Source organism: Eleutherodactylus coqui, chromosome 9, assembly GCF_035609145.1.
Source record: "Eleutherodactylus coqui strain aEleCoq1 chromosome 9, aEleCoq1.hap1, whole genome shotgun sequence".
Taxonomy (NCBI): Eukaryota; Metazoa; Chordata; class Amphibia; order Anura; family Eleutherodactylidae; genus Eleutherodactylus; species Eleutherodactylus coqui.
Window position 1 is genome coordinate 148,397,066 of NC_089845.1, and position 144,179 is coordinate 148,541,244.

Here is a 144,179-nt window from a genome sequence, read left to right on the forward strand (position 1 = left end):
AATTCCTATTTTGTATCTGTTTTTTCTCAAAAAGTAAATGTAACATCAACTGATCTTTCCTGCACTGTTGAAGGAATAAAAGAATGCAGGTTAGCTATTAACAGAGAGATGGTGAGGAAACACTTAGCTAACTTACATGAATTCAAATCTCAAGGTCCAGATGAATTACATCCTAGGGTACTAAAGGAAGCAGCAGAGGTAATTGCTGAACCACTCACCATAATCTTTGACAATTCCTAGAGAATATGAGAAGTTTGAAGTTTTCCCAGGAGATTGGAGAGGGGCAAATGTTGTCCCTATCTTCAGAAATTCAGAAAAGGTGGACCCAGGAAACTACAGGCCTGTGAGCCTGACCTCTATACCGGGAAAGATCTTTTCACAAATTATTGAACAGCATGTATGCAAGTACTTGGATAAGAATAGAGTAATAAACCAGAGCCAGCATGGGTTTGTAAAAAAACAAGCCATGCCAGACAAATCTAACTTCCTTCTATGACAGAATAACTGACTGGGCTAATCAGGGAAATGCGGTGGATATAGTATATCTTGACTTTAGTAAAGCATTTGACAAAGTATCTCATACTATACTTATTGAAAAAATGACCAAATATGGAATTGACAAGGCAACTGATTCACAACTGGCTGAGTGATCGTACTCAAAGAGTGGACATAAATGACTGCACATCCAATTCTAAGATCTAGACAAGCTTGAACAGTGGCTGGCAACTAACAGAGCTGTGTGTTAAGTGAATGGAGAGTGCCAGGGGGAGAGAGAGAAGTGAAATCTCCACCCCCCCCCCCCCCCCCCCCCCCCCCCCGGCTGTGAGCCAGAGTTACTCGCTCCTGTGTGACAGCATGGGAGCGAGTACATGCGGGGACAAGTCTCAGGCATCGTTTGCCTGACAGTTGTCCCATGTAAATGGGGCTTTAGTCAGACTTCATCTGGAATACTGCATCCAGTTCTGGGCACCACAATTTAAAAAAGACATCGACAAACTGGAGCAAGTTCAGAGAAAAGTTACCAAGATGGTGAGCGGTCTGCAAATCATGTCCTATGAGGAACGGTTAAAGGATCTGGGAATGTTTAGCTTGCAGAAGAGAAGGCTGAGAGGAGACTTAATAGCTGTCTACAAATATCTGAAGGGCTGTCACAGTGCAGAGGGATCAGCCCTATTCTCATCTGCACAAGGAAAGACTAGAAGCAATGGGATGAAACTGAAAGGGAGGAGACACAGATTAGATATTAGACAGTGAGGGGGATCAATGAGTGGAACAAGTTGCCATGTGAGGTGGTGAATTCTATTGCCATGGAAGTTTTAGCCACTTAAGAACATGGTTCTTTTTTTTCCATTTTCGTTTTTTCCTCCACCTTTAAAAAAAACAACAAAAAAACAACATAATTCTTAGTTATCCACCAACATAAATTCTGAGGGCTTGTTTCTTGCAGGATAAGTTGTATTTTTCAACGGTGCTATGTAATGTGCCATACAATGTACTGAAAAACGTGAAAAATTAAGTGAAATGAAAAAAACCCCGAAATGCCGCCATCTTTGAGTGCTTCTTGTTACTAAGGTGTAAATACTGGAACAAAAATGAGCTGATAGCTTTATTCTGTGGGTCAGTACGATTACTAGGATACCAAATTTATATAGCTTTTTTTGCTGTACTACTTTTATTTTCTTCAAAGATGTTACATTTTTTTAACTTATTTTCTGTCGAAATCTTCTGACAGCCATAACGCCATAGCCACGGCTTGATAGGCATTCTGCTATGACAGCACTAGAGCCTTTCAGAAGGTCCCCTGCCGCCATGACACCTGCACGGCAACCTGCGATCTCATCGCGGGGGGCCATACGCAACCCCGGGACATTGGTCGTGGCATTTAAATTCCGCTGTCAGAATTGACTGTGGCATTTAAAGGGTTAACAGCTCCGATAAGCCATGCCGCTCATCGGAGCTGTTGCGGCTGGGTGACGGCTGTAAGAAACAGCTGGCACCCGAGTTGTATGGAGCGAGATCACCCTGCGATCTCCCTTCATACATACCACGATTGTGCATGACATAACTGTACATTCTGCAGCGTTAACGGGTTAAAACATCAGTCTGTGATGATTTAGTGATCCTGCACTGAGCAGGGGGTCGGACCCGATGACCCTGGAGGTCCTTCCAACTCTACCATTCTATGATAATCATTGTTGGAATGACTTTCGAGGGCTTAAGTGCCCATCAATCGTCCTGTGAAAAAGTACTCAAAGTCTAATATAAACATGTCACACACACTGTACATACATGTCTGCCGCTGGTCCCGGCCCGGTCACATGCAGTATCATTTAGTTAGTCTGTGTGGTTACAATGTACTCCTGTAGTAAGATGAATGAGAACAACATGGCCAAGTTAGGTCAAGCCCGATTCGCCTACAGATGGCATTAATGAGCTTGTGCATTTCATGGCTCCTCTTAGCTATAGCCGGCTTTTCTAGACACTTTTCAAAATCATCTAGTAAAGGCAGAGGCGTAACTTAAAGCTCCCGGGCCCCAATACAAAACTTGTAACAGGGCCCCCCCCCAACTATAATGCTTTATTCATAGTACTGGGCTCCCTATATGGAGAAGAGAGGCCTTATGGGCCCCTAAGGCTCCTGGGCCCGGGTGCAACCGCATCCCCTGCATCCTCTATAGTTACGCCCCTGAGTAAAGGCGTAGAAAGTGTCTAAAACAAATCTGGCACATGGCGGTTACATCCATTTTTTATTCACCGTTTGAACTAGAATTCTGGCACATTTTGTAAATCTCCTCCGTGGTTTGTATTGCTGTGCGACTCCATTTACAATACCGGTTTAGGCTACATCCCTGTTTTGTAATTAATGCTAGTCGAGAAAATTTCCCAACCTATTACGACAACCCGACCGTTTTCGGGGCCTTTCACAATGGATGGAATTAGTCTGCGCGGGCATTTTTACGTCACAATGTTATCCCTATGGGGCTTGAAAAGCTTTCTGCTGCGGAATGAAGGACGTCCTGCGGAATCGTTGTTGCAGATTTCTAACATACAGAAGATAGATTTCTACGATTAACGTCTATGGAAGAAAACGCAAGATGTTCTGCAGAACGCATTCTGCGGTTAGAAACAAAATCTTCACTCGTTGACAAAATCTGCATCTGCGCTGTGTCCTGCCGCTGGTCACATGATACCACTGCCAAATCACCTGACCAGTGCCTGGAGGCTGCCAGGGTGCGCTGTATTACAAGGTGAAGGGGTGCGCTGTATTTGCTAAGATCAGCTGATCCCTGGTCACAATCTGCACTGATTTTGCAGATTTTCGAGTAATTTTTGAATTTTGTTTTTTAATATAAATTCTTTATTTGTAAATTTGGGATAGATACAGAAAGAAAAGAGGGAAAATTGCTTATCCTGATTGACGTGCGATTGTTTTATGCTGAAATGTTGTGGAAATTCTGCAACTACGGTGATTCCCCGAAAATGAGACAGTGTCTTATATTAATTTTTGTTCAAAAAGGTTTAACTTTTTTACATGTCTAGCTGCCTGGACACTATTTAAATTGACTTTTTTAATTAACTGTTAGTAGGGCTTAATTTTGGAGTAGGGCTTATATTTCAAGCATCCTCAAAAAGCCTGAAAAATTATTCTGCATCCTCAAAAATTCTGGAAAATCATGCTAGGTCTTATTTTCAGGGTATGTCTTATTTTCAGGGAAACAGGGTAGGTGTGAACGTACCGTTAGGCCTCATGTCCACTTGCACACACGGATTCCCCTGCTGAACCCCGCAGTGGAATCCGTGTGTGCCTGCAGACATGGAGAGGAAAATATATTTTCTTGCCTCTCCAGATGCAGTGCGGGTGTCCTTCTTTCTTCAGCATGGAGGATGTGTCTGGGCGCGCTAGCTGATGTGTCTGGCACATGCGCAGTGCTCCTTTTTTCAAACCTCCTGTTTTACCGCGGATCGTCCACAGTGACAGCTGCAGGTGGTCGGCGGATCAGATGGTTTCCATTGACTTCAATAGAAGCCGTCTGCGCAGGATCCGCAGGAAATGGAGTATGCTGCGATTCGCACGCCGGGGGAAAAAAAATCACATCCGCATGTTTTTTACTGTCCTGCAGACGCTAATGTATCTCTATGGTTGGTTTGATTTGTGGATCTCCATCCGCCCGTGGACATTGGGCCCAAGGCTGGTTTTACACATTACATACCCTGTTTCCCCGAAAATAAGACAGTGTCTTATATTAATTTTTGCTCCAATAGATTGTACTTTTTTACATGCACAGCTGCCTGGACACTATTTATAATGTCCTTTTTTATTAACTGTAAATAGGGCTCAATTTGAAGTAGGGCTTATACTTCAAGCATCCTCAAAAATATTGAAAAAGCTTTCTGCATCCTCAAAAATCCAGAAAAATCCTGCTAGGTCTTATTTTCAGGGCAACATACAAGTTGCTGAATGTTTTCACATCCAACTTCTGCAACTATATACAGTACAATGTGAGTCAATGGGGTTTAATAAACGCTATGTACTAACAGTGGAAAAAATCCGCTGCAGAATTGAGTTACCTTGTGGATTTCAAACCTGCAGAACGCTCCATTTGTTGTACTGCGGGTGGCATTCATTTAATGTTATGAGTGAAATCCTGCCGCTAAATCTGCACCAAACCCGCAACTAAATCATGTGGAAATTTCTTTGCAGGTTTTGGTTGGATTTCGATGCAGAAATACAGCATTTTGTTTCCTCTGCGCGTAAAAGTTGCCTCGCGGAGTTAATTTGCATTGGTCAGAAAAATCTACACAAAGTCATGTATGAGTTATGCCCGTGTAGGGGCCCATCGGAATGAGTGCAGCGAGCCAAGCCATGAACATGTTTCTTTCATTGAGGGACGGGAGACGAGCCACAGCCGCACCTGGCAGCTGCCTGGCTCCAAGGAGAACAAAAGGATTGGACATGCTGAAATGTTTCTGGGGGAGAGCATCTCCATAACATGGCATACAATGCTACGTCTGTGATTGGAATCACGCCGTCGTACGGTACAACATGGGCTCATAGCAGGGTATAGGAATCTATCTGATAGAGGCTTTAAGTGTCAGTGACAACTTGGGTCTATAGTACCCAGGCAGAGGACCAAGGTGAAGACCGTTTAGTTTGGAGGAAAGACTTCTTACAATGAGGCATTCACTCCATCTACAAGTAAGAGCGGTGAGCTATAACTGCCCATACACATTACATTAGGGAGATCAGCCAACTGTACTTTGTGCATAGAGGGGGTCTCCTGACTGTCCCACAAAAGCAGACATGGGGGGTCGGGCAAGGACAAGACACATTGGATTTCAACTGCTTGATCCTTTCATGTACTAGGATATAAGTAGCTATAAGAAGGAGCTTGTCTCCCTCCCCCATTGAAGTGAACAGGCTTGGCTAAGTAGAGTGTTTATGTATATAGGGGGTGGGAGAGCTGTCCTCTGAACACATCTCATGTATATGGCCGACTTATGGGACTGTCAGCACCAGGACGTTGTTCTGGGTGATTTATTTCTCTTATTTTCAATCCTAGCTTTGGAAAAATTAAATCCGGAATACAATCGGTCACTACGAGCAACATCTGCCCGCTATCTGGAGAGAAGAACAGTCGCAACGATTCACTCCTGAGATTAGGATGGATGTAAAAAAAATCTAATTTTTATTTCAATCCACAATAAAAGTTTCCATATTTAATCAGGTGCATGTAGAAGTTTTCAAGATATTAGCGGAAGTGTAGCGACGTTTCGGACAACGGCGTCCTTAATCGATTGGCAGATAGAGCAGGAAACCGTATTGATGCCACAATGAGACACGTATTACATTGGTCCCTCAATTTAATATATTAATTGGTTCCAGGATGACCATTGTACGCTGAAAATAATGGACGAGGTCAATATTTACCTGCAAAGCAGTTGCATTTGTGTTTCTGTTGGCAGCCCTGTCGTTCTCTTGCACATTGCTAAGTGGGATTTCTGTCTTATCATTGCTGTGCAGGTATGAAGTCGATATGTTGGTTCCATTGTTGCAGCCATGATATTAACCAGGGCAACCTTGCTTTCCGCTTCCACCAAAGAAGAGCAGTCTTCAGTCATCCATTTGTGTGGTCTGATGGTGTATCAGGGACTGAGATGCATCAAGGACTGAGATCCATCAGGGACTGAGATCCAGCGGGAACTGAGATCCATCGGGGACTGAGATCCATCGGGGACAGAGATCCATCAGGGACTGAGATCCATCAAGGACTGAGATCCATCAGGGACTGAGATCCATCGGGGACTGAGATCCACCGAGGACTGAGATCCATCGGGGACTGAGATCCATCAAGGACTGAGATCCATCGGGGACTGAGATCCATCAAGGACTGAGATCCATCAAGGACTGAGATCCATCGGGGACTGAGATCCATCAAGGACTGAGATCCATCGGGGACAGAGATCTATCAAGGACTGAGATCCATCGGGGACTTTCAGCACAATACAGGAACAGTATTTTGCTGCAACAGAGTGTCTATGAATGAATTAAAAAACTTAAAAATGGTTGTACAAGTGTTTGGTCAACTCAAAGAGTCATTAAGGCCGTCTTCACATGGGCAACAAAATCACGAGAGATTAATGCATTGCGAGACGCACAAATCTTACACAAATATGAACCCCATTCTTTTGAATAGGGTAGTGCACATGAGTGATGTTTTTCCGCACGGCCCTGCGATGTTATGCTACGCGGGAAACAAATCGCGGCATGTTCTATCTTGCTGCGTGCTCTCGCATCGCAGCGCCCATTACTTTAAATGAAGCCAGCGGCAGCATCGCATCACGTGCTAAGGGCTTGCAATGCCAGGTCTTCCATTGAGAACAATAGGAGAAACTCTGCAAACTTCCGCCCTTCATCCCCGAAATGATGTGAGGATGTTTTTACATGAAAACACCTAGCATCCTCGGGGAATTCACATGGTGAGGAGCGAGATATGGGTGCCTAATATTGCGATCGCCATTGTGAAGTTAGCCTAAGGGGTTGTTGATTCACCTTAGACGAAGAACTGAAGGAACCGGTGTTTGTGTGGCTCACTGCTGAGACGAAAATCTCTTTTTTAGGCCACCTGCAGCCGGGCGCGGGTGAGTATGCGCTCCTGCTTGCAGGTGCTGGGGTCGGGTCCCGCGGCGAGAATTCTTGCCGCCGGATCCGACCCGTGGCCTTTCTGAGGGCATAAAGAAGCTTGTACAGTGATTGTAAAAGTGAATTGAAAAGCAGGGGAACTGTGTTGAAAAATGATAATATTATAAATTTCCCATTTTTATTGTAAAAAGTTTATAGCTGTATTGTGGATAATTATTGACTCACCGATGTAAAAGCTAGAACTATGGAAAACTTAATTGGTTCAGAACCCCCAAGATGTTTACACCGGGTAAAAAAAGGAGGATTCTTTAATAGAGATGAGCGAACGTGCTTGGCCACGCCCCTTTTTCGCCAGAGCACCGCGATTTTCGAGTACTTCCGTACTCGGGCGAAAAAATTCGGGTGGCGCCGTGGGTGAGTGGGGGGTTGCAGCGGGGAGTGGGGGGGAGAGGGAGAGAGAGAGGGCTCCCCCCTGTTCCCCGCTGCTACCCCCCACTCACCCACGGCGCCCCCCGCCCCCCGGCCACCCCGAGTACTGAAGTACTCGAAAATGGCGGTACTCGATAGAGTAATTACTCGAAACAAGTACGTTCGCTCATCTCTATTCTTTAAATATAATCAGATAAGGCAAATCCTTAAAGGAGTCTATCAGTAGCTTTGCCCAAGCAAAACTGCTAACAGTGCAAGGTTGGGGCAGAGTAAAGGGGTGTCAAGGTACTTTTACTGATGCTTCTAGGGTGTCCAGTAGAGATGAGCGAGCGTACTAGCTAAGGCAAACTACTCGAGCGAGTAGTGCTTTATGCGAGTACCTGCCCACTTGTCTCTAAAGATTCGGGTGCCGGCGAGGGAGAGCAATGAGTTGCGGGAGTGAGCAGGGCAGAGCGGGGGGGGGGGGGGGGGGGAGAGTGAGAGAGATCTCCCCCCCGTTCCTCCCCGCTCTCCCCCCGCTGCTCCCCGCCGGCACCCGAATCTTTTGAGACAAGCGGGCAGGTACTCGCATAAGGCACTACTCACTCGATTAGTTTGCCTTAGAGAGTACGCTCGCTCATCTCTACTGTCCAGCAATCAGAAAAAAACCTTTGATGCCAAGTGTTCTGGAGGCAGGCCTTCTCTCTAAGGTGCTCTCTGGCCTGTTCATTCACCTGCTCCACAGTTCTGATTGACAGCCGTAGTGTCGAACCAGCAGACCCTTACAGCTTTTAATCATTGCTTGGCCGCATTATGAAAGAGGTTGTGTCTGATGGCAGAGCCCCTTTAAATACACCATTCAGTAAGAGCAACTGGAAATCGGGTAATCATTTTCTATAAGGATGGGAATATCTTCAAGATCTGCGCTTGGCCTTTTGGTACTGCTGATAAAGTTGTCCAAAGTAGTTTGAACTTTTAATCGAGCACCTAACCAATTGAACATATCTGGCCATAGATGTTAAATAGCTGTTGGTCAAATATCTTATTCGACAGCTATTCCTCAGCTGAGCCTGCATGTTCTCAAAATGGGAAGAGGGGAGGAAGCTGCTGCCAGAGAACCATGCACCTATCAGATATTTGTGGCATATACCTTTGTTATGTCATAACATAACATAGTTTTATTGCAGGTCTTCAGAATGGTTCAATAGGACAATGTGACTTTCGGGCCACTAAAGGTTGTGCGCCCCTGCTGTAGTGTATGACCAGCTTTAAGCTAGGGTTACACATTCGTTCTTTCTAATGTTGGCCATCCATTATTACCATCCATGAATGGCTGAGAGGAGACAATAGCCGTCTATAAATATCTGAAGGGCTGTCACACTGCAGAGGGATCAGCCCTATTCTCATCTGCACTAGGAAATACTAGAAGCAATGGGATGAACCTGAAAGGGAGGAGACACAGATTAGATATTAGTCAGTGAGGGTGATCAATGAGTGGAACAGGTTACCACAGGAGGTGGGGAGTTCTCATTCAATGGAAATGTTCAAACAAAGGCTGGACAAATATCTGGGATGACTTAGTGAATCCTGCACTGAGCGGGGGGTTGGACTCGATGACCCTGGAGGTCCCTTCCAACTCTACCATTCTATGATTCTATGAAGTGCAAATCCCTGGTGTTGTGCTCTCAGATCAACTCCATAAGATTAGCATGTCATCACTCTAACTGTAGTTGTTTTATGGGAATATAAATTGACCCCCAATCGTTAGGATTGGTGGGGGTCAGATTCTTAGGGTCCTAGCAGATCAGCAGAATACCCATATGTCTAATTGTGCCTGGCACTGCAGCTTAGGCTTGTTCAACTGTATAGGGCAGAGGAGGCTTGTTGTTAAAATACACTATCCTATCCAAAGTAATTACACACATGAGCAAGAATCAAAAGTAGAGTTAATTTACATATGTTAATACTTAGTGGGGCTCCTTTGGCCCTGACAACATTAGTTACTCTCTGTGACATACTTTCTACTAGTATCTGACACCCTTTTAGTTGGTATTTCCTTCCATTCATTCTGCAAGCATCTAGTGAGTTCTCTTAAAGAAGTTACATCAGTCCATCTGCAATGCTCATCATTGGACAGTTGGGCAATGGAAAATGTTGTATGGAGTAAAAAATCACGCTACTCCATCTTCAAATCAGATGGAGGTACCTGGGTGTGGAGGATGCCGGGGAATGCCTTCCGCCTGAGTGCTTTGTGCCAACAGTGAAGTACAGTGGAGGTTCCGTTCTGTTGGTTGTAGTGGCAGGAACCATGAATATGGAGGTGTACCATGACATTCTAGACAATAATGTGTTGCCAACAATGTGGCAGTATTCTGGGAATGATCAGCCATACTTCCAACAAGACAACGCACTTGCCACAAATCCAAGACTGTTTTACGTTGGTTTGAGGATATTGATGTTGCATGATTGGGCTGGTCTATACAGAGTCCTGACCTGAATCTACTGAACATCTTTGGGATGAGCTGGAACACCGGGTCAGGAAATATGAGCAACGTCTGTCTTCTTAGAGAGAACTTGCCAGACGTTTGCTGGATGAATATAGGAGAATACCAGCTGAAGTGTAGCAGACATTAGTAGAAAGTATGCCATGGAGAGTATCTGATGTCATTAGGGCCAAAGGAGCCCCACTGAGTATTCACCTATGGCAATAAACACTACTTTTCATTCTTCCTCAGATGTCCACTTACTTTTGGTAGTTAGGTCCAACTTAGGTCGACTCTGTCGAAAGATGATCTAATATCATACAAGGAGAGATCCCTGAAGATTACAGACTTTAGTATTTATGCTTGTGTATGTGTTTTATATATTCACCTTGATGATAGTCTACACAGCAGCATCAAAAGGGAAGATTTATTGGGCCCCAATGCCAACATTTTCCATCATTTGATGGAGGAAACTGGCTTTTCATTCGTAAGTGCTTTTGTTCATTGCTTCGAGCCTTTAGCTGACTTCTGATATTCTTAGGTAGATTAAATATGCTCTCAGGTAAAATAAAGTTGTCTGGAAGAAGGAGAGCACACTATGCAAGTAATTAAAGCAATTTACGGTAGACTTGCCAAGTCACTGGTTCTATAATCCATATAGAATCATGGCACATCTTATTTACATCCTGTTCAGCAATAAGGAGGATAGATCGCTCTGCTGGGCTAACAGATACATCCTATTGAAGGACATTGTGTGGACCTGAATCATATGTTTTTGTTAATTTGATGATTGGTAAAGGGCCAATATCACTCTTAGGGCTTATTCAGGCAACCGTATGTAAGCAGGCATTTCAGTGTGTCAAGGAATCGCCCATAAAACGCGACCATGTGAAGCATTGGATTTCAATGGGTTCATTCAGATGACTGATTTTTTGTTGTGTAAAATAATTGTGCCCAAAAAAATAGCACCTACGCCGTCGTTTTTGGACGCCGGATTTATACATGGTGAGAAAAAATAGGTCTTGACTAGAGATGAGCGAGTATACTCGCTAAGGCACATTACTTGAGCGAGTAGTGCCTTAGCCGAGTATCTCCCTGCTCGTCTCTAAAGATTCGGGGGCCGGCGGGGGGCGGGGAGCGGCGGGGGGCAGCGGGGAGGAACGGAGGGGAGATCTCTCTCCCTCTCTCCCCCCGCTCACCCCTGCTCCCCGCCGCAATTCACCTGTTAGCGATGCTGGCCCCCGAATCTTTAGAGATGAGCGGGGAGATACTCGGCTAAGGCACTACTCGCTCGAGTAATGTGCCTTAGCGAGTATACTCGCTCATCTCTAGTCTTGACCTATCTTTTGATGTGATACACAGCAAGCTCCCATAGACTTCTATGGCGGCAGGAAAGAAGACAACGCTGGGAAAATAATAATAATAATCTTTATTTATATAGCACCAACATATTCCGCAGCGCTTACATAGACAGGGGGGATACAGAAAGACAAAAGTACAAACATTACAGACCCACGGTTACAAAGTAATCAGTTGATGGAAACAATATGGGTGAGGGTCCTGCTCCAACGAGCTTACATACTACAAGTAATGGGGTGATACAGAAGGTAGAGGGGCTGGAGATGGGCACGGTATGGCGAAGTGTAAGCGATGTTATACACATAGACAATGGTCAGACATTTAGCCGTGTGACGGCAGAAACAGTATGACTGCAGGAGCGGTTTATGATGGCTAGCAGGGATTGCAGTCAGCAGGTCAGGGAGCATGTTATCAGGCGGAGTACAGAGGGGTTTGTTTAGGGAATTCGGTATGCCTCCCTGAAGAGGTGCGTTTTTAGAGCACGCCTGAAGTTCTGCGAGTCCTGGATTGCTCGGGTAGCCTTTGGTAGTGCGTTCCAGAGGACCGGTGCTGCTCTGGAGAAGTCTTGGAGGCGGGAATGAGAAGTTCGAATTAAAGAAGACAGCTGGCCGTAATTAAGCATTATTGGTCATTCCGAGCATTTTCTTCTGATCATCGCTTGCCATCACTTATGCGTACTATTTAATATTCATGCTGCAGCGCCCCAGGTGAATGGCACGAAATACGACAAATCTTTATTCATGCGATCATACGGTGCGTACGGGCGAGCGTAAAAACGCATACAGTCGTGTGAAGGAGACCTCAAGCTGGCCATGCACCTTAGATGTACGTTGGATAAACCTGCTAATTTCAGCAGAACCACCTGAACATCTGAAGTGCATGGGGTCCTCCAGACTTCTGCTGTTGGGGGAGATAAGGATTGGGCACTTGCATTTCAACTGTCCGATCATTTTTTTTTGAGGAAGATAAGCCACCACCAGAAGTGTCTGGCAGGAGTTTTCTCCTTTCTTCCTATTAAGAGCACGGACCGACTCGACGGAACGGAGAGTACATGTGCACTGAGGAGTCGGGTGAGATGACTGTCGGGTGAGATCTGCACCAAGCTGGTCTGGATTTGCCATTTCCTTGCTAATTTTCCTCAGCAAATCTACCCGCTGTGAACAAACCCTAACAAATGCCACATCTGAATGTACCCTCAAGGGGTTTTCTGAAAAGTCACTTGGATCTTGGAAAGCCTCTTAGAAGGTGTTGTGCCAAGCTAAAGAGTTATCTCTATGCACAGGATAAAGAATACGTTAATGATCAGTGGAGATCCAAGTGCTGTCACTCCTGCCAACTGGGAGAACACGGGTCTTTAAGGTCCCTATATGAATGTAGCGATGGTCATTCATTTGCACCAATGCTCCATTCCTTTTAATGGGAGCACTGCTGAGTACAAGTGCTCCAATCTCCATCACTTCCATTGAAATAAATGGAGTGGCGGCGCAAATGCACAACCTCCATTCCATTCATCTGAGAACCTTTGGGATTTATGGGGGTCCCAGACTCAGACTCTCAATGGTCATAAAGTTATTCCCTATCCTGTGGATGGCGGATAACTTATATCTTGGCACAACCACTTGAGGGCTGGGAAAAAACACCTTTGGATTTTTCTGCAGATCCATGCCAAATCCTAAGGATTTGTGGTAGATTTAACCAATCTACATTAAATGGGGTTACATCCACTGTAAAAGTCTACAGCAGAACTTTGGACTCCATGCTGAAATTTTCTATTGCGCAAATCTGCATAGGGTTCAGTAGCGCACAATAACAGTTTGCGCTCTAGCATACATTGAAAGCCTATAGTTCTGAAGAAAGCGCTATGAGAACCCCACACAAACCAAGTTAGGAAGCGGCACATATAAGTAGGACACGCTACTCTCTACCCGCACATATAACAATGAGGTGCGACTGTTTAACAAGGAAGAGTTTTGTCTTGTAGTGCAAGAGGTCAGACTATAAAACACGAAGCAGATGGCGAATAGCAGACCTCAGCCGAAGCAGTCTCCGATGGATGATACATAGGATTGGCCATTCTTTGTTTTTACCCGCGTATCATAGAAGGCCTCTTCTAGGATATACAGCTTTTACATATCATGTATCTCAAGTCCAATGTAAAGATGTCAGACAGGTTGCTGACAAGCGCACAATGCCCGGCTTCAGCTGCAGCACACATCACCCCTGGTGTCTGCCTTTTGTTCCCTCCGATGATTATGGGTAAGAGCACATTTGGCAGACTAATAGCAATTAACTCCCAATGGGCATATTTTGGATTGGAACACATATGGATCATCTAAATGGAGAAAAGAAGAAGAAATGAATCTGTAGTATCTCCATGGAACAAACAGCTCAGTTTCGGGTTCCCTCCTTGTACAGTTCTACAGAAACGAGGGGGCAACTCAAGATGGGCCAACTGCTCAGCCGAAAAAAAGGATAGAAAAATTAATTCTTCGTTGGGTTAATAATTTGCAGTTGTCTGAATGCCCATGGGGTGAAAACACAGACCGTGGTACTATAATGAGAACATTCTGATAAAAGGATGAGGTCACACACAATCTGTACATAAAAATTGCAGGTCGTAATCAGGTTTTAGACAAAGTTTTTGTTTGGATGCCGAATACCACAAAAATGACTGAAGTGAAGAATTTTCCATCCTGGCAGCCGCTTCCCTATTCATCTCTGCAGGGAGGTGGCTGCCTGTATGAGAGAGCAAGATGCCTTAATGCCTTGGACGTAACGCTGAAACAAAATCAAGAACCGGAACCTTCTGGGACACATTTTGTCACAGCGCGGGGGACACAATTTAGGAACAGGACTGGGGTAACATCATAGCGTCATTCTCCGGTCCATTTGACACACACGTTGACACATGCTCACCGTCAGTTTGGTGCTAAGCACTTCCTTGCATGTGTATGGGGAGATTGGTTGGCTGGGAATGGGGGTGGGGGAAAGCCAAGCCAACCAATTGCCATTAGTATGTGTACATTTATTTCAGCTCCTCCTCATAAGGGATGGCAGTTATTCATTTGGTCTGACTCCCTGTTTGATCACAATGTTGAAGATCTGGTCTGACTCCTGTCCTGACTCTTAAATGATGGCTCTCAGCCTTAAGGGGTTTCTGGTCCTAACCTACATATTAGTTAAGATACGCCTGTCTGTGATTAGTAATAATCTGGGGTATTTATCATCTTGTTCGAAATCTTGTACAGAATTCAATTTAAACTCACTAGCTTCATCCACAAAGCCCTCCACAGCGCAGCGCCCCCCTATATTGCCTGCCTCATCTCAATCCATCACCCAGTCCGGGCTCTCCTCTCTGCTAATGAAAATAGACAGCGAACTTCTCATTCCCGCCTCCAAGACTTCTCCAGAGCAGCACCAGCCACCATCAACCGCTCCTGCAGTCATACCCATTCTGCCATCACACGGCCAAATGTCTGACCATTGTCTATGTGTATAGCATCCCTCACCCGCCTCCAAGACTTCTCCAGAGCAGCACCGGTCCTCTGGAATGCACTACAAAAGGCTACCCGAGCAATCCAGGACTCACAGAACTTTAGACATGCTCTAAAAACGCACCTCTTCAGGGAGGCATACCATATCCACTAAACAAACCCCTCCGTACTCCGCCTGATAACATGCTCCCTGACCTACCGACTGCAATCCTTGCCAGCCACCATCAACCGCTCCTGCAGTCATACCCATTCTGCCATCACACGGCCAAATGTCTGACCATTGTCTATGTGTATAGCATCCCTCACTCTCCACCTCGTCATACCGTCCACATCTCCAGCCCCTTTACCTTCTGTATCACCCCATTACTTGTAGCATGTAAGCTCGTTGGAGCAGGACCCTCACCCCTATTGTTTCCATCAACGGATTACTATGTAACCGTGATTCTGTAATTTTTGCACTTTTGTCTTTCTGTATTCCCCCTGTCTCTGGAAGCGCTGCGGAATATGTTGGCGCTATACAAATAAAGATTATTATTATTATTGTTCTCTAGTTGTATGTTTTAATACCATTGTAGGTTTGCCTCTATTCTCTGTCACCATTTATGGAAAGCGGGGATTACCATAGGTTCCTGACATGAGGTCGCCCTACTTATAGGAAGAGTCAGTTTCCCTTTATTTTTGTGTTCCTTATATACACTTAGTGTTTTCAGTATTTGTAGAGGTGAATGTACTTTCGCTCCATATAGGACACTATCAACATGTTCTGCACGGATATAACATATTCATTATATAGTACATTATGGAGTTTTTATATTTTTAAGTTTAACGTCCCTTTATGAGACAACTCGAATCGGAGTGTAAACATCAATGCCCTATGAAGACAGTAAAATCGCTATATTACAACTTGTTTTAAGGCCTCTGGCACACTGCCGTTTTCGCAGTCCATGTGCTGTCTGTCTAAAAAACGGACTAGACTCTGACAGCATACGGCCTAATATTAATTAATGTGGCAAGGCACACATCGTTTTTTTTGGTTTTTTTTACATGGACACAAGAATTGCAAGAAAAAAACATCTGGTGTGCACTATTCTGTTGCAAACTGCAGACGAAACTGAGCCAGTCAAGTCAATGGCAATACAAAAAAATGGACGGCGCTGGGATGCCATCCGTGTGTAGTCCGTTTGCTGTCCACTTTTCTTAAGTGATGCAAAAAAAGAATTAGGCCCATTTCAGTTTTTTTTGTGGACATGGGAAACTGATGACTTACTGAAGTACAAAAATGCACACAGACTGCAAAGAATGATGTATGGAATGGCACAGGTATAAAAAATCATATTTCCCTGCTTAATTAGGGAGTGTCATTATGCTGTTGGGGTGACATCGATCATGCACCAGATGGTCCCCTGAATGAACCGTGTATCGAGACATGTAGATGCTGATGCATGTACTGAGTATTTAGGGCATTATTATGGATAGTTGGTGGGTTTAGAATTGGGGGCGTCCTTATCAGGATAGCTACCCTGCTTGTAGGCAGTATATCGTAGCAGGTATTTAGGGACAAGACTCTTCTATTCTGTGGACTCCTTCAGAAAAGTATTTTTGTGTATGTTTTCACTCACAAAATCGGTTGCCCAAGCCACAGACAATTCATTTCAATGGGTTCCCTCACATTCCGCGCTTTTATGCTCAATTTTCGCAAGCGCGTAAATATACGCAACATGCACTATTTTTGTGCGCATTTGTGCACCCAAGGCCTATGGGTGTGCGCAAAAAAGCACAGTAAACAGCACTACTGCGTGCATTAAATCACGTTATAGCTCTCCCTTCACAGCGCAATCACGTCTTCGCTCATCTGCAGGAGCCCTGATAAGTAATTCTGTAGAATCATTAATAAAATACAGCCCCGATCAGATTTAGGGCTCACTCCCACGGGTGTATTGCCCCTGCATATTACATGCATTTATTCATGCGCATGAGGGCTCAAACACATGGCCGTGCTTTTGTCACGTTTTGCGGCCATAAACATCATGGCTGCAAAACATGACGAAACAAAACCATTGATTTCAATGCTTTCATTTAGATTAGCGTGATTCTCACAAAATAATGCTACACATGAGAAGACTTGCCCTATCCTTCTGCTTTTTTTTTTCCTACAGCTCGCAGTAACACGAAATTTAAACGGTGAAAGAAATAAAAATTTTGACTTGAGAAATATGCTCCATAGCGGCAAACGTATCTGCACCCGCGCTCATCTGCTTAAACCCTAATACACAGTACTAAAAGCCCAATGATTTGTATTGGGTCACTCACACCTACATTTTTTTCCTATGTTGGCACTTAGGGCTTTTTCACACAGGCGTATGCACACTCTGGAGCATAGTTGCGCATGCAGAAGGTAAAAACTCTGTGTTATTCTGCGCAAGGCCCATTTGTACTCAAAAACAATCTTTCAAATGATTGAAAGATTGACAGTTAAAGCGATCGTTTTGCATAAAGTGTTCAAGTCCATTAACATTTTATCAGATTCATTTGCGTGTAAAAAGGCCTCTAGGAGCTGTTTGCAGAGCACAGTCTGAGCTTTGTGGTCCGAGCTCTGCACACAGCTCCATTGTTATCGCACAGGCTGTCGGCAGAATACAATGTAATCTCCGACTCCCGTGCAGAACCCAGCGTCCCGTCCCTGTTATCTCTCTCTCTCCGGCTGAACAATGGATTTTAAGCTCACCTTGTTAAGCCGAATAGTAAACAATTGCAGCGTTTACACGCAACGATTATCGCTCATCTGCGGTCGTTTGAACGAATTTGAATCGATAATCGTTGCATGTAAATGAGCTTATAGTATTAACTACGTGCGAGAAACTATGTGCAACATCGCTACAAGACGCATGTATGTGAAGCCCATGATTCCCAATGGGTTCTTTCAGACTACAAAACATCTCATAGGAAAGAACCCAAAGGAAACCCTGAGCCTCACATACATGCGATTTGTAGCCCGTGTGAAAGAGGCATTTAGGCCGCATCCACACGGGCGATTTTCTTGTGCAATTTTGTAGCGATGCAACAGTGCTACAAATCGCATGTATGTGGAGCCCATGCTTTCCTATGAGTTCTTCCACACAAGATGTTTTGTAGCCTGCTACATTGCTAGAATACAAAATCGCGCTATGCTCTATACAGCCGCAATTTGCAATTTTTTGCAGCCCATGTTTCCCTATGAAGCCTTCATCTTTGTTGCATCGCATCACACGAAACCACGGTTTTCGTGTGGTGTGATGCAACTTTTACAGTAGGAAACCCTTCTGTAAAAGCCCAAGCTGCAGTTAAAAAAAAGTCGCACCTGGTGTTACAAAGTCGCGCGACTTTATAGCACCACTGTGAAGATTTTCCGGAGGGGGCTCTTTATATATGCCCTACCCTGAAAATAAGCTCTAGCTGCAGTAAAAGAAAAAATAAATAATACATCACCTAAGAAGCGCCATCATCTCCGGCGTGGGTCTCCTCTTCAGCTCTGGCACTCGTCTTCAGTCTTCTGCCTGCCCTTCCTGGATTGGAGGATCAAAATCCCTGCCTCAAGGAAGGGCTGGCTGTGATTGGTTCATGAGCGCTGTGGCTCAGCAAAACAGAGCCGGCGCTCGATTAACCAATCACAGCCATTCATTGATAAATACCTTACTGATCCCACACTGCTCCCGATCTGATGGTTCCCAAGGTTTGCCACTGGTCTTTGTACTTCCTGGTCCCTGTGGACATGTGACTGCTGCAGCCAATTACTGACCACAGAGATGACCTGCTACAACTACTGACTAGCTGCAATGGTCATATGTCTGTGTCAACAGGTACCAAGAAGTGCAGAAAACAGTGGGGGAACCTTGGGAAGTATCAGAACAGGAGTTGTGGGGGATCATTAATGTGTGTTATTTCTTTTATTATGTTATAGCATTCTGAACTTTGTTTTAAAGCATCTGGACAGGCCCTTTCAGTCTATTAAATCAGGGGTCCCCAAACCCTAGTCCTCAGGGACCACCAACAGGTCATGTTTTCAGGATATCCTATAGTAAGAACACCTGTGGCAATGTCTGAGGCGCTGACAATAATTACATCACCTGTGCAACACTGAGGAAATCCTGAAAACATGACCTGTTGGGGGTCCCTGAGGACTGGAGTTGGGGAACACTGTATTAAATCACTTGTTTCGTTAATGACCCGGAAAGAGTACCAGTTAACACACGAGATGGTGTCTGAGGGATCAATCTTGAATGACTGGAGCTGGGCGGCTGACAGGTTCTCCTTGGAGGACTCTGAGACCCCATTTTCAGGTAGGCCCCTCACTCTCCAAAGACTAAAACATCCATCAGCGGAACTCAATCCTGGAGAGTTGGACTGTGCCTGGGACCACCTCACGCACACATATCAATGACGGTACCTATATAAAAACCAGTGCAACCTGTGGGGATACCACTTCCAATATGTAACGTCAGATACAAAGTTTTCTCCACTCCAAGTAGCCCTTACAACAGACGGATCCCAAATGTGCCTACGAATCAGAAAGTCGGCTTATGTTTGTGGTTTACGGTGTTTTTAAGTAAGCAGTTTAAGGATGCGGGTTTATTTTACATGGTCCATAAATGTAACCAGGTAATCATTCAATTACCGCGCCATAATTATGTTTCCCGTGTACCATTTAATATCTTACAGGCTTCCCTTACAAGGACTAACTGCAGTATAATTACATGGTGTGAGAAACCTATAAAGGACATTAGGAAATAGATGCCAACCATGCCCTCTCCTATTAGTATTAATCATCATTAATCACCCGGCACTACTAATGACTAATTAAAACCAATATACAGTAGTCATATTTTAAAGTACGAAGAAGGAATAAGCGAGCGCCAGATGGGAGAACGGAGTGACCTTCACACTCCAAATACCTCTCGCCAGTCCAAACCCCTCCACTTTCACAATTTAATTCATTAGCATTCAAGCAATCAATAATCCCCAGCTAGACCACTAAGCAGTTAATTACTGAAATCCTAAATCTTTATCTCTGACAGGACTATAGACTCGGAGTCAGAGGAGGCCAATTTCTATAATAGAGTGCATATTGGCTAAGGTGAGCAGTAATCCCCGGGGGTCTACACCCTGCTTTTATCAGATTTCCAGGTTAATCAGTGAACTGAAGATCAGAAACCTACTATATGGAAATGGAGATTTCACAAAAAAAGTAGTCAGCGCATGGATATATAATAGAGATGAGCGAGTATACTCGCTAAGGCACATTCCTCGAGCGAGTAGTGCCTTAGACGAGTATCTCCCCGCTCGTCTCTAAAGATTCGGGGGCCGGCACGGATGACAGGTGAGTTGCGGCAGGGCGAAAGGGAGAGAGAGATCTCCCCTCCGTTCCTCCCCGCTCTACCCCGCCGCTCCCCCGAATCTTTAGAGACGAGCGGGGAGATACTCTGCTAAGGCACTACTCGCTCGAGGAATGTGCCTGAGGGTGAAGTCACACGAACGTATATCAGCTCGGTTTTCACGCTGAGCCGATATACGTTGTCCTCGTGTGCAGGGGGGGGGGGGAGGATGGAAGAGCCAGGAGCAGGAACTGAGCTCCCACCCCCCTCTCTGCCTCCTCTCCGCCCCTCTGCACTATTTGCAATGGGGAGAGGTGGGACGAAGGCGGGGCTAATTCTCGGCACTGAGCCCCGCCCCCTCCCTGCCTCTTCCCATTGCAGATAGTGCAGAGGGCCAGAGAGGAGGCGGAGAGAGGGGGCGGGAGCTCAGGTCCTGCTCCTGGCTCTTCCATCCTCCCCCCCCTGCACACGAGGACAACGTATATCGGCTCGGCGTAAAAACCGAGCCGATATACGTTCGTGTGACTTCACCCTATGGGTGCATTCAGACGACCGTATATCCGCTCTGTTTTCACGCCCAGCTGATATACGGCGTCTCTCTCTGCAGGGGGAGGAGGCTGGAAGAGCCGGGAGTAGTGCTCTGAGCTCCCGCAAGACATGTTCGTTTGTGTGCAGCAACCAATTAAAATGACTAATTAGTTCCAAATGTGTTCCTTTTCCAGCGGAACAATGCAGTGTTTCAAGCATCTCCTTGCGTATTGTGCGCCCTCCATTGACTTCTATGGGAACTTTGCTACGCAAATATGCAGAAAAATAGTGTTCTATTTTTTTGGCGTGATCGAAATGCACAGGACTATAATAATGTGAACAAGCCCATGTTAATCAATGGGTTCTACGTATTCTCTGCGTGTTGCGAGCCTATTGCGCCCGTGTGAAGCCAAGTTTAATATGGTTTATTTAAGATTTGCTGTAAAATAATGTCTCACATGCCGTGAACTACTCTATAAAAGCTTTGTGTTGGTCTCTATGTGGGCCTGATGACGGTGATAGAATCATAGACTGGTAGAGTTGGAGGGACCTCCAGGGTCATCGGGTCCAACCCCCTGCTCAGTGCAGAATCACTAAATCATCCCAGACAGATATTTGTCCAGCCTTTGTTTGAACACTTCCATTGAAGGAAAACTCACCACCTCCCGTGGTAATCTGTTCCACTCATTGATCACCCTCACTGTCTAATATCTAATTTGTGTCTCCTCCCTTTCAGTTTCATCCCATTGCTTATAGTCTTTTCTTGTACAGATGAGAATAGGGCTGATCCCTCTGCACTGTGACAGCCCTTCAGATATTTGTAGACCGCTATTAAGTCTCCTCTCAGCCATTTTTTTTTGCAAGCTAAACATTCCCAGATCCTTTAACCGTTCCTCATAGGACATGATTTGCAGACCGCTCACCATCTTGGTAACTCTTCTCTGAGCTTGCTCCAGTTTGTCTAGGTCTTTTCTAAACTGTCAGTCCAGCTCCTAAAAGCCATTGAGACCCCGTCACACAAAGAGCTGCTACTTCTAGTCTCCATATGGTGTCAAGCAAGAGAAGAGTAATACTTTGTTTACACGGAACGATTATCAGTTGAAATGCAAGCCAATGACTAAACGACGAGCGAGAATTGCTAGTCATTCAGTTTCAGCTGCCATAAAAACCAGCATCGGCTGGAACAGATAATGATTTTATTAGAAACCAACATAATATGTTTCGCAGCTGAGACCTCTTCATCAGGCAGCTAGACACAATTACCTGATAATGTCTCAGTTTCTAATAGTCCCATATTGTAGGAGGATCATGAGCATTGGCCACATTTCCATATCACCAATAGTCACAATCCTCCTACACTATAGGACTACGAGAAACCGAGTCACTACCATATAATTGAGCCCAGTTTCTGATGAAGAGGTCTTGCATCGAAACTTGTTACCTGCTGGTTTATAGTAAAGTCATCTCTATTCCAAATAACCACAGCACTTTTCATTTCTACAACTCCCATAGCTGTTACGCCGCACCAGAATCCTACTGTTTTTCTATGCTTCCCTAGTAACAGAAGAGTCGGCTCCATATAAGGGTGGGGTCACATATGAAGGTTTTGTTCACATCTTTTGATGTAGTTTTTGAAACCAAAATCAAGCATGGATCATAAAGTGAGAGAAAGTATAAGGCCTCTTTCACACGGGCGACAGAGATATCGCCGCAAGAAAATCGCAGCGATATCGCATCTGTGTTCTGTGCAACATCGCTGTGTTTTCTCACGACGATATCATGACTTTGTAATGCTCTTTTCAGGGATTTTCTGGGTGTTGGGGGGCTTGAAATATACGCCGTACCCCCAAAATAAGACATAGCTGCATGAAACCCCCCCCCCAAAAAAACAGTACATCACCTAAGAGGCACTATCAACTCCACCACGCATCTCCTCTGCAGCTCCAGCACTTGTTTGTAGTCTTCAGGGAGCGCTTCCTGGATTGGAGGTTCAAAAACCCCACCTCCAGGAAGCGCTGCCTCTGATTGGTTCTCGAGCGCCGCGGCTCAGCCCATCAGAGCCAGCGCTCAATGAACCAATCACAGACATTCAATGCCTCTTAGGTGATGTATTTATGTTTTTAATGCAGCTAGGGCTTATTTTAGGGGAACCAGTAGGATTTCCTACTGTAAAAGTTGCATCGCACGGTGCGAAAACCGCATTTTCGTGCGATATGACAGAAAAGAAAGCTCCATAGGGAAACGTGGGCTACAAAACGTAGCAAATCGCGTCTGTATAGAGCATGCCGCGATTTTGTATTCTTGCAATGTAGCAGCCTATAAAACATCGCTCGTGTGAAAGAACCCATAGGAACCCACGGGCTTCACATATGTTTTGTAGCATTGTCGCATCGCTACAAAATAGTGCGATTTTGTCGCCCATGTGAAAGCGGCCTAAGGCTGCCTTGATATGAGCGTATATACGCAGCTATTTACCTGCATGAATACGCCGGGCCATCCGAAGGAATGCATTGAATCCGATGCACTTACTCAGATGGCCTGGCGTATTTATGCGTATATACGCTTGTGTGAAGGCAGCGTAAAGGACCCATATCACTTCCCCTCTTGTTTGAATCCTTACCTGGGTCCGGATTCAATAACTGCATCAAGAAATCTGAACACAATCTCCATGGATGATGGTTCCCTGCTGTTCTACAGTCTATGTATGATTTTTCTGGCTTTTTATAGGTAATTGCTGCATGGTTTTAGGCAAACCTTGTGGCCATTGATAACCTACAGCTATGAACACTTAGGCCTCATGTCCATGGGTGGGTCGGATTTTGCATGCGGGAGCCCGCAGAGTTTCCCTATGGGCGGTTCTCATTGCAGATCTTCCGCACAGATTTCGCAATTCAAATCCGCCCATGGGTATTGGACATTAATTCATTAGAAAGCCACATGGACTTGCATCACAGTGGGGCTCTCAGCCATATCACTACCACAACCAAGACATGACTCAGGCACAAGGTGACTGCTACACTGGGCCGTACCCGGATTCTCCATTCATTGAACTGGTGCCGGTCCCAGGAGTTGCAACCCAATATACCATAAAACATAAAGGTGCTGTCCAGTTTCAAACTACTGATGGGCTTCTTACAGTAGTTAATTAATGTGATTTTGCTGCCTGCGACCCCCACTGATCAGCTGTTTTCTGGGCTTGTGCATTGAACTGATTTCTGCAGGAAGCAGATAGCTCTATTCCCACTGCAGTGGCCTGGCCTGGTACTGCAGGCATTGAAGTGAATAGAAACGTTGTCTGTTATAACAAGCCTGGCCAATGCAGTGGGAACAGAGCTGTCTGCTTCCTGCAGAAATCAGCTCAATGGACAAGTGCACCGGCTTGGTGACTAACTAATCAGAAGGGGTCCTTGGCAGCAGACCCCTGCTGATATGCAGTTGGTGACCTATCCTATGGATAACTACTTTAAAGAGGTTATCCAACCTTTTACAATTGTGCGGGTTCGCCATTCAGGATTCCCCGTCACACGCGCTTCGGTCCCTTCAATCAGCTGATTGATGGAAATCCCAAACGGTGCTCGCCCACGATCAGATATTGATGGTCTATCTTTGGATAACCTCTTTAAAACGTCATTTAGCTGCCATTATAATTTGCTTTCACTGCTTATCTTAAGTTTAAAAAGGTGTTTTCTGAACTTTTTTTTTATTGTTGACAAATCCTTAGCATAGGTCAACGATACCATATCGGTAGAGGTCTGACACCCGGCATCTCTGCTGATCAGCTGTTTGCCAGAGCCACTCTGCACCAGGGCTAGCACAGCTCCATGCACTCTACAGTGGCTGAGAATGGTATGGCAAGTTCAATACCATTCAAGTGAATCTGAGAGCCTTAGTACCACTATGGGTCACTGCACAATGTATGGAGCAGTGCTAGTTCCACTGCACAGTTGCTCCGTCAAACAACTGATCACAGGGTGTCAGGTACTAATCATATATTTACAGACTGTGGAGGAATCCCATGAATACCGTATACACACTGACACCATAAATACCCTATACACCTATAAACCTCTTTTTTTAGATTTTTGTACAGACTATTATAATCCAAATGTATTACAAGCTAAGAAAGCACATGAAACAGCCAAAAACAATTGAAAAAGTTGAAGCTATCAGAATTTATTAATTTTTGATTGTCTGTATCAAACAAAAACAAGTCCAATCTAGCAGCAAACAGAGTCAATGCTGAAAATCAGATAATGACCAAATGATAACAGAATTCCATGTGATTTCCAACTATTATTATTAAGAGTCTTATTTATCAAACAATGGAGCAGGTAAATGTCAGATAAATCCACAGTGCAGCATAAGGGCCTTAAGGCCCATTCACAGCAGCCGATTATCGCTAAAAAATTGGTAATCAGCAATCGTTTTAGCGATACTCGGTGCGTGTAAATGTGCGTTAAATTCAGTCCAACATAAAAATCGTCCCTCACTTCTATCAGCAGTTCTCCACGGGGAGTGCTGATAGCATTGTTTCCCGTGGAGAACAAAGGATCTGAGCGCAGATAATAGCCTCGGGCTATTAACTGCCTTCAGGAAGGCTTCACTTGCATACCTAATTGGTATTTAAATAGCTGAGTAGCTACCGTATATACTCGAGTATAACCGACCCGAGTATAAGCCGAGTCAATAAGTTTTACCACAAAAAACTGGTAAAACTTATTGACTCGAGTATAAGCTTAGCTATACCCAAGTATATACTAGGTAAAGAAGAAATGCAATACTCACCTCCCAGGTGGTGTCTGTGTCCCCGGGGCAATGGTTTTCCCAGCAGGCAAGCTGCTTGGGAATTCTCCCCGCTGTCATCTCCCTGCTCAGCTTTGAATTCCCCCGCCATCAGCGCTGTGTAAGTAAGCGCTGTGATCGGATCGAGCCCCAGCCAATCACAGCAGGCGCTCGATAAACCAATCACAGCCATTCAGTGATGTCATCCACTGAGTGGCTGTGAATGATCGAATGATCGAGCACCGGCTGTGATCGATGAAAGCAGGGAGAATTTTCAAGCAGCTTGCCGCACCGCCAGGGAGACCATTGTGCCGGAGACACAGGCTGGGAGGGGAGTATTGCTTTTTTTTGCAAAATGATCGTCAAAGCTGTCAGTCAGACTGTCATTTGAGCGATCATCGGCCCGTGTAAACCAGCCTTTACTCACGCTGGCATATGCAGTTTTGGTCACTGTGTGTATGTACATTTTTGGTGCGAATGCGTGCGTTTTACATCCACGTTGCATCCCTCCCTATTCACTGTGTTTTTCATGCACAAAAAAGGGAAGATATGACGGCATTTCTATCCCACTAAGTACTGGCAACATGCCTAAAAAACACAATGAAAATATATGCAACTCCGGTTTTGCTCGGTTTTTACAAGACTCCATAGACTTTTATGGGCGATTTTAGTACAAAAACACAAGTCTGAATACACCAACGCAAATGAATGGTGTTGTGCGCGGTCCGTATTACATCCTTAAAAAATATGGACATAAGGCCTCCTTCACACGCAATGCGTTTTCTCACCGGCCACATTGTGGGTGAAAAACGAGTGAAACGGAAAAGCCATGATCAAGTCCCGATCCAAATTAGCGTTTTCTTATCCATTCACACAGGCGGCTGTGGTGCATCAGCGAAAATATACGCTGCGGCGCGAAAATCCCTCGCTTGGCATAAATTCTTGGAATGACTCCTAATAGTTAAATAGAGGCAGCTGTGATCTTTTCGTAGCGTTGTATGCAGGGTAACTCCCTCCCCTTTCCTTTTTTCAGCCCCCATAGAAGTCTATGGGAGCCTCCAGCATGTCTTGGCAAAAGATAGGGCAAGACCTATCTCTTCTGGCTGCATATAAAAAAAAAAAAAAAATCGGTCACCGTTTTCGGTTGTTATGCCGCTGAATGAATACATTGGAAACCAAAGATTCGTTTAATCACAGCTAAATTAGCCGCATAAAAACAATTGTGTGAGTAAGGTGTAACACAGACAGAAAATACGCCAGTGTGCATGAGGCCTTATAGTGATCTGTCATACAGATTGTAAAGCGGCCCTGCAGACTTTTAGGGTGCGTTCACACATAGCGGATTTAGTGTGGATTCTTGGCTGAGGAAAAGTCTGTACTAAAATCCAAATCAGGACCATTTGATGCGGATTTTGACAAGGATCTGCAGAACATTTCACACCTTCAACTGAAGGGGGGGGAGGGGGGGAGGAAGTCTGCTGCAGATCAATGGTGCAAGTTTTGACAAGGATTTTGTCAAGGATCTGCACCCTTATAGTATGAGCTAAATATGCTGTAAGAGTGCGTTCACATGTTGCAGATTTTCCATTGTGGATTTTGGTGCAGATCCACAGCAGAACTAGCATAGGGAATGCAGTTGCACCTGGGCCCAGGAGCCTTAGGGGGCCCATAAGGCCTCTCTTCTCCAAACAGGGAACCCAGTACTATGAATAAAGCGTTATAGTTGGGGGCCCTGTTACAGGTTTTGCATTGGTGCCCAGAAGCTTCAAGTTACGCCTCTGCGTTAAGTGGTTAAGAGAAGTTGGGGGGCCCCAAGATAAACTTTTGCACTCGGGCCCATGAGCCTTTAGCTACACCCCTGACAGCAGATTTCACCTCTTAACTTGTAAGGGTGAAATCTGCAGTGGATCCGCAGCAAATTTTAAGGCGGATTTTGCAGCGCGCCCTAAAGCTTTGATAAATGGGAGTCTCACAGTTCAGATCCCTAGGATTTCAAGAACGGGGTGCCGAGTGAACATACAATGCATGCATGCTTGATCACTTTCCCATAAAGTGCTTGCAGTGAATGGACACAGCGGCAGGATGCCCTCGGTCTAGCTTTGATGGCATATTTAGTGAATGTATCCTAAAAATCTATAGTGGAAACCCCCTTAAATCATAGAAGGGAGAGCCAACACCAGGGCATGGTAACAATGGCCTATAGAGTGTCTCTCCACTTCTCCTTTATGGATGGAAACGTAATCTACAATGTGCGCACTTTCTGGCACAAATGCCATCTGATACGGCACATATGTATAATCTGCTGAAAAGGCCAATACCATCTGGGTCGAATGAGAGAAGACAACATGTAAGACATATGTTCATTTACTATATATACTATAATCCGCAATCACCGCTGAGAATAGAAGGGTACATTTAAAGGGTGCACTGGAGTGACTAATGTAAGCTCATCCCTGCCGCAAGTTTCTCTACACTGTGACTTATGTTGGAGAGCTGCTGCCAGGCCTCTTTGTCAGAAGAGTCATCCAGATCTCTGCGGAGCTTCAGGCTATCCATATCGGAGCACAAGCTGTCCACATGACCCTGCATGCGCCGGATTTCAGCATTCTTCTCTGCGATCTGAAAAGAATGAAAACATTTGTTTTCTGGTTCAAAGAACTACTGGTGTGTTCAATGGCCGCGCAATGCGGGGAAGGAAGTTTACTAATGAATTCTGGGGGTCTGGCGGTGGGGTGGATAATGCACACAGATGGGTTACTTGTGATCTAAAAATGTTAACTCAGTCACAAACATAAAACACATGATCGTTTACTATGCCGTTAGTCACCAGTAAATTAACAGAAAAGTCCACGCTCGATTGATCATGGGATATACAGGGGTGGACAAAAATATGGAAACACCATACGAAATGTATGGGATTTTAATCATTAGCACTGAGCTGCCCTTTTGATTCTTGTTTGGCTGAGAGCTTTACCGCCAAATTTGTGTTGACTTCACCTCTTGCCCTGCTCTGGGTGGTTTTGGGAGCAGCTGGTAACAGCAGCTGAGTGGCTCAAACCCCTGACCAATGGAACCTTGTTGCTTTTCTGCCTGGTAGCATATGTGTCATATTACCGGTCTCTACATGTCTTATTGAAATATGAATTATAATCCCATGTAACTCAAGGCATGCATTTAGTACGGTGTTTCCAAATTTTTTTCCACCTACTGTATATCTTGTGGACTCCCATTGTGTGAGATCGTCCTAAAAGGTACAGGTAATTTAGCTTGGTTCACGGTTACAAAACATTGCAACACAGTCTCGAACTCTTAGGCAATGTAATCTGTAATATCAGAGAACACCGACTTCAGAACATTTGCAACAGTGTTTCGGCTTGCCAGCTTCGATGGGAACAAGTATTCTTCATCTTTGCTATGCAGCAGACTTTTCATATTAACACAGTCTTTTTGTTACTTGCAACATACTCGCAATCACACTGCTCGTGCAGGATACTACATACTAATATCCAAGTCTTTACATTTACAGTGTCATATATATATATATATATATTCACTGGTTATCATTGACTCACCCATTAGCAGCTTATTATATTAATTTGTATGTAAATGAGCCTTTCTTTGCTCTATGCAGAAAACAGCAGGTGGTTTGTTATCTGCATACAGCCCCTTTGTTTTGCTGTGGGACTACAGTTGAATACAATGCTATCAGCGCTTCCCGTGGACAATCACAACGTGTGATCGCTGCCATCAGCTGCCTGGCCGAACGATGGATTTTAAACTCAACTAAAAATCATCGTTCGTACGAAAAGCAAACGATGGTAGCATTTACACGCAAGGATTATAGGCTCAAAAGACATCGTTTGAGCGAATCTGAGCAATAATCGTCCCGTGTAAATGGGGCTTTATGCTCACAGACTTTGGGGTGTACAACTAAGATCTATCCTTCCCAACTCCCCATTTAGGGCCTTTTTACATCATGGTATGGACCTATGCTTGACGTGTATGCTAGGAATAGCTCTCATGTATATGCTAAGTGTGTCCATAGGGCTCAGTTCACATAGAGTGTTCTTTTGGCCTCCCTCAGTGCAGTTTATGTCAATATACCCTTGTTATTTCTGCATACCCTTTTCTATGCAGGGGCGTCATGCAAAAAAACACGTTTAAATAATGAAAGTCTATGGTGGACTGTATGCCTATACCATCGGATAAGTCACAGTCTTCTGTCAGAGGTATATACAGGAGTTTTTTTCCAATGCACATGCCAAACGGGAGTGAAGAATCCGATGTGCAAACCCCCTAACATGCTAGCTGGCTCCAACATACAAGGATGTTACCTCAATGGAGAGAAAGATGTGCAATGGTCACATCCTTCTACATCGAAGGTGCAATCTTATTGGTATCGGTATCTGAGACCAATAAAATTCTACTCTTCAGTACTTCGCTTTTTAATTGAAAGATACATTTTTAAAAGTAAGCTAAAAAGTTGAAAAAAAACTTCTAGTCATGTACTCTAAGTTTCTAACTAGAGATGAAGGCATACTCATTAAGGCGATTTACTTGAGAGAGCATCGCCTTTTTCGAGTACCTGCTGGGTCGTCCCTGAAGATTCGGGGGGGAGGGGGGGGGGCAGCCGCGGGGGTGAGCAGGGGGTTGCGGAGGGGATAGGGAGAGAGAGATCTCTCTCACTCTCCACCCTGCTCCCCTCCGCCGCCCCGCGAATATTCAGGGACCTACCATGTTGGAAAGGGAAAAACAATTGAGTAAAGCAGCCTTTTAGACTTGACGAAAAAAGCAGTCTAGCCATAGGACAATCCCAATATATGTGGAAGAGCGTGCCTTCAGTTTCTCCACATGGCCAACATTTAGATGGAATGGCCGGGCTGAAGGGGTTTTCTAGGTACAAATACTATTGATGACCTATCCTCAGGATAGGTGATCAATAGTTGATCGGCTGGGTCCGTCACTCTGGAACCTGGCCGATCAGCTGAGTGTGTACATGGGGTCAGCGCCGCTATACACAGATGTCGAAGCAGAAGCTGCTACTCCAACCTCTGTGTAGTGGCCAGTGCTTGTAACTACAGGCTGGCGTTCCACTGAAATCAATGAGCAGCTGCTAAAGACTCAATACAAAAGACAAAAAGAAGAGGGGTCAAAGGGCATCCTTGTCGTGTTCCTTTATAAATCTAGATCTGCCACAAAATAGTACAAGGTAATTTAGCAGTTGCTGATGAGAGAATATAGCCCTTTAATAGGCGTGAGGAATGGGTATTGAATCCATAGAGCTGTAGAGTTCTAAACATAAATGGCCAGCCTAGGCGATCAAACACCTTCTGAGCGTCTAGACTCAGTAGAAGCGCAGGCTCATCCTATCTATTATATCTATCAAGTCAGTCACCCTCCATGTATTATCCCCGCCCGGTCTACAGGGGACAAAGCCTACTTGAGCCTTGTGGATAAGAGAAGACAACCAATAGTTCAGCCATAGTCCCCATGTCTTTGTGAACATTTTCAAGTCGGAGTTAAGGAGAGCAATTGGCCAATAGTTTTTACATTCTAGCCTATCCTTACCAAGCTTTGGTATCTATGTAATATAAGAATGCAGGAAGGAGGCTGCAATGGGAGACCCATCTGAAAAAGAGGTACAGAGGGAGCTAACTGGGGGCATACACTCTTCAGTACTTCTAAAGTTGCCCGTCATCCAGAGGCGTAACTTGAAGCTCCTGGGCCTCAATGCAAAACCTGTAACAGGGCCCCCAACTATAATGCTTTATTCATAGTACTGGGCTCCCTATATGGAGAAGAGAGGCCTTATGGGCCCCCCAAGGCTCCTGGGCCCGGGTGCAACCGCATCCCCTGCATCCTCCATAGTTACGCCCCTGCCGACATCCCTACAAGAAGAAAGTCTTTCAACTTTTTCTGTCTTCTAATGTTGAGTGCCAGTTGGAGCCAACTAGACCCTAAGGGACTATATCACATGCACGACTAGTTGTTGGGTCCTGCACACATCCAAAACAGGTGAGGACGATTCCATTATCATACGGTCGGTATGTGCTGTCCTATGAGGCACTCTGCCTGGCTTTTGTTTCTTTTCTCTGTCTAAATCCAATGAATGCAGCCTGCACTGTCTGGGTAGCATCGGACTGTCCCCCTAAAGCCAGTCACATTAGATAAGCGTACTGCTTTCAGCATTTAAAGAGGCCATGTGATGTGTAAACTGCCTAAAAATGTTGTATGAAGAAAGGATAGTAGACGGTAAGCACCTACCTCCTGTTATTTCACATGTTCAAAAATATCCACTGCAAGCGGATATTTAAGGAGAGCTGCAGTATAAAGCATTGGGGAAACAAAGCTAAAATGTCAGCTTGTGATGAGTCAAGAGGTGAATTACAGGATAATTCAGATTCCCTCAAGGCACAATGTCCACGGGTGGATATGATTTGCAGAATCAAGATCCACAAATCAAGCCGTGCATAGGGAAACATGGGCACTGGAATTAAAGCATGTGGATTTGTTTTGTGGACCTTTTGACCCAGAAAACAAAATCTCAGCATGCTCCATTTAGTGCGGATTCCGCACGGACGGCTTCCATTGAAGTCAATGATCCACGGCCTGTCTGCAATTGAATTGAGAATTGGCCATGGATTCCGCAAGAAAGCAGGAGTTTAAAAAAAAGTACTGCGCACGCAGGTCGGCAAGCACTTCCAAACACATCTGCAGACTCGAAAAAAGAAGGCACGGACAGGTCCGCAGAAGGCACGGACAGGTCCGCAGAAGGCACGGATAGGTCCGCAGGAGACACGGACAGGTCCGCAGGAGGCACGGACAGGTCCGCAGGAGGCACGGACAGGTCCGCAGGAGACACGGACAGGTCCGCAGAAGGCACGGACAGGTCCGCAGGAGGCACGGACAGGTCCGCAGGAGGCACGGACAGGTCCGCAGAAGGCACGGACAGGTCCGCAGAAGGCACGGACAGGTCCGCAGGAGGCACGGACAGGTCCGCAGGAGGCACGGACAGGTCCGCAGAAGGCAAGGACAGGTCCGCAGAAGGCACGGACAGGTCCGCAGAAGGCACGGACAGGTCCGCAGAAGGCACGAACAGGTCCGCAGGAGACCCGGTCAGATCCGCAGGAGGCACGGACAGGTCCGCAGGAGGCACGGACAGGTCCGCAGGAGGCACGGACAGGTCCGCAGAAGGCACGGACAGGTCCGCAGGAGGCACGGACAGGTCCGCAGGAGGCACGGACAGGTCCGCAGGAGGCACGGACAGGTCCGCAGGAGGCACGGACAGGTCCGCAGGAGGCACGGACAGGTCCGCAGAAGGCAAGGACAGGTCCGCAGAAGGCACGGACAGGTCCGCAGAAGGCACGGACAGGTCCGCAGAAGGCACGGACAGGTCCGCAGGAGACACGGACAGGTCCGCAGGAGACACGGACAGGTCCGCAGTGTCCTTGGCTGGGTTTTTGTTCTTTTTTGTTTCGGATGATTCAAACTCCGCGCTATAGCGTGTGAATTTGAAAAAAAAAAAAGCGGAAAGAGAGGTCCTACCCCATTTTTATCGCACGCAGTATTGACGAGCGAGAATACCACTAGTGAAAACTAGTTTTGTTTCGTCCCATTTTGCGGCCGTGATTATCGCAGTTGCATAATGGGAGTAAATCCCGCCCATCCGTTTAAGCCCTCAGATCGACAGAACTTGCATGAGAAAAGAAACCAATTATTTGAATAGGTTGATTCACTAAGTGATCTTTCTCCTAGACCGATAGTCCATGTTAGGCCGGTCGCACACAAGCGTATTTGTGCACAAAAAACGTCTGCACGCAATACACAGAGAATAGAACCCACTGATTTCAAGGAATTCGGTCACATGCGCGTATTTTGCATTTCAGTTGTGCAAAAAAATATGCAGCATGCTCTTATTTTCCTGCACATTTGCGCAATGTAAGAGCAGATATTGTACTCCTTCGAATAATTGACCATTTCAATGGCTGGAAGCATCTTTTTTGGGCAGATCTCTCACTCTCCTCCCGAGCACACTCGGACCAGTAAGCAGTTACTCGAGAAGAGCGATGCTCGCTCGAGTAACTGCTGTATCCGAGCGTGCTCGCTCATCTCTAGTCCTGAGCAATCTTTTGATGAAAACCGCTAGAGCTCCCATACACTCCTATAAGAGTTGAAAAAAAGGGAGCGATAGGGAGTTTACCTGCGTCCGGCACTCTGAAAAGAAGACGGCTGCTGCTATTTAATTCCAAGTCATTCCGAGGATTTCTGCCGACCACCGAAATTCCATGCTGCAGTGTATTTTTCACGCAATACGCCCGTGTGAATGGACAAGAAGCCGCTAATAAATCTCGAAGCTCAATCGCAGCTATTCTACATGGATCCGATTTTCGGGCCGGTGTAAAAACGCATCGCCTGTGTGAATGAGGCCTAATTAGTGTCATGTGACTATGCCCCTTGTTAGCACGGACTGGTGACAAATCATAGCAGCTCATATGTAGTTAGGAACATTTAATTAGTGAACTAATCAATGTAAATGTGGCCAAGCGTCCAGACAGGAAAATAAGGACTTCAGCTAAAGCAGACCTTATGTGACAGGCAACTATCCTACGGAGGAGCTGGAATATCTCTTAAATATACTTTTTCTAGGCAAGTTACATAGTCAGGGCTGAAAGAAGCCATTCATGTCCTCGCTGCCGGCCCCTTCTAAAGACATTAGTGCAGTAATCCTCTGTGCCACGTCCATCTGTCGTACGCTGCTAGCTGTGTAATAATTGGGACTAGACCTGAATCAATCAGGAAGGGCAGCAGCAGTCATAGCTAGGACGACTAATTCTACTACGTCCGAGTCCTTGCTAATTATTAGATTCCTTCTTATTTACATGGCGCCTGACATAGTGTGGGGCTGGTCATTACAGAAGCTATTGGTAAAGATCATTACATGTATCTGCAACATTCGATATTATGTATAAGTGGAGAATCGTTAGGTATGTAAACTGTAAAAGTGTCAGCTTCAAAAAAATGGAGGAAACGCTATAAAGACCCCTGAAATATTCCGTAAGATGGTTCATATCAAGTGCGTACAATTTCCGGCTTAAGTGAAAAAAAAAAAAGTTACTCAGTAAGAAAACACTAAAGGGATGACTAAAACAGAGAGAGTACAATGGGGGGAGAGTAACCTCCAGAGTTTGCGGGTGAGCGTCCTCCCCCACCTGCCCTGTTCACCAGCTGCCCATGAATAATCTGAAGAGGAAACAAGAAATTCAGGTTTACAGACCACACACTTCCTATGCAATATCTGCTTAGGCCCCGAGGCACTGCACGGACATCTGTTACCCCAGTATAGATCCTATACTGTCTATACTGACAGCTACCAGGGCAACCACACAACACCGTAATAACAGATTGCTGTATATCCATGGACGGGTCCAAGTACCGGCTAACGAACGAAGACTCACTGAAAACCTGGAGGACAAAACAGTATATAGATTATTTGCATAATATAGAGTTTATTTCCTGCCGTTGATTCCTTGTCTCAGCTCAATTCTCCTGTTTCATCCCATATTAATAATACTAATATGCGGCAAAAGCTCCATTCAGCCGCGATTCCAGGAAGCCCGGCCTAGGATTCACATGTTGAAACTCTCCATAGTTTGCCAAGACTAGAAGTGAGGTGGTTTTGATGAAAGGATCGTGGTGGTAAGGATGTATCTCAATGGTTAGCATTGTTGCCTTGCAGCATCGGGGTCCTAAGCAAAGACAACATCCGCATGGAGTTTTCCACCTAGGTTCAAATCTGGCCGAGGACAACATCTTCATGGAATTGGAAAACTCCATGTTGACATTTGAACCTAGGTTTGGAGTTTTCCAAGTCCATGTAGATGTTGTTTTTGGCAAGATTTGAACCAAGTTGGAAAACTCCATGCAGATGTTGTCTTAGCTCAGATTTGAACCTAAAACACTGCAAGACAACAGTGCTAACAACTGAGCCACCATACTCCCTCCCTTTCTGGAGGAGAAGAGCAAAAAAAAAAAAAAAAAAAACACAGACAACATATAAACCCCATTCAGATGTTGTCCTTGGTCATTTTCGAACCTAGGACTCCAGCACTGCAAGGTAACAGTGCTAACTACAGAGCCACCATGCTTCTTCTTTCTTCTTCCACTTCCTGTTCCTTCCTCTTGTTCCTTCTTCTATGTCCTCCTCCACCACCAGCACCACCATGCTCTTAGACTCAATACTAGTTTCAGGGCTTTTTGTAAACACCTGCTTCAACCGAAACAAACTTTTAGTAAAGTTCAACCCGATTTTGTGTTCTACAGGTTTGGTTCACTACCCAACACCTATTCTACACAGAAGTTAAGGCGTTTATCCTGCTACACCATTGCGAGATACCACTAACGATTAGAGATGAGCGAACGTACTCGGTAAGTAATCGAGCACCGCGATTTTCGAGTACTTCACTACTCGGGTGAAAAGTACTTGGGTGCGCTGTGGGGCGGGGGGTTGCAGAGAGGAGTGGGGGGTAGCAGCGGGGAACAGGGGGGAGCCCTCTCTCTCTCCCTCTTCCTCCCACTCCCCGCTGCAACCCCCCGCTCACCCACAGCGCACCCGAGTACTTTTCACCCGAGTAGTGAAGTACTCGAAAATCGCGGTGCTCGATTGCGAAATCGCCCTTACCGAGTACGTTCGCTCATCTCTACTAACGATCTATTAAAAAAATAAATAAAAAAATCGATAGTGTGCTTCCTGGTAGGCGCGGCGAGATCATGCATTGCCAAGCTCTGGAGAAAACCAACCTCGCCTACAATGGCGATGTGGTTTAACAAAGTAGGATGGATTATGGAGATAGAGGACCTTTCCGCAACACTTATGGGCACACAGGAAACGTTTAGGAAAACATGGTACCACTGGATAGAGTTCCAAGACACAGAAGAATGCCGTTCGCTACTCAGTCCCCAACCTACCTGAACTAACTACAAGACCACCAGCACATCCCGTCCCCCTGCCCCCTCCCACTACAACTTTATTTTACTACTTTTTTTTTCTCCTTCTCCTCCCTTCCCCCCCCCCCCCATGTACACACCCCAAGCGTCTAACCCCTATGTGTCCCGTAAGTCTATTAGTTAAACCAGTTAACCCGGCTCAATACAAAACAACCCAACTGTTCCTACATGAAGACCTTACAGATGATCACCCAAGAAGACCATTAGCCTGGTTTCACGTGTTCTAAATTAGTTTATTTTAGATTTGACATATTTTGAAAAAGTTTATAAATTTTCAGTTGTTGAAATTGATATGCAGCCTGACATAATCGGGATATCGATATCCACAAAGTGACTGTAAATGAGTCTGTTTATGCAATAAATAAAGAATTAAAAAAAACAAGTTAAGGCGTTTAAACGCCTGTGAGTTCCCCTCATGGTGAACAATTAGGCCAATGCTCACGGACGGATTATCACTGTGGAAATCACGGCCAGACGCCCGCCGCGAATTCCGCAGCAATATCCGTCCATAGACATGCTGTGGTAAACGATTCTCCTCTGCCCACGAGCGGAAATCAATTGCGATTTTCCGCTTGCGGGGGAGAATTGCAGCATGTTCTATTTTATGTGGAAAATCGCACGGACGGCTTCCATTGCAGTGAATGGAGGCTGTGCGTCCTGTGATACTTCCGCTATGAGCACAGTGGAAGTATCGCGGTAATCGGCATCACCGCCCAGCACCGGCACGCCATGTGCTGCACTGCGCACACGCGCTGACTCGACAGACAAGACACTCCGGGCAGATCCGGACAGGTGGGTATAGGATCTCTGGGGGGCGCCAGGTCTGATTCCGCTGTGATATTTCATGCCCAGCCGTGGGCATGAGGCCTTAAGGTCAATCAGCTTAAAGATTTCCTGAACCTCACTGACCTCAACTCTAAATGTACGGACAAAATAGGATATTTTTACAAGCTCCTTAAATAAATACTCCAGGTTTTACATGGGCACGCAAATGCCAACGTTTTTACGGCCGACCGATATACCTGACCATCTGAGGCATTAACGTCCACTGAATTCGTTCACACGGGTGAATATACGGCGCATAAATACGTCGGACTGTCAAAAATGGAACATATGTGACCGAAATACAGCCGGCATATATACTGTGGCTAAAAGATATTTCTGGAACTATGGGAGCTGGAAAAAAGGGAGGGGAGGCATTTTAGCAGCGCCCAACGCTGAGAAAAGCTTACAGGTGCCTTATAGAGGCATCGGAGGGCATCCCGAGGATTTTTGCAGAGTGAGGGTTTTCTGGGGTGCGACATATTTTTTTACTAAAAATGTCGCTCCCTCCAGTTTGAATGGGCAAGAAAACGCTGGCTGTGATCGCGGAAAAACGGCCGTTCATGCAATTTACCACGTGGCCAAGGGAACGCAGACGGTCATGTGAGACAGCCCTGACAGTAAGATTAGTAAAATTAGGGTTATCTAATTAAGAAATAAGCTGAGGGGCGAGTTAATAACTCTGAATAAATATATCAGGGGTCAAAGCAGAGATCTCTCCCATGATTCAGTTATATGCAGGACTATCTGTATACGATCACTGAAAACGGCCATATACTTACTGACAATGAGTATATGGTCGTTTTCAGTGATTTGCTTGTTTGCATGGTGCACCACATGTATCAGGATGGTCTGCCACTTTGTATCTACTCTGTGTAGGAGTATACACCAAGCAGCCCCCCCCCCCTCTATATAGGAGGTTGTGCGAGTGGCTGTCTCATCGGTGTCCTCCACAGGTGTAATTGGCTCCCTCATTTGGCAGTATGGCTGCCTGGATGTAGAGGTGGTGCACATGTTCACCCTCCTGTGTCGGTAAGTATATGGCCGTTTTCAGTGAGGTTTGTTTTTGTATATTTCCCTTTCTGTGATACACTCTATCTATATAGGAGCATCCTTTACATCTATAGACAAGAGGATTTCTACACCTACATAGCAGGGGTTTCTTTACTGTAAGAGCAGGGAGACTCTGGAATCCTCTGCCTGGGGACGTGGTGATGGCCGAACTTGCTAAAAAAGTTCAAAAGGGTTTTAAGTGTAACAATGTTACAGGTTATAGGCACTGATTACTTCAAAAAGTTTGCTGATCCAGAACGTTATTCTGACTGCCAGATTTGGAACTGGACAGGACTTTTTTTTCCTGGAGATGACAAAAACTGGCTTCTATCTCATGGAGCTTTTTGCCTTCTGCTGGATCAACCTTGTAGGATGGTAGGCTGCACTGGATGGACACAAACTACGTGATTATGAGAGTTTTGCACACCACTGCACGTCCAGCTGTACTGAAAGTCTTAAGGGCTTTTGACAAGGCCCAATTATTGGGCAAGAATGTTGACCTGAATGTTCGTTTGCCCAACTTCAGTATGAAGGACTAGCCAAAGAACAAGCAAATGCTCATTCGTTGGCTAATCGTTGTGCAAGTATAAAAATGCCTGTTGCCCGGCTGCACATCTCTTGTAAATAGGGAGATATGCAGCCGACCATTGATAGCCCTATGGGGACAAATGATCATATAAACATTATTCGGCACCTAATAGGGTTTAAATTGGCCTCTGTAGAAGCCTGGTGAATGAGCGCTGATCTCAGTGTAAATGGACTCTTACGGGTCATGGAGTCTACAGCAGGGCTGTTAGAAATCCCTATTAAACATCATTGTACAGTATGTTGTATGTCTTTACTTGCATTACACAATTTGTAAGGCTTTCATAATGAGTCTTGTGTCATAACCTCCAAGACTTGTGCGACACAATCTCCATATATTTAAGGTTGCACAATTCACCTTCCCGTAGACTGCACTTCCCTGTTTTATCATCTCGGGGCAGACGTCTCTTCATTGTAAGTCATTACTACTATGGCTTTCTATTTTAAGCCATCCATATACATGAGATCGCTTCCCTAACAGCTATTCCTCCCATTAACAAGCATGTTTGGATCTGCTGAGCATGCATGTTTATTTCAATAGGGAAAGGGAGATAAGCTGCTATCTCCGGAGGAAACTCAAACTGGCCACACACAAAATACCTAATCAGTGGATAGCTATCTATTCGGACTCCCCTAGACCGCATAAAAACTTTTCTATCAAAAATAATAATGATCTTTATTTATATAGCGCCAACATATTCCGCAGCGCTTACATTACAGGTGGCTACAGAAAAAACAAAAGTACAAAAACAACGGTTACATGTAGTAATCAATTGACGGATTCAGTAGGGGTGCGGGTCCTGCTCCAACGAGCTTACATACTACAGATAATGGGGTGATAGAGAAGGTAAAGGGGCTGGAGATGGGCACGGTATGGTGAGGTGGAGAGTGAGGGATGCTATACACATAGACAATGGTCAGACATAAGCAGTATAGTGGCTGAATCGGTAGGACTGCAGGGGACAAATGATGGCGGCTAGCAGGGATTGCAGTCGGTAGGTCAGGGAGCATGTTATCAGGTGGAGTACAGAGGGTTTGGTTTAGGGGATATGGTATGCCTCCCTGAAAAGGTGCATTTTTAGAGCACGCCTGAAGTTTTGTGTGTCGGTGATTGCCCGGATAGTTTGGGGTAGTGCGTTCCAGAGGACTGGTGCTGCTCTGGAGAAGTCTTGGAGGCGGGAATGAGAGGTTCGAATTAAAGGGGTACTCAGTCTGATTTCGTTGGCAGAGTGGAGGGCGCGGGCTGGGTGGTGAATTGAGATGAGGGAGGCAATGTAGGGCAGCGCAGTGCTGTGGAGGGCTTTGTGGATGAGGGTAATGAGTTTAAATTTAATTCTGTATTTGACGGGCAGCCAGAGCAGTGACCGGCACAGGGCAGAGGCGTCCGAGTAGCGGCTGGACAGGAAGATGAGCCTGGCTGCCGCATTCAGGATGGATTGGAGAGGGGAGAGTCTGGTGCAGGGGAGGCCGATCAGCAACGAGTTGCAGTAATTGAGCCGAGAGTGGATGAGGCAACAGTCAGCGCTTTTAGCATGTCCACGGTGAGAAAAGGGCGGATTCTTGCGATGTTCTTGAGGTACAGGTGGCATTGGATGTAGGGGGTAAAGGAGAGATCAGAGTCGAATATGACCCCAAGGCAGCGGGCATGCTGTCTGGGAGTTATGGTGGTGCCACATACTGAGATGGAGATGTCAGGATGAGGTCGGTTAGTGGAGGGCGGAAACACAAGTGGGTCAGTTTTTGAGAGATTCAGTTTTAGGTAGAGAGAGGACATAGTGTTTGAGACAGCGGACAGACAGTTGGTGATGTTTTGGAGGAAAGGTGCAGAGATGTCACGGGAAGAGGTGTATAGCTGGATGTCGTCGGTGTAGAGGTGGTATTGAGGCCAAAACTCCTGATGGCTTGTCCAATAGATGGCTTGTGTAGATGGAGAAAAGGAGGGGGCCGAGGACCGAGCCCTGGGGGACCCCAACAGCAAGGGGAAGAGGAGGGGGGCTAGAGCTAGCAAAGGAGACGCTGAATGAGAGGTCAAATAGGTAGGAGGAGAACCAGGAGAGAGCAGTGTCCTTTAGGCCGATGGAGCGAAGCATACTGAGGAGAAGATTGTGGTCAACAGTGTCTAATGCGGCAAAAAGAGTCAGTGTAGAGATGAATTAAATAATGAAAATAATTCCTTGATTTTCAAGCCCTCCTTAAAAAATAAGAATCTTACTAGCTACTATGAGCAACACTAAATCTTTATTAGAACTGTATTCATGCAGGAAGGGCGATATGTAAACCTGAACATCTTCATGGAGTGTATATTTTGATCACCCATTAGTTATACCAGTTGTTCCCAGAATATACAAATGGCACCAGGATCAGAAACCACAGTGTATGGATCACAGAACCATGACTAACTTCACCATAAAGGCACAGAACCATTGCTAGGTAAGGCTGGTCAGTCTTGACTAGTATTGTATTGGTGAACACACCACATACCAATTTGATTTTGATTTCTCTTTTGTTCATTCACTTTCCATTTTGTCAATTGACAAAAATAAACTATTAACACTACTATTTTTAAAGACACAATGAGAACCGCCAATCAAGGCATTACTCCTATGGCACCAGTGATAGTGATGCAAAGTCCATTTTAAATAAAAAAAATGTTCTTTATTATTTGAAACAAAGGCATTAAAGGGGTTGTCCCGCGCCGAAACGGTTTTTTTTTTTCCAATAGCCCCCCCCCCACCCCCCCCCGTTCGGCGCGAGACAAACCCGATGCAGGGGTAAAAAAAAAAAAACGTCCAGTACTTACCCGAATCCCCGCGCTCCCGCGACTTCTTACTTACCTTAGTAAGATGGCCGCCGGGATCTTCACCCACGATGCACCGCGGGTCTTCTCCCATGGTGCACCGTGGGCTCTGTGCGCTCCATTGCCGATTCCAGCCTCCTGATTGGCTGGAATCGGCACACGTGACGGGGCGGAGCTACGAGGACCAGCTCTCCGGCACGAGCGGCCCCATTCACCAGGGAGAAGACCGGACTGCGCAAGCGCGTCTAATCGGGCGATTAGACGCTGAAATTAGACGGCACCATGAAGACGAGGACGCCAGCAACGGAACAGGTAAGTGAATAACTTCTGTATGGCTCATAATTAATGCACGATGTACATTACAAAGTGCATTAATATGGCCATACAGAAGTGTATAGACCCACTTGCTTTCGCGGGACAACCCCTTTAAAATAAAATGCAACGCTTTTCAACCCGGGAATGGGGTCTTCTTCAGGCATGCCAAATGTCAATGGCTACATCACACTGTCTTCTGTAATACTTGCAAGGTCTTATCCCAATATTATCCTATAAAACACGCTATAAAAGCTGTTATAGCTATTAATAAAAGTCTATTATGCAGCTCCTGTTTATGAAATGTTCTAATACCTCATGTAAAAGGCCTTTAAAGAAGAACTATTATGTATAAAAAACATCTGAAGTTTAAGTCATCCCTGCGTGCCATAACCACAACATGATAAGTATGTCACGAGAGAAGTTTTTTTCTAGTGTTCCAGATATCTGATATAGAGAAGATAAAAATATTCCACATACAGTAACAGAAATCCGAGCGGTTCCCTAGTGGGAGAGTGGCATCAATACTATTAGCCTTTTTTTGATGGGTCCCAGAGTAAGCAGCACTCCCCCCTACCCATTGTGTGCCCAGTGAAGATGAAGTTTGCATGCTTCGAGCACTTTGTACCTGTTTATGCAGCTGAGAGATGTGCTCAACCAAATGGCTCTTCTCTACACGCAAGAGGGAGTTTTCCTGCTCAACCCTGGAGTGTTTGTTCTGTAAATTTGTCATCTCCTTGTGCAGTGAACTTCCAGTCATCTCTACAGATTTCCTGTCTTTTTGTAGCTGCAGCACCTATAAACCAAAGACATGCAACCGGCTTTAACTCACAAGGGTCAAAGCAGCAGAAATGAGTTTCCCAAGCTATTTAAAAATTGGATAGAGAATGGCTAAAAATAACAAAGATATCCTACAGCTCCATAGCCCAAACCCGCCCCCCCCCCCCCCGTTATCACCGGCCCCCCACCGTTACCCCCGTCCTCCCCATCGGTATCAGTTTACAAACTACAGTGGTCATGCGTCCGTATACACACATGACCGCTGCAGGCAATCACTGGCCTCGGTGGTATACCACTCGAGACTGCTGAGGCCAGTGATTGGCTGCAGTGGTCACATGTGTATAGATCACATATATGAGGATGGAGCGGTGGCTACAATTTTGCTTGTTAATTTTAATGGTTTCTGCATGTTTTGTCCACCCCTCCACCTCCCCCCCAAAAATGTAATAAAAGTAATACAGCACATCACATGTACCCCAGAGTGGTGCCATTAAAAAATACAACTTATGCCCCCCAAAAAAGCCCTCATATGGTTATGTCAAGGACTTATGTCTCTTGCAATGTGATCTTCAAAATCACTTGGTCCTTAAGGTACGAAATAGGCTGGTCTCTAAGGCCTCATGTCCACGCGGAAAATCAGGCCCGCTATGGATTCTCCATGTAGAATCCGTAGCGGGTCCCTCCTGCCCCGCGGACATGGGCGCTGAAAATAAGAATAAATGAGAATAAACTCACCTCCCATCCGCTCCGTTTCTTCTCTGCGTCGCGGCCGGATCTTCTTTCTTCGGCCGGCGGATGAATTCGTCACGCCGGCGGCACGTCGCCGGCACGTCACCGACGTGCCGCGCGCATGCGCCGGGCACATCCGCCGAGCCGAAGCAAGAAAGATCCGGCCGTGAGGAAGAGAAGACCTTCCCAGTCCGCTCCGGATGGGTAAATTCTTTTAAATTCCTATTTTAGGTCTCCCGCGGATCCGGACGGCTTCCATAGGCTTCAATAGAAGCCCGCGGGAGCCGACCCCGCGGGAGACCCGCACGAAAATGGAGCATGGTCCAGATTTTTTCATGCTCCATTTTTTTTAAAATCCCTTTTATTGACCATCTGCGGGTATTTATCTACCCGCGGGTGGTCAATGCATCCCTATGGGGTGCGGATCCGCGTGCGGGAGATCCGCTGCGGATCTTAAATCATATTTTCCCCATGGACATGAGGCCTAAGGGGTTAAAGGGCAAGTACACATTTGGAACAAATCCTTTTTGTATCCCACTAATGTATCTAAATAACAATGAAACAACTTTTTTAACTAGTCTTGCTTAAACATATACCGTACTAACCGCGGCGCTGGCCCATTATTCTTATATATCGCCATATACGTTAGCTAGACGAGGGGCACCGCAGTCAAGGGCCATGGATGAGACATCGCACATTGCTGAAAACAAAAAGCTGGGGTACAGAGGCATTGGCAGTGGGGGGAATGGAGAGGCGATGATTAGCTAAGTCTCGCATTTAACTATTTTGCCTTCAAATAAAAGCATCTTGAACTCAGGAAAATCCCTTGAACCAGAGGCGTAACTTGAAGCTCCTGGGCCCCAATGCAAAACCTGTAACAGGGCCCCCAACTATAATGCTTTATAATACTGGGCTCCCTATATGGAGAAGAGAGGCCTTATGGGCCCTCTAAGGGTCCTGGGCCCGGGTGCAACCGCATCCCCTATAGTGCCGCTCCTGCCTTGATCCCTTACTCACTGCTTCCTAACATACATGCACATAGTGGACTGCCTTACATTAAGGCTCCACACCGTACATGTGTTAATATTATACAGAGCGATGGACAGCTGGGCTCCCAATCTTGTCCTGTCTGTGTAACTCCTTAGATGCCGGGGTCAATAAAAGCATGCAAAGTAACTGATAGAGGAAGAGGGTTCCCTCTGTCAGCCCATCGACACCCTGCAATATGATCACAGGGGTGCCAATGGGATACATAGTTATAGCTAACATAGTTCTGCGGGTCTGTCATAGGCATCGACGTCACTGCATAGAATGGGGCTGGTGCATAGCTCTGCGCACACATGGACTCGATCCATATTTTTTTCCATACTCTCCTCCCTTCACCTGGGACAGTCCCACTGCTCCCCTTCAATAGATCAGGTTAACACAGCACACGGGGTTTGAAACAAAAAAAACGACAGTGAATCTACTTTTTTTTTACATTCACCCCTCAAAATAAACTTAAAATGAGTCCCTAAAGTTATTAATTTATTCTAAAAAGGAATATATATATATTATCTGTCCCACACAGTTGAAATTGCTATATGGAGACAGACCCTTGGGATCTGTTCACACAGTGCAATCCATCACAGATTTTTCTTCAGAGATTCCATCTCTAAAACCAAGGCAGACATCCGCGGCTGAGCTGCGTGCTTCTGTTACGGATTTTGCAGCTTACGCGCTTGTGGATTTAGCCCATGTGAATCGGCAAAATCAATACGAGGAACTTCCAATGCGGATGCGCGTAAAGAAGTGATATGTCTCTTTTTTTCTGCAATGCAGATATCAAATCTGCTATGCAATAATCAGCGTCCGTGGATATGAGGCAAGAAGATAGGACAAGTCATCGCTCATGTATGGGACTCCATTCAAAAGAATGGGGCTCAAATTCACACAAGACTGGTGAGTCTCGCAACGCACAAATGTGGTGCGAGACTCTCGGCCTAAAAAGGAACTATCTTGATTACACCAATTTGAGTCTGACGTGTCTTCGCTGTTTGAAGCACTTCACCTCATTCACTTACAATTTGAAACACCAAAATATAGGTGAAGCGCAGGTATTGCACTAACAGCAAGACATATTAAGGCCTCTTTCAGACGGGCGACAGTGATATCGCATCTGTGTTCTGTGCGATATCGCTGCGTTTTCTTGTGGCGATATCACGATTTTGTGGCCCTGCAAAGTCGCGTGACTTTGTAGCACTCTTTTGACAAGATTTTCGTGGGGGGCGGGGGGGAGTGCTTGAAATATAAGCCCTTATCGAAAATAAGCCCTGGCTACATTTAAAAAGAACAAAATACAATACATCACCTAACAGGCGCTGTCCGCTCCCCCGCATTTCTCCTTCTGAAGCTCTGTGGCATTTGTTTGTAGACTTCAGCCAGCGCTTCCTGGTCAGGGGGTTCCAAAATCCGGCCTCCAGGAAGCGCTGACTCTGATTGGTTCTCAAGCGCTGCAGCTCAGCCAATCAGAGTCAGCGCTTCCTGGAGGCAGGATTTTTGAACCCCCTGACCAGGAGGCGCTGGCTGAAGACTTCAAACAAATGCCGCAGAACTGCCGGAGAAGAAGTGCGACGGAGCGGATAGCGCTTGTTGGGTAATGTATTGTTGTTTTTTTTTTTTTTTCTTCGTGCAGCTAGGGCTTATTTTAGGGACAAACAGGAGGTAGGACTTGCTGTAAAAGTTGCACCGCACCACATGAAAACAGAGATAAGATGCAACACACAGAGAGGCTTCATAGGGAAACATGGGTTACAAAACATCACAAATCGCAGCTGTATGGAGCATGGCACAATTTATTTTCTTGCAATATAGCAGCCTCCAAAACATCACTAATGTGAAGGAACCCATTGGAAAGCAGGGGCTTCACATACATGCGATCTGTAGCTCTGCCGCATCGCGAGAAAAATCGCTCGATTTTGTTGCCTGTGTGAAAGTATCCCAAACCTCAATTTTCACATTTCCAGTGCATTGATGCCTTGATACATTGGTACATCCTGCTTCCACAATTACTACTGTATTTCCCTAAAAATAAGACACAGTCTTATCTTAATTTTTGCTCCAAAAAAGGCACAGTATCTAGAGATGAGCGAGTAGTGCCTTAGCCGAATATCTCCCCGCTCGTCTCTAAAGATTCGGGGGCCGGCGCGGGTCACAGGTGAGTTGTGCCGGGGAGCGGGGGGGGGGGGGGGGGGGGAGAGAGAGAGATCCCCCCTCCATTCCTCCCCGCTCTCCCCCGCTGCTCCCCGAATCTTTAGAGACGAGCAGGAAGATACTTAGCTAAGGCACGACTCACTCGAGTAATGTGCCTTAGTGAGTATACTTGCTCCTCTCGAACAGATTCAATGAATGGCTGTGATTGGTTAATCAAGTGTCTGCTCAGAGTGGCTGACGCGTCGCTCAATTAAATCAGAGCATTAGATTGCTGGAGGCGGGCTATTCAAGCCCTGCTACCGGGAAGAAATACTCTGTCGGTGTTCAGAACACAGCAGCCTGCAGTAGCCCAGCGCAAGGGACCCAAACGCCGTCTACTAGGTAAGTATTGCTTTTTTTCCCCATGTAGCCTAGATAGGGCTTATTTTCAGGGTAAGGCTAATATCTCCCCCACCCTGAAATTTGGGGTAGATCTTATTATCAGGGAAACACGGTAGTATCATGTACTTAGGTGAAATATGGCAAGCACTACTTAAACGTAATCTAATACAGTAGCCTGTAAATTACAAGCCATAATGATTTATTAGCAAACCTGTTCCAGAGCCGCAGTAACTTTTGCCTTTTCATCGTGTACAAGTCTTCTCCAGTGGGAGAGGGTCAGTTCTAGATCTCTCTCCTTCTCCTTCCCTGATGTGATCTCAGAAATTCTTTTCGAACGATCCAAGCTTTCTTGTTCTCTGATCTGTCGTTCCTGTAAGTGTAAATGATGTAAAACGGAAGCAGAATTCAGAATCTTCAGAAAATACAGAAAATTATCAGGAAAACTCAAAACCAAAAGTTCACGGATTTCAAAGTTCTCTCATTTCAGTAACTGATTTCAAATTTATAAGGCGGAGAGGCGGTCTAGGAGTGGGGGACGCGGTCACTATTAATGGTCCTGATGGTATACTCCCTGCAGGGAACACAGTCCCTAGAGAAAGGTCTTTGTCTCCGGACTGATGGGGGTCCCAGAAGTCACATCCTAAATGATCCCAATGTTTTGAATATAGCAGTATGGGGTAATATTAAAGGGTTATTCCCATGTCAGACATTTATCACATATTCACATGAATGATGTTGAATGTTTCTTTGTTATCAATACGGATTGTCTTTGACATGATCAGTAAATACGAGGTTAGGTGCGTTCTATTATTCCCATCTTTTATTCTAGTTTTTATGTATTCACTTTGGACATTATTGCTTTTCATCCCTCTTAATGTTTTTGCATCACTAATTGGGTGGTGCGCCTATGTCCACGGCACACACGGATTCAGTGTGTGGTATCCCGCATGGAATTCGCCCCTGCCGGCAACCTTGGGACATTTTCTTACCTCTCCAGATCCAGCACGGGTCTCCTCCGTCCCAACCAGATTATCTTTTTTTTTCAAATATCCTGCTTTCCGGCAGGATCCACTGTACATCTGCAGTGTCAGCTGCGGGTGTGCCGCGGGTTGGACGGCTTCTATTGACTTCAATGTAAGCCGTCCGCGTGGGCATCTGCAGAACATAAACATGCTGCGATTTTTTTTTTTTTTGGGGGGGGGCGGGGACCGGATGGTCCGTAAATCAAATCCGCATGTTTTAAATCCATTTGCAGATGCCCATGCATCCCTATGGGTGCCCTGATTTGCAGATCATCAGCAAATCAAATCCGCCCATGGACATTGGGCTTATGGGAGCTAAATAGAAGGTAGCTGGCTTTTTTTAAGGGTGGCTTCACGCGAGCGTGTGCGTGTGCCGTACATAGGTGCGCACAGAAGTGCCCACCCACGTACATGCACAAACACGCGTGAATGCAGGTCTGTGCCTATTGCCCCCAATGGAGCTGCAGCTGCTGCCGATGGCCCCATTGCAAGCAATGGGCTGCCAGCAACCCCTGCAGTGATTTTCGGGTAAGGGCTTTAAAAAAAGTCCTTCCCTGAAAAGCATCACAGTTTGTGTAAAAAAATTAATTAATTAATAAAATAAAATATATTATTGACTGAGCGCTCAGCCAATCACAGGCAGCTCTCAGCCATTCATTGAATGGCAGCTGAGTGCTGCCTGTGATTGGTCACAGCACTCAGCCAATCACAGGTAGTGCTTTGCCATTCACTACCGCTTGTCTTCTGCATCCTCCGCTCCGAGCGCTCGGATGTATGACAGCCGGGCGCTCGGAGTGGGGAACAGCTGGATGCGGAAGGCAAACAGGGGCACCCCGCTTGTATTCTGCATCCTCCGCTGGCAGCGCAAAGTGATCGCTCATAAATCGCTGTAAATGACACAACAATTATCGCTCAAAAGTCGCTTAAGCGACATCTTTTGAGCCATAATCGTTGTGTCTAAATGGGCCTTTACACTGCTTACTTTTATACAAGTATGTGATGTGCCACTTTAGTCTGGCATGTTGATATATGGATTAATCATATGAACGATCCAATGGGTGATTGACCGGCCACCGGTCGATTAAAGGGGTTCTGACATGAAAAAAAAAATTTTTTACTTACCTTGACTGGCCTGGACCGATCGTCAGGCATGTCCCCTCCATCGGGCATCTTCTTCTGTGGCTTCTAGAAGCAGGGCTGGAGCGGTCAAAATGACCGCTTCCTGCTCTGCTCCGTCCATCAGCCACTTCCGAGGTGAACGGACAGGCGCCACGTCACAAGCAGTGCTTGCTGTGGGCGGCCCGTCCTGGCAGAACTGCAAGATCTGAGCATGCACAGTGGAGAGGCGGCTCGTCCTGACACCTGTCAGAGGACACCTGTCTTCTGCGCCTGCGCGCAATCCCGGAGGGAGGGGGGCTCGTCCTGGCTTGTCTGCGGAAGAAAAAAACCTAGCTGGGAGGTGACCCCCGCTGCACAACATCAACAGAAGCCAAAAATCGTGGGTTCCCTGTGCCCATTAGGCAGATCAGAGAACAATGGCTGTTAAAGCATAAAAAAAATATTGGCGTCAGAACCCCTTTAAACCCTTAGGCCAACTTCACTATGGCAATTGTGATTTTGGCGCGAGTAAAATCGCATCTTTGTTCCCACGATCTTTGACCGTCAGCGCTTTTTCTTGCAAAAACATCGCTGCCGCTTGTGATTTTCTTGCATTTTCTAGAACTTTCTAATGTCAAAAACGCATTCCATCACATGAATATCGCAAGTTTCAGTCTCCTCATGCCCTTGTTCCCCAGATGCACCAATACACACAAGGTAGGCACATATACATGCAATGGAAATGAAACTGCATACACCCGTGTGAATGAGCCCTAAAGCCTGTTTCAGAGGAGGCCAATTAACCTATCCGTATGTTATTGGGTGTGGGAGGAAACCGGAGAACTTGGAAGGAAACCCACAGAAACAGTTGGAGATCACAGAACTCCCTGCACAGCTGTAACAGACTACATAAATCACAGCTTCATGTCCATCCTGACGGCTGACTGCACATTCACATGACCCCACATACATACTGAGCAGCAGGATATGGAAACGGTCAAAGCCAGCACTGAACGTGGATTGCGGAATTTGATGCGGAATTGCCGACAGGATTCTGCTATTTTACAATGTGCATGCTATGAGCTCTGCGAATCTCGGTGCTAAATATTTGGTGGGAGGGCATATCCCGCAACGCTGTTGTGGAATATTCCGTCCGCTGTGAAAGGTCCCCAAGTCTCCAACCACCAGCCACATCCAGACAGGTGAATGGTTACCACTAAAAGCTGCGACAGAAGGCATTATGAGGCCAATATTTCCTGAAGGGACATATCTTTATACTGGATGCTATCAAATAGAGATGAGGGAGCACGCTCGGTAAGGTCAGTTACTCGAGTGAGCATTGCCCTTCTAGAGTAACTGCGTTCTCGTCCGAGCGTGCTCGGGGAGGGGGGGCAGCGGGGGGTAGCAAGAGAGAGAGATCTCTCACTCTCCCCCTGTTTTTCCCTGCTGCCCCCCCCCCCCCCCCCCGAGCACGCTCGGACGAGAAGACAGTTACTCGAGAAGAGCGATGCTCGCCTGAGTAACTGACCTTACAGAGCATGCTCGCTCATCTCTACTAGCAAACGTTTCCTTAGATTTGTAGTAAAAACTATTAACTTACCTCCTCAAGCTGTTTGGCGGCTTCCAGGACTCTAGACTCCAAGTAGCCGTTTTCTTTGGTAAGCCGTGCGCAGTCTTCCATCATTTTGTTCCGCTGGTATTTATCTTCATCCGCTGTAAGCTGCCTTTCTTTCAGCTCAGTCTGTAACTTTTCTGCCTCTTTGCTATAAAATATTTAATTTAAAGGGAATCTGTCACCTACTTTTGGTCCAATCAGCTAAGCTTATGAAAGTAAGTGACATGCTGAGTACGGGGATGTGTTATACTTATCTTCTCTGTCGTTCCCCTGGTATCAGCCCTGAAAGCCTGACTCAGCGGGTCACTTACTTTCAGCCCATAAGCTTAGCTCACGGGCTAAAAGAAGGTGACAGATTCCCTTTAAAGGGGTTTTGGCATTAGAAAAAAAATCAATACTTCCCTATTCCTCCCCGGGCAGCCGTCTTCAAGCATCCTCTCCTCACTGATCTTCTCCAGTCCCCTGGGTCACCTCACCGCAAACTGGCCAGATCCTCTTCATCCTGTTATGGAGTGTCCATTCTCTGCATTCTCCTTCCAGCAGGTTATTGTAGGTTTTGTCACTAGTGACGCAACGTTCACTGCCTAGCAGGGAATGCTGATCTATTGCTGAGAGTGTGCATGTGCGCTGTCTCACCATGAGTGTCCATATGCTCTTGCAGAGAGACCGCGCGCATGCGCAGTCTCGGTGATAGCTTGGCACTCTGTGCTAGGCTGTGAACGCTACGTCACTAGTGACCGGGTACACTGACCTGCTGGAAGGAGACTGCCTGTGAATGGACGCCTCATCACCGGAAGAAATGGCCAGCTTGCGGTGAGGTGACCCAGGGGACTGCAAGAGACAGGAGAAGATAGGCGAGGAGAGGATGTGGTGAGAAGACTGCCTGGGGAGGAATAGGCAAGTATAGAATTTTTTTTTTTTTATGACAAAACCCCTTTAACGCCTTAAGAAAGCAGACATTTTTTTCATTTTTGGTTTCTCCTCTTCACTTTCAAAAAATCATAACTTTTTTTTATTTTACTGTTTACATAGCTGCATGAGGGCTTGTTTTTGGCGAGAGGAGTTGTATTTTTTAATGTACCATATAATTGATTGTTAAATTTTACAAAATTGGAGTGAAATGGAAAAAAAACACAAATCCACCATCTCTGCAGCTTCTACAGATCACTGTATATAGACACTGCAGTCTAAGAGTCCACCTACATTCATTGCAAGCATCAGTCGATCAGAACTGAACGACTACTGTTTACACTGAAAGGCTAGTCGTTCCGTTTTCTGCATGCGTCTCGTGTAAATGGGCCTTACTTTCATTGCATATTATGAGCGCAATGTATTCATTCTTCCAATAATGAATAGAGTCAACGAAAGTACATTGATTTTCATTGATCCGGTCACACTTACATAAATTACGGGCGTAGAAAAGAACGCAGCATGTTCTATTTCTACCGCGTCTATGCTCATACAGCCCTATAGTTTTCTATGGGTGCGTTCCGAGCGCAGTGCATACGCAATTAGAGTTTTTTTTATACATGTTGCTAGAAACATCAGAAAAAAGTTAAAAAAGAAGGAACCAGGCAGCCAGTGCTGACAATGTGTATAGAATACGCTGTACGTGTGCAGGAAAAAACCTGACAATAAGCAGGGATACGCAGATCCCTGCACAGGTAGAACGCTGCGAGACGAACATTTGATACTTTGTTGCAAAGTCTCCGCCTCAGTGACTTGTTACAACCACATTCCCTCTGCTCTCTCCTCTCCTGCACTTTCTTAACAGTTTATTTATAACCTCAAACAAAGTTTATCATAAATCAAGTTTTTTTTATGTTTTTTTTTTATTTTATGCAACATCATACAATCCCCAACTAGTCTGACAAATACTCAGCGACATGGAGAACAAATCTTGGGTGGTGAACAAGAATTAGCCTAAACTACCCAAACTGTTCCAGTACCTTGTTATGTGTAATTAGAGGCATTACCATGATAATGATATCATCAGCCCTTTATCAGCTCTGGGGTCAAACTGCTGCATGTAAGTAGGGCTTTACTTCAGTCTTATGTAAAACTGCCCTTGGGTCACTGGATCTCCTTACATTGCTGCTCTTCAGGATCCTGATCAAGTGACTGCCCTACGAAATATAATGCGTTGTGCCCTTCACAAAAAGCCAACACTACAGGAGTGCCTTATTGTATATATCGCTGTATATGTTACTATGCCAGAATGGCCTCTTTAACTAGAATAGCTATAGTAGCAGGGCTTGCTACGGGTATGGGACTCATGTTTGGAGGGGGCCAATGCTCTAGGGATTTCTCTGCCTGCCGTTGATATAGCGTAGAACTGTACTAGAGTAGTTCACTGGAGTGCAGCCCGTTCTGAGTTTTGTTATACCGCGTTTTCCCGAAAATAAGACACTGTCTTATATAAATTTTTGCCCCAAAAGAGGCACAGTGTCCTATTTTCACAGGTGAGGGGGGATCTTATACTCACCTGGTCCGCAGCATCCTGATGCCTCATGATGGTCTCCGGCAAACTGCTGTCCTCCCCATCTGATATCTCAGCTTCTTGCTGGTGACGGAGCTTTGAATACCCCGCCTCCAGCAATGCGAGTGCTGTGATTGGCTCATTGAGCGCCATCCAATCACAGCGCTCCCTTTGCTGGAGGCAGGGTATTCAAAGCAAGAAGATCTCAGACGGGAAGAACACTGCAGTTTGCAGCAGTGTAGCCAGAGACCATCGCGAGGCATCGGGATACCGCGGACCAGGTGAGTATTGATTTTTTTTTTTTAAGCAGGTTAGGTCTTATTTTCAGGGGAGGGCTTATATTTCAAGCCTCCCCCGAAAACTGGAGTAGGTCTTATTATCGGGGTAGGTCCCTTTTGCGGGGAAGCACAGTAGGTCCCTGTACTTTCTTAAGCTACTATTCACGGCTTTCATCCGAATGATAGATGTTGGCGTAAAAAATAAATGCTAAGAGATTTGGGCCGTCCATATTCCATATACATACCGGAGCTCAGACACAACCCGGCCCTGAACAGACTGAGCGGTGGTGAAGGATTGTTCTTCTAGTTGATGGACCGCAGCCTGTAAGGTCAGCCATTCGGAGCTCTTCCCTGCCAGTTGTGTTTCCACAGCTTGCTGTTGCTTTATTTGTTCCTGGAGCTGACATAAAATAATGGAAAAAGTCTAAAAACTTTAATAGTTTTTGATGCATTTAGATCAGCCTAAATATGAACGTTCAAGGCAAAGAACCTAGAAGTGTTTCTGCACAAGCTATAAGCCAGAAACACCTATAAGCTACGTATGGTTATCCAAGAGTAGTGGTAAAACGGTGCCAACACCAGAGCGGGCCTATCCATAGGTCTCAGGGATGAATGGTGAGGTCACATGAAGAGAGCATCGAGTCTCAATCTATAGAGGTATCTACTAAATGTGCCTTCAGTGTGGGCTGGATAAAGGTGGAACCACTACTTAATATTCATGAGTAGATATGAATTAATTAAAGCCACCCTCCAGTTTCGGTACAAAACTCTGTCCCGGGACCGGAGGGTTTATTATCTACAGTTGTTCTTCTCCCTCCAATCTGCTGTTTCCTAGTCCAGTTTTTGGCCATCCATGATGGTTGACTCAGTCTTAAAACTACCTACTCCCTAAAGTGTATTGGTAGTGTTAGACTACCCATACACTATACCTGCTCTCTGATTGGCCATAGCTGCTCATGTGATCGGCACTTGCCAATCAGAGCAGTGCACAGTATACACTAGAAAAATTGCTGCAGCCCTCTTGGACGCCCAAAAACAAGGCCGAAACAGGTGGATCGGAGTGACAGCAGAGAAGACAAACTGCAGCTAATGCACTTACCTCCCCCTCAGTCCCAGGTTTTTGTCTCTTTCTTGCGCAGCGTGGTGGTCTTCTTCGCTATTACATATTCGTGGATGTACCTTGATTTCACAGGACTTAACTTTGAATTGTGTTAAATCAAGATTTTGCCACTTTGTGAAACCGTCATCATGGAACTTCAGCGGATTATTGATGAAAACGTGTACTTTTTACGACCTAGGATTGTGTTTTTGATTAAAAGTGGTAGTTTTGCACTGCTTGTGTGGATGTAGATGATGTGAGTCGTGAAGTTTGTTGCACAGGGTCGGTCACAGAAAATTACTCCGACCCCACACTCTGATGAAAGCTGTCCGAAAGAAAATCTTTGCTGCCCATAACAACCAATCACAGCGCGGCTTTCATGTTACCTCAACGGTATAAGAATTTCTTGTGCGCGTAATACGCAGTGAATAGAAACATCGATTTCAATGGGTTGGTTCACATGAGGGTATTTTTTCATGCGATCGCGTGAAAAAAAAGCGCAGCATGTCCTATCTTGGTGCGCATTGCATACCGTAGAATCCCACTGACATCAATGGGCGTGCAACAGGTGCAGGGCAGCCCACCGGATCGAAGCGTGGCATCACTAATAGGACGGCTTTATGTGAGCGTAATTCGCTGCGTGTGGCTGGCATGAGACAGCCAGCGTAGTTGCTGCATGCCACCAATCGCCATGCAGTAGTTTAGCCTGTATGAGCGCGTAATATGTGCCAAGATAGAGTATGCTATGATCTTATTGCATGCGTATCTCACGCAATATGTGTGAGCGGCAACATAGGAGCCTATGACAGACGGGCACAGTGTACTACGCAGGCATGTTTTGTAACCTTACATCCGTGTGAAGGAGCCCATAGGCTGTAAGACTGCAGAGTGCACTACATGTATCTGCCTCATCTATGTGCAAACATCATGCTAAGCCCCCCCCCCCCCAATGTGTGATAGGCAAGAGTTGCTGTTCATCAGTATTTTGCACCTGGCCAAGCGCTTTCATACGCATTTTGCCTGGTCTGCGTGCTGCTGGGAAGTGGCGTTTCCACCATATATACCATCATATCAGTAAGTATGGTCGCCGGCTAGGTTTTTCTTGAATGGAGTTGTTCCTTTTGCCGTTTATCGCTTCTTATGACCTCTCAGGCCTCTAGCTCTTCTTAAGTGCTGAGAATGGTCCTGCCCTGACCTAGAATAGATCATTGTGCTATTGTGAGGAGACAGACATTATTACTTGTGCTTGCAGGAGGCGGAGGGCTCGGTCTTTCTCCTTCCCACTGTGAATGGTGCTGTGCAGTTGATGAAGAATGCTCTTCTGTTCCTCCTCTTTATGTGCGAGATCTTGTACAGAAACATCTGCCAGCTTCTTCAGTTGTGTCACCTCCTCCACCAGGACACTCTTCTCTCTCATATTGGCATCTCAAATGGAAAGACAAAGCTGAAATTTATTTACCTGCCACTTGTAAACTTGGATGTCAAGACATCACTAGTGTTGTACCCCGTTAATGCAAAAACCCATTATGTGAGTTTCTAGTAATATTTTCTAAGGGTTCCTTTTATACGGAGCAATTCGCTCCGGTAGACGAGCCGATCCACTAGATAGGTACTCATGGACTGGGCCTTTAAACTCGCCGATTCAGATTCTATTTGGGGATGAACAATCGTTCACATGGTCATTTGTCCAAATAGAGCTTCAGCATTGTCAGCAAGGTTAAGGTGATCAACGGCACCTTCATATGGCCCCACGATCAGGCAAATGAACATTCTTGCCAAATCATGTAAAAGGCCCTAAATAGCCGAAACCTTTAACTATTCATTGAGTCCGACAATCTTTAAAAGAAAAAAAATGTACAGGCAGAAAATTCTGTAAAATACAGAAAAAATGGATACTCACCAACTTCAGTGGCTCCATGCCCAGTGCTGGAGCCAGAGTGCCTGGAGCTGGGAGACTGGAAAGTAGAGATCAACGAGCATACTCGCTAAGGGCAATTACTCGATCGAGCATTGCCCTTAGCGAGTACCTGCCCGCTCGGGAGCAAAGATTCGGCTGCCGGCGGCGGAGAGCGGGGAGATCTCTCTCTCCCTCTCTCCCCCCCGCACCCCCCTGCTCATGGCCGCAACTCACCTGTCACCCGCGCCGGCAGCCGAACCTTTTCTTCCGAGCGGGAAGATACTCGCTAAGGACAATGCTCGATCGAGCAATTGTCCTTAACGAGTCTGCTTGCTCATCTCTACTGGAAAGCAGTCACAAGCCATTCATTGTGCACATGACTGTTCAGCCAATCACAGGCTTCAGCAGTGATTCTTCAATAGCTGCTAAAGCCAGTGATTGGCTGAATGGTCATGGGCACAATGTCCGGCACATAACCACCCACTGCTTCCTCCAGGTTCCCGGCAGTGGACACTGGGACTCTGGTGCTGGATGGGGAGCCACTGGAAAAGGTAAGTATACATTTTTCTTTATTTTACACCAGTTTTAAAACGAAATCTTCTAATAAAGTGGTCTGCCTGAAGGTTTTATTATACATGGATTAAACATCCATCTGGGATAGAATGAGGGGTAGAAGCTTTCATAGCTAGTTGAGAAGACCCATCTCCTGCCAGTAAATCCAAGAGTCAACTGAAGAATCAATGATTTATGGCCTTTTTCTAGAAACAAAAGGAGAATGTGAAGGGGAAGAGGATGGGAGGGAGAATAGAGGACCCTCGGCGTGCCTCCCTTGGCTCCCTTCTGTAAGTGTAAAATATCAAAACTATCTTATAATATTCACAATAACTTCAATCATTTTGCTTTCTACCCCACACCCAACGGACGATCTTCATCTCCAAGACAATACTTTCTGGTAAGACTGACAAGAAGGATCTAAAGCTGAAGTTTGAAGACTAGTACTGCATATTGGTACAGAATTTCAAGGCCTTTAAAGGGAACCTGTTGCCAACTATAAGCACCATCAACTAAGCCATTGTGGTTATAGTCTAGTTGATATGGAGTCCAGGGAGCCTCTTTTCATACTCACTCGATCCCCTGTTCCTGCAGTGTTTCCCAGCTGAGTCAGCATAGCCAACTTGTCTCTTTTTTAGAAGGGAGTGCATACACACTCCCAATCATCTCTGTGGGACTGCGTGCACATGGCCTCCTGAAAAGAGTCACACTCACTGCGCACACACGGACTTCATCTGGGAACACGGCAGGACCGGGGATCTGGATCTGAAAAGAGGCTCCCCGGACCCCACTTCTAAACCAGGGTTTCTCAACTCCAATCCTCAGGGACCCCCAACAGGTCATGTTTTCAGGATTTCCTCAGTGTTGCACAGGTGATGTAATTATGACCTATTACCACAGGTGTTCTCACTATAGGATATCCTAAAAACATGACCCGTGGAGGCCCATGGGGACTGGAATTGAGAAACACTGACCTAAACTATAAGCACAATTATTTAGTGCCTGCAGACGGCCGGGTCGGATCCCCTGCGACGCTCTGCAGATGACCAGTGCGGCTCTCACTCACGGCTCCGGCTCTGTGATGCGCAGAGCGGAGTCGGCGCGCCGGGAGTGACATTTCTGTGCGGGCCTCTGCGAGGGCCGCACAGAAATAGAACGTGCCGCGATTTGTTTTCCATGTGTGTTTTCACGCGGAGAAATCGCGGACGTCTGCCTAGGATTGCGTTTTGTAATGCGATCCTATGCAGGCGGGCACGGGCGGAAATTCTGTGGGAAATCCCGCCGCGAAATTTCCACCTGTGTGCAGGGGCCATAGTTAATGACAAGTTCCTTTTAAAGGGACAGAGATGGATTTACAGAATAGACACCTTAAGGTGGCAACAGAGAGACCATTTTCTTACTCCTGTAGGAGAACTACTTTGTATACTTTTCCTCAGGAAATTTACCTTAAAGACCCGAGAAAATCGCAGTGATATTGCATTGCTGGTCCGTGCGATAACGCTGCAGGTTCTAGCAGTCATACCACAATTTTGTAGCGCTACAAAGTGTGGCTTGAAATATAAGCCCTACTCTGAAAATAAGCCCTAGCTGCAGAAAAATTTTAGTATACATCACCCTAGAAGCGCTCTCCGGGACTCCGCTACAGCTTCTTCCCGATACTGTTCTTCTTCATCTCTTCTGGGCAGGGATTGAAAAATCTCCGCCTCCTGGAAGCGCTGGTTGTGATTGGCTGGCGCTTAGCCAATCAGAGCCAATGGTCATTTCCTGGCCAAAAGAGATGAAGAAGAATAGTGACGGAGACAGGGAGGAAACTGCAGCGGCGCTGGACGGCGCTTCTAAGGTGATGTATACTTTAATTTTTTTTTTCTTGCAGCTTAAGTTTAGGTTATAGTTTTGACAGTAGGATTTCGTCCTGTCAAAGTTGCATCGCACATAAATTGCGTTTTCGTGCGATGCAACAGAGAGGAAGGCTCCATAGGGGAACAGGGGCTACAAAACCTCACGAGTCGCGGGCCTATCGCAGGACCTGCAAGGGTTTTGTGTCGGGATGTTGCATGCTACAAAACATCGCAGGTGTGAATTAACCCATTGGAAAGCATGGGCTGAAGGAACACGCGATTTGTCGGCTTTGTCGCCCGCGTGAACGAGGCCTAATAAAGTGAGATTTAGTTTGTTGCATTAGAAATAAATGTTTACTTTAATAAGGAGTCTTTTGTCTTCAGGACTGCGAATGAAAAGCTTTTCATGACCTCTTGTATCAAAGCTCCATTATGGGCAGTGTAATAATGTCCTCCCTGTCCGATGCCCCCCTCCTTGTAAACTGGGTTTGGGTAATTCTGTCATTTATTACGTGTATTTTTCTGTCAAGTCAACTACAAATTTCTCGTCCATGAACAGAGCCACTAACTTTTTCTTCTGGTCTCACTCATTTCGTCAATGCTGTATTATACCAATGTGCATAAAATACATTATTTAAATGGTCACAGCACTTTGAGGCAACTTACCCTAATATTACAGCCAATGTAATACCTAGCAGAAGAAGTGCAAATCACTTTATCTACCTAAAATAGTTTTGTGCTGAAAAATACCTCTGAGGTGCTGGGCACTAGGGGTCTCCCTTCCTGTTAATTTGCGGTCCACTGCCTGTTGTCAAGTGAAATCAGTCTCTAGTAACAGAGATAACTAGCCAGATTACAGAAAGAGGGGGGGTGTGATGATTCATTCTGCTCACAAAAGTCTACGGGAAGGCGAGGGGGGGGGGGGGGGGGAGGGGGAATGGACATGGCTGCAGCAAATAACTGGTAAGGCATACCTACACTGGTCAATACAGATATATAAAATCCTTCACGATGCTGTTATTTATGGGTGCAATAGAGACCTAGTGAGCAGAATCTGAGGTTTTATCAGTGTGCTGTGAATAGCAGATATCATAGCAGCAGTCTTCACCCACTAGCTCAGGGATAAAAGTCATGTAATGGACAGAAATAGTGTTATTCCTCATGTACACACATGGAGGCTTATTCTGAAAAGTTAGGTAGCGGTCTCTCACTAAAACTTTTCACCTTAAGGGCTCATGTCCACGGGCAAAATGTGATTTAAAATCCGCAGCGGATCTCCCGCGCGCGGATCCGCACCCCATAGGGATGCATTGACCACCCGTGGGTAGATAAATACCCGCGGATCGTCAATAAAAGGCATTTAAAAAAAATGGAGCATGAAAAAATCTGGACAATGCTCCATTTTCGTGCGGGTCTCCCGCGGGGACGGCTCCCGCGGGCTTCTATTGAAGCCTATGGAAGCCATCCGGATCCGCGGGAGACCTAAAATAGGAATTTAAAGAATTTACTCACCCGCAGCGGACCGGGAAGGTCTTCTCTTCCTCACGGCCGCATCTCCCTTGCTTCGGCTCGGCGGATGTGCCCGGCGCATGCGCGCGGCACGTCGACGACGTGCCGGCGACGTGCCGCCGGCGTAAGGAATTCATCCGCCGGCCGAAAGAGAAGATCCGGCCGTGAGGAAGAGCAGAGCTTCGCCGCCCGCTACGGATAGGTAAATTCTTTTAAATTCTTATTTTCAGCGCTCATGTCCGCGGGGCAGGAGGGACCCGCTACGGATTCTACATGTAGAATCCGTAGCGGGCCCGATTTTCCCCGTGGACATGAGGCCTAAGGGCTCCCACACACTTGCGTTTTTTAATGAGAATGTCAATGGGACTTTCTAATGTTAAAAACGCATCGCAAGTTTGTACTCTGCGATTTTTGCGTGATGCGTTTTTAATAGAGATGAGCGAGCATACTCGTTCGAGCTTGATGCTCGTTCGAGTATTAGGGTGCTCGAGATGCTCGTTACTCGAGACGAGCACGACGCGGTACTCGTCTCGATTAAACGAGCACTGACCATTGAATTCAATGGAGCCGGCAATACAGCCGGCTCCATTGAAAGCAATGGCCTGCCGGCGAGCGCGGGATGAATTGTCGGGAAGGGCTTAAATATATAAGCCCTTCCCTGCAATTCATCCAGAAATGTGTAAATAAAAAAAAAATATATATATATACTCACCTTGTCCCGGCAGAACGATGTTAGCCCATTGAATTCAATGGAGCCGGCAATACAGCTGGCTCCATTAAAAGCAATGGGCTGCCGGCGATCGCGGGATGAATTGTCGGGAAGGGCTTAAATATATAAGCTCTTCCCTGCAATTCATGCAGAAATGTGTAAAAAAAAAAAAAAATATTATATATATATATATATATATATATATATACACACACACATACATACACACTCACCTGGTCCCCGCAGACGGAGTTCAGCGCGGCCAGCGGCAGTCCTCCTGAACTGCTCTGAACAGCTGTGAGTAGTATTCAGCAGCCGGGGATTTAAAATGTGTATTTTAAAGTGTGTGACTGCTGCCTCTGATTGGCTCAGCGGGACCAATCAGATGAGAGGCAGCAGTCACTCACCCATTCATAAATTCATGAATGGGTGTGTGAGTGGAATCTGCCTCTGATTGGTCAGGCTGTGACCAATTAGAGGCAGCTCATTCAGCAGGCGGGGATTTTAAATCCCCGGCTGCTGAATACTACTCACAGCTGTTCAGAGCAGTTCAGGAGAACTGCCGCTGGCCGCGCTGAACTCCGTCTCCCGGGACCAGATGAGTATATATATATTTTTTATTTTTACACATTTCTGGATGAATTGCAGGGAAGGGCTTATATATTTAACCCCTTCCCGACAATTCATCCCGCGATCGCCGGCAGCCCATTGCTTTCAATGGAGCCAGCTGTATTGCCGGCTCCATTGAATTCAATGGGCTAACATCGTTCTGCCGGGATAAGGTGAGTATATATTTTTTTATTTTTACACATTTCTGGATGAATTGCAGGGAAGGGCTTATATATTTAACCCCTTCCCGACAATTCATCCCGCGATCGCCGGCAGCCCATTGCTTTCAATGGAGCCAGCTGTATTGCCGGCTCCATTGAATTCAATGGGCTAACATCGTTCTGCCGGGATAAGGTGAGTATATATTTTTTTTATTTTTACACATTTCTGGATGAATTGCAGGGAAGGGCTTATATATTTAAGCCCTTCCCGACAATTTATCCCGCGATCGCCGGCAGCCCATTGCTTTCAATGGAGCCAGCTGTATTGCCGGCTCCATTGAATTCAATGGGCTAACATCGTTCTTCTCTGCCACAGTGGGGGGGGGGGGGGGTCTCACTCTTGCCACTATTGTGGCTTAATAGTGGGACCTGGGATCTTGAGATGCAGCCCAACATGTAGCCCCTCGCCTGCCCTATCTGTTTCTGTGTCGTTCCCATCACTTTCTTGAATTGCCCAGATTTTCACAAATGGAAACCTTAGCGAGCATCGGCGATATACAAAAATGCTCGAGTCGCCCATTGACTGTAATGGGGTTCGTTACTCGAAACGAACTCTCGAGCATCACTGAAAGTTCGACTTGAGTAACGAGCACCCGAGCATTTTGGTGCTCGCTCATCTCTAGTTTTTAACATTAAGAAAGTCCCATTGACAGTCGCGTTAAAAAAACCGCAGCGTTGAAAAACACAAGTGTGCAGGAGCTCGAAGTGTAATCCTGTAATATCCTTTTTCATATAATTTGGCCAGTGATAGGAAAAAAATCTTGTAATGCCCAAGAGTCAAGATTAGAGATGAGCGAACGTACTCGATAAGGGCGATTACGCAATCGAGTACCGCGATTTTCGAGTACTTTACTACTCGGGTGAAAAGTACTCGGGTGCGCCGGGGGGCGGGGAGAGGCGTGGCGGCGCGGGGGGTAGCAGCGGGGAACAGGGGGGAGCCCTCTCTCTCTCCCTCTCCCCCCCACTCCCCGCTGCAATCCCCTGCGCCGCCACGGCGACCCCCGAATTCTTTCGCCCGAGTACGGAAGTACTCGAAAATCGCGGTATTCGGGCGAAAAAGGGGCGTGGCCGAGCACGTTTGCTCATCTCTAGTCAAGATAAAGAAAATCGGTTAAGGTCTGGGATCACACGAGCGTAAGATTACTGTGTTTTATGTGTGCGCTACGCAGTAATTCGCAGGCACATACATCGCCGTACGCAGTTTCGCTTACGTTTGCACGTGGGAATTGTGTAATACGCGAACACAAAATAGAATACAGCATGTTCTATTTTTCTCTGTATTACATGCAAGAGGGCGCATAATCAACGCCAGTCTCTGCATGCTGTTACACGGAATGATTATCTTTCAGAACCCTGTGGGAGCCTGACCCACCGGAACGATAATCGGTCCGTGTAATAGGGCTTCTACACAGCGTTTACGCATTTAGCCGTGTGAGCCGGGCCTAATGCAGTAACACAGAAAATAGTGAAATCCTGAAGCCGCCTCCTTCTCTCCCATCAGGGGCCAAGCGTAGTATTACATGCTTTCTATGGCCATGTCCACCAGTGCAAAAAGCGCTGTTTGCAGACCCCCCTCCGTGCCACCCAAATGGTCTATAGACAGGTAGGAATTGTTGTCTTACGGGATTTCTTTATAGCATGTGTCTGACGCTAACAGATCTGAATGCACGCTACAACTAACGCTACGTTTACACAAAATGATTTATCGTTTGAACGAGGTCAGCGATTATACAGGCAGATCCGCGGTTGGCTCGTTCAAACGATAAATCGTTCAGTCGTTCATATTTACGTAGATTTTTAGTCCTGCATGAAATTAACAACAAATGAAAAGCGACCGATTTAATAATGATCTTTATTTGTAGAACGCCAACTTATTCCGCAGCACTTTTGAACGATTTATCGTTTGTCACATTTAGGCTGAAGAGTTATCATTCACTTTCGATCGTGTGTGCGAGGATGTGTGTGTGTGTGAGGGTGGGGTGAGTGTGTGTGTGAGGATGTGTGTGTGTGTGAGGGTGGGGTGAGTGTGTGTGAGGATGTGTGTGTGTGTGTGTGTGTGTGTGTGAGGGTGGGGTGAGTGTGTGTGTGAGGGTGGGGTGAGTGTGTGTGTGAGGGTGGGGTGAGTGTGTGTGTGAGGGTGGGGTGAGTGTGTGTGTGAGGGTGGGGTGAGTGTGTGTGTGAGGGTGGGGTGAGTGTGTGTGTGTGTGAGGGTGGAGTGAGTGTGTGTGTGTGTGAGGGTGGGGTGAGTGTGTGTGTGTGTGAGGGTGGGGTGAGTGTGTGTGTGTGTGAGAGTGGGGTGAGTGTGTGTGTGTGTGAGAGTGGGGTGAGTGTGTGTGTGAGGATGTGTGTGTGTGTGAGGGTGGGGTGAGTGTGTGTGTGTGAGGATGTGTGTGTGTGCGTGTGTGAGGATGTGTGTGTGTGTGTGAGGATGTGTGTGTGTGTGTGTGTGTGTGTGTGAGGGTTGGGTGCGTGTGTGTGTGAGGGTGGGGTGAGTGTGTGTGTGAGGATGTGTGTGTGTGAGGATGTGTGTGTGTGTGTGAGGATGTGTGTGTGAGGGTGGGGTGAGTGTGTGTGAGGGTGGGGTGAGTGTGTGTGAGGGTGAGGTGAGGGTGTGTGTGAGGATGTGTGTGTGTGTGAGGGTGGGGTGAGTGTGTGTGTGAGGATGTGTGTGTGTGTGAGGGTGGGGTGAGTGTGTGTGTGAGGATGTGTGTGTGTGTGTGTGAGGCTGGGGTGAGTTGCAAAGTAGTTAAAACTAAACACACTCTGATTTAAGGCTCGTTTAGACACAATGATTATCGCTCAAAAAATCTGTTGAGCGAGTTTTGAGCGATAATCCTTGTGTGCTTTCTGCAAGGTGATCGCTCAAACATTGAGCGATCACCTTGTGCTCCAAGTGGGAGATGCAGAAGACAAGCGGAGTAGCTTCTTGTCAGCATCCAGCTGTTCCCCGCTCAAAGCGCCTGCCTGTTATACAGCCGAGCGCTTCAAGTGGGGAATGCAGAAGATAAGTGGGGTGGCCCCGCTGGTCTTCTGCATTTAGCTGTTCTCCGCTCAGAGCGCCTGCCTGTTATACAGCCGAGCGCTTCGAGCGGGGAATGCAGAAGACAAGTGGGGTGGCCCCGATGGTCTTCTGCATTTAGCTGTTCTCCGCTCGGAGCGCCCGGCTGTTATACAGCCGGGCCCTCCAAGCAGAGGATGCAGAGGACAAGCATGGTTGCCCCGCTTGTCTTCTGCATCCAGCTGTTCCCCGCTCAGAGCGCCTGCCTGTTATACAGCCGAGCGCTTCGAGCAGGGAATGCAGAAGACAAGTGGGGCAGTCCCGCTTGTCTTCTGCATCCAGCTGTTCCCCGCTCAGATTGCCTGGCTGTTATACAGAGGGGTATGAAGAACAAAACTGGATTGCTGTGTTCTTCATACCCCACCTGTCTTCAGGGAGCGGGATACAGCTGAAACAATAGTATCAGCTGTATCCCGCTGTGAATCACTGATAACTGATCGCTGATTTTTTAGCATGCCGAAAGATCAGCGATCAGCAACTGGTTAACGAAAACTCCATGATTTCAGTGCAGTTAGACACAAACGATTATCGCTCAAAAGATGGCTTTGAGCGATTTTTGAGCGAAAATCGTTGTGTCTAAAAGGGCCTCAAGGTATATAATCAGCTACTGTAAGTTTACACGTCAGTGTGGATTTTCCCAAGAGCTTTTCAAGAAGGTCGTTGAGGCTGCTGTTCACATACGTCACTATTATTACTGCCTTGTAGTGTCACATTACAGTAGAAGCCCCGACATATGTCACGCCGCCAGGCACCTGATAACCACACCATGTAATGGTAGTCATCCAGCAGTGGGAATTGGATTAGTTACTTGGTGATTTGGGATACTTAGAGGATAGGTGTCCTTCTCAACAACTTCTGGCCTCACTATCCACCTGTCCTCCTGTATCCACATCATAATGAAGACTTTAATGTACTTACATTTTTACCTATGTATCCCTAAACCTCACCCATTAAAGGTGGCCCTATACATTAGTATAAAAATGATAAAAACGGACAATTTCAGCCAAAAAGGTTCATAATGCTATAAGTAAGAACCAGGAGGTGTGAAACGCGTTGGAAACACGTGGTGAGCCCCTTTTCTGTTTTGCATCTACAAAAGGTTAAAGTTTAACAATAGACGATTGTTTTCGTCAACTAATGATGGATCGTGATCGTCTGAAAAGAAGTCGGGCTTGTTTAAAGTTTTAGTTTGATAGTAGGGTAAAGGTAAAGTCCCCTGGTGCAAGCACCGAGTCATGACTGACTCCTCGGGTGACGTCACATTGTGACGTTCTCTTGGCAGACTGTTTTTGTAGGGTGGTTTGCCATTACCTTCCCCAGTCCTCTTTACAGCCAAGCAAGCTGGGTCCTCATTTTACCGACCTCGGAAGGATGGATGGCTGAGTCAACCTTGAGCCGGCTACCAGATCCGGCTGAAGTTTGATAGTCGCTGTATGTATAAGACTACTACTTAACTGTTATGGTGCAGTTGGCCACTAAACACTCATTCCATACAAGAACATTCCCACAGTCAAAGATCATTCGTCTGTCGCCTGTCGTCATTAAACATGTATGGCCAATTTGAATGACTGTATCAGCCAATATGGAGTAAAATGTATATGGCTGTGTGGGAGTAATAAGTGTTCACCATACCACTGTTATTTCAACCATCAACCTACTTCTAGCCAATGTGTAGGACCACCTTAGAGAGGTTGGCCCGGAAATTAACATTTCTCACCTATCCATAATATAGGCGTTATATGGGTGATCAGTGGGGCCTGACTGCTACCCCAATCCTAAGAACGGAGCTTCTATTTCCCTCTGAGCTTCTATGGCGGGGCGGGTGAGCATGTGTGCCGCTGCGACATTCATTTCAATGGAATTGTCAGGGCCCTTTCACGCGGGCAGCATTTTTCTGCACTCAGACACCACAGGCTGAAGTAGTTTTTGCACCAAACTCCACACAGATTTGATGTAGAATGAAAATGGCTTTAGTTCTGCCGGCAATTCCGCATCAAAAGCCGCAATGAGACCAGCGGAATTTGCAGCGGAGATTAAGGCCTCCTTCCCACGAGCGTGACGGGCTCCGCCGCGTAATATTCCGCAGTGAAGCCCGTCACGGCGCCCCCCCAGAGACCCCATACTTACCAGCGGAAGATAGCGTGAAGACGCTTCCCCGCCCACCGCCGTCGCGTCATGTGACACGCCCACCGCATCACGTGACGCGGCCGGCCGTGTCACGTGACGCGCCGGCCGTGTCCTATGACGCGCGGCGGTAGGCGGGGAAGCGTTTTTTCACGCTATCTTCCGCTGGTTGCAGCGGGAGATAGCGTGAACAGACGGCTTCCATTGACTGCAATGGAAGCCGTCAGCGCGTACACCCGCAGCAAATAGAACATGCTGCGGGTGAGAACGGGAAATTTCACGGTGCGTAATTCCGCGGTGGAATTACGCATCGTGAGCATTGTGCTATTAGGTTCAATAGAACCTAATAGCAGGGGGCAACGCAGCGGATTTTTGCCGCGGATTTACGCGGCGTAAATTCGTTCGTGGGAAGGAGGCCTTAGGTGTAGAATGCGCAAAAACTTTCCCCTTAGAGAGCCAACTTGCATGCACCCTCTTCTCCTCACAGTGAAATTAGAAGGAAAAGGGTACATGGTGCCTTTCGGTGGGAGTTCCAGTGATGAGACCCCCATCGATCAGATATTTATCAGACATTCTGCGAATAGATAAATGCTGATTCTGGAACGACTCCCTTACAGGCGTCATAGCCCTACAAATATCTCCACTGGTATGCCGAATTAAAAAATGTCCCGTTCAGCTATACAATCCACTTTCAGAATGCAGTTGACCTATTGATGAGCTGACGAATGCACAGGGGAAATGTATGATGGCATGACTCCTAATCAAATGTATAAGTGACCACATAATAGGTGGTTGCCTTGGGTCCTGGCTTTATAGCACCTCCATGCAGAGGCGTAACTTAAAGCTGCTGGGCCCCCGTGCAAAATCTGGAACTGGGCCCCAACTATAAAGCTTCATTGATAGTATTGGTTTGCAATATGGGGAAGAGAGACTTTATGGACCCCTGTGGGTCGTGGGCCCATGTGCGGCCGCATCCTCTGCACCTCCTGTCCTTCCGCCCCTGCCTCCATGATACCTGTACAGTAGCAGCTATATCTGTTACCTGGTGCTATCTGTAGACCTGGTCCTTTACTTTTTAATAACACTACAGAGAGAACAATAACATTTTCAGTGCATCTTGAACTACAAAAAAACGTAAGAAAGAAGGGATGGTTTGTGTATTGAGGATAAAGAATGGATGAAGCCTTCCCTGCAGGGATCTCTCCTTATGGAGAAACACTCACCATAACAGCGGCAGGTGGCCTGCGTCCCCCAGACATTTGGTGTCTTATTTCCATTATATTTACGGCACGCCCTCTACTTAAGAAGGAGACAGAAGAAGAGAAACAAAAGAAGACTCCATCTGCATAATGAGAATACCTGAAATCTCCTGCAGGTGCCTTCGCTGGGACGCCACCTCCCCTCTCATTGCACTGATAGTGGCCTCTTTCATGCCCAGCTCCACTTGCATGGTGTTAATCTGAGACTGCAGATCCTAGACGGACAGAGAAGTATTTACGCTGTAAGGGGGAGGACATGCAATGTAGGGTACTTCATGTGACCAACGGCCAGTGTGATACATACCTGCAGCATTGTATATACCAGCTGTTGCAAAACTCCAACTTCCAGCATGCACTGCTCCATGCAGACCGATCTATATAGCACACTATGCAAACAGTTGCATAAATGCAAAAAGTCTGGATGGAGAATGTGATTGTTCCCAGCAAGAGAAACCAAGTAATCCTGTAGATATGATACCTTTTAATGGCTAACAAAAATACATGATGTTACATCGAGTTTGCGAACCAATGCAGGGTTCTTCTTCTGGCTAAAATGGAATAGATCTGAGGAGGCATGAATATTTATACACACTTATAACATACATACTTATGACAAGGCACAGACATGGATGTGATTGGTTCGCACTTAAAAGGAATTCTGCAACAGAAAACAAACTTTTTTGTCTAGGCAGTGATAAGGGAGTGAAAGTTTTATGGTCCCTAAATTACTGTTGGAGGGGGGGAGGTCAGCAGGCTTGAATTGCTACAAGAGGTACACAGACATTTTTAGCTAAACACTGATAAGGGTTTATAAATTTATGGTCCCTGAATTACTGTTGATGGGGGTCTTATCTGTGCAATAAATGTCTTGCACTTCCCATTCACACATAAATCCTGGGGAATAATTTAACCCAGTATTCAGCGTGTCAAAGGTTATCAATTTATATTCCCAAATTCTTCTATGTTTGGTGACTTGAAACCACCCTTCAATATCAAAACTCTCATATCTCCTATGTCATGTCCATGGTTAGAGAAGTGCTCGGCCACAGGTAATTTTCTCTTTCTGTGTTTAATCGTGTGGCGATGAGATCTCATCCTCTCTTTTAGTCTTTGCCCTGTTTCTCCGACATAAAGACCCCCAACAGGACATTTACTGCACATGATCAGGTACACAATATTGGATGTGGAACATGTCAATGTCCCTGGGATCTTATAGTCCTGCTGTGTGTTGGGGATTCGTATCCGGATCCCCAACCTTCTGCCCCAGTAAACCATTGGCCTACTTCCGCTACATTGATGACATCATTATCATCTGGACCCACACCGAACAAGAATTAATAAAATTCCATGAAAGATTCAATGCATTCCACCATAAACCTGACATGAAGCTACTCATATACAGAAATCAACTTTTTGGACACCACCATAAAGATTTCAAACAACTCAATACAGACATCCCTATACCGAAAACCGATTGATCGGACAGTTTCCATCCTAAGCACATCAAAAAGTCCATCGTCTACAGCCAGGCCATCAGATACAACCGGATCTGCTCCAACCCAACAGACAGAGAGGAACATTTGTACCATCTCAAAATGACATGTCTAAATCAGGGCTACCATCCCACCTCAATTGATGATCAGATCACCAGAGCCACCAGGATACCCAGAAGTCAACTACTCCAATACAAGGAGAAGGAAGGAAACGGTCGTGTGCCTCTAGTAGTGACCTACAATCCACAATCCACAGCTGGAGGTACTAAGGAAAACCGCAAAGAAACTCCACCATACCCTACACAAGGATGTTATACAAGGATGGCCGTCTAAAAACCATATACCCGGACCCTCCGCTTCTGTGTTACAGGCAACCCCCTAACTTGAGGAACTTTATAATCAGGAGTGCATTACCCTCTGACACACAAAAAGGAACTTATCCCTGTAATGTAAGGAGCTGTAAGACCTGCTCACATATACTGACTGCGGACAGGATACGGATCCCCAACACACAGCAGGACTATAAGATCCCTGGGACATTCACATGTACGGACCGTGGACAGGATACAGATCCCCAACACACAGCAGGACTATAAGATCCCAGGGACACTCACATGTACGGACCGTGGACAGGATACGGATCCCCAACACACAGCAGGACTATAAGATCCCGCAGACATTCACATGTACTGACTGCAGACAGGATACGGATCCCCAACACACAGCAGGACTATAAGATCCCGCAGACATTCACATGTACTGACTGCAGACAGGATACGGATCCCCAACACACAGCAGGACTATAAGATCCCCGGGACATTCACATGTACTGACCGCGGACAGGATACGGATCCCCAACACACAGCAGGACTACAAGATCCCCGGGACATTCACATGTACTGTCCGCGGACAGGATATGGATCCCTAACACACAGCGGGACTATAAGATCCCGGGGACATTCACATGTACTGACCGCGGACAGGATACAGATCCCCAACACACAGCAGGACTATAAGATCCCAGGGACACTCACATGTACTGTCCGCGGACAGGATATAGATCCCCAACACACAGCGGGACTATAAGATCCCCGGGACATTCACATGTACTGTCCGCGGACAGGATATGGATCCCTAACACACAGCGGGACTATAAGATCCCGGGGACATTCACGTGTTCCACGTCCAATGTTGTGTACCTGATCATGTGCAGTAAATGTCCTGTTGGGGGTCTTTATGTCAGAGAAACAGGGCAAAGACTAAAAGCGAGGATGAGATCTCATCGCCACACGATTAAACACAGAAAGAGAGCATTGCCTGTGGCCGAGCACTTCTCTAACCGTGGACATGACAGAGGAGATATGAGAGTTTTGATATTGAAGGGTGGTTTCAAGTTGCAAAACCACAGAAGAATTTGGGAATATAAATTGATAACCTTTGACACGCTGAATACTGGGTTAAACTATACCCCAGGATTTATGCGTGAATGGGAAGTGTGAGATATTTATAGCACAGATAAGACTGCTGGCCTGGTGAAAACCCCCATCAACAGTAATTGTGGGACCATAAACTTTAATTCACTAATCAGTGTCTAGTTAAAAATGTTTGCGTACTTCTTGTAGTATTTCTGGCCTTACGACCCCCCCCCCCCAACAGTAATTCAGGGACCATAAACTTATAATCCCTTATCAGTGTCTAGTTAAAAATGTTTGTGTACCTCTTGCAGCATTTCCGGCCTGGTGACCCCCCCCAACAGTAATTGTGGGACCATAAACTTTAATTCACTAATCAGTGTCTAGTTAAAAATGTTTGTGTACTTCTTGTAGTATTTCTGGCCTTACGACCCCCCCCCCCCCCCAACAGTAATTCAGGGACCATAAATTTATAATCCCTTATCAGTGTCTAGTTAAAAATGTTTGTGTACCTCTTGCAGCATTTCTGGCCATACCCCCCCCCCCCCAACAGTAATTTAGGGACCATAAAACCTTCACTCCCTTATCAGTGCCTAGACAAAAGAAAGTTAGTTTTCTGTTGCAGAATTCCTTTTAAGTGAAAACCAATCCCATCCATGTCTGTGCCTTGTCATAAGTATGTATGTTATAAGTGTGTGCAAATATTCATGCCTCTTCAGATATATTACATTTTAGCCTGACGACGAACCCTGCGTTGGTTCGCAAGCTCACTATGACATCATGTATTTTTGTTAGCCACTAAAAGGTATCGTATCTACAAGATTATGTGGTTTCTCTTGCTGGGAACAATCACATTTTGCTCTACTGGCTAACACGGTACCAAACCTTTGTTTTCATTATTCTGGATGGAGAGAACCTCTCTGATGTTTAGCAGACATCTATGGCCTCCTTAAAGGGGTTTTATCTTACTGATGATGACAAGGAAAGGTCACAAGTAGCAGATTGGCGGTGATTCGCCACTTGAGATTCCCGCCGATCAGCCGCTTGTTCAGTCCGCTGCCCGTGAAGTCAATGTGGGTGAAACCGCCTATTACACTTCCGGCCCTAACTACTGATATGGGACATCTCGATCCCGTTCTTGATTTATTGCTTTACAGAAATGTGAATTTTTAACCCTTTATAGGATAACTGCGCACTACGCTGTGTGACTTCTGCTTCTATTCTACATGACTAAGGCCGGGCTCACATGGGCGGATTCCAATTGCAGAATCCATAGCAAAACGCATGCATTGTAAAGTATGTAAAAAATGATAAATTGTTTTTTCGCTCCCACTCACGGATATGAATTGCGTATTCCTTGACCGGAGGAATAATCGCAGCTGCTCTATTTTGCTATGGATTCCGCGTGGGCGGCCTCTATTGAAGCCAGTGGAGGCTGTCTGACCTGCAGCCCATATGCAATTAACACTGTGTATGGTCCACGGGTAGCCGCGTCATCGCTAAGCAATGACGCGGGAAATACAAAAACTTAAAAAAACAAAAACTGTACCACGCACGATCAACGGCAAGCCACCGCGGTCATCGGCAATACAGGAAACTTCCGGTACGCAGGGTCGCCGGCCAGGCTCACATAAATAAATGTTCCCCATTTTTTTAACTCCATCTGCTGCATCGTTTCCTGTATCTGCGTTGTGATACCACCACCTGCGACACCATCATACATGGCACAAAAGTAAGCAAAGAGGAGCTGTCGCCCTGCTGTGCAGCACCCCATGGTGCCTACGTGGCCAGTGTGGGTGAATGCAATGGCAGTCCAATAGTGTGCCCTTCTTTCTGCTTTTGCTTCTGGCCTCCACCCGTTACCATCTTTTTCATGTTAACAACATGGCATCATACATGAAAAAACAAACATTGTGCATTGTATTTCACCCCCCTGCTGAAATGTACTACTTTACAGATGTGGGACCCGGCTGTGAATGTGAGCTTTGGGGGGGGGATTATGGGAAATTTCCATCTTCTTTTAAAAGTTTTTCACTAACAAACCACTACAAAATTCCCCAAAATATACATGAGGGGCCTATAGGGTTGTATACGTCAGTGATGAATGAATGTATTGGGTATATGATGTGGACGGCAAAATGCAGTTTGCAACCAGGTAGATGCTTGCTAAACATATTCATGTAGACAGAGGCGTAACTTGAAGCTCCCGGGCCCCGATGCAAAACCTGTAATAGGGCCCACAACTATAATGCTTTATTCATAGTACTGGGCTCCCTATATGGAGAAGAGAGGCCTTATGGGCCCCCTAAGGCTCCTGGGTCCGGGTGCAACCGCATCCCCTGCATCCTCTATAGTTACGCCCCAGCATGTAGGTTGATCCAAAGGTGGGGAACTATGGAGTCAAAAGGGACAAAGGGAATAAGGTGAAAAATCAGGTCACTTGGGACGTATGAACATGTGGCAATGCAGACAGTATTCTGTACTATTTTGGAAACCCTTGAGTTGCACTTGGCAGAGGAGCGAACTATAAACCCCCCTACACCCTATAACAAGCCATGTATGGTCACACTGCGCGGGTGGAACTCGTGTCTCATTCTGCTGGATATTAGGCCCACAAGAAGAGTTCATTGTTTATAGAATTCAAGTTCCCGGACAGAAGTCCGTGCGGACGGACGCCTCCTGCATGTTATCTGTTCTGCACTTTGAGGCACGACATATTCCAGGGGAGACGACTAATGCTTCAATGGTCCAGCTGTGGTATAGAAGTGCTGCAGCATACATAAATACTTGTGATTATCGAATAGGCTAGACTGAAAAGAACAATGACCTGAGCCGAAAAAAACCCCACGCTGAACGATTTCCATATTTAATGAAGACAAAGCATCTTTGTATACATATATACAGAGGAAGCAAACATTAACTTGACACTTAATCCTGTTAAATGCACAGTTTCAGCAACTTTTAACTTGACATTTTCAATGGTTTTTGTTTTGCTAAGTGTCACGTTACATTTTGGTGGTCTGTACCATTGGGTCACACAGGGCGGATTTGTTGCGGTTTGGCTGCGGTTTATCCGTTGCGGTTTTGACGAAGAAGAACTGCTTCTGCGGCAAAACCGCTTCAAAGGTTAATTTGGGCTTGCGGATTTTGCTGCGGATTTTCGTGCGGAAAAATCCGCAAGCGTTTTTTTCCGCAGCGCTTTTTTACTTTTGTCGCGTATTTGGTGCGGTTTTGGCTGCGTCCATAGAGTCTATGGACAAAAAAGCGCTGCGGAAACGACCAAAGAATGAAAATGCTGCATCTTTTAAAACCGCGCCACAGTTGCATTTCCGCACTGCGGCTGTGCGGAAAAAATCCGACCTGTGAGAACAGCTTTTTGGCAAATCTCATTTGTGCTGCATTGCACTGCAAACGCAGCGGTTTTGCCGCAGTGTGGATATGCAACGGCAATCCGCGGCAAAACCGTGGCAAATCCGCCCTGTGTGACCCCAGCCTTAAAGGGCTCCGTCATCAAATGGGTTGTCTGGAAGTTTAAAGGGGTTGTCTGGTTAAAAATTAAGGTTTTAAAATTAGAGTCACATCAGTTCTAACAATAAAACAAAAGGGTACTTACCCTCCTTAGCTCGTCTGCCAATAAGAGGTTGCAATGTCACTGCCCGTTCTCCTGGCATGAGTGCTCACAACCTGGGCACCATAATGCCGGGAGGTTTGAACGGTGATGCTGCGGCCTCTGATTGGCAGGAGATGATCACCTGACGTCCTCTGTCAATAGAAACCGGGTGAAATGTGGGACCTCAGTGCTGGGGCTGAGGACGAGTAAGCCCCCACTTGTTTTATTATTTCAACTGATCTGTCTCTAATTTTGAAACCTAAACTTCTAACTAATCGACCTCTTTAATACTGATTGGACTCCCAACGCCCCCACCAACCAGCTGAGTGAAAGTCACCCCGACTGTAGCTTACTGCATTTCCATTCCCTTCAAGTGAATCCCATCACCGCTATAAAATGTACAGCTGTGCCTGGTAAACAATGAAGAGGCCATGGCATTTATTAGAGCGCCTTGCCTCTTCGATCAGCTGATCAGTGTGTGTGTGTGTGTGTGTGGGGGGGTGTCTGCAGTTGGATCCACACCGATCTGCTATTGATGTCCTATCCTATCCTTAAATTCCTTGTAAGCCCCTTTGATATATAATAAACAGTCCACAACAACAGCTGCTCATATTTGTCTCATTTAGTTATTGTTCCGTTATATATGAACAATGATGATTGATGAGGATGAAGCATGTTAATGAGTATGTGATACTCAATAGAACTTTTAAGAAATGGGATATCTAGTAGATGCCCTAATGACAGCTAGTCAATGGGCACTATTACTCCACTGTGTAGCCCTCTAAACTCTCAATAATCAGGGCAGCTATAAGAGCACATATGCTGTACATGAATCAGAAAGTCCTTCCAGGCTGACTGCACATGGCGAGCTTCAATGCACCTTCACTCAAAAAGGAAACAAAGATAAAGAAGTATTCTAGGGGGAACTAAAGACCCATTTACATGCAACGATTATCGCTCAAAATTTGTTAAATGATGGCTTTTGAGCGATAATAGTTGTGTGTAAATGCTACCACTGCGCACTTTTCGTTTGAACGATGATTTTTAATTGAGCGTGAAAACCATTGTTCAGAGCTCAAGCTTGGAGCAGGAGATAACATTGTATTCTCTGTGCAGCGCACAAGCTGTTATCTACACGGGAGCTAGAGATTATATTGTTTTCTCTTAGCAGCCCATGGCTGAACAATGGAGCTAATTACAGAGCTCAGACCTCCTGCTGAGTTCTGCAACAGCTCCTGGAGGCTCAAATGAAGCTGATAAAGTACTAATAGGCATTAGTACTAGAGATGAGCGAGTATACTCATTTCGAGTAATTACTCGATTGAGCACCGCGATTTTCGAGTACTTCCGTACTCGGGTGAAAAGATTCGGGGGCGCCGGGGGGAGGCGTGGCGGCGCGGGGGGTAGCAGCGGGGAACAGGGGGGAGCCCTCTATCTCTCCCTCTCCCCGCTGCAACCCCCCACTCAACCACGGCGCCCCCTGAATCTTTTCGCCCGAGTACGGAAGTACTCGAAAATTGCGGTGCTCGGGCGAAAAAGGGGCGTGGCCGAGTAGGTTCGCTCATCTCTAATTAGTACCCATTAGTACTTTATGCAAAATGATTGCTCAAAACTGTCATTCTCCTTATCTTTTGAACGAATTTGGAGCAATCATCTTTGCGTGTAAATGGGGCTTAAGTTATATGCAAACACTGCATTTTTAATTACTTTAAATTTTATTATTGTTACATTTACTATACTGTACTTTCTTAGGATGCTTCTGCACAGGAAACCTGCCGAGAATTTAAGCCCCATCGCTCACTGGAGGCGGAGCGTGTTTAGGATCTTTTTCGGCTGCCTGCCTCCATTCAAAGTAAACAGGCAGTTGTACATAGATGAACAACTGCCTGTTTACACGGACCAACAGTCACTTGGTTTTTGGGTGAGCTAAAAACCAAGCGCTTCTGACAATTGAGAGATCCTCGCTCACCGACCCTGTCGAATCCCGTGTTTATAGTTGCCTGTAATTGTTCTATTGCGCAATTACTTGGGCGACTGTTGGCCAATGTAAAAATACCCTTACTGAACATGTTGAACAAATTGTGTGAGCCCACCTGTCAGGACAGGGCAACTTCATGCAAATGGGTCATTACGTTAACACTACTCTCTCTCTCTTTTTGGCCCAGACCTGCCATTAAAGTTATCAACCTGAGTACATTTTGTAGGCCATTTCCATGCATCCTAACAGGAATGTCACAGATACATCACAATCCACCCTCCATCAGAGAATCCCCTAATACTGTGCTAAATACAGTACATAGTAGATGTCCAATAAATGACTTTCCATTCTTCATAAATAGGCTGCATATGGCACACACCCTTTTATGGCTTGAAGCACACTGATAAACTTGCCCAACACGGCCGTCAGCTCAGTTAATAAATGACTGAACCGCAGCAGAAAGTTCCTGAACTGGTAAACCAAAGAGATCTTAAAGTGAACTTTGAATTCCGCAGCAGAGTTATTCTTTTCTTTTGCAGAGATTTAGTGTAAGCACCATGGATAGAGGCATAACTGCTGCAATGCCTTATGGTGATACGATAAACATACAGACTTCAGAGAATAGGCATATTTATCAATCAGCTGTAACTATTGTAAAAGTGGCTGTAAACATAAGTAAAGCCCCATTTACATGCAATGATTATCGTTCACAATTAGCTCAAACGATGTCTTTTGAGTGATAATCGTTGCATGTAAATGTTACCATCGTTTGATTTTCGTCCAAACGATGATTTTTAGTTGAGTTTAAAATCCATCGTTGGGCCGCAAAGCTGCTGGCAGGGACCGCACACTGTGATTCTCCACAGGAGCGCTGATAAAACATTGTATTCAGCTGCAGTCCTGCAAAACAAAGGGGCTGTATGCAGACAACAGACCATCTGCTGTTCTTTGCATACACCTTAGGGAGTCTCATTTACATGCAAAAGAAGGTAATAAGCTGGTAATTAGTGCCCTTTAGCAGCTTATGCAAAATGATCACTCAAACTGTCAATCACCCTATCTTTTAAACAAATTTTGAGCGATTACCTTTGCGTGTAAATGGGGCTTTGGAGTCTCTTCACATTTGGCATATGCGCTAGCAAAGTTCCCGTCAGATGTTGAATGTAACCATAGGTCACTATTCACCCACCTGTGGCTAAAAGAGCCTCCTATTGGCCTATGTTGGGGACGAATGTCGCACCATACATGGAAAAGTACAGCAGGCTTGGTCACCATAAAAAATGTACATTATGAGGTATACATCTTTTGGCATTGTGGTCAATGAATGATGAATGCTACCGTAGGTCTGTATGTAGGAAGTATATGTTGTGGAATATTCCAGTTGCATACCTCTGATATATATCCCGAACGAAAGTGAACAGAGCCTTAAAGGGGTTTTCTGGATAGGTCATGAATATTTGATCAGTGGGCGTCTGCCTCTTGATGACCTCCGATGATCAGCTGAATGAAGAGTCCATGGCCTCTTCTCAGTCCTGTGACATTACATTCATTGCTCACATGGCCTGAAAATGAATAGGATTGAGCTGCAATACTAGGCATAGTGACTAAACACTGAACAATCACTGCAGTAGAACAGCCGGCATGTGACATCCTGTGATCAGTAACGGGGTACCATGTAATGGCCACATCACAATCGGTTCTCAGATAAAGTGCTGACCTCTTCTCTGCAGAAGCTAACATGTGGCAGTCATAGGTAAGTGTGTTGACTTGAGTGACTTTGATGGTAGACAAATTGTTGGTGCCCAGGTATGTGGTGCCAGTATATATGAAACAGATGTAGTTGTTGGCTGTTCCCAAACCACAATATCAAGAGTGTACCAAGACTGGTTGAACCATGGACAGACATCAGAAGAAGATCACACAGCGGCAGGCCACGTACAGTTGATCCTAGAAGCAAGTGTCAGGTGAAACATTTGGTATCTTGACAAACGTGCCACAGTGGATCAAGTGACCCAGCAGTACAACAGCAGGGAAGTTAGACATATTTCCACAATGACCATGTGGCATACTTTGCATCAACTTGGGTTTAGTAGGCTAAGACCGACGAGGGTGCCCCCTAATGACCCTGTGTGATCGCCAAAATCACCTCAAATGGACCTAGGAAAGACATCAATGGACCTTCGACACATGGCAGAAGGTTGTCTGGAGTGACGAGTCCTGTTTTTTGCTGAACTTTATAGATGGCCAGGTCCACATCTGGCATAAACAGAATGAAGCTGTATCCCATGGGTGCACCGCTGAGGTTCAACAGGCCAGTGGTAGCAGTGTCATGGTCTGGGGAGCGTTTACCTGGCATGGCCTAGGATCATTGGTCATCATGCCACAATACTGGAATGGTGAACATTTCAGGGACCTATTAGCTGACCAACTGCACCCATTTTTTCAGGAACTCTTTCCCGACCACAGTGCCAACTTTCAACAGGACAACGTTCTATGCCATCAACCTCAGATCACTAGGAAGTGGTTGGAGGAACACGACAATGAATTCACTACACTGCCTTGGCCCTCAAACTCACCAGACTACAACCCCATTGAACATGTTTGACATGTACATTTTCTCCTTTAAGGGAGAAGGTCCTCCCAGAAATGCATGCTGGATATCCCAGATCTGGACTCTGGGGAAAGTGGGGATATCCGAGTTGGCTTTGGCCCTCCTCTGGCCAGTGTGAGGGATTAATTGATTCAAGTTACATTAATATACAGAATTTACTATACCCCATCTCACTTACATGCTAGGAGTTTGGTCCCCTCAGCAAATTGCCCACGATGCTTATCAAATATAGACACTGTTATGCATATGGTTGGGGTGTGTAACATCCTGAAGGACTACTTGCGAGATGTTCTTGCATTTATTGAGTCTCATTTAGGGACACCATAAATCGTGCATCCCAAGGTTTGCCTTTTTGGGGTTGTGGATGACATCCCGGGGAACATTGCAGTCTGCACCCAATAAAAACTTTTGGTTTTCAATGCAAAAAAAGCAATTTGACTTAATTGGAAGCATCCTAAAAAGGCCAACTAGGGCTGCCTGGTTGCAGGCTGTCATTGGCTTGGCAGCCATGTATAAGTTAACATATCTGGCTCATGGCTGCCCTGACAAATTTGTTAAAATTTGGGAGTTGTTGGACAAATTACCTGCGACTATGTTAGGGATGGCTGCTTAACTAGCTCTCCTTTGCTTTGATGTGTAGGATGTGTGAACCCAAGTGAAATGAATGGGTTCTATTTTCTGAATTATGCATGCGCAAATTGTACGTCCGTTAATCCGCCCTTTTGAATCCGCCCTTAATAAACATGCCTTTAAAAAAAAAAACCAAAAAAACATGTTTGGGATATGCTGGAAAGGGCTGTGAGATCTGCTCCCACATACCCCCAAAATGTGCACCAAGTGACGGAGCTGCTGCAGCGGGTATGGGTTGAGTCGAGTATTGAGGATGTTCACCGCCTTGTGGAATCTGTTACCCGGAGTCTGAAAGTCGTGATCACCCATAAAGATGGACCAACCGGTTATTGAGAGGGTGTTCCTAATGCAGTGATCGTTCAGTGTACAATGTATGGCGCTATGCCCGGTATGGGGTGAAGTGTCAGCAGTGCTCCCCCGAGTGCCGCTGTGACTTCAATCAGCGGAACCCCATCGATCTTACTATTATATCAACTGAGGATAGGACATCAATAGTTTAGTTCCAGACAACCCTTTTAACAAGTCTATTCACTCTAGTAGATTTCATGCCAGGAATGACCCCCAATTGACACTTTCACATCAATCAGGGTTCATTCAGCTTTATTTACATGGAGCGGTGAGCACTACTCTACGTGCCTGAACAACTGTTGGCGCGATCATTCGGGCACATACAGTTCCATTGTTGTTGGCACCAACAGGGTGATGTGCTGCCGACAACAGATGATTTTTGGTACTGCATAAAGCATGTGATCGCCTAACAACATGCATTCGCTCACTGCTGGGTGATCAGCAACACCTTCACCTTCGACTGCTGAGACCTCTGGTAATAGAAGCAACACTTGAGCCCAAAGACCATTCTGTACCAACTAGATCTAATAAAATAAAGAAATCCTGTTATTTGTATAGCGCCAACTTATTCCTCAGCGCTTTCAGGTAATTAATTTTATTACCCCCCCACCAAGTTGGGTCCTTATTTTACTGACCTCAGAAGGATGGAAGGCTGAGTCAACCTTGAGCCAGCTACCTAAACCAAACGGGGATTGAACTCGCAACCTTCAGGTCGTGAGCGAGAGCTTAGGACTGCATTTCTGCTGCCTTGATATGATGTGTTTGCTGCGACTAGCCATAGGTATGCTTTCCAAACAGTTGACTGGATTAGTGAGTAGTTTGTCATGAGGTATAAGAAATGTCAGTGACGTTAGGGATGAAATGGGACATCCTATTGAATTTTATGTCGGATAAGAATCACCGGCAGACGGGTCTGGTTCTTGTAAGTGCAGGATGTTTGCTCTCCATCTAAGTGACCCAAGAGGATTCCCTCACATGAGTGCTGCGTACAGAGAAGAATTAAACCCTCCATTAGCCACACTTTACAATCAGATGCCTCATGGAGCAAAATAGATTAGATTTCAAGCCATGGAGGAAAATAAGCGGCACACAGAGAATTGTGCTGATTAGCAGAGAGCCCGCAGTGATTCATGGGTCACACGAGAGATGGGAAGCTTTGGGAGTTGATGAAGTAGCAGAAGAGCTTGAACTCTCCATCGGATTGATGACGTGTATTTCTATGGCACATGTGAAGGAAGTGGTGCAAATTTTATTTCACGTTTTACATAAATTATATATAAATGTGTTAGTCCGGGGCGGCAACCCTCATGAAAAGCCATGGCACCTTTTTTGGGAAAGGGGCAGATGGCAGCGCAGACCACTGAAAGTTGGAAAATATTTGAGCAAACAAGCTTTGCACAAAAGTTGGTGACTTTTTTACACCAGAAACTGGTATAAAATATTTTAGGATTGTCCCCCACGAATTTTGTTGCAGAGGGTAATACAGACAGAATAGACAGCTATGCTGTGGATTTGAGCATCTGCAGTGTGTCTAGAATCCACTGTGTATTTATACGCTGTATGTAAACAGGGCTTCTGTAATAGAGTAGAATACAAGGATTTGAGGTTTAAACAAGTTTGCATACAGCACAAAAATCTGCAGTCCATGCACGTTGGAGATTTTCAAATCCGCTGCATGTCCTATGTTGCTTTTGCCATTGAAAATTTCCAGAACGTACTCTGCGGATTTTCAGCTGCGGACAAGTCACAGCTATTCACACCCCTGTGGACATAGCCTTCACCTCCTAAGAGTTATACCTGAGCTGTATTCGGGCTTGAATATAAAACAGTTTTGACAGGTACATAGTTGCACAAATGGCCATGTGCTTTTGCCCTTAAAACAACACCAGAATCACAGCTCTAGCTGCGTTCTATCCAGAGCTGCAGCTGATTGTAGTGACAGCTGAATTTGCTGAACCAGCAGCGTGCAGGAGGAGAAGAAGGGAGCCATCAAAATGGAACAGACAGCAGGGAGAGGAGAAGATCTGGGATTCTCCTGTCTGTTCCATCCCAGGTGTGGAGTAATATACACTTTTGCTCATGTAAGCACCACCCCTTATTAATCAGAGAGCATACTTGCTTTATGATGGTCAGATACTGTATGGTGTAAAAATAAATCCCAAAAGGCAATGACAAAATTGCTGTTTTCCCCATTCCCCCCTAAAAATAATTATAAGTTAACATAGTAACATAACATGTGAGGCCGAAAATAGACATACATCTATCCAGTTCAGCTTATTACCCCCCAGTGTTGACAATGAGGTCAAAGCCAATTTTCCCCATTTAAGGGCGCCCACCCACTGGCGATTTTTTTCCCTGCGAAATTCGCAGCATTTTTTTCTCTGCAGGGGTCTATGGGACTTGTAATGTTAAAATCGCGATCGCGCAAAATCGCGATTTTAACATTACAAGTCCCATAGACCACTGCAGAGAACAAAATGCTGCGAATTTCGCAGGGAAAAAAAATCGCCAGTGGGTGGGCGCCCTAAGGGGAAAAAAAAAATTGTTCCTGAAGTCAATCTGGCAATCCGAGTAACCCCCAGCTCACCGACTCATCTGAAGTTATTAATGATTATAACTAGAGATGAGCGAGTGTACTCGCTAAGGCAAACTACTTGAGCGAGTAGTGTCTTATGCGAGTACCTGCCCGCTCGTCTCAAAAGATCCGGGTGCCGGCGGGAAAGAGCAGGGAGGAACGGGGGGGGGGAGAGATCTCTCTCACTCTCTCCCCCCCACAACTCACCGTTCTCCCCCGCCGGCACCCGAATCTTTAGAGACGAGCGGGCAGGTACTCGCATAAGCCACTACTCGCTTGAGTAGTTTGCCTTAGCGAGTATGCTCGTTCATCTCTAATTATAACCCATAATACTGTACTGTATCACTCAAGAAAAGCGTGCAGGCCCCTCTTGAACGCTTATCGAATTTGCCATCACCACGTCCTCAGGCAGAGAGTTCCATAGTCTCACTGCTCTTACAGTAAAGAACCCCCTTCTTTAACTTTGTATTCAAAAATATTTATGTCCCACAAAATTCAAGGTCTCATACGGCTGCACTGTAATAAAAGTAAAGAAAGTTATGATCGCTGTATGCAGAAGACGAAGAAGTTTCATAACATCCCACCGGTGATACAGATCCTGGAAGATATAAACTGTTCTATACTCCTGGGGAATTGCCATGATTTGGGTAGTGGAGACATGCCACAAAGGTGGTGAGAATCTGCTTTATGTTTCATCGCAATAGAAGCTCCAGAACAGATTATGGTATAACTCTTTTGACTACTGGCCAAAACATATATCATTTCAGAAGTCTGTGTCTTAGAGTAAGCAATTTGCATGTTCCATTTCAGGATAGGTTGGAGTCTCATCAGCCGGACCCTCACTGACAACAGTTAGGCCCAATGTCTATGGGTGGATTGTAATTATAAAACCTGCGCGAGTCTCCTGCACGGGAGATCCGCAGCCCTAGGCGCCCATAGAGATGCATTAGTGTCCGCAAAACAATTTAGAGCATGCGGATGTGATTTTTTTTCTTCCTGATGTGCGGATCGCATGCGAGAGAAGACCTCGCTGCATGCTCCATTTTTCTGTAGATCCCGTGGGATGGCTTCCAATGAAGTCAATGGAAGCCATCCGATCTGTGGGACAGCCAGAGTTAAGACTGTGGACGTGCCGCAGATCTACGGGAAAGCAGGAGATGTAAAAAGAAAAAATTGCACTGTGCATGCGTCCGGTGTGCCAAAGGCATCCGCCATGCTGAAGGAAGAAGAGACCCGTGCTGGATCTGGCCAGGTGAGAAAATGTATTTTACTGTCCATGTCCGCAGACACGGATGGATTCCGCTGCGGGATTCAGCAGATGGAATCCGTGTGTGCAAGTGAACATTGGGCCTAATGATTGCTGATTAGAGATGAGCGAGCGTACTCGGATAAGCACTACTCGCTCGAGTAATTGGCTTTATCCGAGTATCGCTGTGCTCGTCCCTGAAGATTCGGGTGCCGGCACGGAGCGGGGAGCTGCAGGGGAGAGCGGGGAGGAACGGAGGGGAGATCTTTCTCTCCCTCTCTCCCGCCCGCTCTCCCCTGCGACTCACCTGTCAGCCGCAGCGGCACCCGAATCTTCAGACCCGAGCACAGCGATACTCGGATAAAGCACATTACTCGAGCGAGTAGTGCTTATTCGAGTACGCTCGCTCATCTCTATTGCTGATATGATGGTAATGTGACAAAACAATAAGTACCTACCTTTACTTCTGCAATCATCTGTTCAGCTTCTTCCGCCAGTCTTGGATGGTTGCTCGTGGCTTTTCGGGCCTTATTCTTTGTGCAGTTTTGTTAAGTAAATTGATTTACTGTTGGCCAATACAAACGGATTTCTCCATCTATATTAAATTTATGAGCATGTGCCTCTTTAACCCTTTCCAATCCACTGTCTGACGTCTGAAGACATTCTGATTGAAGGCTGTACAGCTTTGATGTCAGAAGACGTCCGGCAGGATACTCTTACTGTATATTACTGGCTGCTCTGTTGTCGGGGGGCCCACTCCAGCATGTCTCATACCGCAGTACTGGCTCTAGCCAGCAGATGGCGCCATTGTATAAATGGCAGAAAGAGAAAGCCCCCTAGGAAATCCTGAATCAAAAATTGGATTGCAAAGGGTTAAAGAAAACATCTTAGACTTTATATACTACATATATTGCACATTTTGTCTTGTATTTTAACAGAAATCAGCAACAGAGGCTAAGAATGGGACCTCCAAGATCCTCACTAATCTCAACTCTCAAGGCACTCAACCCCCTCAAGACTTTCCACCATTCAAACCACTATAGAGCCATGGTAACGTTCTTTAATCTTTCCCTTTATAACATCCACTGCATGTACCCTATTAACTCTTTCACTACTCAAACATCTAATTCTGACCTCAAGTTTACAAACTATCTCTGATCATTTATGGGATTTCTTAGACTGATAACTAAAATACGAGCTGGAAAAAAAAAAAGGATTTTTATGTACTTACAAATCCGCTCTTTCCTCACTGGAAAGGGTATCCAAAATGGACCCTCCCTACAAGAGCCTACATATTTATGTAAGATTTATTCCATCACAAGGGGTAGACATACTTTCCACCCCATTTTCTCAGGTGCACAACATGATCAAACATTCTCCCATATCTCAAGCGGTAGCTTAGCCCCACCCACGTACCGCCCCTTGTCCATAGCCATCAATGGGAGGAGGTGGGGCGGCGCTTAGCTGCACCCACCCCCATCCATTGGACAGAACGAGCGGGGAGGAGAAGAGAGGTGAGCCTGCACTGGGAGGAAGGGGGGGGGGGAATAGAGTGAGGGAGATTAGCAGCCATGCTAAATTCCCTTCCACCTACGGCCACTGCTATGGGCTCCCATAGGAGCCCATGCAGCGGCGACGTATTTCGGCCCAAAAGATAGTTCCAGGACTATCTTTTGGGTCCAAAGTAAAAACACCAGGCGCTATATTGGCCTTGCCGGGCGCTTTTACGTCTCGGTAATACGCCCATGTGATCTGATGCATTGGAATCCAATGCATCAGATCACAGCGCATATCAGCCGTCCGTGATAAAGGCTGGCCGATATGCGCTTATGTGAAAGAAGCCTAAGGAAGAGTGGAGGGGGATAATGACCTCACGTGATCTAGACTCTATGCTTCTCAATCGAAGTTTGGTTCAGTTTTAAAGTGCACAAATCCAGGTGCCCCATGTATATTCTTTTTCCTTTATAGTTGCCATATGATTACTATATGTGCCTTTTAACATTGATGTCCCTAGTGTACATTTACTACCTCTTGTATATATCATATTGTCTGCACCATGTGTTTAAAATACTAGACCAATCTGTTTCACCCCCTACATTGGGGCAACTATGTTTAAAGCTATACACTGTGGAGAAAGAGAAAGATTTAGCTTTATTGGATAAATGGCCAAAACAATTGAAACTGCAGTATAATGTTTTCAAATGTAAAACAATGCATTATGGTAGAAGAAATCTTCGGAACAAGTATTAAATTAGCTGTTCTGTGTAATCCAGGACTTCAGAAGAGAGGGATTTAGGGGTTCTGATTTCTGACTGCCTCAAAATGAGTCCACAGTGCGGTCAGGCAGCAGAGAAAGCAAGAAGGACGCTTGGCTACATGGCTAGGGGTATAACCAGTAGAAAGAGGGAGATTGTGATCCCGCTGTATAGAGCTCTGGTGAGACCAGATCTGGAAACCTCATCTTCAGAAAGACATTGATTAGAACAAGTCCAAAGAGGACTACAAAAATATTGGAAGGTCTCAAGAACAAAATGTATCAGGAAAGACTTAAATACCTTAATTTGTATAGCCTGGAGCAAAGAAGGGAGAGGGAGGGGACATGTTCGAAACATCTAAATATGTTGAAGGTGTAAATAAGCTTCAAGAAGCAAGTGCTTTTATTGGGAAGTTAAACACTAGAACAAGGGGGGGCACAATCTGAGGTTACCGGAGTTGGGGGATGAAATCAGGAGCAACGTTGGGAAAACTGAAAGAGTTGTAAATACTTGGAACAAACTTCCAGCAGATGTGGGTGGAAAATTAACACTGCTGCCTGGGATAGGCATAGAGCCATCCGACTTCCACGGGCACATTACACATACAGAGCCCTTTCTCTCTGCCGGCAGAGACCATGTGTGGGCTGAGTATGCACTGCGCATGTCTGGGAATCTGACATCATGGACATGTGATTTTTTTTTTTTGTCTGGTATTGAAACCCTGCCCTCTCACAATGCCTGTGTAGGGGCAGCATTTCGATACGCAGCCCATAGAAGGGCCCCGCAGAGGATTAGAGCATGCTGCGATTTATTTACCTTGCGTATGTAAATGCAGTCCATCCACTTTCATTGTCTCCATTCACGGAGTATCACGTGTGCATGCAACGAATGCATGGTGAAAAACCGCCCGTGGACATGAGCCCTAAGAGAGAGATAAGCAGGAAACAATACTAGGGCAACTAGATGGACCATGTGGGCTTTTTCTGCCGTCTGTTTTCTATGTTCCTGCGCTTTTACCCTCTGTATACACCGGAGAATTAGTGCCTTTATTCAAATTCAATAAAAGCATACTGTTTATTATGTTAATTATATTGTTTATTATGTTAATTATATTGTTTATTATGGTAATTATATTGTTTATTAGGCATTAATGGAAATTAATTCCAAATAGAGTTGATTAGAGAACAGCTTATTTTTTAAGTCGAGTTATTATATTACGGCAGGCTGGAGCTATGAAGCTTCTTTGTAGCATTGTGGTGGCTGGAGGTCATAACCTAGTTCAATCCAAGTGTGTAGTGGATCCGCCGGGATGTTGTAACTACGGTCGTTTGCGTGAGATGGAGTTGGGATTTACAGTTAGTCAGCCCAGAAGAAACAATGTGCTATTTTCTTAAGGAAACAACAATAGCGCCACCTGGTGACAAGGAAGGGAAAAGAGAGAGAAAGACTAAAAAGTATCACAAATGAAAACGTTAGAACTTTTTGATTGCAGAACATGTATTTATAACCTTTTGTTTATTGGTTAGCCGGGGCTCACACGGGCGTATGATTACCGCGTATTACATTGTATGCTCGTGTGATACTTGGTAACTTGCAGGCAATCAATCACATTGCCTTATGCAGTTCCGCTCACATTTGTCTGTCGGATTTGCATGATGCGCGAGCACAAAAAATAACGCAGCAGGATCTATTTTGCCGCGTATATACGCGCGATAAAGCCCATTGTTCTCTATTGGCTTCGCAATGCTGTGGGTAATATAAACGAAAAGACCGAACAGGTGGACTGCGCACGGCAGCGTGCACGAAATACACTGTCATCATAGCACAACCTCATCGCCATATGAGACCGGGGTCACGGCTGGCTCCACAGCTGTAAACCGCTGCGTGACCCATGCTGCGATTTATGCTTTTGGCTGTCTGAGCCCAACCGGAGCGCGCTTCCTCTTCAGGCAAAAAAAGAAAATGGATTCTATTCTCTGCATATCGTGTACGCAAATTTCGTGTGCGCAAATACACCCGTGTGACGCCGCCCTAAGCGTGGATTTCTGCAGCAGACTTGCACTGAAAGCTGCTTCGGAACTGCATGTGCTGCATTTTCACTCAATAGGGTTATTCTGTCTGTGGACATTCCAACGTTGATTGCAAGGACCTTGTCAGGGATTGAACCCGCGACCTCCTGGGCTCCAGTACAGAAAAAGTGTCAAATGGAACAAGTCACTATTTTTTTCTAAATAAGGAAGATGGAACATTACTTCTGCAGCGCCACCTATTGGATGGCAGCATTCATGCAAATCAATGTCAGATGCTTTAAAAAACTCCTTAAAACAATAACTTGCATAGAGGGTTGGACATTGATTTGCAGGAATGCTGCCATCCAATAGGTGGCGCAGCAGAGGTATTGTTGTATCTTCCTTATTTGCATATTACCCAGAGGAGCATGCATGGCCTTATAAGCCTCCTCACTCACCTTCTAGGTGCTCTCCGACTCGATTACTGCAACTTGCTACTCATTGGCCTTCCCTGCACCAGACTCGCTCCACTCTGATCCATACTAAACGCAGCAGCTAGGCTCATTTTTCTATCCAGCCATTACTCATATGCCTCTGCACTATGCCAGTCATCGCATTGGCTGCCCATCCACTGCAGAACTAAATTTATACTCCTTACCCTCACTCACAAATCTTTCCATGGCGCCGCGTTCCCATACATCACCTCCCTTCTGTCAGTACACCCCCCAGCCTGCTCACTCCGATCCGCTAACATACTCAGGCTAAACACCCCTGTAATACGAACCTCACATGCTCGCCTACAGGACTTCACCAGAGCAGCACCCATCCTCTGGAATGCTCTACCCCAAGGCATCCGGACAATTCCCGATGCACGAAACTTCAGACGCACCTATGAAACGAACCTCTTCAGAGAAGCATACCAAATCTCCTGACCCAGTCCCCCTGCCCCTCTCTATGCCTCCCCACATCTCCCACCCTGCCTATCACATATGACCTCTACCCCTGCACCTCCTTACTGCCCCACCCCGTTTGCTTTCTAATAACAGATTTCCATATGAAATCCCCTACTGCCTGTGTCCCCCCATGCCTTGCTCGCTCCCCTTGTACCTCCTATATCACCCCCACCCTATTTGTTTCAACCTGATTGTATATCACATAGAATTGTTGTACTGTTTGTATTTCTCCCATGCTTGAAAGTGCTGCAAAATAAATTGACGCTATACAAATTAAGATTATTATTACATGTATACAATGTTCATACTTGTCCTAGGTTCATGCTACCCTACCATGAACTTGGTGAAAGGTTCCCTTTAAACCCACACTATACATTTCCTATGAGTGTTAACAGCCAGGAAAGGCAGGGGCTAGACACCAAACACCGAGCCATAACTATGATCATTGCATCTGTCATCCCATAAATCTGCCTTCCCTTCTCTCTCCCCCCTTTCAATTTTCCACCTATCTGTCCACTATTGTTCACTATACGGGTGCCATTGGCCATGTGGCCAGCCCCACTTCCTAACTCTCAGTGAGTCTCCATGCCACTCCTCTGCGTATGACCTGTACTAGAGAGCACCACTTATAGCGTCATGCGGGCATTGTACCCGACTCATCACACAGCAAAATATCTGTTCTCGGACTACAGCTCCCAGCGGCTCACACGCTACTACTTGGAACTAATAGGCATTAGTACTAGAGATGAGCGAGTATACTCACTAAGGCACATTACTCGAGCGAGTAGTGCCTTAGACGAGTATCTCCTCGCTCGTCTCTAAAGATTCGGGGGCCGGCGGGGAGCGGCGGGGGAGAGCAGGGAGATCTCTCTCTCCCCCCGCTCCCCGCCGCAACTCACCTGTCACCCGCGCTGGTCCCCGAATCTTTAGAGACGAGCGGGGAGATACTCAGCTAAGGCACTACTCGCTCGAGTAATGTGCCTTAGCGAGTATACTCGCTCATCTCTAATTAGTACCAATTAGTAGTTTATGCAAAATAATTGCTCAAAAGCCATCTTTTGAGCGATCATCTTTGCAGTGTAAATGCACCCTTAGGATAAGTGATAAGTTTGATCGGTGTGTGTGTGTGTGTGGGGGGGGGGGTTCCATCACTGGGCCCCCAACGATCACAAAAATGGAAGTCCCATGTTCTCCTCTCCTTTCCACTGCATCCTTTGAAATGCAGAGAATGTTGAATTAAATGGTGGCCAAGCATGTGCGCTGAAGCTCCATTCATTTCAATGGGACTGCTGGGGATAGCAGAGTATAAGCGCTCCGCTATCTCTGGTACTCCCATAGAGGTGAATGGAGCGGCAGCGTGCGTGGTCAACCGCTGATCCATTTAAGTTCCTCCTCATTGTGGAAGGAGGGAATAAAAGACAATTGTGGGAGCACTCCTGTAATGGGTTTATGGGAGCTCTGCTTTTATTCTGTTTACATCTTTTTACACTCAGTGCATTGCGATATATACTGATATACCAGTAACTGTGGCAGGTGGAAAGGATATAAGAAAGAGGTCTCCAGTTCCAGAAGATACACTTGTTTTTGAAGGTTCTTGATGTACTCGGTCTCAATTAATAAACCTGGTTCCATTTTCCTATAATACAAAAAATAAAATCACAAATAGCCGAGTAATCAGAATTCTGACTGATACCGAGTGTTACATTTGGGCTCAAATCATTAATTTAGTGCAAGGCAAAAGTAGAGCCGTGGCCCATAGTAGCTGATAGCATTACTCAGGTCATATTCCAAAGGGGCTCTAAAGGAGAGAGCAGGGATCTGATTGGCTGAGACACAGAATAATTCACAAAGGTGAAGATCAGGACTAGAGATGAGCGAACGTACTCGTTTAGGGCGATTTCGCAATCGAGCAGTGCTATTTTCGAGTAACTGACTACTCGGGCAAAAAGATTCGGGGGGCGCTGGGGGTGAGGGGGTTGCAGAGGAGAGTGGGGGGGGGGGGGGAAGAGAGCTCCCCCCTGTTCCCCACTGCTACCCCCCCGCTCCACCACGCTGCCCCCCGCCCCCCCCCTCTGAATCTTTTCGCCCGAGTAGTCAGTTACTTGAAAAAAGCGATGCTCGATTGCGAAATCGCCCTAAACGAGTACGTTCGCTCATCTCTAATCAGGACTCCTTTTCCTTCACCGGTTTATAGAACTAACCTGGAGGGTTCCAGAGCAGATCGCAGACCTTTAGTAGTCAGGGATTTCCTCAGCGTTTCTGGGGAGAAGAGAGAAATACATGAAATCTAAATGGTCATATTAGACACAATTACACCCCTTCATGGCTGATACAAAGTCATTCTTGTATTTTGCTACATTGTCTCTGGTACACTTTTTATCCACTCCCCTTTTTCCTAGACACATTTCTTAAAAAGTGCCTAAAACACTATATATTTGGTAAGCGGCGGCGGCTTTTTTTCTGCATATTTTGCTATAACTGTATGTAGAGGTGTGGAGCAACTTCATGCAGATGATCTACAGTTATGGCACACGGATGGAAAGTACTCCGCAGCGGTGTCTGCATAACGCTGCTGCAACGGATGGGATAGGAATCTAACAAAATGATGGTTCTCTCTCCAGTGATGGGATCATGGGATGCTGATGGATTGGGACTGCGACTGTAATGACCCAAACTAGAAGGTTATCACGTTCTTTATCCCACAGAGTTAATGCTGTGAACACAGAACTAAAAGACAATGCCAGAATCGCTGTTTCCTGTTCATCTCCACTCCCAAAAAAGGAACAAAAGTGATCAAAAAGTTTTATGTACCTCCAAATGTAGACAATGGAAACTTCAACTCGTCCAGCAAAAAATAAGCCCTCACACGGTCCACCAATGAAAGATATTGTCGGGCCGCAGCCACAGATCTGGCATAAAATCCATGAGGAAATAGATCAACATGCTGCGCTACTTTACAGAGTAACATAGTATGTTAGGCTGAATGAAGACAATGTCCATCCTGTTCAGCTGGTTTCCAATCCCCTTGTTGATCCAGAAGAAGTAAAAAAAAAAACCTCAATGAGTCAGAAGCCAATTTAATCCATTTGGAAAGGGGGGGGGGGGGGAGAGACTCCTTCCTGACTCTATAATACTCCATGGATCAACGTTTAAAACTTCCTACCTGACTCCAAGACCCGGATCAACAACCCCACTGGTCACCTAATGTCTATATCCTGTAATATCACAGCGCTCTTGATAGACATCTAGTCCCTCTTAAACTCCTCTATGGATTTTGCCATCACCACGTCCTCAGGCAAAGAGTTCCACAGTCTCACTACTCTTACAGTAAAGAACCCCCTTCTGTGTTGGTGATGAAACCTGCATTCTTCTAGACGTAGCGGATGTCCTCTTGTTACCGTCGCAGTCCTGGGTATAAACAGATCCTGGGAGAGATCCTTGTATTGTCCCCTCATGTATTTATACATAGTTATTTGGTCGCCCCTTAGCCGTCTTTTTTCCAGGGTAAATAATCCCAGTTTTGGTGCCTCTCTGGGTATTCCAGTCCCTTCATTCCATGTATTAGTTTAGTTGCCCTTCTTTGAACCCCTCCAGCACTGTAACATCTTTCCTGAGCACCGGTGACCAGAACTGTACGCAGTATTCCATGTGAGGCCTGACAAGTGCCTTATATAGTGGGAGGATAATCTTCTCGTCCCTCGCCCCTATACCTCTTTTAATGCACCCCAAGACTTTATTAGCTTCTGCAGCAGCTGACTGGCATTGGTTACTCCAGTTTAGTCTACAATCCACTAGAACCCCCAGGTCTTTTTCCATATCCCTTTTCCATAGCAGTACCCCATTAAGTGTATATTGGTGACATCCGCTTCTCCTGTCCATGTCCATAACCTTACATTTATCAACATTGAGCTTCATTTGCCATTTTTCCCCCCAAGCCCCCGGCTTATCTCGGTCTGTTTGTAGCCGCACATTGTCCTCTGTTGTACTTTACCTGGGAATATGCCGGAAGTCATGACAGAAGCCAGCAGACCCCATGGAAACCATAGGAAAGCAGGCAGTGGACTGTATACCGCTATACTGGGTGTGCAGTGCAGTAGGGCGATCTGCACCCCTCATGCCAAACATCTAAAGGCCAACACCGGAGGCGCCGTCCTCTAACGACCTCACTGGGGATGAATATGAGGCCGCTTTCATATGGGCTACAAAACCGCGCAATTTTGTAGCAATACGACGGTGCTACAAGACGCACGGATGTGAAGCCTGGAGCTGTAAATGCGTTCCTTCACACGAGCGATGCTTTGTAGCCTGCGACATTGCTAGAATACAAAATCCCGGCGTGCCCTATACAACCGCGAGCGGCCATTGTTTCTTCATGACGATATCTGCGCATCTCACAACACACGTAAATCACAAGTGACCGCTGTCCGTGTAAAACCCCTAAGGCTACATGCACACGGGTCAGAATGGCGGGCGCGCTTTGTGCGCTGCGAGATGTACAACCCTCCTGCGAATGTGAGCTCTATTCTTCTGAGCGGACGCTGCGAGGATGGAAGTCACTGCACGTCCGATCCTTTGGCGTTCCCTCAGAACCAATCAGCCATTGTTGTCAGTGAGCTACGCCATTTCTCCAACTCCTGAGTTACAGAAACAGCATACCGCGCGGTTTGGGTAAGTACCGATGACTATGGCTGTTATGGGAACAGTTTGGCGTAAGACGCTCAGCTATTTACGTCCCCCCAGCCACCACATCCAAGGTGGCTGGGGTCGGGGGGGGGGGGGGGGGAGGGGGGAGGGGTCTAACTGCAGGTAGGTGCAGGTCCAGAGGTGGAAGCCAAACCTATCAGACATTTATGGTTTCTTATAACCCAGTGAGGCGTTTAGTGTAACCAGACAGATTCTACTGGGGCCAGTCATAAAACATTGAGGGTGGGGTAACCACAGGCTACCAATCAGGTTGCTGCTAGCATTTCTTCAAGGGGCTATGAGAAATAAGAGCTACAATCTGATTGGTTGCTGTCGTATCCCCGTATCCCCACTGTGATTGATAAGTCATATGTGCGGCGCCTCCTACACTCACCGGCCATTCCTGCTCTCGGTAGCCGCACTCAGCACGAAGAGCACAGACCCGGCCGTCACCATAGCAACATATACAAACGGCTGCAGCGTTGCTGCTAGGCGGAGGCGGCGTTACGGCGGCCATTTTGGATGTGGGCAAAGGAAGCGGGTGGCAGAGCAGCCAGCAGAGCACATGTATAATAGTTAACTCAAGCGCTTTCATGTAGAAGGAATTCACGGAATCACCTCAGTTCGTGCTGCTCGGCGGCCATGTTGTCGGAGCCTGGGACTGCTGGCTCAGCGCCTCTTTGGAGACTTTACTGATGAGCTGAGGAGGATGAAGACGTGCAACTAACTGCCGCTGACAGAATGCACGCACTGTGTGTATATATATATATAGTTTACAATCAGTGCGGCTTTCATTAGGGCTTGTTTTCTTTACATTGATGTTAACCTCTTAGTGACCGAGCATTTTTCCTCTTTCCCTTTTCGTTTTTTTTCCTCCCCCTTCTTAAAAAAAAATCACAACTCCTTTATTTTTCATTGGTACCATATAATGTACTGAAAAACTTAGAAAAAATCCTAAGTGGAGTAAAATGAAAAAAAAAAAAAAAACAACAAAAATGAGATTGTGCCCTCTATTGGGGCGTCTTGTTTCTAATGACCCGATAACGTTATTCTACGGGCCCGTCTGATTGCTGCGATACCAAACTCAGACCTTTTTTTTTTTGCTGTACGACTTGTACTTTTTTTTTCAAAGATATTTAATTTTTTAAAATTATTTCCTGCCGCCATCTGAGCGCAATAACTTTTTATTTTTCCGTCGACGTAGTTGAGCGCGGGCTCGTTTTTTGCGGGACCTTTTTGGAATACCGACGACTTTTTGATTGCTTTTTATTGCATTTTGTTCTTGGAGGGCGGGCGACCAAAAAAAAGCACATTTTTGGTGTTCTTTATTATTTTTTTCTGGACGACGTTCACCGTGCGAGGTTAATAATGCGTTACTTTGATAAATCAGAGTTTGACGGACGCAGCCGTACCAAACATGTATTTTTGTTTTATTATTTAGATTCTTTTATTATAAATATGGCAATATTACCTTTTTTAAAATTTAAATAATCAGCAATCTTTATTGATTTTATTTTTACTTTTTTTTAGCCCCCCTGGAGGACCACAACCAGCGATGCTCTGAACGCTCCTGCAGTATGACGTAATGCTATAGCATACTGCGATCGGACAGGCAGTCTATCAAGTCACCCCACGGGGATGACTTGAGAGGCATACTGCTAAGACAGCCCTGGGCCTTTTAGAAGGACCGCCGGCTGCCATGACACCTGCACGGCTCCCCCGATCTCATCAGAATTGTCTGGCATCTAAAGTGTTAACAGCTCCGATGAGCTGCGTGGCTTATCGGGGCTCTTGCCGCCGGGTAGAACCTGTTCTATTTTCCTGTGTATACGTGCATCAAGGCTCCCATGGAAGTCTCTCTGCGCAATTCTGTAAATAATAGAACACATCTGCACCACATTGGGATAAATAGCCTTTTACATGGGGGTGTGGGGAGGGAGGTGTCTCATGCGCCTATGAACAGGCCCCGCGTGCACAAAAACATAGAGTACACAGGGGCGCATGCGCTAATACGTTCGCTGTTATGGAGCATATTAGCGCATGAACAGGGTTTTTAGGGGCTGCGAATGCAAACTCCGCGCTAGAGTACGCAAGTTTAAAAAAAACATCAAGATGATAAGCTTTCGCCCCATCTTTTGTCATGCCAGCTCTGTCAGCAGAGACCGCGTACGCGTAGCGGGTCTACTGAATCTCACACATGCCGTCATGCGCAGTGTGACCCTGTCTATTCTTTAACCCCTTCCCGCTCCATGACGTACCGGTACGTCCTGGGGCGTCGGGGTATGTATGAAGAGAGGTTGCGTGGCAACCTCTCTTCATACAGTGCGGGTGTCAGCTGTTTATAACAGCTGACACCCGCGAGCAATAGCCGCTATCGGCCGATCGCGACTATTAACCATTTAAATTGTCAGAATTGACAGCGGCATTTAAATCCCCTGAACGATGTTCGGGGGTCCCGTACGGTCCCCCGCGGTGAGATCGGGGGAGCCGTGCAGGTGTCATGGCAGCCGGGGGCCTAATGAAAGGCCCCAGGGCTGCCTTACCAGACTGCCTATCAAGCCATCCCTGTGGGGTGGCTTGATAGACTGCCTGTTAAATTGCAGTATGACGTAATGCTATAGCATTACGTCATACTGCAGGAGCGATCAAAGCATTGCATGTTAAAGTCCCCCAGGGGAACTTGAATGTAAAGTTTAAAAAAAAAAAAAAAAAACAATAAAGTTTTTTCAATTGTAAAAAAAAAACAAAAGTTATAAAAGTTTAAATCACCCCCCCTTTTGCCATATCTATTATTAAAAAATGTAAATCATAAAATAAAAATATATATTTGGTATCGCCGGGTCCGTAAAAGTCCGATCTATCAAAGTAGCGCATTATTTACCCCGCACGGTGAACGTCGTCAGAAAACAAAACGCCAGAAATGCATTTTTTTAGTTACCCTGTCTCCCAGAAAAAACGCAATAAAAAGCAATCAATTAGTCGTATGTATTCCAAATTGATACTATCGGAAACTTCAGGACATCCCGCAAAAAATGAGCCCCTGCACAACTACGTCGATGGAAAAATAAAAAAGTTATTGCGCACAAAATGACCGCAGAAAATAATTGGAAAAAATTTAATGTCTTTGAAAAAAGAAAAGAGTAGTATAGTAAAAAAAAATCCTATACACGTTTGGTATCGTAGTAATCGTACTGACCCATAGAATAAAGTTATCATGTCGCTTTTGTTGCCGTTTGTGCGCCGTAGAAAGAAGATGCACTGAAAGATGACGAAATGTCGGGTTTTTTTTTTATTTTACTCCACTTAGAATTTTTTAAATGTTTTTCAGTACATTATGCGGTACTTTAAATAGCACCACTGAAAAATACAACTCGTCCCGCAAAAAACAAGCCCTCATACAGGGACGTCGATGGATAAATAAAGGAGTTACGATTTTTTTGAAGGGGGGGTGGGGGGGGAAACGAAAATGGAAAAAGAAAAAGGGGCCGCGTCATTAAGGGGTTAAAATTCCCCGCTTTGTCTCATAGTGGGATTGCGTAACGACAGCGTTTGCGTACCATACTCGTACAAATGTGTAGGGCGCACGCTGCGCGGCACACGGAGAAATTGAGCGTGCTGCCACCTATTTCTTGTGCGTATCGATATGCAATAAATGCATGCACATCTGCATAGATCAATGAAAGTCCGTTGGCACCATTCGCGGAGTATTACACGGCCGTGCATCGCATGTTATACGCAGTGAAAAACCACCCAAGGACATGAGCCCTTACGCGCGTATCGACGCATTATACTGTACTTTTTGCGCACGTTGTGCAGGAGCCCTAAGGGCTTCATTACATGAGCGTGATTTTGTCCCGTTATGCGGCCGTGATAACGGGACGAAACTAAACCATTGATATCAGTGGTTTCGCTTTCACTGGCAGGATTCTCGCCCGTTGATCGTACGTGCGAAAAAAAACCCGTCAGGACATATCTTCCTGTTTTTTTATTCAAACTCCCGCACTAGAGGGCGGCGTTTGAATACTCCAAGAAAAAAACAGCTTATGCGCAACTGCGCTCTGCAGCAGCGAGCGTAGTCGCGCCTACACCCGTGTGAAGAAGCCCTATGGTCGGGCTCACAAGGCCGAATGTGTAGTTGCGCATGTGCGTATAGACACTGCTGTGGGGCTGCAGGTGCTTGTTGCCACGTATGGCAGTAAAATCGTACTGCGCACAATTTATCTCCCGCACGTTGTCATGCGCAGTCTGGTTTCTTTCTTGGCTTAAATTTCCCGCAATGTCCCTTCGCAACGGTGCGTATATACGCCACGCATACGCAATGTACATGGGAAGCGATGAATACATGCCCATCGAGAACAATGGGCTCTCTTGCACGTAATATGCCGCAAAATCGAACATGCTGCGTTGCGTCTATTTGTATAGCGCTGCAGGATAAGTCAGCGTTATACAACTAGATTATTATTCTTTTTTGCGCTCGTGTATTATGTAATGCCTACAATGTATCTGATGGCCGGTGAGTTACCACGTATCACACAGCTCTGCGGAGTCCATGCAGCCCAAGCCCCAATGTCCACGGGCGGGTTTGATTTGCGGAATCCGCACGCAAGATACGCAAATCAGGCACCCATAGGGATACATGGGGGTCCATGAATGAAATAAAGCATGCGGGTCTGATCTGCGGACCTTTTGGTCCGGAACAAAAATCGCAGCACGCTCCATTTCAGTGCGGATCCCACACGGACGGCTGAAGTCAATAGAAGCCATCCGATCCTCAGCCCGTCCGTGGATTCAGCGGGAAAGCAGGAGTTAAAAAAAAAAAAAAAGAAACGTACTGCATATGTGCGCCGGCACGCATCCACAGACCCAGAAATAGAAGACGCAGCCAGCATGCAGAAGAGCTGCACAGGTAACGCAGGGTCCTCGGCCGCGTCGGATTCCACTGCGGACCCCCGCATCGATCTGCCCGTGGACAGGACACCTTACACATTCTCTCCCAAACACGTAACTATATGCTGGTAAACACGTGGCGTTCGCATGTCATGAAATATAGATGTCAGCGCAGAAGGAGAGAAAAGGTTGGTTTACTATAGATTTGATCTTTGTGGAGTTTCAGTCTCAATTTTTGCCTCTAGGGGGCAGCATGCTCTAACAATAGCAGATTCCTATTGTCCTACTACTTGGTGCTACAATATAAAAAAGTGCAGCGAATAACAGGAAATTAGAGTTACTCCATTCCGGACTTATATTTATTGTTCATTAGACAAGTCATTAAGAGGAAGCAGCCTCCCCCTAATTCTTGCAAACTGTGTTTTTTTTCATTGCGATTCGAATTTCACTCGGCCAAGAGAATCGTGTAAGATTTGTGCGTTGCGAGATGCAAAAATGGGCGGCAGCAGCGCAATACGAGATTATTCTAAATAAAAAAATAAAAAAAAAGCATTGCCAATGCCCAAAAATGGTGGGAACAAAGACGCGGTTTTCTCGCGGCAAAATCGCAATCACCCGTGTGGAACTGAAATGAAACACACAATATGCTGCCACAACTGTTACTTAAAGGGGCGCTTGGGGATTTTAACATTAATGGCTCGCCTAATTGTTCCCATGGGCACAGCGACTCGCCCAGTAGAGCTGCGGCAGCGGGTACGGCGGGTCGGTCCCGTGCGGGTGAGAACTGCAGCATTCTGTATTGATGAATTTGAATTCAGGGGTTTGCGGCAATGTTGATGACCTATGCCTTGGAAAACTCACACGAGTGTTAAAGTTGCGTGAGTTCTGTCTGAGACGCAAATATAAATTCCATTCGTTTGAATGCAGTCATACATATGGGCGATTTTTTTTCGTCCCTCGAAACGCATTGCCATTGCTCTCAATTGGACAGTTCCATTGAATGCCGTGCCATGTGAGGTTTTATCATTACATCAATGGGACGCACCTGCCAGTTCTCTGCCGGAGGATCGCATCTGATAAGCACTATATCTGTTTCTCTGCCAGATGTCGCGCTCTTCTATGTGAAGGTAGGATGAATGGACAGAATATTTAACAAATATTCGTTAACCCCTTAAGGACGCGGCCCTTTTTTCTTTATTTTTGGTTTTTCCTCCCCGCTTTTGAAAAAAATCTTCTTTTATCTATCCATCCCTGCCGCCGCCGTCTGAGGGCTTGTTTTTTGCAGGACGAATTGTATTTTTCATTGGCGCTATCTAACGTACCGTATAATGTTTCTAAATTTTTTTTTTAAAGATTTCTAAGGCTACCTACACACAGACGCTTCCCAGTGTGCATTTTTCACGCTGATGCAAGGCGTTTATACGTCGCAGCTTTTGGCTGCGTTAGAGGATCATCATTGTTTTCAGTGTGAATCCTCACATCACACGCCGTGCGATGTGTCTTACGGTCCCGCTGAAAACAATGGGCGATACGTTCCGAGGAACACAAAAAGATAGGACATGCAAGGATTTTTTTCAGCGCCGCATCGCTCATGTATAGGACGCCATCCAAAAGGCTCCTCTGGATGCTCCGCTACAGCGGAAAAGTGTGAAATTAAAAAGACAATGTGAATGACCCCCAAACGTCTTATAGGACGTCACGGCGGACATACATTTTAAAGACAAGAGTTACAAAAATAAGTAAAAAAAAAAATAAAGAAAATAATAAATATTTACATAAAAAAGGAAACAACTCAGCGCCGACGCCAAGCAATGCTGTCGCCATATGCGCCCTGTAATCTGGGACTACGCAATTATATATCAAAACCAATGAGGTACTTTATTTTAGTGTAAGGCTGGGCTCACATGACCGTAAGTGTAAGACGCTGCGGGGCTTAGGCTGGGTTTTACAACTGTGAACCCAGCCGTGACTCTGCATACGGCAGTGAAGTTGCATCGCACATGACCGCATACTCCACAGGCAGTGATGCGCAGTACACTTTTTTTTGTTTATACTTCCTGCGCCATTGCTTAGCGAGCACATGTCTACCCGCAGGCCATCTTTTTCCCCGCAATTTGAGTGTCAGCGCTGCTTTCTCTCGTGAACACATCGCTGCCGCTTGTGATTTTTTTTTTTGCGTAAAAGTCGATAGGCCTTTCTAATGTTAAAAACGCATTGCATGAAAAATCGCAAGTTCGTGCTTTGCAATGCGATATAAAGGAAGCTCCATAAGGAATCATGGGAGATTTAAAAAAAAAACGCAAAAAATGACGCAATTTTTTTCACGCAACATCGCATGAGTGAACACATCGCCAATGTGAAGGAAACCATCTAAAAGCATGGGTTTCATAATTCGGCGTTTTCGCTCAATCTGGCATCGCACAAGTGGACGCGCCCCAATGGTGTGGATTTTATGCAGAAATTAGGAAGGTTTTGGTGTAGATTTTCCATATGCAGAGAATAGAACCTATTTGGGGTTTGTTCTCATTTCCCAGTTTTGCAAGTGTAAAAACACTATTTGCGCACCAAAGTTCCCTATAGAAATCTATGAAGGGTGCATATATGTGCAATGTGCAAAGAAAAGGCGCAGAATGCTGCACAATTCACTGGAAAAAAAAAAGAACACATTTGGAACTCATTAGGCTAAATAGCCATTTAAATGGGGACGCGTTAGTCTGCTGCGTGCAAATGAACATGCGCTGCAACCGCAAAAAGTGCAGCAAAATACCTACACAAAAAAAAGCCTTCTGCATAGTGCAAATACGTTGTGCTGAGGCGTGCGCAAAAATGCATACGCCCGTGTGAAACCGCTCTTAGGGTCCTTTTACACAAAGCAATAATTGCAATAAGTGAACAAATCATGTGCCGATAAACGATGTCCATTCACACGCGCAGATAATTGTTTTTTTTGTCTAGCCCGTCCATCATTGGTTTGTCAGGGGAGTACCGAAATTCCTGGGACTGGTTTGCGAAGGACGAGACAATTGGCTTCCACATGAAAACAGGAATTTTTCTTACCGATAATTCCCTTTCTTGAAGGCATCATGACAGCATACGCTGGAGGTTGCTCACCTGCTGACCTGATGGGACAGGAAAAGGCAGAGCATAAAAGGCACCTCCCCTCCACCATCACCAGTGCGTTCCAAATAACCACAGTGACAGAATACTTAACCAGAAGGTGTGATTTTATTGGCATCACACACCTTAGAAATCATAAGCATACACATTACCTCATGTGTTGGACAAAACAAGGGTAATCATGTCGGTAGGGGGGGGGGGGGGGAGCCCGTATGCTGTCATGATGCCTTCAAGAAAGGGAATTATCAGTAAGAAAAATTCCTGTTTTCCCTCCGACATCATGACAGCATACACCTGGAGGAATACCAAATAACTGGCATGGGCTTTACTACTTCTCCCGAAGGTTGCATCCTGACCAGATTTAATGTCCAGCCTGTACTGTTTAATAAAAGGTAGGACTAGAAGTCCACAAGGCCGTGTTACAGATCTGTTCGATTGAGGCATGCGCTCTTTCTGCCCAGGAAGATGCCACTGCTCGCGTAGAGTGGGCTTTTAGTCCTTCTGCGGGAGGAATGCCCCTGGCCTTGTAATCCTCCTGGACAGCTCGCCTGAGCCACCGGGCAATCGAATCTCTAGAAGCGGCCCTTCCTTTGGCCTGCCCCTGAAATTGAACGAAAAGTTTATCAGTCTTTCTGAAACTTTCCGTTGCCTTAAGGTACAGCTCGTTTGGGGTCTAGATTATGGAGTCTCTGCCCCTTTTCGTTTTTAAAATTTTGGCAGAAGGCTGGAATGACTATTGGCTGGCCTCTGTGGAAATCTGACAAGACTTTAGGTTGGCAGGAAGGGTCTAAAGAGAATACAATATTGTCGGTGTGAATAGTCATATGGGGACCTCTGTGAAAGAGCCTGGATTTCACCCACACGCCTAGCCGACGTGACCGCCACAAGGAGGGCTACCTTATATGTCAGCAAGGTGATGGATAGGTCTCCAATTGGTTCAAACGGGGGAATCGCAGAAGGCCTGAAGGACTATGGTCAGATCCCAGGGGGCGCCGTAAGCTTTGTAAATGGATGCAATCTACTCGCCCCTCTAAGAAATCTCCTAATCCTCCTGTGCTCGGCGAGCACGAGATCAAAGAATGCCCCCAAAGCCGCCGCTTGGACTTTGAGGGTATTCGGATTAAACCGTTTATCCAGGCCCGCCTGGAGGAAATCTAAGATTTTATGGATGTCTTGACCTATCCATTCCGAGAATTTTTTCCAGACTTTGGAATAAATCTTTTTCGTCGAGGGCTTAAGGCTCTCACAAATAGTGGTAATTACATTTGACGATATACCCTTTCCTAAAAATTTCACCCGTTGAAGATCCAGGCCTTAAGCCTGAACTTGTGAACCTCCGGGTAGAGGAGAGGACCCTGCAGCAGTCGGTCCGGTCTTGGCGGAAAATGGGAAGGCTCTCCTACTGACAGAGATCTCAGGAGGGAAAACCAAGGTCTTTTGAGCCAATAATGTGCTACTAAAATTACTGACAGGCTTGACCGCAGTAATTTCATTAGAAAGAGCGGAATCAACGGTAAAGGGGAAAAAGCGTACGCTAAGTCCCAAACCCAGGGGTGAGAGAGGGCGTCCGTGCCCAAGGCTTGTTTCTCTGAGCCTCGGGAAAAGAAAAGCCGGCACTTGGTATTTGTACTTGACGCAAAACAGGTCTGTTTCGGGTACCCCCCATTTTGTCACGAGTAGGCTGAACACCTCGGGATGGAGTTCCCACTCTCCTGGGTCCACTTTCTTCCTGCTTAGAAAGTCCGCGGCTGAATTCTCGTCTCCTTTTATGTGGAAGACCGACAGAGACCTGGTTGTGAGTTCCACCCATTGAAGGATCCTTCCTGCCAGGTGCTGAAGAAGAGGATTTCTGGTGGTACCCTGGTGGCGAATGAGTGACACTGCCGTCATGTTATCGGAAAAGATCCTCACATGCTTCATCCCTAAAACTGTTTGCAGGCTACGTAGGGATTTCCACACCACATTAAAGGGGTTGTCCCGTGAAAGCAAGTGGGGTTATACACTTCTGTATGGCCATATTAATGCACTTTGTAATATACATCGTGCATTAAATATGAGCCATACAGAACTTATACACTTACCCACTCCGTTGCTGGCGTCCCCGTCTCCATGGCTCCGACTAATTTCTGTATCTTCTGGCTCTTTTAGACGCGCTTGCGCAGTCACTTCTATGTGGACGAGCCGCTTCAGCGTGCTCGCGCGATACGGCTCATCTGCGCATGCACAGACGAGCTGTAACTTCTCGGGAGCACACTGGAGCGGCCATTCTGCTACCAGCCTCCCTACTGCACGTCGTGCCGTCCAGCCAATGGGGTGGCTGGAATCGGCATTACAAGCAGTAGAGGTCCCCGCCTCCCGCGATGACGTCATCAACTGAATCACGTGACCAGCGTCTCGGGAGCGCGCACGTAGGGCTACAGCAAGCACGGTGCACCATGGGAGAAAACCGATGCACCTTGGGAAAGGACCGGCGGCCATCTTTAAAGAAGAAATTTTAAAAGTTCACGAAACGAGGTAATGGTGAGTAGAAATGCTCTTTTATAACGCTTTCCATGGGTAGTGTAGTATGTTTGCTTTAGCAGGGGGACTGGGAAGAAAAAAAAAATTTCATTTCTGCCGCGGGACAACCCCTTTAATTTCTCAAAAGTTAGATGAACTGGATCTCTCATGAGGGTCCCATGTACCCTTTATATGGCCCCCTTTGGCGCTGGCGTCCGTTATTATTGTGGGGTCCAAGTTCAATTCAGATGCCCGCGAAAGGTTGTCTGAGGACAACCACTAGCAAAAATAGGGATTGTCTGGTCTAGTGAGGACTGTAACTTGTCCCAATTCTGAAGGATAAGTGCCTGGAGATCGCGGCTGTGGAATTGGGCCCAGGGAACCACACCAATGCATGAAGTCATTAGCCCCAGGATCTGCATCGCCTCCCTTAGCGATACTCTAGATTTTTTATATAGAGCAGAACATTCCTCTAAAATGAGCTGTTTCCTTAGGGGAGGAAGGGACAAACTTTGGAGACGGGAATCCAGAATGACTCCCAGGATTTTTTTCCGGGTTTCCAGTTCCATGTTGGATTTCAGATCATTAATGATCCAACCCAGGTCCTTAAAAAGCTGAAGCGTGGAACCCAGGTGTGATCTCAGAATAGTCGGAGAATCCGCCACCAGCAGGAAATCATCAAGATAAGGAACGATAATGATCCCGCAATTGCGCAAAAAAGCTACCATTTTGATCACCACTTTGGAAAAGATCCAAGGGGCTGAGGAGATTCCAAATGGGAGGCAAATAAACTGGAAGTGACGGATTTCCCCTTCCACTCTCAGCGCAAATCTCAGGAACCTTTGCGAGTTGACGTAAATAGGGATGTGAAAATAAGCATCCTTTAAGTCAAATCGTAGCCATTACATTATCCCTAGCAATCAGGGGGGTTGCGGTTCTGATAGTCTCCATTTTAAATTTTCTATACTCAATAAATTTGTTCAATTCCTTGAGATTAATTATTGTGCGGCGAGAGCCATCTGGTTTGGGAACCAGAAAAAAAGAGGGGAGTAAAACCCTTTCCCCCATTCCCTTTTGGGGACGGGCATAACCGCGCCAAGATCTATCAGGTTTTGTATCCCCTTCAGTAGAGCCTGCTCCAGGGCTGGAGACTGTACCGAGGTTAAAATAAATATCAGGGGGGCGAGATTCTAGTTCAATCTTGTACCCCTCCGCCACCAGGTGTAAAACCCATTCATTATTGGTTATTAGAGATGAGCGAGCACCAAAATGCTCGGGTGCTTGTTACTCGAGTCGAACTTCCCGCGATGCTCGAGGGTTCGTTTCGAGTAACGAACCCCAATGAAGTCAATGGGCGACCCGAGCATTTTTGTATGGGACCTATGCTCCGCTAAGGTTTTCATTTGTGAAAACCTGGGAAATTCAAGAAAGTGATGGGAACGACACAGAAACGGATAGGGCAGGCGAGGGGCTACATGTTGGGCTGCATCTCAAGTTCCCAGGTCCCACTATTAAGCCACAATAGCGGCAAGAGTGGGCCCCCGCCAACAATTTTTACTTCTGAAAAACCCTCATTAGCAAGGCATACCTTAGCTAAGCACCACACTACCTCCAACAAGGCACAATCACTGCCTGCATGACACTCCACTGCCACTTCTCCTGGGTAACATGCTGCCCAACCGCCCATTTCAGTAATAGTAGCAGTCAAGACAGGCCCCAGTAACAATTCCAAAGCAGCAGTATAGGGGGAGCACAGTATTAGTTCCATTTCAGTAGTAGTTGCAGTCTAGACAGGCCCCAGTAACATATCACTAGCAGCAGTATTGGAGGAGCACAGTATTAGTTCCATTTCAGTAGTAGTAGCAGTCTAGACAGGCTCCAGTAACATATCACTAGCAGCAGTATAGGTGGAGCACAGTATTAGGTCCATTTCAGTAGTAGTAGCAGTCAAGACAGGCCCCAGTAACAATTCCAAAGCAGCAGTATAGGGGGAGCACAGTATTAGTTCCATTTCAGTAGTAGTTGCAGTCTAGACAGGCCCCAGTAACATATCACTAGCAGCAGTATTGGAGGAGCACAGTATTAGTTCCATTTCAGTAGTAGTAGCAGTCTAGACAGGCTCCAGTAACATATCACTAGCAGCAGTATAGGTGGAGCACAGTATTAGGTCCATTTCAGTAGTAGTAGCAGTCAAGACAGGCCCCAGTAACAATTCCAAAGCAGCAGTATAGGGGGAGCACAGTATTAGTTCCATTTCAGTAGTAGTAGCAGTCAAGACAGGCCCCAGTAACATTCCCGTTGCAGCAGTTTAGGGAGCTAACAGTCTCTTTCACATTTCAGTAGCTGCAGTATAGACAAGGCCCCAGTTACATTTATGTAGCAAAAGTGTAGGCCAACCCCACACACCTTGCTGTACCATGAGTGCAGGCGAAGAACATAGAAATTACAATGATTACACTGTAGGCAAGGGCCCAAAAAAATTGGTGTACCAACAGTACTAATGTACCTCAGAAAAATTGCCCATGCCCAACCAAGAGGGCAGGTGAAACCCATTAATCGCTTTGGTTACTGTGGCTTAATTTGTAACTAGGCCTGGAGGCAGCCCAGTTAAAATAAAAATTGGTTCAGGTGCAAGTTTCAACGCTTTAATGAGAATTGAAACGTATAAACATTGTTTACAAAAGTAATATGACTGAGCCTTGTGGGCCTAAGAAAAATTGCCAGTTCGGCGTGATTACGTGAGGTTTCAGGAGGAGGAGGAGCAGGAGGAGGAGGAATATTATACACAGATTGATGAAGCTAAAAGGTCCCCGTTTTTTATGGTGAGAGAGAACGTAGCTTCCATCCGCGGGTGCAGCCTACGTATTGCTTACGTATCGCTGCTGTCCGCTGGTGGAGAAGAGAAGTCTGGGGAAATCCAGGCTTTGTTCATCTTGATGAGTGTTAGCCTGTCGGCACTGTCGGTTGACAGGCGGGTACGCTTATCCGTGATGATTCCCCCAGCCGCACTAAACACCCTCTCTGACAAGACGCTAGCCGCACGGCAAGCAAGCACCTCCAGGGCATACAGCGCGAGTTCAGGCCACGTGTCCAGCTTCGACACCCAGTAGTTGTACGGAGCAGAGGCGTCACGGAGGACGGTCGTGCAATCGGCTACGTACTCCCTCACCATCCTTTTACAGTGCTCCCGCCGACTCAGCCTTGACTGGGGAGCGGGGACACAGTCTTGCTGGGGAGCCATAAAGCTGGCAAAGGCCTTGGAGAGTGTTCCCCTGCCTGCGCTTTACATGCTGCCTGATCTCCGCGCCTCCCCTGCTACCTGGCCCTCGGAACTGCGCCTTCTGCCACTAGCGCTGTCGGATGGGAAGTTTACCATCAGTTTGTCCACCAGGGTCCTGTGGTATAGCATCACTCTCGAACCCCTTTCCTCTTCGGGTATGAGAGTGGAAAGGTTCTCCTTATACCGTGGGTCGAGCAGTGTGTACACCCAGTAATCTGTAGTGGCCAGAATGCGTGTAACGCGAGGGTCACGGGAAAGGCATCCTAACATGAAGTCAGCCATGTGTGCCAGGGTACCTGTACGCAACACATGGCTGTCCTCACTCGGAAGATCACTTTCAGGATCCTCCTCCTCCTCAGGCCATACACGCTGAAAGGATGACAGGCAAGCAGCATGGGTACCCTCAGCAGTGGGCCCGGCTGTCTCTTCCCCCTCCTCCTCCTCCTCCTCCAAAACACGCTGAGATATAAACATGAGGGTGCTCTGACTATCCAGCGACATACTGTCTTCCCCCGCCTCCGTTTCCGAGCGCAAAGCGTCTGCCTTTATGCTTTGCAGGGAACTTCTCAAGAGGCATAGCAGAGAAATGGTGACGCTCATGATTGCAGCATCACCGCTCACCATCTGGGTAGACTCCTCAAAGTTTCCAAGGACCTGGCAGATGTCTGCCAACCAGGCCCACTGTTCTCTAAAGAATTGAGGAGGCTGACTCCCACTACGCCGCCGATGTTGGAGTTGGTATTCCACTATAGCTCTACGCTGCTTATAGAGCCTGGCCAACATGTGGAGCGTAGAGTTCCACCGTGTGGGCACGTCGCACAGCAGTCGGTGCACTGGCAGAATAAACCGATGTTGCAGGGTCCGCAGGGTGGCAGCGTCCGTGTTGGACTTGCGGAAATGTGCGCTGGGCCGGCGCACCTTTCCGAGCAGGTCTGACAAGCATGGGTAGCTTTTCAGAAAGCTCTGAACCACCAAATTAAAGACGTGGGCCAGGCATGGCACGTGCGTGAGGCTGCCGAGCCGCCACCAGGTTACGGCCATTGTCACACAAGACCATGCCCGGTTGGAGGCTAAGCGGCGCAAGCGAGCGGTCGGTCTGCTCTGTCAGACCCTGCAGCAGTTCGTGGGCCATGTGCCTCTTCTCTCCTAAGCTGAGTAGTTTCAGCACGGCCTTCTGACGCTTGCCCACCGCTGAGCTGCCACGCCGCACGACACCGACTGCTGGCGACGTGCTGCTGCTGACACATCTTGATTGCGAGACAGAGGTTGCGTAGGAGGAGGAGGAGGGTGGTTTAGTGGAGGAAGCATACACCGCCGCAGATACCAGCACCGAGCTGGGGCCCGCAATTCTGGGGGTGGGTAGGACGTGAGCGGTCCCAGGCTCTGACTCGGTCCCAGCCTCCACTAAATTCACCCAATGTGCCGTCAGGGAGATATAGTGGCCCTGCCCGCCTGTGCTTGTCCACGTGTCCGTTGTTTAGTGGACCTTGCCAGTAACCGCGTTGGTGGGGGCGCGTACAATGTTGCGGGAGACGTGGTCGTGCAGGGCTGGGACGGCACATCGGGAAAAGTAGTGGCGACTGGGAACCGAGTAGCGTGGGGCCGCCACCGCCATCATGTTTTTGAAAGCCTCCGTTTCCACAAGCCTATACAGCAGCATCTCCAGGCTGATCAATTTGGCTATGTGCACGTTTAACGCTTGAGCGTGCGGGTGCGTGGCGGCGTACTTGCGCTTGCGCTCCAACACTTGCGCAAGCGACGGCTGGACGCTGCGCTGAGAGACATTGCTGGATGGGGCCGGGGACAGCGGAGGTGAGCGTGTGGGTGCAGGCCGGGAGACGGTCGTGCCTGTGTCCTGAGAGGGGGGTTGGATCTCAGTGGCAGGTTTGGGCACAGGGGGAGAGGCAGGGGTGCAAACCGGAGGTGGTGAACGGCCTTCGTCCCACCTTGTGGGGTGCTTGGCCATCATATGCCTGCGCATGCTGGTGGTGGTGGCTCCCCGGCTGATCTTGGCGCGACAAACCTTGCACACCACAGTTCGTCGGTCGTCTGCACTCAGTGAAAAACTGCCACACCTTTGAGCACCTCGGCCTCTGCAGCGTGGCATGGCGCGAGGGGGCGCTTTGGGAAACAGTTGGTGGATTATTCGGTCTGGCCCTGCCTCTACCCCTGGCCACCGCACTGCCTCTTCCAACCTGCCCTGCTGCTGCACTTGCCTCCCCCTCTGAAGACCTGTCCTCAGTAGGCTTAGCAAACCAGGTGGGGTCAGTCACCTCATCGTCCAGCTGCTCTTCCTCCGAATCCTCTGTGCGCTCCTCCCTCGGACTTACTGAAATTACTACTACCTCACTGATAGACAACTGTGTCTCATCGTCCTCCTCACCCACTGAAAGCTCTTGAGACAGTTGCCGGAAGTCCCCAGCCTCATCCCCTGGACCCCGGGAACTTTCCAAAGATTGGGCATCAGTCACGACAAACTGCTCCGGTGGGAGAGGAACCATTGCTGCCCAATCTGGGCAGGGGCCCGAGAACAGTTCCTGGGAGTTTGCCTGCTCCTCAGAATGTGTGATTTTCATGGAGTGAGGAGGCTGGGAGGAAGGAGGAGCAGCAGCCAGAGGATTCAGAGTTGCAGCTGTGGACGGCGTAGAAAACTGGGTGGCCGATAGATTGCTGGATGCACTTTCTGCCATCCATGACAGGGCCTGCTCACACTGCTCATTTTCTAATAAAGGTCTACCGCGTGGACCCATTAATTGTGAGATGAATCTGGGGACCCCAGAAACTTGCCTCTCTCCTAATCGCTCAGCAGTCGGCTGCGATACACCTGGACCAGGAGCTCGGCCTGTGCCCACACCCTGACTTGGGCCTCCGCATCCTCGCCCGCGTCCACGTCCTCTAGGCCTACCCCTACCCCTCAGCATGGTGTATTACGAGTAGAGCAGAAACAGAACGCTGTAATTAAATGTGCCGCTTATTGGCCTGTGGTTGGAGGCTGACTTTGCTTACGGACCGCACAGCAGAGCCAGGATACAATTATGCGCAAGCCTGTAGTGAGACCTAGGTGCGTATGACTGAGCTACTGGAATTCACAGGGCAGAACCAGTCAAGTGGCCAAAGGCCAGTGGTAGGCCTTAAGTATTTTGCTTCAATTGTTTAAAATGGTGAGGTGAAAAACCAGACAGACACCGTATGCAGCGTGTATATGTATACTGTTTCCCTCTGGCGGGATGACGGCGATCATGTAACGGACACAGCAGAGCCAGGAAACAATTATGTGCAAGCCTGCTGTAACGCTTAGCTGGGTAATAATGAGCGACTACTACCCCCAGCAGACACACAGTAAACTGAAGACGGTCACAGGCAGCCCAAATATAGTATTTTTTCCCAATTTTTGGGAAAAAGCCCACTGCCTATATAGCCTGTATATGGATTTCCCTGTTGGAGGATGACTGTGGTTATTGAAAACACAGTGCAGCCAGAAAAAATTATGCGCAAGGCCGCCTGCAGACGAGCGGGTCGGATCCGGCAGCGAGAATTCTCGCCGCACGATCCGACCCGAGCACCTGCAGGGACGAGCGCGTACTCACCCGCGCCTGGCGGCCCCGGCTCTTTCATGTGCTGGCTGCCGCGCAGCCGGCGCATGCGCAGACCGGAGCCGGCGGCCGGGTGAGTGCGTGCCCCGCAGAAAATTAGGACATGCCGCGGTTTGTTTGCCGCGCGAGATTTCGCACGGCCAAACCGTGGCCGTCTGCATAGGAGTGCGTATTTTAATGCACTCCTATGCAAACTTTCAGCGGCGGAAATCCCGCGGCGGGATTTCCGCTCGTGTGCAGGCGGCCCAAGGCTGGGTATTAATTAGCGACTACTACCCCAGCAGACATGCAGTAAACTGAACACGGTCACAGGCAGCCCAAAGATTTTTTTTTCCAATTTTTTTGAAAAAGCCCACTGCCTACATAGCCAGTATATCTCTTTCCCTGTACCACTGTCCCTGCCTCACCAGTACTGCCCCTATACTCAGTAAAATGACTGCAGACTGAGGATGCTATGCTCTGCACGCCCGATATACAAAAAAAAAAAAAAAAAAATTGGCAAAACTGCTAAAGGCAGCCTCAACAGTACTGCACATGGTCAGATGTGGCCCTAAGAAGGACCATTGGGGTTCTTGAAGACGAAGATAACAGCCTAACACTCTCCCTATAGCAGCTACAGCAAGACGGCACTTTCCCTAATGTCTCTCAGCGTGCATCTGTGGCGAGCCGCGGGCGGCCCCAGTTTATATACTCGGGTGGCACCTGATCTCCCCAGCCACTCACTGCAGGGGGGTGGGATAGGGCTGGAACGTCACAGGAGGAAGTTGTAATGCCTTCCCTGTGTTACTATTGGCCAGAAAACGGCGCAAAAGTTTCTGGGAAGAAAATGGAAGTGACTCGAACATCGCGTGGTGCTCGTCTCGAGTAATGAGCATCTCGAGTACCCTAATACTCGAACGAGTATCGAGCTCGGACGAGTACGCTCGCTCATCTCTAGTGGTTATGTTTCGCCAACTAGTAGAAAAATTAGCTAATATTCCGCCTACCGCACACGAAGATGCGGGTTGAGGGACAACGGTAAGAGTCTTACCCCTTCCTCCCTTCGGATAAGACAACCTTCTGATCTTTCTTTTCCCAACGTAGGTTGTAGACGAGGGACGTGGAGTGAAGGGTCTTTTGGGCGGTCTGATGGCTGGCAGTCCCTGGTTTTTGTCTGCTGCCTTCTCTAGCAGGCGATCCAGGTCTGGTCCAAAGATATGTGACCCCCGAAAGGGTAGGGTACACAACTTGTTTTTGGAGGTTATGTCTCCAGACCACTCCTTTACCCAAACTGCCCTTCTCGTAGTATTGAATAGGGCTGCCATGTGGGCTCCAAAGCGGACCGCCTCTATAGAAGCATCCGCCAAAAATCCTGTTGCCATCTGAAGCAGAGGGATGCCGCTAGCAATCTCTTCTCTGGAAGCCTTCTGGTCGATCAAGGACGCAAGCTGATCCAGCCAGACCGCCATGGAGCGAGCCACCAAAGTGGCCACGATATTAGACTTTATGATAAGACTGGACGTGGACCAAGCCTCATGCATGGTCATGTCCACTTTGTTGTCCATAGAGTCCTTTAAGTGGGATGTATCCTCAAATGGTAGTCCAGATTTCTTAGACACCATGGAGATAGCTGTGTCAACTTTTGGTGTTTCCTCAAAGATGACCACATCATCATCATCCGCAAATAAAAGACGCTCCTTAAACTCCTGTAAGCAGGATCCACAACAGGTATGTTTCCGCTGTAGGAAGTCAGGCGGCAACAGAGGCAGGTGATGGTAAAGCAGGGTGGTTTATTGCCAAACTCTCAGTCATAAGCAAACACAGGCTTTCTCCAGCCATATAATGTCCATAAGGCACCCAAAATAACAGTCTTTGTAATCTGATGCAGGGATTCTCACCCAACCCTTTCCTCAGGGTTGTGCTTCCCTCAGCTCTCCAGGTTGTCTTCACCTGGCTTTCCAGGGACTCTGCACACAGTCTGTCCTCTCTCTGGTCTGGCTGAACACATTCTGCCACAATCTCTCTCTTACTGAGCTTTTCCTGCGTTTCAGCTGTATTCCAGGTTCAGGTACTTCCTGGACTGGAATATACGTGTGACCCGGACAGCCCCTGTCTCATGCAAACTCCAGAGTTCTATCCTGGAGTTTAGTAATCTCTGTGGTATATACACACCATCCAGGACTTTACCCCTTACTTCACTACACTCCTTAGAGATTAGCAGAGCTTGGTCCATACAACTCCACTCATTCACGATCAATTATTTTAGTGTGACGTTTACGGGAAATGTAGATTTCCGTTGTGGAAGCAAACCCGCAAAACATGTCATCCTGTGCTGTGCGGGGTTGCTGAACTTCCTCCACTTCCATGGTTCTGCGAACTGCTTTTAGTAGTTGATCCATGTTTGTGGTGGAAAAAAGATATTTTTTTCTCCCCCTTCGACACTTCCTCAAGCTCTTCAAACTCAAATTCTTCCGCCATGTCAGAGTCGGACTCTGATGCTGCCAGAGCAGACCTTCTTGTAACCCCTGAGGGTCCTGATTGGAGGTCCGAGAGGGAGGACTGCACTTCTTCCCGGACGATCGCCCGAATTTCGGACATTAGGGAAGTTTTTTCTTCCTGCAGGATTTTCGCTGAACAGGAAGTGCATAAAGTTTTGGTATAGGAGTCGTCAAGTTTTGCTAAGCACACTGGACACTTTTTACTCCTCCTCCTAGCCTCCCTAGGTTGTTGAGTATCCCTGTCGTAAAATGACAAGGGAGAACTCTGTTAGTAAGGAAGTGTAGTGGAGGTGTCTGTAGGTTGGCCCACAGGACTACTTACAGTTGGAAGATTCTCTGGGTCCTCTCTGGCTGACATCCTGCGCTTGTGGGATCAATTCCTGTCCTTAGGATCAATCTCCAGCATGTAGAGAAGCACCAGCGTCTTCTCCTGGTGCAGGGAGCTTTGAACTTTTTGAATCTGGCGCCAAGCCGCGCCCCCTCCGTGCACTCTGTCCAAGGCCACGCCCCCTTGTGAACGTCTGACATCACTGCTCAGTCAGGAGACCCAGAGATAGCGGCCGCCGCCTGGATGGACTGGAAAGTCCATCCTTGGACCCAGGCCCACGCAGTCCCCGATTAGCACCCAGGTGAGGTCCTTCCCACTGGGGTAAGCGGGGCTACCATGATGTTGGAGGGAAATAACGATTCATGATTTTTATTCCTTCCTAAAATGAACAACGAATGATGAGCAAACGAATTACCGTTCGTCGTTCAATGGTTGGCCGTGTTTACACTGAACGATTATCATTCATTTTTGCATAATTCAACAATCATTTGAACTCTAAGCATTCCCCTTTTACATGGGATGACTGGAAAATGACGCTCAATGAACTAACTATCGCTGTCATTCATTGGTTGGCCGTGTTTACACTGAAAGATTATTGTTTGTTCTCACACGATTCAACAATTATTTGAGCAATAATCATTCTGTGTACAAAGCTGCTCACATGAATTGTGTATATTGCGTGCGTAAGAAAAATTGCAGCATGTTCTATCTTGGCTCCAAGATAGTACATGACAATAGACAGCCCATACACAATGCCACTGCATACTGGTTGCGTGCCACACATGTGTATGTCGCAGTCCACAGACACGTTATTAGAGCAGAGAGCATATTACAAAGTAGGAGCACATAGAAGGATGGTATCTATAGGAGTTAATGACAACTGATAACCCCCTCAGGCTTCACTCACACGAGCGCATGTACGCCACCTATTTACACCCAACAGATATACCCGAACATCTGAGGCATTGGTTCCCAATGTATTCGTTCACAAGGGCAAATATACAGCCCATAAAAACATCGCACCGCAAAAAATGAAGCATACGCAACCGAAATACGCACCGTCGCTTTTACGGCATCTAAAAAGATATTTCTGGTTCTATCATTTGCCCAATAAATGGCGGCGGCTCCCATAGTCTCCTATGGGAGCTGGGGAAAAATGGGAGGGGGAGGCAGTTTAGCAGCGTCCAACTCTGTTAAAAGCTTAGAGGTGCTACTATGTAAGTATTTGAGGGCATACCGAGGATTTATACCGAGTGAGGGTTTTCCGGGGTGCGACGTATTTTTTTTTTAGAGGTCCTGTGAATGGATGAGAAAACACAATTATCTCTGTCCGTGATCGGAGAAATCATCCATTCATGCAAATTTACGGCGCGGATGGAAGAACATAAAAATCACATACGCTCGTGTGAAAGAGCCCTTACTAATATAAAAAACTTCATACATAAAACAAGTACAAAAATAAATACAATATGTATTAAAATACACAAGAACGGAGCACAATTAATGACTTCTAGAGAGGTCAGAGCCTCAGGGGCGACACTCCAGCAGTATATAGAAGCCTCTCTACTCCAGAATATATTTAATGATTCAATTCCAAGAATTAATGACATCAGTCGGTTGCTATCTCCACTGCAGAGTTCACATAGCGGCCCGTGACCTTGGCAGATGACCTTGTAACTTCTCAATAACTGACCAAAAGACATCATTGTTCTCCCAGCAAATGGAAAACTACTATAAAAAGCTAAACAGCAGAGAATTCAATATTTACACGATAAAAGGAACGATCCGATATTAAGAACAATGGTGTAAAATAAAAAAACATGTTTTATTTTACCTTTTTACGAAAAAAGTTCTGCTTCTAGCGAAAGCACATTTGCATCATTTTACAACGAGTATTAGAGGATACCCATATACTTAGCATGATTTTCCAGAATTTTTGAGGATGCAAAATGATTTTTTAGGCTTTTTGAGGATGCTTGAAATATAAGCCCTACTCCAAAATTAAGCCCTGCTAACAGTTAATTAAAAAAGTCCATTTAAATAGTGTCCAGGCAGCTATACATGTAAAAAAGTTAAACCTTTTTGAGCAAAAATTAATATAAGACACTGTCTTATTTTTGGGGAAACACGGTAGTACTGGATAGTCAATACGTACGTTAAGTAGGTTTTATTAGCCACGTAGATGATTGCCAAGATCATGTGTTACAGTAGAGCAGAGCTCTGCGTCTCTCCAGAAGGGCTCCTTCACACAAACGTGTGGTGACCGTGTATTACGCGTGCGGGTTTTGCGTGTCTAATACATTGTACCAATCTACCATAGGCTCCCATGTTGTCGCTCACACATATTGGGCAAAATACGTACGCAATAAAGATCACAGCATGTTCTATCTTGGCGTGTATTACACGCACATACACGCTAAAATAGCGCATGGCGATTGGCGTCACGCAGCAAGTACGCAATGAAGAGTCAGCTGCACATATGGCAATTTATGTTAACTGTGTATTATAGTTTCCATTCAGTGTTCTAGATGAGATGTTATCACTGTCTTGAACCGGGAACAGCTCTAGCAATGACCAGCTTTAACTTAAAGGGGTTGTCCCGCGCCGAAACGTTTTTTTGTTTTTTTTTCAATAGCCCCCCCCCCCGTTCGGGTAGTACTTACCCGAATCTCCGCGCTCCGGTGACTTCTTACTTACCTTGCGAAGATGGCCGCCGGGATCTTCACCCACGGTGGACCGCAGGTCTTCTCCCATGGTGCACCGTGGGCTCTGTGCGTTCCATTGCCAATTCCAGCCTCCTGATTGGCTGGAATCGGCACACGTGATGGGGCGGAGCTACGAGGAGCAGCTCTCCGGCACGAGCGGCCCCATTCACCAGGGAGAAGACCGGACTGCGCAAGCGCGTCTAATCGGGCGATTAGACGCTGAAATTAGACGGCTCCATGGAGACGAGGACGCTAGCAACGGAACAGGTAAGTGAATAACTTCTGTATGGCTCATATTTAATGCACGATGTATATTACAAAGTGCATTAATATGGCCATACAGAAGTGCTGAACCCCACTTGCTTTCGCGAGACAACCCCTTTAAAGGGGTTTGCTGCCCTTTTTTCCACTGATGACCTATCCACCAGCTAGGTCATCAGTAGTTGATGGACTGGGTCCTGAGCAGCGGATAGATCCCCATCCATCAGCTGATCACCCAATCCACTGTCCAGTGCAGCGGGTTGGACATTGTCATCAGCGGTCACCACAGGAAGTGCCAGCCCCGGCTGCACTCTCATTGCAATCAATGGGAAAGCCGCACTGCTATGGCACTGATCATGAGGTCCCATCCAGTCCTGACCAGGAGAGGAGCAGTGTGGCTCTCCCATTGATTTCGCTGCCACTTCTTCCTCTGTGTGCGGATGACAAAATCTGGTCCACTGCACTGGAAAGCGAGTTGGATGATCAGCTGATAGACGGTGACCCAAGTGGCGGACCCCCATCCATCAACTACTCATGGATAGGTCATCAGTGAAAAAAAAAAAAAAGAGAAGCAACCCCTTTACATAGGCTAATGATCATGAAGGAGCATTTGTTAAAACACTCATTCACCTAACCATTACTCTGTGTAAACAGGGCAGCGATCAGTCAATGAACAACCAAAGGCTCATTGATTTTTCTGGATGCACAAAAGATGCAATCAGACAATCAAGGTTCTCAGCGGCACATCTCCTCGTGTGAACGGGCAATGTGCTGTTGACAGTAATGAAAGTGCAAGGGAACGAAAGATCATATGAACTATTGTTTGCCCTCCCTAGAGTCTGAAGTGACCTCTGTAAATGGCCAAGTCAACGAGCATTGATCTCAATGTTTGGCACTCATCAATGGCCTTTATTGGCCCGTGGCTCTCCATATGCTCTGAGAGCCGAAGCCTAGGGTATACTGAAAGTTATAGTTTTACCGCACTGGAGAACCTCATAGGAGGGACTCAGAGTCCTGAAAATAGATGATGGCTATTATTATTCAAGTAGACATTCCCTTTCCAAAAGCAAGCTGCTCCAGCATTCTGATAGTTGTTGTGGGCTTGGCTGTTCAAACCCAGGAAATGTACCTTAAAGGGGTATTCCGATGTGCGCTTTTTTTAGCCGAGATGGGAAAACGCAGAGCTTTGTTCTGAGCATCTGTTGGAAAGAGCCGAGCACTTAGCCCAGTTTCTTATTGAAGTGAACGGAAGCTACACTGTTTCCGTAAGAGCCCATTTACACGCAAAGATAATCGTTCAAAAGATTTTTAAGCGATTGTTTTGCATAAACTGCGAATGGACACTAATGTCCATTAGCAGCTTATCACCTTCATTTGCATGTAAATGAGCCTCCAAAGCTGTATGCAGAGAACAGCAGGTGGTCTGTTCTCACGTGGACTTTCTGCTTAATACAATGTAATCAATGTTCCCATGGAGAATACATCACCATGGACAGCAAATAGCATGTGGTCTGTGTTATCTTCTCCCCGGATGAACGATGGATTTTATGCTCACACAAAAATCATCATTCAACTGAAGAGTAAAAGATGGGAGCATTTACACACCAAAATTATGGCTTAAACGATTGCTTTTGAATGAATATCGTTGGGTGTAAATGGCCCTTAACTGTAGGAGTTGCAGAAACAGTGTAGCGCGCTGTGCTACCAGGTTTTCTGAGCTCCTATTCACTTCAATGAGAGCTACAGAAACAGTACTGGCTAAGTGGTCAGCTTTTCTCATAGGCTGTTCCCATCTCGGTTATGGACACCTGAGATGGGAATACCCCTTTAAGCAGGAACTGCTCTTTGTAGTAGCTCTTTACTGTGGCTAATAGATTACAGGACTTAGTCTTTAATGTCCAGTTGGGACCACCACTTTGCACCATTTCTAAACAGTCTGTATAAATGTTGCGGGATCCGTGTCATTGCCGAGCACCTGCTGTGCATGCGTGACGTAGCATTGGCCAGGTGCAGCGCAGAAAGAAGAAGACACCGATCGGGTACGCAGGGGTCACCGCCCGGCCAGGCACTGGGCCGAACTCCGCTGCGGGAATCCCGCATGTGGGGGCCGACCCGCCGGAGTGCGGGAGGCCTTAGAAGGATCTGCTGTTTTGTAGTGCAAATTGAATGATATTTATTATATAATGAATGTAACCTTTTACATTTAAGCTGATTTATAGGGCATTTTATAAGACTTCACACATTAGATTCACATTCAAAATACAACTATAATGTAAAGGGATAAATATAATGTATACGGTTTATAATTACTGTGCGCATAGAACGTTCTGTATTCACGATCCTTATAGACCTTCAGTCTCTCTGCTTCATGTATAAAGAATTATTTATTACATACCCAAGTCATCACATAATCTACATACTCTATTTTGTCCCATTGCAGTTACTTTACGTTCAGTACAGGGTGTGGCATACTGACAATATGATGTTGTGAGGGTATATATATATATTGCCATATGTGTTTTTTATGCTTTTATACCTGTATGCAAGTTTTATTCAATTCCAAATGAAAAAAACTTTAATACTTCGCCTTACATCAGATATGCCAAGGTTTTGCAAGAGATGTATCTTAAATTCAGAGAAGAAGAACCAGACACAAGGCCGCATGTACTTGGCCGATTTCCCAGAAGCGCAGAAACAAGATATCAAGATGTTCAAATGTACATAATTTTGACTGTCTTAGGCCAGAAATCCGGACTTCCCATATATGGATGTTAGGCCGGACTTCTTAGAATTGTGTGGGTAATTCTTTGCACTGGAGTTAATTGAATACGTGATTTTCTGTATAAGCCAGAGGCGCCTCACTGTCTAAGGCGGAAATCCGGACTGCCCATATATGGTTATGAGCCCATCACCCCCTAGTGGTGAGAGGGCAGAGGGTATAAGATCTCATGTAATCTGTAATAAAGCGCGCAGTTTTTTCTCCCGTGTGAGGAATGATACCAGATCCCTGTGTGGTGTCTCTTCTTACCGCCGGCAGCGGGGCAAGTGGGGTGGGCCCGATTGGTGTTGCACTTAGAATTTTAACCCTCATAAATGGCGCCCGAACGTGCGGCGGTAAAATCGGAGCTTACAGCGCAATTCACCCGGATCCACGCTACTGAGAAACTGTCCTACTGCAAACCGAGCCTGATCAACTCACTTAGAACTCCAGGTAAGACAAACATATATTTATGTTGTGTTTTACACTGAGAGTCTTGCAGCGGGATGGACTATCTGTGGTTTGTGACCGGACGGGTTGGGTTAAGAGTTCTACACGGTAACTCGTGTGGGCTCCGGGTTTGCCTTCATGGACCACTGACCGTGATATGCGCACCAATGGCTCACCCAGAAATTAGTCTGTAGTTTATTTGTACTTTGAAGTCCATGGTGTTTTAACGATAGTGAAGGTTGTTTGTTGTATTTAGTCTCACAAGAAAAGGGACCCTCGGTTGTTTGTCCAGTATTTAAGGGGCTAACAATTTGAAAATTAAGAGAGACGCATGCTGAGAGGGATGCATTTTGTGAGAAGTCTCATAGAAATAGGGACTTTCGGTTGTTTTGCCTTATATATGGGGCTAGCGATTTGATTTCAGAGAGATGCATTTTTATGGGGCTGGTTCCATAAGGAGAAGGGACCCTCGGTTGTCTGCCGGTATATAAGGGGCTGACAATTTGAAAATTAAGAGGGATGCATTCTATGGAGCGTGTTATTTTTTGTTGTTTTTGTTGTAATATGCGTAAGATCTTATTAAAGAAGATAGAGCCCCTCAAGGGCTGCCGCCGTGTGGATGAATCAGTAGAATGTAAGAAAACTCTAATGAAAATGTGTGACACCGACCGCATGGCAGATTACAAAATGGTGTCTGGGAGGAGGTCTTTAGGACCGAGAGGTGCCTTGGAAGACCAAGGTTTGCTAGAAAGAGAGAGACAGTCAGAGTAAGTTAGGTATGTACACATTATTTGTTTAAGAAAGTGTCCGTAAGTGAAATGTTGAAAAGTACAGTAAGTGATCAAGAGGGCGTCAGGAGAGTGTCTATTGAAGGTTATATTGGCAGTTAGGTAGGGGAGAGAAAAGTGATGAAGTAACAAGAAAGTCGATAAGTAAGTTACAATGCACGTGATTTGTTGGTAAAGAAAGAGATGAAAATGTGTATAATACAAGATAGATAATAGATAATGTATAATCCATACTAGGTGGATATATGTGTATATATATATACTGTAAGTGCAAATAGTTAGCTGAAGGGGAGAAGAGTCTGTTGACATATAGCTGTGAGCTTGTGTTCAGTCTCCAAGGTCAGGAAGATAACAGCGAGAGAGAAAATGTAATAACATCCTTGGTTAATATCTTGGCTTGCTTGCAATGAATTGAAATGAATTTAATTAGTTATACTGTCTTAGTAGGCAGGGAAATATAGTAATTTCTAAGTTATATTCTTACTTATACAGGGGTTGAAAATGAATGTTGTAAGGTCCCAGCATATGTGTTAATTATGATTTCAAAATGTTTTTTCAATAGTTTAAGCTAAAACAAATCAGTTTGTGTTTCATAGTCGCGGAGAGATAAGAGATTTGTTTTGAAAAAGTGGGGGCTTTCAGAATTCACTCCAAAGTCTAAATACTTCAGCGTTTAATACAGCATATAATAGCTTCAGTAGATAAGAAATATAGAATATTTTAGTCACTCAGCAAACTTTTTCACATAATTTGTCATAGATAGCGCTCATTCACAATCTCATTTCAATAGAATTATGTACTTTATAAAATAATAGCACTCACATGGGTGTTTTTCAGCTGATGTATGTATGTTTGTCAAACTTTTTTTTTGTCTGTATGGACTGGTACACCTTTAAAGGGGGGCGACGGAGCAGACTTGAGCGCATGGATGGATGTGAGTTAGTGACCCGTGTTTGGGCTGTGGTGGAATGTGTGATGTGGAAATTGACTGGGGGTAAAAGTCCTCCCCATGCATGGGACTTTGCTTGGTTGAGATGTGGACGTGTGGACGGTTAAGCTAAAATTAAGTTGAGAAGACGGACGCAATGTGCCAATATCGAAGGGGTGGAGCTAGATGATGTAATAGTACGTAGTAATGTTTCATCCCTCCTCTCGACGAGGGAGGGGGTGAGCAGCTAGTGTTTTTTTTTTTTTTTTGTTTTTTGTTTTTTGTTTTTTTTTCTCCTGTCTGAAATTTAGATAAGACTGCAGGCAGGAACAGACTAATAATGAATTCACTTAAAGGGATCTCACATTTCCAATATTAGTAGATGGTTTGTAGATTATTCTGCCCCGATGTAACTCATGTTTCTGCTATTGGTGTTAACATTTTACAGGCCTTATCTGCATCCATCAAATCTTTTTACAATGTTATAATAACTTAAACCCGGCTACTATTCTTCCAATTGCGTACCCTGGTTTAAAGGGGGGGAGGAGAAGGCATAGGTGATCTAGGTATTGCAAGTCAGCCATTTTAGGTATTGCAAATCAGCCATTTTTAAATTTTTTGCAAGTCATTTTTAAATTTTTAAATTTTTTGCAACAAGGTTCTGATCTTTTTGAAATAAAATATCAGCCTGATTGTCTAGCAGTGATGCAACAAGAAAATTTAAGTTTTAAAAAGTTACTGAAAGCCCTTGTTAATAATGCATATTTTGAGTTGTTTTTTATAGATGGTACCCAGGGTGATTGACAACTCCACACTGGATATACGGTGGTTACACAACAAGATGTCCTAAAAAGCAGAATGTCTCCGCATGTCGCAGTACAAGAAGCGGAATTAAAAGCACTCACGGAGGCGTGTAGAGTGGAGGAAGGTAAGACGGCAAAAATTTACACTGACTCCCGGTATGCATTTGGCATAGCTCATGATTACGGCCCAACATGGAAGGCCAGACAGTTTTTTACCACAGCAGGACAGCCAATTAAAAATGTTGCAGCGGTGCAGAGTCTCATGGAGGCCCTATTTCTACCTGACAAAGTGGAAAGCTCACACCAATTCCTACACCGGAGAAACAAGAGGCAACGCCATCACAGGCCACACAGCAAAAGCAGCGGCCCTCAAGCCGTGGAAGAAAGAAGAAAAGAAGAATTTGATAATAATTTTGGACTTTGACTACACTTGGACTTTGATAACAACTTGGACTTTGATAAAAATCTTGGACTTTGATTTGAACTTGGACTTTGATAAAAACATTGGACTTTGGTATGCTAAAGACTTTACAGTTAAGAAAAAGACAAATGGACTAAAAAGGGACGGCGTATGGTGAACAGTCAACAGCACTTGCTTACCATAGTCCCTGTGCCTCATAATGGCCCAGCTGACGCACGGAAAGACGCACCTCTCAAAGCAACAATGATGTCAACGCTTGAACAAGGACGGGTGGCTCCTTGGTTTTCTGTAGCTGCTGCATCATTTGTCCAATTTTGCATGATCTTTGCCGTAAGCAACAGGGCAGAAGTAAATTTGCCACATCACACTTGCCTAGACCACTCTACCCATTTCAGGGATTGCAAATTGGCTACACTCAGTTCCCACTTGTTGGGAAGCATGAAAATATGTGCTTGTTGTTGTTAATGTTTTTCAGGTTGGAGACCTACCCTGTTACCAAAGTAAATAGGCAGGTAACCGCACAGAAGCTCATGAATGAGGTAATCCGCAGATATGGGGTACCGGAAGTGATTGAGTCAAACAAAGGTACACACTTCACAGGTGAAATAATGCAACACATTATGTCTGTTTTGGGTATATTCCAGGCTTTTCACACACCCTACCATCCACGGAGTAGTGGGAAAGTAGATACAAAAGGCAATGAAGAAAATGGTAAAATTTTGAATTGAGTGTCTTCCATTAGTTTTTCTTTTTTCCAGGAGGATACATGCCACAGTAGCAGAGTTTGGGGAATGATTTTCTTGTTAATTTTGCCATAGGTTTCTCCAAGGAATTGTTAGTAATGCGTTCTGCAGTCTCTGCTTTTCTCTCAGGTCCGACAGATGAGTGTCACAATCTTAAACCAGGTGACAGGGTCTATGTGAAAAAGTTTGAGAGAGAAACCCGGTTTTAAATGTCCTTACCAGATGTTGTTCACCATCCCAACTGCAGTCAAGCTCGAAGGAAAGCCCACTTGGATCCACACTTCGCACTGAAAAAACTAATGATCCTGTATATCCTTTACATGCTATAATGTGGTACAATTCCTCTAACACACACCTTTGACTACTGTACACTAGCCCCCTGTTTCAGAACAAATTAATATAATGAAATGTGCAATAAGCCTACACTGAGGGTGAGAATCCAACACCGCATCGTGCTAAGAGAGACATTGACGCTCCAGGTGGTAACTTTGACCCACATGTACACATAGATGCAATAGGAGTGCCAAGGGGGGTGCCAGATGAATTTAATTCTAGAGATCAGGTTAAAGCAAGTTTTGAGTCCTTATTTGCTATTGTCACTGTTAATAATAATGTAGATTAGATGAATTATATCTTTTACAATCAGCAGAGATTTGTAAACTACACCAGAGATGCTTCACAAGGGTTAGCTGACCAGTTAGGGCCCACTGCATCCATGGTGTTCCAAAATAGAGTGGCCCTGGATATGATTTTAGCAGAAAGAGGTTGGGTATGTAATTTCCTGTTTGTGTATTATCCCTTTAATATGACCAAAATTTCCCTTGTTTGAAAAAGATGAAGAGCCAGTTCCGATAATGACAACCACGTATGTTACCAGAAGAATGGAGAGATGGACTAGTACTGTGTCTGCCTCAGTCTCATAAGATGGACTGTCAGTGGACTTCCCATTTGCCTAGGGAAAGTGCAGAAGACCTTAGGTTCCGGCGAGGGCACACCCTGTGGGGTGTTAACTTGTACAGATAGAGGGTATGGAGGCCCGGAAATAAGCCCAGGGAATCCATGGCCTCCTTCTGAGGTGAGGTAGGGATCCCTTCCCTTTTAGGAGTAGGGACTTACGGGCAGTGGAGAAACCCTGACGCAAGGGAGAGACGACCGAGGAAGAGTGCAAAGTCTGATGCTTGATCTCCATATTAAGTTTTTTAGGGGGGTTTGTGAGGGTATATATATATATTGCCATATGTGTTTTTTATGCTTTTATACCTGTATGCAAGTTTTATTCAATTCCAAATGAAAAAAACTTTAATACTTCGCCTTACATCAGATATGCCAAGGTTTTGCAAGAGATGTATCTTAAATTCAGAGAAGAAGAACCAGACACAAGGCCGCATGTACTTGGCCGATTTCCCAGAAGCGCAGAAACAAGATATCAAGATGTTCAAATGTACATAATTTTGACTGTCTTAGGCCAGAAATCCGGACTTCCCATATATGGATGTTAGGCCGGACTTCTTAGAATTGTGTGGGTAATTCTTTGCACTGGAGTTAATTGAATACGTGATTTTCTGTATAAGCCAGAGGCGCCTCACTGTCTAAGGCGGAAATCCGGACTGCCCATATATGGTTATGAGCCCATCACCCCCTAGTGGTGAGAGGGCAGAGGGTATAAGATCTCATGTAATCTGTAATAAAGTGCGCAGTTTTTTCTCCCGTGTGAGGAATAATACCAGATCCCTGTGTGGTGTCTCTTCTTACCGCCGGCAGCGGGGCAAGTGGGGTGGGCCCGATTGGTGTTGCACTTAGAATTTTAACCCTCATAATGTGATTGTATACAAGCGGTGGTACTTGGTACACAGGACAGAGATGGGATAGAATTAGAATATGCATTAGTTTTATGGACTTTTTTTTGGATTTGATGCATTAGAAAAGTAATTTTTTTGCAAGGTCTAAGGAGACAAAGTTGTGGGTCGGTTAGAGACCCTGCATCTTATTCCAATTTAGTCTTCAGACACATGGTACAGCCCTATGCACAGGCTGCACACATCCCTACAGTCTGTACTACAGAGCTATACCCACTCCCTTTACCGCAGCACGTTGTCTCCATGCAGCACTGTGCTCTCCCCTACCAGCAATGCTTCTGGGGCCGAATAACTCCATAATACAACATGTGATGGAACATGCAATAAGTTTATATTACCACAGATTCCTTATAAGTCTTTGGGAAAAGACCTCCATGTGTCTCTGTATGAAATAATAGGCGCACAGAGGTACAGCAAGAGCCTAGAGATGTCTACATGGGGTTATACTTAGAGACCCACAGAATATAGATCTGTAATACTCATCTATTTCATACATGGGAATGTACACTACACAGAAATATATTGGGCTAAGTCTACAATCATTTTTGAAGTATACTTTTTTTTTGCCAATGGTCCTTTTTTGGGTGCCAACAGCTGTCCCAGCGATCATTGCTCTTGTGCTTTCACACAACAGAGATAATCGCTTCCTGAATGGAGGTGGAGCACGCTGGTGATCTCTTCCGGCTTCCATTCAGAGTAAACAGGCAGTCGTTCACAGATGACCAACTGCCTGTTTACTCGGGCTTGATTTTCTGGTAAGATGAAAACTAAGTGACCTCAACAAGTAGGCAATTCTCACTCACTTGCCCTGTTGGGTCCCGTGTTTAAATGGGCGAACAGTCAACTGTAATGGCTCAACTGTCGCCCTGTAAAAGTACCCTACGAGGAAAAACCTGGATGACGAATCTATGTAACTCTGACAAATTAATCTGACTCCAGCAGTTCTGTTTTTTTTGACAGGATCCATCCTAATCGATTGTCATCCTTTTTATCACAAAAGTCATTGGAAGATGGATTGAGAAGTTGAGGCAACATCAGTTTTTCAATCAACTGAGATCAGTTGTAGAGAATAAAAGCATAATGAAAAAACACACATATGATTGCAGCGTTGTCCTCATGCATACCAATGCAGTACAAGTTTTGTGGTTAAGGCTGGGTTCACATGGGGCGGATACCCGGCGAAATTCTCGCGGTTTGGCCGCACTGAAAAACTGCGAAAATTCCACGGAAGAGCCGCATCTTCAAAACGGTTTGGCCGCCAGCATTCCACTGTGGCTTTCTGTCCCCATAGAGAGGAATGAGGCTGCAGCGGGAAACAAAAAAAAAAAAAAAAAGAACTGACATGCTGCTGTTGTCAATTCCACACCGCAGTGCCGGATCCGCCCGGCTTTGCCACGAGAGTTGAAAGTCTCGTCCACATGGCTGGCTAAACCTGGGATTAGCAGCCGCAGGCGGATTTGCTGCAGTGAAATTCTGCACGGAAATTCCGCGGTAAATCCACCCCACGTGAACCCAGCCTTATGTATTTATACTGTGGAAGCCATATAAGTCTGTAACCCTGTAAGTCAATGTCCGTTCCATAAGAGAACCTTGAAACATGACTCGGGAGATTACCAACTAGGCACCGACTTGTAGACATCCGTTTTCTACCTTCTGGAGGAAAGACATTTGTAAAACTAATTGTGGCATATTCCATATTATGGAGATATCTCTCCAAGAGCTATTGCCTCGAGGCCAAATTATGGTACATATGTTTGCGGCAACAGAGACTGTGCCTACAGCAGTGCCGTATGCATATGACCTAAGAGCGCTTTCATACATAATGGAATATTCTGCAGTCGAAGTCTGCATGTCTAAATGCGGACTTTCAACAGAATAGCTGGCAGAATTAAAGTGACACTCCCCCTCCCTGGGCCTGGACAAACAAAGATGGCTGCACCGCTTCGCAAACCACCCGATGCAAAATGTGCCTAGTAAGCACTGGTAGTCTAAAGCCCCATTTACACGTAAAGATGATCACTCAAAATTCATTCAAAAGATAGGGAGGATGACAGTTTGAGCGGTCATTTTGCATAAGCTGCGAATGGACACTAATGTCCGTTAGTAGTTTATTAGCTTCATTTGCATGTAAATGTGCCTCCTTGAGCTGTATTCCAAGAACCGCAGGTGGTCTGTTCTGTTCTGCATACAGCCCATTTGTTTTGCCGCGGGACTGCAGCTGAATACAGTGTTACCCGCGCTTCCGTGGAGAATCACAGCCTGTGGTCCCTGCTATCAGCTCTCCGTCTGAACAATGGATTTTAAACTCAACTAAAAATCATTGTTCGGACGAAAAGCAAACGATGGTAGCATTTACACACAACGATTGTCGCTCAAAAGCCATCGTTTGAGCGAATTTTGGAGGAAGTGGATTATAGACAATCTGACCACTGATGTTGAGATGTGAACTAGTTCCTTGCAGGAGGTCTATAGATCATATCAAAAGCAGGATTAGATCCCATATGGACAAAGCAGTAAACCCTTTCCCAACAAAACCTTCCCAGCTGTGAATCTTGAGAGGATTCACTCCTTCTCACTATATATATATGGCTTCTGCAAATCTGATTACAGATGAAGACTAACAAGAGCAATGCCTATACAAACAGTAAAGGTTGCACTCTCTTCTGTTGGTACACACACACACACTATATGCTGGAGAGGAAGACTCCCTTGCTTCTATACTATCTACCTACCTCTTTAGGCCTCATGTCCACGGGCTAATTTTTAATTAAAATCCGCAGCGTTTCTCCCGCACGTGGATCCGCACCCCATAGGGATGCATTGGACACCCGCAGGTAGTTAAATACCTGCGGATGTCATTTTTCCCGTCAGGCGCGGATCCGCGTGCAGGAAAAAATCCGGACACGCTCCATTTTTGTGCGGGTCTCCCGCGGGGACGGCTCCTGCAGGCTTCTATTGAAGCCTATGGAAGCTGTCTGGATCCGCGGGAGACCCGTACCAGAATTAAACTCCCCTACTCCGGACGATGCAGATCTTCCTTCCTTCGCGGCCGGATCTTCCTTCTTCGGCCCGGCGGATGTGCCGCGTGCCGAGCACATCCGCCGGGCCGAAGAAAGAAGATCCGGAGGTAATCGCGAAGGAGGTAAGATCCGCATCGTCCGGAGCAGGTGAGTTTATTCTGATTTTTAGGCCTCATGTCCGCGGGGCAGGAGGGAGCCACTACGGATTCAACATGAAGAATCCGCGGCGGGCCTGATTTTCCCCGTGGACATGAGGCCTTAGGGGAGAAGGGTTGTATAACCCTTCAGCTTTGTTGGCTACCGCTGCTTGTTGGTTGAGAGAAGGAGGCTTGCATAGGTTTATACCAGCCACGAGGCCTAGTTTTTCCTTGGGTCCCATAGCAGCTGGAGGACCTGCTTCAATGCACTTACTCTTCTAATAAATATTATACATGAGATTCAAAGGATATGTAACAATACAATAACTGGTACTGATACATGGGAAAATGGATTTTCTGATCTTTGATTCTTGCGGATGTTTGCTCTTATTCAATAACTTGCAATTAACAAATGTGATCTAATTCATAACATGTAAAGAGTCCTTCAAAGCACCCGCAAATATATTAAATACATCATAAGGAATACGTGAGGGTTGATATGTCTTGAATTACTTCAATAAAATGGAGGAATCTCTATAGTAACAAAATATGAAAGACAAGTCATAAAAGGACAATAATAATAAAATCCCTCTGTGAACTTAATAAGTAAAAATTCTCCAATACTCATTAATTGGCTTTATCATGTAACATGTGGGATTAAATGTTAATTTGCATAGTTAAATTAAATGTTTTAATCCTTTCATTTAATTAGCACTTTCATTAATTTTTGCTTTCAAGGTTGTGGTGTCTATGGCTTGATTTTTCTACATAGAGGGGAAAAGGCAGAGTTTTTAAAAAACTAGTGTGTGTGTAGTTATATTAAAAAATTAGACTTTCAGGGTCACTAACATTTCAAACACCCCATGCTTATATGATAATTAGCAATTGCTACATAATTTATTTGCCTAGAACGACGTTCTTGTGCTGAAAAATCCCTCTAAATTGCTATCTCCCTTCTCCCTAGCTTGATGGCCACTGTCTGCTACCACTTGATTGACAAGGGGTCACTAGAGCAGGGGAGGAGTCATCATAGAGCAGGGGAGGAGTCATCATGCTCATTGAACTGTATGCAGAGAGGAGGAGGAGCCAAAGACACTCGCACATGGAGATATGCAAGTAGCACTAACGGTTTAATGGTGAGATCTATTGCTGCCTATACACATGTACACTGCTAAATCGCTCCGTATCCTGCTGCCTGATGAGGCTGTCTGTGTGATTGTGTAAAAAGCATTTAGCAAGCAACATCTCTGTATTTGTCTGTGTTCAGTCTATAGCACACAGCACATTAGCAGCTCATCCCACCAGTCCTGTGAGGATGGAGAATCAGATATACACCCTGCACAGTGAAAAACATACAGAATACAAGTCATATAATGGCCAGAAAGAGGGTTATTCCTCATGTACACAGAGCCGCTTATTCTGAAAAGTTATCTGAAAACTCAGGATTTCTATAAAAACTTTGTTCAACTTTTTATAACTTTTTTTAGTCCCACTAGGGGACTTCAAAATGCAATCACTTGTAGGATACCCTGCAATGCTTAAAGAGAATGTGTTACCACAAAATGGACTGTTGTGGATATCAAGTTTGAGTTAAACATATTTTTTTCCATGTCACTATAAGTATTAGAAAAATTCCTAAAATACCAGAGTTTTCAGACTGACCTCTAAACCTAATAGCCTGACACTTCCTGTTCTGTAGCAATAAACTTCTCAGCAGTCATTTCATTATGATCATAGACAGAAGTGCAATGAAAGATCACAGTGACACCTACAGATAGCACAGGGTCCACCATCACAAGAGGTGATGGTTACAGCTCACCTCCTTCCCCTTCCTGTATAATGACCTCTGCAGAGGTCACACAGAATGCCTACAACACTATCCCATAGACATGAGTCCTCTACAGTCTACGGTCCATGTGGCTGCTGTACAGAACAGGGAGTGTCAGCCTATTATTAGGCATAGCGACCGAGGTGAAAAGTGAAATATTAGTTTTTTGCAATATACATAGCAATATAAAAAATAAAAAAAAACCCCTTCAATATAAAAATGTGATTTAAAAAACAGATAATTTTCCGATGACTAATTTCTAGAGATGAGTGAGCGTACTCGCTAAGGCAAACTACTCAAGCAATTAGTGCCTTATGCAAGTACCTGCCCGCTCGTCTCTAAAGATTTGGGTGCCGGCGGAGGAGAGCGGTGAGTTGCGGGAGTGAGCAGGGTAGAGCGGGGTAGGGGGGTGGGGGAGTGTGAGAGAGATCTCCCCCCGTTTCTCCCCGCTCCCCCCCACCCCCCATCGCTCCCTGAATCTTTAGAGACGAGCGGGCAGGTACTCGCATAAGGCAGTTTGCCTTAGCGAGTACGCTCGCTCATCTCTACTCATTTCCTTTCAATATTGCAGTGTATTGTACTTTTAGCATTATCCTGTAACAAAAGTACTACAATGGCAGGTCTGGAGGCGTTCACTAGGCCACTGATTGCCATGATAACCACTCGGCACCCCATGATTCTGATCAGGGAACAGAAAGAACCCTCTTCTTCTCACTGCTCAGATGCTATTAACCGCAGCATCTGAGGGGTTAAACAGCTGGGACTGAAGTAATGTCCAATGTTGGTCACTGCAGGCAGGTGTTTGCTCTATAACACAGTCGACAACCGCCACATGTGAAGCAGTCTCACCTCCTAACATACTTGCCCCGTGGTCATCTACCTGATATCTATGGCAGATCTTGCCAAGTAGTTTTGTAAATGTGCTTATATGGGCACTAATAGCTGTATATGTTGTCAGTAATTGCTTACATTTGCATCATATATGAGAGCTAGGGTGTTCCTGTATGTAAAGGAGTTACGATACATTTATAAAAGACATATTAAAATGATTCACAAGTTTAATTTCTGTAATTAAAGGGATTCTGTCGTTAGGCTCATGTTGTCTCCTCTGCAGGCGGCATGAATCCAGGACAGGTATGCTCATGACCCCGTGCATGTCTTATTCTGAGACACTGCAGCGTTTCAGAGTAAATACCCGGTTTCCCTGAAAATAAGACATACCCTGAAAGTAAGACATAGCACGATTTTCAGAATTTTTGAGAATGCAAAATGATTTTTCAGGCTTTTTGAGGATGCTTGAAATATAAGCCCTACTCCAAAATTAAGCCCTGCTAACAGTTAATTAAAAAAGTCAATTTAAATAGGGTCCAGGCAGCTATACATGTAAAAAAGCTAAACCTTTTTAAACAAAAATTAATATAAGACACTGTCTTATTTTCGGGGAAACACGGTACACTTTGAAGTTTGACATGGAGCTGAGCTCCAAGTCACAGAGGTGGGCCTCACCGGCTTCTCCTGGCCTGCAGCATATATATAGGGAGGGAACTGTCACACTGCATGATGTGGGAGGGGACAGACTACTGCGGCCTGCCTCCGTGACTCAGAGCTCAGCTCCGAGTTAGTCTTCAAAGTGTGTTTATTCTTAAGCGTTGCAGCATCTCCAAATAAAACATACACAGGGGCAGCAGGCATACCTGTCCCAAATTCATGCTGCCTGAGGTTTGGGCAGCATGAACCTTGTGACAGAACCCCTTTAAAAGGGTTGTCTCATCACAGAACCCCCCCCCCCCCATACTATGAGAGCCAACAGTAAACATTAAAAAAATGATTCTGCTGGGGTAGTGGCCATTGGTTGATCATTTCATCTAGTAAATGAGTGAATGAATGGCCTTCCGTGAAATACATGGGGAGCCAGAGTCCACCAGAACAAAAGCCTCCGCTTATTAGTGGCTCTGAATCATAGATAAAGGGGTATTAAACTGGACATCTGGAACATATTATTGCACTGTTAGTAAATAACCAAGTTTGATCTAATTTGTGATACTGATCGCTTCATGTATGATCCCCACTGGATTTTGTTCACTAATGGCATAAGGCGGACCATGGAGGTTTGCAGTGTTGCACTCATATGGCCTGTCACGTCGATGTTAAGATACACTATCCTACCAAAAGTACAAAACTACAACGTCCAGCATGCACTGCTCCACGCAGACGTATCAACTGATCTACACCATCCTACCCAAAGTAATTGGACATCTGAGCAAGAATCAAAAGTAGTATTCAATATGTTAATACTTGGTGGGGCTCTTTTGGTCCTAATGACATTGGATACCCTCTGTGGCATACTTTCTACCAACGTCTGATACACTTTAGCTAGTATTTCCCTCTATTCATCCTGCAAACATCTGGGGAGTTCTTTTAAAGAAGATGGATGCTGTTTATATTTCCCGAGCTGATGTTCAAGCTTGTTCCAAAGATGTTCAGGAGAGTTCAGGTCGAGACTCTGTACAGCCAGTCCAATCATGGAACATCCATATTCGTAAATCAACATAACACAGCGTTGGCTTTGTCTTGGAGGCATTGCTGATCATTTCCAGAGTACTGCCCCATTGTCGCCAATAATCAGCCATTACTGTCTAGAATGTCAAGGTACATCTCTGTGTTCATGGTTCTTGCCACTACAACTAACGGAACGAGACTGTGCCATGTAACACATCTCAAGATCATAGTGGAACCACTCTACAATTTAGAAATGCCTTCAGTGAGAAGTGCACCTAGCTGAAGGCCAGAAGGAACAGTGAATGTAGGAACCTCAAAATTCACAATGCACTTAGAAAATTACCCAAGAATTACATGTATGATGTGTGTGAAGGTTGTATAATATGTATAGGCCAACTTGAATACATAAATTAATGATAGGATGCCATATAATCGATGCCAACATCATCTGTGCCCAGTGTCCAGATTCTGTTTCATTCGTATTTGTAAAGGCCATTCATTCACTTTTTGAAACCTTTTCTTCACCAAGTTCTCCTGTAAATATGGAACATGTATTTCATAGATCAGCAAGTGCATGGGATGAAGACATGAGCAACAAATAGTCCACATCAAATACTCATTAAAGAAACGGATGACGAGATTTCCACAGCTCCACGACACGAATACTGTTTATATGAAAATTCACCACCAACAATAAAAAAAAAGCACCAACATTCCCCCACCACTTTTTTTCCTACTTAATGGCTTTCTATGGAGTCTGCGTCTCACGGGTCGGCTAGTACCATTTGGATTTCAAATTAGTGAATCATCGTAGGTTGATAGAGGGATAATTGTATATTTACCCGTCCGTTATGGACACAGCTCTGGCTTTCCTAAAATGCCTAAAACCATTTATATATTATTCATAGTATAAAAGTAACATTTTACATAAGAGGGAAGAACCAATTTTCAGACTGTAAACAATGTAAGACGTGGGGAAGTCTGCATCTCATACATTAGTGTTGGCACCGTTAGCTGTTGGTTCAGTCAGCAAAATCACCAAGTTCCTTGTGGGCAGACCATATGTCTACTGTAAAAATGGTAGAAAAATGTCACTGTGAAACAAAGTAGAGTAGGGCTGGACCACTGATGGACATGGTGAGGCCTCGTGCATCGGGATAACAGTCACTACTAGAAGGACTATATAGTTCATAGAAAACAGCCCATGGGAGAGAATAAGAGCACTTCTGGAAGAACGATACAAGTACACATGGACATGTCAAGGTCCGTCCACGGGAACGCTCATATCACACAATGGCACTGCCCGAGGATATGCTGAATGCCCACATTTCAATATGTTTTGTATCTTTAACTAAAACCAGAACATCTTCAGCTTCTTTGCACAAGACCAGATATTGATTTTGCTGGGGTCGTCTTCCTATCTTCAAAGATATTCATTACTCTTCGAATATTTTTTCTACATCAACAATGCTTTAGCTGAAAGGAAAGAGTTACAGTGGTTTGGTATAAAAAAAAATAGGTTAATTTGCTTTCAGTAATTGTAAATTTGGAGAAACGCTGAGCAGTGCGGAGCCGATAAATCATCAAGCGACCAAAGATTCATCATCCCCCTAGTTTTATCAATAGGTCACCTCTATAACGCCCGATATCTCCCCTCATGATCCAGTGGAGCACAAATCTATAATCTCAATTAATGTAGACCGTGTATATGATACCGTGAGTGCACTTAAATCATCTGTAGCGCCTGATGTAGGTGAGATTGACGCTGCACTCAGTCAGGAAATCTCGGACAAGCTTTTTTCCAGCGGCAGTCGTTGCACCGCTTGTCTCGGCTCTCCATTCCATACACCTTGCGGCGTTTCTTGCCTTCTCCACGAGGCTTTCTGATAGAGAAATGGGAGAACATTTCTTAGTTAAAAATACAGAACTTTTTAGCTGCTTCCAGTTTTGTAAATCTTGAGCTACTCACACACACCCGCTCTTATGACCTTTTTATAGCCACCCTCCGTTACTGGGGAAACAAAGACGGCAGAACAGCTTCTCTGACTATTTGATGCCCACTGTGCATAGTATGTATCAGTAGTCTAAGACACTGCATGCTTATCTGATTGGCCAGCGATGCTCATGTTGACAGCATTGGTTGATAACAGCAGGTGTAGTGTCTTTAGGTCCATTTACACGCAACAATTATCACTCAAAAGCCAGTGTGTAAACGCTCGCATCTTTCAACTCTTCAGCTGAACGATGATTTTTAGGTGAGCATAAAATTCATCCTTTAGCTGGAGAGAAGATAACAAAGACCGTATGCTGTGTTTGCTGTCCAGTGTGCTGCATTCCCCACAGGAGTAGCTGATTACATTGTCTTCAGCTTGTAGCCCCATGGAAGAACAAAGGAGCTGAATGAAGAGAGCAGACCACCTGCTGTTCTCTGCATCCATGTCTTGGAGACTCATTTACATGCAAATGAAGGTGATAAGCTGCTAATTGACATTAGTGTCCATTAGCAGTTTATGCAAAACAAATCTTTTAAACCTATCTTTGCATTTAAACGGGGCTTTAGACTAAAGATGTATACTTACATACAGTGTGCAGCAGATAGTTAGAGAAGTGGTGTGACCAACTTTTTTGTCCAAGACCAGAGGGTCACTTTAACTTGCACCTAAGGAATTTTTCAATTAGCACAGGACATCGAGTTGATAAAGCTCATAACTAAGAGCCCCCAATCACATTAGACAACACTCCAGCACAGGTTGACATGTGGGTGTGTGGGGTGTGTGTATAGATGTCTCCCAACTTTCCCCTGATGGATAAGACACAATGAATTTAAATGCTGATCCTTTTGCTGTTCCTGTAGATCACGCGGTGACACAGCTGTCTAGCTTTGGTTTTCTCTACTGTCACCATGTAAAACACAATTGTTTTGCTGAGCCAAGCCTTCTTGTGCTTGGTGGAGTTTGGACAACTAACTGAAGATATGTCTCTTAAGACCTCGGGAAGCCCTATCCGTCAATCTCAAGAATAATGGATTGAGGTCTCTCTTGCATAGCATGTGGCCAGGAGCATCACTGTGGAGGAAAAAACCCACCTCACATAACTAGCATTCATCACTTTGATTGTACACAGAGGTACCAGAAGTGGGACCCCCACAGAGCAGACAGTGAGAATGTATCCTAGTGATATCCCATTACTTTATATAGTTGGAAAACACATTTTGGTCTGTCCATAATGTATTACATCATCACTGGTATCTCATTTGCAAGCATATAATAACAGTTTATACCTTCCATTTGGTCTAAGGGCTCATGTCCATGACAGTATTTTCACCATGTTGCACGGACAGGTGATACACAGTGAATGTAGCCAATGAAAGTCAATTGACTTTCACTGATCCATGCACACCGACGGGTAGACACTGCATATCAATACGCAAGAGAAATAAATGTGATTGTTCTCAGTAAGAGAAACCAAGTAATCTTGTAGATACAATACTTTTTAATGGCTAACAAAAATACATGATGTTACAGCGAGCATCTGAATCAATGCAAGGTTCTTCCTCAGGCATAATGGAAAATTTTTTTTACAGATGTATTTATATTAAAACATACACATGATCACATGGGAGGGCACAAACATGGTGAACTTAATCAGCACTTATATAAATACCAGAAACTAGTAAGAGGGCACAGACGTTTTGTGATTAATAACACTTAGATAAATACCAGGGAGGGATGAGCATAACAGTAAATTAGTTCAGTGACAAGTAATGGGAAGGTTTATCATTTCTAAATTGATGTTAGGGGGTTTCTCATGATCTCCACTGATGTAAAACTCCCCCTCCAAGATTCATACCATTTCTCATAGTATCAAAGTTGGTTATAAAAACTTCTATTCCCAATTTTTTTTGCAAGTGTTTTACGTATAAAGCAATGAGCCCCAAGACCTGCATAAAAGTGGAGATTAGTAGAAATTAATTCTTCTTAACCTCCAGTGTTTTTCTAGGGTCCAATTTCATTTTCTCGTTACAAAAAAGTTATTCATACAGTGTAAAAATAGTCAGTTTACTCATACTTACCTCGCCATCACACCAGCTCTCGGAGGGGATGATCTCACTGTATGCACTGATGGGATATAGTTCTCCCAATTAGTATTACAAGGAAGACAGACCTGAAAGACATACGAAAATACAGTTGTAGTAATATGCGTGAACACAACCCATGCGCATTTAAGGAGTTTATTTTTTTTAACATTTTCAATGTCACAATCTATATTTTAAGAAAAACCTAAAACCCTTACATTTTTCACACTTAGCCGAAAAGCCTTCATAATAGACTGTCACTATTCTGTAGAGCAAATATCTCAGCAGTCATCTCATTATCATCACAGGAAGGATTACAATGAAAGGTGACACCTATATGTAACACAGGATCCACCATAGGTGGAAATCACAGCTCACCTCCTCCCCCTCCCTATATAATGTCTGCACAGGCCACAGAACTTGTCTGTACTACTCTCCCATAGATGTCAATGGGTCAGATTCTGCTCATTGTGTGAATAGCCCTTGAGGCTGCTGTAAAGTATCTCTAAATGTTAACTTCAGCTGAGACAAGATGGCCGCCCCCAATAGTCATGTGCTGACAATAGAATTAAAAAAAAATGTAATCAGAAAATAAAAACAGATTAGAAAAATAGAAAAGGTTTCACAGCTCTCATGGAAGTGAATGGGAGCTGTGCCTGCAAAACTACACCAGACCACTGTATAATTTATGAATTTATGGCACCATCCGCTTTCTATTCTGTAGAGAGCGACAGCTGACCTGGCAAACATCTGATCAGTTGCAGACACCCACCAGTCAGCTATCCATGACCTATCCTGCGGATTGATCATCCATTTTTAAAAGCCTTAAAAAACCCTTTAATGCCAGCTTTATATTTGGATCTATGCCAACATAAATGGTACGCATTCAATTGCAACCGGGCATGCTGAATGCTTTCAACATGTGATGCATTCTTAGGGCTTATTCAGACGGGCGTATATCAATTGGGTTTTCACGCCCGGGCAATATATGCTGCCCCTCTCTGCAAAGGGAGATAGCGAGACAGGAAGGGAGCTAGTGCACTAAGCGCCAGGCCCCTCACCACTGTTTGCAATGGGAGGGAGCGGGACTTTGCTCCGCCCAGTCAGGCGCTTTTTAGACGCAGAAATACGCCCCTGTGCACTGATGCATTGTAAGCCAATGCATCAGAGGGGCAGCGTATATCGTCTGGGCGTGAAAACCTGGCCGATATACGCCCGTGTGAATAAGCCCTAACGGTGCAGACACTTTAGAGTTTTACCCATGTGGTGGTTTAACTGCACTATTTCTTTTCCTTTACCTACCAAAATTATTTTTTGCTGCGTTTTTTCTACCTGTGACATAGGTCGATTTTTTAAAATATTTTTCACTGACTCCATTTAGTTTTATTGGGGGTGAAAAGCTTAAAAAAAAAAGGGATTTTTTTACATTTAGTTATTTTTTAGTTAGTATATTTATGCTAAAATGAAGTATGGAAACGGGCCCCTTATTTTGTTTCGGACGTTTTGATATATAATATGTATGGTTTTGGATTACAGGGCGCACACGGTGACAGTTTTGGTTGGTGTCGGCTCTGGGTGGTTTTCTTTATATATATTTTATTCTGTAATTTTGTTTTACATGTGTATGTCTTTTTTTTTTACTATCCATGTCCCACATAACTTCATACAAGACCTCTTGGGGACATTTCATAGGAGCCTGTGTTATAGGGAAAACATCCCCTGTAGTGACAAAAGTCACTGGCAGAGCTGATCAGGGTCTGCAGCAACCCTGCACCTCTGCTATAGCAGGGGATCTCAGCAGTCATGTGCCTGCCGGCTTGTGTAATGGAAGTTATACCTTTAATTTTTAGTACATAGTGCTCATTGAGCACTGTTCACTCAGGAAAGGAGAATGCAGAAAGTGTTATAAACCATTCCTGCCTTCTCCTCCTGGTTATCAGCTGTGACTAACAGCTGACAACCCGAACTTCTTCTGATTGCTTTCAGAAGCAGGGGCTTTAAACTTCCCCACCATATTTTTTACTATCGGTTGGGTTTAAAGCCCAGGACCAAGCGCCGTAAATTTACAGTACTTGGTGATTAATGGGTTAATCAGATACTGCAGATGGAGGTGGAATCTTGTAGTTTTCAACCTGACTTACTTTTTATGTACAAACTATGAAGCATGTAGGGTCTGTCCATGAACTCAGGAGCCATAATAATGAATGCCATGAACCACTAATAGAATAACTATTATATGGTACAAAATCATCAGAAAAAAACAAACAAAACAGTAATCTGCACATATAACGTAGTAACAGTATATACGGATGAAAAAGCCATTTTTTCCATCCATTTCAGCCTACTATCCTGCAATGTTGATCCAGAGGAAGAAAAAAAAATGTCCAAGAGGTAGAAGACAATTTTCCTCCTCACTGGAAAAAAAAAATTGCTAACTGGCTCCAAATCTGACAATCAGAATAATCCCCAGATCAACAACCCTTCTCAAGTAATCAGTGAATATAGGCCGGCTGTCTACGGGCGATGCGGTATCCCGTGGCAAAGCTCCGTCGCGGGAGTCGCCGCCGAATCTCTGCCGGTCAGCCCTACATTTGACGCACTCCATATCCATTCAGTGAGTAATTGCTCCTGTGTAAAAACGCACACATTTTTTCTAAACAAAATAATCCCAGTTTTGATAACCTCTCTGGGTATTGTAGTCCGCCCATTCAGTTTATTACTTTAGTTGCCCACCTTTGTGCCCAGTCAAGCTGATATGTCCTTCTTGAGTACCGGTGCCCAAAATTGTCCACAATATTCCATGTGTGGTCTGACCAGTGACTTGTAAAGAGGAGGAACAATGTTCTCATAATGTGCCCCTAGACCTCTTTTGATGCACCCCATGATCTTATTTGCCTTGGCAGCAGCTGCCTGACACTAGTTGCTTCAGCTATCTATACCATTATTTCTAAACAAGCAGCTTGGTCTAGTGGTGACTCTTCTTAGAAGACATTTCTCCAGGAACCCAACATAGTCAGTAGGTAACAAAACAATCTCAGCAACCCTCCCCATCCATTACAGAGCACCAGTCATTGGAAGCATTTTGTCACGTTTGTTACTGAAACGGGGTAAATAAGACACTCATTTTGCTTGTCGTTCTCTTGTATTAGATACTATTTCACGATCTGAAACAATTAAAGAGAGTTGTGCCAGAATTTCAGCTTATCTCCCGCTGATCTCAAGAATGTCTTGCTCTCCTGTCACTACAAGAGTCGCTTCTCCTCCCTCATCACTCTGAAGGGAGCGCTGGCTGATTTCAATGGATTTGACGGAAATACCTGAGCAGGTGCCGCTTGGGCATCTCAGCAAGTCCCATTGAAAATTATTTCTTTCACGACCCCCACAGTCTCCTCATTGCAGAAGCAAGAAGCAGAAGCATTTAGACAGGCGTATATCGGTTGGGTTTTCATGCCTAGCCGATATACGCTGGCCCTCTCTGCAAGGGGAGGAGGCGGCACGGGCCAGGAGCTAATGCATTGAGCTCCAGTCCCCTATCCGCGTGGTGGTTTTACTGCCCTATTTATTTCCTTTAGCTCCCAAAATTATTTTTGCTGGGTTTTTTTTTTTGCTGTGAAATAAGGCTATTTTTTTCTGTTTTTTAGTTTTATTGGAGTTTTCAAAAAAATTTGTATATTTACGCTAAAATAAAGTATGGGAATGGGTTCCTCATCTTGTTTTAGACGTTTTAATATATATAATATGTATGGTTTCGGATTACTTAGTACATACAGCAACAGTTTTGGTTGGCGTAGGCTTTGGGTCATTTTCTTTATGCATATATTTTTATTTTATTCTGTAATTTTTTTAAACTTATTCCTGTGACTTTTTTTCTACCATTTATGACATCATTTAAGACCTCTGGGGGTCATACACAGTCTTTTTTTTTCTTTAATTACACACTTTCCCACTGTAGCTTGGGCATCCATAGAAGCCCCAGTTACAGGGAAAAACATCCCCCTGTAGTGACAACAGTCACTGGCACAGCTGATTTGAGTCTGCCGGGACCCTGCAGTTCTGCTGTGCCAAGGGATCCCGGCGGTCACGTGACTGCCACTCACATAGTGGAAGAATCCATCCACATCCACTTTCACTTCTTAGTACATAGTGCTCAATGAGTGCTATGTACCCAGGAAAGGAGAAGGCAGAAGTGGTTAAAAACCACTTCTCCCTCTTCCTCCGGGTTATCAACAGTGACTAATAGCTGAGAACCCAACCTGCTTCTGCTTGATTGCAGAAGTAGACGCTTTAATCCCGCGCCATATTTTGGCCATCGTGCGTGATTCAAGCCCAGGACCAAGCGCTATATATTTACCACGCTTGGTCCTTAAGTGGTTAAGAGTGAAAAACTAGCAAAAAGCAAACACTTTTTTATGGCACATTACCTCCAAAAATTCTTTGCAGAGTCTCAATGTGCCCGCTTAGTATCAAATATTAGAGCTATATAGCCCTTTTAATTAGCAAATTGACTTCTTTAGGCTGGTGTACATAGGGCGCAACAGCTGTGAACACTTGTAGATAAACTAAAGGAATAAATGTAGTATGATGAAACGGCAGTAATGACAACCGCATTGTCTTCTCCACCAAGTCACCAATTAGATTCATGAAATACCCAAACAATTAACAATTCAGAGACTCAGCCAAGTGACTAGTTAATAACTACTGTGGCGCAGCAGATGTGCTTCCATTGCCACATCTAATATTATAATGGGTTACAAAGCCTTAATAAGGCTGGCGACAAAAGACACGTACTATTGCACAGCGTTCTATCAAGAGTACGCCCTCAATGAAGGATAACGCACAACATGGAGCGGAAGGAGATTCTGTTCATAGTTTACATTAACCACTTAGGTTCCAGAGTTATGTGAAAGTGTAATACTGTAGGTTAAACATTTTTGAATACTTATGTTTAATTTTTTTATTTTTTTTTAAAGAACGTTTATTGGGCAGGTCTTACATCACAATACAGAACAAGGGAGAGGCATCAAGAATACTTCACAAAATTAAAACATTAGTTTTCTCACTCCCTTTAGGCCTCATGTCCACGGGGACATATGCGCAGCGGGTGTCCCCCGGAAAGAAGATCCGGCCGCGACGGAGGGAAGATCCGCAGCGTCCGGACAGGTAAGTAAATCTTTTTAGGCGGGAAAGGTGGGACCAGCTGCGGGATTCTGCATAAAGAATCCGCAGCGGTCCCGATTTTCCCTGTGGACATGAGGCCAAAGAGTTTATAAGACTCCGAACCTGGGGAATCGTAACAAATAGAACTACAAACTAAACCCACAGCTTCAAGTACCAATATTGTGTATATATATTGTCCATGCGAGTCACAACAACCAATAGAGAAGAGACCTTCAGTTTTCCCAGAAAGAGGTTAGTCAGATACGCCCAGTGCAGTATTGGGGCAGTCAACCCACCGACCCCACATCTTTGTAAACTTGGCAGGGCATCCCCTAGCCATATATGCCACTTTATATAGAGGGGCAACACTGTTTAACTCACACAGCCAGGCAGCCCTAGTGGGTTTTTTGGGATGTTTCCAATTAAGTATTATTACCTTTTTAGCATAGAAAAAAAAAAAGCAATTTGTATAGGGTGTGTGCTGCCGCATCGAATGTCCTCCACAAGGCCAAAGAGACAGGCCTTAGGGGGTAGGATACACGTTGCTCCCAGATGAGTCTCAGTGATCTCAAGAACATCCCTCCCATAAGCTTGTAAAACATGACACTCCCAGACCATATGTGTAGTTGTGCCTGTATCCATCAAGCACCTTGGGCAGTCTGAACTAGGAGATAAGCCCATAGCATTTAGACGGCTAGGAGTATAATAGACTTTATGAAGGAACTTGATTTGTATTAGCCTGTCTCTAGTACTTACTAAGGGAGGCCCAGAGCCTCTCCGGTCGTCCGAGTCCAGGTCCGGTATATCCAAGCCCCATTTTTCAAGAGCCCTGTCTCAGTGAAGCAAGGCTACGCGTCAGCCGTCTATAGAAACAGGAGAGCAGCTTCAGGATATCAGCCATCTGTGCCAACTCCTTTAACTAAGTCAAGATGAGGGGGATACTCAGGCTCTCAAATTGGGCTCTGAGGGTGTGGCAAAGTTGTAAATATCTAAAAAGGAAGCTACTAGGGAGGCCAAAACATGTCTGGAATTTAAAAAAGGGACAGAAAACGCCACCTTCCGCAACATCTGAGAGGGTAGTGATCCCATGGCGTCTCCAGAAGACTATATCAGGCATACATTGCAAGTGTGGGAGGTTGGGGGTTACACCATAGAGGGGTATGAAGAGACCACTTGGCTGCCTCAGGTATCAAATGAAGGG

General features: G+C 45.7%; 1 protein-coding gene across 2 annotated transcripts; it reads right to left on the reverse strand.

The window, feature by feature from the left end:
• Nucleotides 1-27,891: 27,891 nt before the first annotated feature.
• On the reverse strand, nt 27,892-94,836 carry LOC136578500 (paramyosin-like). 2 transcript variants are annotated; one of them, XM_066578615.1, is made up of 11 exons: nt 94,763-94,836; nt 91,887-91,944; nt 91,231-91,321; nt 84,927-85,004; nt 68,666-68,780; nt 56,030-56,214; nt 53,936-54,090; nt 50,919-51,081; nt 47,410-47,568; nt 42,745-42,912; nt 27,892-28,162 (listed from the first exon to the last, which is right to left on the reverse strand). In XM_066578615.1, the coding sequence occupies exons 1-11, from the start codon at nt 94,767-94,769 to the stop codon at nt 27,980-27,982; spliced, it is 1,362 nt and encodes a 453-aa protein (XP_066434712.1). In that variant the 5' UTR covers nt 94,770-94,836; the 3' UTR covers nt 27,892-27,979. The 2 variants fall into 2 exon arrangements, with proteins under 2 accessions (XP_066434712.1, XP_066434713.1); XM_066578616.1 differs by lacking the exon at nt 27,892-28,162 and adding an exon at nt 42,264-42,350.
• Between the last annotated feature and the right edge of the window lie 49,343 nt (nt 94,837-144,179).

Coding starts and splice junctions, on each gene's coding strand:
- LOC136578500 (XM_066578615.1), bottom strand. Junction 85,005..91,230: donor AACTGGAGACCTCTTTCTTA/TATCCTTTCCAC, acceptor CAAAACTGCACA/AAGAATAAGGCCCGAAAAGC. Junction 68,781..84,926: donor AGATGATTGCAGAAGTAAAG/GTAGGTACTTAT, acceptor CTGTCCGTCTAG/GATCTGCAGTCTCAGATTAA.